General features: G+C 40.8%; 8 protein-coding genes across 14 annotated transcripts in view; 7 read left to right on the forward strand and 1 right to left on the reverse strand.

Moving 5' to 3' along the window:
* Positions 1–362: 362 nt before the first annotated feature.
* Positions 363–24974, forward strand: farp2 (FERM, RhoGEF and pleckstrin domain protein 2). Of its 4 annotated transcripts, none has more exons than XR_013326375.1 (28): positions 363–566; positions 1973–2195; positions 7245–7349; positions 8014–8056; positions 8141–8219; positions 8306–8403; positions 8769–8883; positions 10635–10782; positions 10872–10967; positions 11039–11202; positions 11755–11823; positions 11893–11950; positions 12325–12562; positions 16251–16477; positions 17120–17209; positions 17290–17423; positions 17954–18035; positions 18623–18860; positions 18954–19084; positions 19850–19918; positions 20087–20176; positions 20255–20275; positions 21097–21179; positions 21255–21373; positions 22086–22264; positions 22493–22626; positions 23468–23575; positions 23650–23668. XR_013326375.1 is itself a non-coding variant. In XM_077717159.1 (28 exons), exons 2-28 carry the CDS (start codon positions 1992–1994, stop codon positions 24503–24505), a joined length of 3243 nt encoding a protein of 1080 aa, XP_077573285.1. In that variant the 5' UTR covers positions 363–566; positions 1973–1991; the 3' UTR covers positions 24506–24974. The 4 variants fall into 4 exon arrangements, 3 of the variants coding, with proteins under 3 accessions (XP_077573285.1, XP_077573287.1, XP_077573286.1); XM_077717159.1 differs by lacking the exon at positions 22493–22626 and adding an exon at positions 24403–24974 and having other exon boundaries at positions 23650–23801; XM_077717161.1 differs by lacking the exon at positions 22086–22264 and adding an exon at positions 24403–24974 and having other exon boundaries at positions 23650–23801.
* Positions 24975–25717: 743 nt separating this feature from the next.
* On the forward strand, positions 25718–29877 carry boka (BCL2 family apoptosis regulator BOK a). The gene is made up of 4 exons (XM_077717335.1): positions 25718–25962; positions 27049–27177; positions 28941–29104; positions 29622–29877. Exons 1-4 carry the CDS (start codon positions 25752–25754, stop codon positions 29745–29747), a joined length of 630 nt encoding a protein of 209 aa, XP_077573461.1. The 5' UTR covers positions 25718–25751; the 3' UTR covers positions 29748–29877.
* An 821-nt stretch (positions 29878–30698) lies between these two features.
* atg4b (autophagy related 4B, cysteine peptidase) lies at positions 30699–37232 on the forward strand. Of its 2 annotated transcripts, none has more exons than XM_077716972.1 (13): positions 30699–30791; positions 31563–31664; positions 32472–32543; positions 32606–32704; positions 32776–32877; positions 32939–33011; positions 33931–34010; positions 34078–34259; positions 35160–35238; positions 35318–35463; positions 35534–35590; positions 36181–36274; positions 36500–37232. In XM_077716972.1, exons 1-13 carry the CDS (start codon positions 30782–30784, stop codon positions 36571–36573), a joined length of 1170 nt encoding a protein of 389 aa, XP_077573098.1. In that variant the 5' UTR covers positions 30699–30781; the 3' UTR covers positions 36574–37232. The 2 variants fall into 2 exon arrangements, with proteins under 2 accessions (XP_077573098.1, XP_077573099.1); XM_077716973.1 differs by lacking the exon at positions 30699–30791 and adding an exon at positions 31081–31121.
* A 555-nt stretch (positions 37233–37787) lies between these two features.
* Positions 37788–63554, forward strand: shroom2a (shroom family member 2a). Its single transcript, XM_077716960.1, has 12 exons — positions 37788–38047; positions 39081–39294; positions 45068–45216; positions 51366–51467; positions 52750–52878; positions 53828–55847; positions 56063–56148; positions 58121–58366; positions 59568–59984; positions 60301–60484; positions 60897–61169; positions 61809–63554. Exons 2-12 carry the CDS (start codon positions 39085–39087, stop codon positions 62082–62084), a joined length of 4092 nt encoding a protein of 1363 aa, XP_077573086.1. The 5' UTR covers positions 37788–38047; positions 39081–39084; the 3' UTR covers positions 62085–63554.
* A 1784-nt stretch (positions 63555–65338) lies between these two features.
* On the forward strand, positions 65339–70135 carry cldn34a (claudin 34a). The gene is made up of 2 exons (XM_077717196.1): positions 65339–66029; positions 69131–70135. The coding sequence occupies exon 1, from the start codon at positions 65339–65341 to the stop codon at positions 66014–66016; it is 678 nt and encodes a 225-aa protein (XP_077573322.1). The 3' UTR covers positions 66017–66029; positions 69131–70135.
* cldn33b (claudin 33b) lies at positions 69175–70051 on the reverse strand. Its single transcript, XM_077717197.1, has one exon. It carries the CDS (start codon positions 69982–69984, stop codon positions 69343–69345), a length of 642 nt encoding a protein of 213 aa, XP_077573323.1. The 5' UTR covers positions 69985–70051; the 3' UTR covers positions 69175–69342.
* A 1696-nt stretch (positions 70136–71831) lies between the features above and the next one.
* Positions 71832–95726, forward strand: wwc3 (WWC family member 3). Of its 3 annotated transcripts, none has more exons than XM_077717792.1 (22): positions 71832–71850; positions 72110–72283; positions 72375–72658; positions 80052–80161; positions 80232–80435; positions 81245–81321; positions 82603–82682; positions 84999–85128; positions 85793–85948; positions 86014–86075; positions 86952–87263; positions 87683–87772; positions 88735–89183; positions 90133–90265; positions 90969–91043; positions 91746–91838; positions 91921–92116; positions 92192–92329; positions 93013–93309; positions 93380–93754; positions 94445–94572; positions 95173–95726. In XM_077717792.1, exons 3-22 carry the CDS (start codon positions 72507–72509, stop codon positions 95243–95245), a joined length of 3330 nt encoding a protein of 1109 aa, XP_077573918.1. In that variant the 5' UTR covers positions 71832–71850; positions 72110–72283; positions 72375–72506; the 3' UTR covers positions 95246–95726. The 3 variants fall into 3 exon arrangements, with proteins under 3 accessions (XP_077573918.1, XP_077573917.1, XP_077573919.1); XM_077717793.1 differs by lacking the exon at positions 71832–71850 and having other exon boundaries at positions 71875–72283; positions 90103–90265; positions 93013–93075; positions 93142–93309; XM_077717791.1 differs by lacking the exon at positions 71832–71850 and having other exon boundaries at positions 71874–72283.
* Positions 95727–101621: 5895 nt separating this feature from the next.
* Positions 101622–144179, forward strand: part of notch2 (notch receptor 2) — a 43755-nt gene continuing 1197 nt past the window's right edge. Inside the window, exons 1-36 of the mRNA XM_077716822.1 lie at positions 101622–101861; positions 101965–102128; positions 109229–109310; positions 121868–122127; positions 122208–122415; positions 123679–123812; positions 125019–125141; positions 125209–125442; positions 126809–126964; positions 127585–127770; positions 128445–128558; positions 128640–128753; positions 129390–129623; positions 130910–131020; positions 131132–131324; positions 131392–131537; positions 131612–131725; positions 132614–132733; positions 132811–132963; positions 133921–134149; positions 134255–134456; positions 134521–134674; positions 134884–135068; positions 135150–135282; positions 136099–136350; positions 136419–136531; positions 137153–137673; positions 138979–139320; positions 139398–139540; positions 139609–139813; positions 140316–140406; positions 140482–140635; positions 140713–141035; positions 141906–142053; positions 142145–142242; positions 142621–144179. The exon at positions 142621–144179 is cut by the window's right edge and continues 1197 nt beyond it. Coding sequence (XP_077572948.1) covers positions 102056–102128; positions 109229–109310; positions 121868–122127; positions 122208–122415; positions 123679–123812; positions 125019–125141; positions 125209–125442; positions 126809–126964; positions 127585–127770; positions 128445–128558; positions 128640–128753; positions 129390–129623; positions 130910–131020; positions 131132–131324; positions 131392–131537; positions 131612–131725; positions 132614–132733; positions 132811–132963; positions 133921–134149; positions 134255–134456; positions 134521–134674; positions 134884–135068; positions 135150–135282; positions 136099–136350; positions 136419–136531; positions 137153–137673; positions 138979–139320; positions 139398–139540; positions 139609–139813; positions 140316–140406; positions 140482–140635; positions 140713–141035; positions 141906–142053; positions 142145–142242; positions 142621–143988 — 7416 coding nt within the window. The 5' untranslated portion in view covers positions 101622–101861; positions 101965–102055 and the 3' untranslated portion in view covers positions 143989–144179. The remainder of the gene's footprint in view (positions 101862–101964; positions 102129–109228; positions 109311–121867; positions 122128–122207; positions 122416–123678; positions 123813–125018; positions 125142–125208; positions 125443–126808; positions 126965–127584; positions 127771–128444; positions 128559–128639; positions 128754–129389; positions 129624–130909; positions 131021–131131; positions 131325–131391; positions 131538–131611; positions 131726–132613; positions 132734–132810; positions 132964–133920; positions 134150–134254; positions 134457–134520; positions 134675–134883; positions 135069–135149; positions 135283–136098; positions 136351–136418; positions 136532–137152; positions 137674–138978; positions 139321–139397; positions 139541–139608; positions 139814–140315; positions 140407–140481; positions 140636–140712; positions 141036–141905; positions 142054–142144; positions 142243–142620) is intronic.

Consider the following 144179-nt stretch of genomic DNA (forward strand, 5'->3'; position numbering starts at 1 on the left):
GTACTAGTATGTCATCGTCTTTCATCTATTCAGAATGATTGCATAAAGTATCCCCCACCCTATTTAAAATTATCTCCTTCAAATGTACTCGTATAAAAAAAAACATTATTTCAATTAACATTGTCAGTTTTCCGAAACAATGGCTAAATTTGTCGTTAAACCTGTTGCATATCACCACGAACTTTAACCTAGTTCGATAGACCCGAAACTGGCTTGTGAGATTAGCGATTAAAGACACGTCTTGAAGGAGTTTGAAAGACTCGTATTCAATTAAAAAATAACAGTTTTGAATTTACCAATTATATTTTCACACACGTTAAATCCCCTCCTATTCAACACAGCTAATTTGAGTCGAGGATGATCTGGGAGGCGGTCAAATTTGGCCAGCAATCCCAACAACAGTTTTCAGCCAATCAAAAGACGAGTATGAATGTCTAAACCAATCAGAAAGCGGCATCGGGTGCGCACTCACTTTGGACGACGGGCCTGGGGCCATGGACGGGACGACAAGAGACCTCGTTAAGATTCCAAACTTTTAGCAGTAATTTTCGACGTCAGCCTGCTCGGTAAGTGTTTTTCTCATAAAACTATTGCAATTCTAATGTTTTGAGTCTCGCGACATATTTACAGAACCGGCCTTAAACGTGAAGTTAGCTAAAAACTCTCGAGCTCATTCCTCGAACTGAAAAAAAAAACAACAACGCCACGTTAAACTTTTCTCCAGTTTGTGTATAACTATTTCTCTTCGTTGACTTATTTTTCAGCAAATTTGACGCAGTGAACCCCAATTTGCGTCAAATGTGTGTTTTATTCTTCAGGGGACTGTTATTGTTACTTACGTTCGTGTATATTAGTTTCAATCAAAACAGCTGGTCATTTAGTATTAAACTACATATTATAACCGCCATTTTAGCCGTGTTTTATAATGTACGTTATATTGAATAGGGAAATTATCCATTGTAAATAACTTTAAGAAGTCACAGTGGCTGAACAAATTGTACTTAACTCTTAGTGGCTTTTTGGCAAAGTTTTGACCCCAAGAGAAAAACAAAAAATACTTCGAGTTGATATTTTTCGTTGAAATTATGATTATTTTTTTATTTCTGCGTACTTCATACAAATCTTAAACATTACTTAAAATATCCCTTGAGGGGAAGAAAAAAGTTGGGCTATTCCTCTACCTGAGCCTGTTTCACTTAATATAAACATTTAAAGTAAAAGCTTTTAATTACTGACATTTTACCATCCAACTGTTGGTATTTTTTATTTTTCAGATTTTGCATAAATGTTGCCTGTAACACAGAATTTCAGTTGTTGTCTCAATCAGGCACCAGTGGCGGTCCATGCATTTACTGTTGATGCCTTCAGCAAAAAACTATTTTATGGCTATAAAACCTCTATTGCAGGTACAGCTGCGACACTAAGTATTAAATAATCAATAATAAGCTCATACATTTGAAATGTTTAGTTATATAGCCATATTTTACTCACCAAAAATCCTTTTTAACTGTACACACTATCCATCTTCCTTTCTTTCCTCTTTTTCTATCGCCATTAAAGCTAATGCTGAATTGTGATTGGCTAAACGCTTCAATATGAAAACACATCTGGAAGCTCTGCAACCAGGGGGAAAGTAATGAAAGATGGCTAACAGACAATTTGGAATTATTTAATATATATGGACAAAATATAATTAACATCAGTCTGTCATTCAGATATTTCTTTGGCCGACAGAGAAGGCCTTGAAGGCCCTGACGGCACACCACTGGGGGACACTATGTAAAAGAATAAACATACAATAGAGATGATAGACATTTTCAAATGTACTTAGCATAGCTTAGCATTTTAAATGTTTTGTTTGTTGCATTCTTTGCTCATTTGACATTTTCAAATGTACTTAGCATATCTTAGCATCTTAAATGTTTTGTTTTTTGCATTCTTTGCTGATTTGAAGATCTTTTCTTTTCTTAAGGGCTCGTTTGGGTGGAGTCATGGGGGAAATGGAGGGCTCCTACCGGGTCCTGCAGACCCCAGGAACAAGACTGGGTGCCCAGTTCAACGCGGGAATTAGCACGTTGGAACCCGGCCAGGCCCTTAGCACCAACGTGGTGGTGGTACCGGCCAAGACTCCCGGACGGGGGCTTCAGGTCCGCGTACAAGGTCTGGACGAGTCCTTGGAGTTCTTCGATTTAGACGTAAGTTTTTATAACCAACTTGTTGGCACGCTGGGATAAGTCCGCTGTTAGTTAGTCGCTCACAGCAGGGCTACGTTTGACCCGGTTAGCATGTCGGTGACAGCTGCAACGTGGCTTTGGCGCAGAAATCCCTTACCTTCTGTCTTATTTACCAACTCCACGCTGTCCAAAAGTTTTGGTTGAATTGCCCGGCCAGTTTTATCTTCACTGAAAACATCCGTTCTTTTGATTGGGTGTGTTGTTTCTATTTTTAAAGATGGCGGTTGAAGTAGTGTCTGTAAGAACAGATTTGTGTTTTGCAATAACAATGCTAACTGATGTGTTAGCTTTGAGACTTGACAATGTGATTTTTAAGGAAAAAGATACATGAATAAGAAGAAGAATACACAGAGTTTTGTGTGAAAGACATAGTTGGGCAAAAATGCTTTGTTTTGTGTATTTTGTGTTAAAGATATTTTATCTCGTCTCGCCATTTGTTTAGCATTCTTTGTTAAATTATTAACAAGTAATTTCACAGATAAAAGGGAGTCCTGTCCCGGTTTCAATGAAAATACCTTTAGAGAACAGGTGTCAAAGTGGCGGCCCGGGGGCCAGATGTGGCCCGCCGCATCATTTTGTGCGGCCCGAGAAAGTAAATCATGAGTGCCGACTTTCTGTTTTAAGGTCAAATGAAGAGTGTAGATGTGCATTTTTAATCCACTTTTTTTCCCGTGTATTTGGTTAAAAAATCATTTAGTAAAATCTAAAAATACATTAAAAAAAGCTAAAATAACATGTTTTAGATCTATAAAAAATGAATATTCAGGGATTTTAATCCAGTACTTTTAATCCATTTGTTAAAAAAAGTAAATATATCTAAAATGGTCTGATGTATTTTGATTTTCCTGATTTTACCCCTTTTAAAACAATCATTGTAATTTTTTTATTCTATTTTTTAGTTCAAAAATCAATTTGTAAAATCTAAAAATATATTTTAAAAAAGCTAAAATAAACATTGTTTTAGATCTTTAAAAAACTGAATATTCAGAGCTTTTAATCCATTTAAAAAAAATCTAAATATTCTATCTAAAATGGTCCGGCCCACGTCAAATCAAGTTAAAGCGGTCTGCAAAGCAACTCGAGTCCGACACCCTTGGAATCGAGGGAAGTCACCAATGATGTACTTTCCTGTCGGTGCACTCTCGGCCTGCCAAGTTGCTGGAATAGGAAGCAATAAGGAAGGCAATAGAAATGAGCCTCTTTCCTGTCTTTTTAAGGCCGGCTGGTGTTAAATCACCGGTGTGAAGGAAGCTTTTAAGACTCACTCATGACGTAATGTCATTAAATACTGCACCCTAATAAATCCGCAAGTAGCCTTAACACTGAGGATTCCATGGTTCACTGCTGAGATGGAGATTTTATCATCTAAGTTGCCATATGTTGTTTCAAAATCAAACAAATGGTCAAGCGCAATTTGCTTTAAAAAAGTTCCCACACGGGTTTTAAACTGAACTGATTAATGGAAGGTATCCATATGCTAAAGGAATATTTTGTGTACATGTGAAATGGTCGTTAAGTCTTCCATTTAGGATGCAAAAATTAATCTTTTTATGAATTGACTGCTTTTGCCATCGTGGAGAGATTATTTTTTGGACATCAAAATTATTAAAAAATATATTTTGTAGTGGATTTTTAAAATGTATTGTTTTTTTAAATCAGAATAAAAAGCTAATATTAAATCTATCATATGTTTAAACCTTTTGTTTTTTTATTTATAAAAGAAAAAGTTAATATTGTGTTTCTGTTTATTTACAGTCAACAATAAAAAGGGGAAATATTTTAGATATATTTTGGTTTAAAAAAATAGATTAAAAGAACTAGATCAAAATCCCTAAATATTCAGTTTGTTATAGATCTAAAATGATTTTAAAAAAGGCTTTTTGAACTAAAAACTCCAAAAAAATACAATTCTGAATCTTTTAAATTTTTTTAATAGGGTAAAATCAGGAATTATATTATACATATATACTCTTCATTTGAACTTAATCCTAAAACAGAAAGTTGGCACTCATGATTTACTTTCCCGGACCGCACAAAATGATGCGGCGGGCCACATTTGGCCCACGGGCCACCACTTTGACACCTATGATCTAGGGAGAGGGTCTCAAAGTCTCTCTCTCTCTCACTTTGCTATTTTAGCAATAATTGCTTTCGACACAAAGGGACGTCTTGGGTGTTAAAGGTAACACTTGACTGACAATCCACTGCAACCCCCATTTTAGGCCAAAGCTGGGAACAAAAACTGACAATTTGATAGTGGACTTTGAGACTCGGGTATTTTGGATTCTAATTCCTTCCACATAACGAGCGGTAAAAATGTTTGGAAATCAGAATGTGTGACTGTGACCCTGTTTGACAAGCTTTAGCCTGCCAAGAAACAAGATGGCTTCTGAGTGCCTCTCTTCATTCAGGGCAAGGCGTCGTGGGCTGTCCGGCCGGTCTAGTCTCTTTTGTATAGAAGCACTGTTGAGCCAGTTATGTCGTTTAGAAGCTGGTCTTCCAGCAGAACTTGTTCCAAATACTTCTTTCTTGGACTTAGGACAGCTGCGGTCCATTTTTTTTCTCTCCCTTCCAAAATTGTGTCCTTTTCTTGCACACTGGAGACAAGAATAGACACTAAATTGTAGTGTACAATGTTTAAAATGGTTGTGGCCTTTCAAGCAACCGCCCTCTTCGTACACTTCCTCGTCTTTAAACTAGAAGAACTAAAAGAAGTATGTAAAAGTACTCGAAAATGGGTATGAATTGCTGCCCAAACAAAAAACTAAATTGGCTCGGTGTTGTCCTGCATCTCATAATCGCAAATTTTGGCTTTGTTATTGTCCTTAATGCTCCGTGTTAGCCTCTATTGCTAACATGCTAAAAATACTTTTCCTCATCATCTTCTTCTTCTGAGTGTTGTTCTGGAACTATAGCATTTTGGAAGTCAAACTGGTTACATTTATTGTCAAATTTCTCATACTGTATTTCAGGACTATATAGCGCATCGCATTTAAAGGCGCAGGGTCAGTAACAAGTGCTATTTTTGTATTGCACGCACTCAAAGGACGCAACTTTTTTAAAGACGCAGTCAGGCATGGCAAAACATACAATAGCTTAAACATACGGACACGCTAAAAACATGTTTTTAAAAAGGCAACTGTGTTGGATTGTACTTTATTTAGCCATTTTTGTATATTTTGGAGAAAATGTAACACTTAAGTGTGCCTTAAAGTCATGGAAATATGGTACTTTTGGTGGATTTTGTACACATACATATTGAGCATTCACGGAGAATCCAAAATTGCGTTGATGTGAGCTGATCAGACGTTGTTAGATTACATGACATAGTCTCACTGTGAACCTTAGAAAATGTTGTAATGTGATACAGAACACCCCCAAATGTTCCTCCGGTTTGGAGTACGTCTGGATTGTGAGTTGAGGGTCGGGGGGAAAAATCTGTGGAAAAATATTTAATAAATCTGATGATGTGCTGGTCTGGGTCCAACTGAAGTGACTCCGCCTCCAACATGAATTTTCGAACCCTTCTAAGACTGTTGTTAGCTGTAATGCCGTTTTTAGTGTTTCGTTGTTAAATGGGCAATTTGCAATACATCTCATGTTGAGTTGCACTATGTTCACCATTCTAGACCAGTTCTTTTTTTAAAGAAAAAAAAGGCTATTTTACATTAAAAGCAGATGTCTAAGGCTATAATTTTGAATGCTGCATGTCCAAACCTCAAGTGACGTCGGCGTGGAGTACGTAGTAATTAGTTAGTTGGCTCAGTTAAAATAAACCCAGAAGAAGACCGCCAGGAGCCACGCTTGATGTGAACGGGCGGCCGGTCAGGCGTTTGTCGCTATTTACTTGCTTGTCCATTTTAGATATAACATTTTGATTGTTTTTTCATAAGTGGATTAAATAAACTGGATTTAAAGGGCCTGAATATTCAGTTTTTCTATAAATCTAAAACAATGTCTATTTTAGCTTTTTTTCATATATTTTTTTAGATTTTGCAAAAGGATTTTTGAACTAAAAACTGAAAAAATGACTATTGATTTACAAGGAGGAAATTCAGGAAATTTAACATCTCTACTCTTCATCTGAATTTGACAGAAAGTCGGCACTCATGATTGACTTTTTTGGGCCGCACAAAATGATGTGGCGGGCCAGAATTTGGCCCCCAGGCCGCAACTTTGACACGTGGATTAAATTAACTGGATTCAAGAGCCTGAATATTCAGGTTTTTTTTATAGATCTAAAACAATGCTTATTTTAGCTTTTTAAAATATATTGGACCATTTTACTGAATCATTTTTGTACTAAAAACACAGAAAAAAATGATTAAAAATGACAACTATTGATTTAAAAGTGGAAAATCAGGAAATATAATATCCATTTCTACTCTTCATTTTAATATGATCCCAAAACAGAATGTCGCCACTCATGATTGACTTTCCCGGTCCACACAAAATGATGCGATGGGCCAGATTTGGGCCCTCGGGCCGCCACTTTGACACCTGTGAAGTAGATGAATGACCAAAAAACATGTTTGCGAATGAGCCTTTTGCCAGAATCTTATGTCACATGCCTGGTAGTTGACATGCAGTAATCCTGCCGCCACATAGTTTATTTTCTTCTTCTTTCTACCAAAACTTGGCATGTCATTTTGGCAAAGATCCAAAGGTACTGAAAACTTCAAACAAGAGTTAAGAGCTCTTCCAAGGGTTTCCATTGGCATTTCAACCCTTCTGGAAGTCATGCAGGTTCTCATGAATTTCCGACATTGTTATTCATCTCAACTTCTCTAGTCGCTTGACTCTATTGGGTTTAGGTCTGATGTTGGATAGTCCAAAAGTCCTCTTCCATTTAAGCCCTTGTTGATGTTGGATGTACTCTGTGCTTGGTACTAAAGTCTTCTTCAAGTGCTTATCAGGCACCTTTGAGGTTTGTTCTGGTGCTGTTGACACAAGGATGAGCTTATTAATAATAATATTTACCTTTCTTTTTTTTGTTTTTTATATTTTCAGCCAAGAGCTTTTGGACAGGATCTTCTCTCGGAGGTGTTTCTGCGAGGAAACCTGATCGAGAGGGATTACTTTGGACTGGAGTTTCAGAACATGCAGATGAACTGGGTTTGTACAATAGAAACACAACCAACTACCGTATTTTCAAGACTATAAGGCGCACAGAAGTCTTAAATTTTCTCCAAAGTAGACCGGGCGCCCTTATAATCCAGTGCGCCTTATATATGGACCAATCCCAAAATTGTCATCACGATAAAATCAAATAAATCAGTCCATAGGGTACACCGACTACTATTTTCCCGTAGAAAAAGTACTGCGCAGTGACTACTGGGATATATAGTTTTTTTGTCAATACACCCAATGGATATCGATGCATCCTTTGTGTGTTTAAAATACAGAAATAGCACTCGTTATTGACACTGCGGCTAAAAATACCATGCGCCATATAGTCGGGAAAATATAGAGATAGCACTCATTCTTGACACTGCGGCTAAAAATACCATGTGCCATATAGTCGGGAAAATACAGTACTAGCCTGCCATTGACACTGATGGACACCCAGTTTAGTCAAACTGGGAGAACTGGATGTGAATGTTTATGTTTCACTGCCATTGACCATGCTAGGCGTTCAATCCATTTTGACTGGAAGGGCTGCCAGTCTCTCCTATTCAAAATAGATTGGACGCCAAGTACTGTTAATGGTGACCTAGTATAATAGTTTCATCCAGGCTAGTGGTCATCTAAATGTCTACTTTGTGTTTGTCCATTTCAGCTTTGGCTGGAGCCCACCAAACTCATCGTGAAACAAATCAGAAGTAAGTTTAAATAACATTGATATCAATTTGATAACCTCAAAAACAGTCCAATATTAATATTTTGCTGTTTTCTTTTTTTTACAGGACCCTCAAATTCTCTCTTTCGATTGGCTGTGAAATTCTTCCCTCCAGACCCCGGTCAGCTGCAAGAGGAGTTCACCAGGTCCGAAAATTTACCTAGCAACAGGATTATTATTTTTTTTTTTGACAAAAACTTTTGTTTTATTAATATACTTCTCGTTTTTTTAGGTACTTGTTCTCTTTGCAGATGAAAAGGGACCTGATGGAGGGCCGTTTGATCTGCACAGAAAACACCGGAGCCCTCCTGGCCTCGCACCTCGTCCAATGTACTTTTAAAACATTTTTTTTTATCGTTAGAATGCTATAAATATATCAATACTGTTTCTGTAGGAATACCGCTGAGCCAAACTTTAGAATTTTGGCAATATAGGAAAGAGTACACTATTTACTAGTGGCGGTCCGTGCATTTTCTGGCCACGCCTCCACCCCTTAAAAACGATTTCATGGCTATAAAACCTCTACTGTAGCTACAGCTGCGACATATAAAAAAATCATCAATAATAACCTCATATAATAAAAATATTTTTTAGAGATATAGCCATATTTTATATGTTACACCCTCCGTCCACGTTTTATTGAAATTAAATGAATGTCTGAACCCGATGAATAGATTGATTTTTGTCATCGGCAGCTGAGATCGGCGATTACGATGCGGCTACCGATCACGACTTCCTGATGAACAACAAGCTGCTGCCTTATCAAGAAAAGGTCCGGGAAGCCATTGTCGACTACCATCGCAGAAACCTGTAAGTGTATTCTCCTCCTGCTGGTGACAATTATATTGCAACCTGCTCATACATATATATATTTTTATGTTTTCAAGGTCTATTTGCTGTAAAAAAAATTAACTGAATGCTAAATTTAGGTTTTGTGTGTTATTATGCAATTGTTTTTTTATGAATATCTTGTACTTGGCTTTTTTTTTGTCGGTAATGAGTGCATTTAGCACTTTTCCCCAGTAGCATTCTCCTTCCTCCAACAATCTCTTTTGAATGCTGTGCACTAGTTTGCTAATCTCTTCCAGAATGGAAGGGCAAGCAGCCTACCTAATCCCCTTCCCTTCTCTGAACCCCCTCCCACCTCCCCCCCTTCTGTCCTTGCTCTATTAGCCTTAAGGCCAGTAGGGCAGCAGGGGGAGGGCCCTAAGGAGATTTTGCCACTTAGCGGCTCAACCAAATTAGAACGTGGTGAGGACTGGACGCATGTTCTCCTTTACACGCCGTTTGACGCATATATTTTAGTATTCTTGAAAAAAAATTATATTGAATCCCCCTACCTAATATTAGTCAACCATATTCACGTCTTCATGACAATCTACACTGCTATGGACACACTTCCTATATATACACATATACACATACACATACACACACATACACACACATACACACACATACACACATATACACACATATACACACATATACACACATATACACACATATACACACATATACACACATGTACACACATGTACACACATGTACACACATGTACACACATGTACACACATGTACACACATGTACACACATGTACACACATTTACACACATGTACACACATGTACACACATGTACACACATGTACACACATGTACACACATGTACACACATGTACACACATGTACACACATGTACACACATGTACACACATGTACACACATGTACACACATGTACACACATGTACACACATGTACACACATGTACACACATGTACACACATTTACACACACGTACACACACGTACACACACGTACACACACGTACACACACGTACACACACGTACACACACGTACACACACGTACACACACGTACACACACGTACACACACGTACACACACGTACACACACGTACACACACGTACACACACGTACACACACGTACACACACGTACACACATACACACACATACACACACATACACACACATACACACGTACACACACATACACACATACACACACATATACACACACACACACACACACACACACACACACACACATACACACACATACACACACATACACACATATACACACATATACACATATATACACATATATACACATACATATATACACATATACACACATACACACATACACGCATACACGCATACACGCGTATACACATGTATACACACGTATATACACGTATATACATATATACATACACAGATTTTTTTTCAGCAAGACGCTTATTCATTCATATATTAATGTATTTATTTATTAACTTACTTATGACCTATCTTTATGTCTAAAATATCTTTTTCTGTGTCTGTATTCTCACTCTTGCTACTACAACAACAAATTTTCCCAAATACGAGATGAATAAAGTTATCCAATCAATAAAAAATAGCCCACTATGCCCTTTTCAAATTCGAAATTGTATAGGCACCTTTCATAACATAAAACAAGTGCATTAGTGGTCTTAGCCCATTTGTTGTTACGGAGCAGTTTTTTCCAAAGACCTTGTTTGTTGCTCCTTTCAGTGGCCAGACCCCCGCCGAATCCGATTACCAAATTTTAGAGATTGCCCGCAAGCTGGAGATGTACGGCGTGCGTTTCCACCCGGCCGCCGACCGGGAAGGCACCAAGATCAACTTGGCTGTGGCTCATCTGGGTCTCCAGGTCTTTCAGGTAGTCATCTTCCCCGCTCACATGTTCTTCATTCATTCATTTTTCCCCAAAACTCTGACCCATATACATCTGGGCTTTTCAATTTCCAGGGACACACCAAAATAAACACCTTCAACTGGTCCAAGATTCGCAAGCTGAGCTTCAAGAGGAAGCGCTTTCTGATTAAACTTCACCCCGAAGTCCACGTACGTATGAAGACGTACCATGATATCGGGTGAAAGAAATGAGATGGATGTATTCCCTCTTGTTGATGTAGGGCCCCCATCAAGACACTCTCGAGTTCATGATGGGAAGCAGGGACCAGTGCAAGGTCTTCTGGAAAATCTGCGTGGAGTATCACTCCTTTTTTCGTCTTTTTGACCAACCACAAGCGAAACCCAAGACCCTACTTTTTAACCGTGGATCTTCTTTCCGATACAGGTGAGCAGACACAGGAATAAAAAAAATAATAAACACAGTTACAAGTTAGACCAGGTGTGTCAAAGTAGCGGCCCGTGGGCCAAATTTGGTCCGCCGCATCATTTTTTGTGGCCCGGGAAAGTCAATCATGAGTGCTGACTTTCTGTTTTAGGATCTAATTAAAATTAAGAGTATAGATGTATATTATATTTCCTGATTTTCCCCCTTTATATGAATCATTGTCATTTTTTAAACCATTTTTGGGTTTTTTTAGTTCAAAAATAATTTCGTAAAATCCAAAAATATATTTAAAAAAGCTGAAATAAACATTGTTTTAGATCTATAAAAAACGGAATATTCCAGGTTTTTAATCCAGTTCTTTTAATCCATTTATAAAAAATAAAAATATTATATCTAAAATGATTCAGCCCACGTGAAATCGACTTGACCTTAAAGCCAATCCGAGTCCGAAACCCTTACAGTAAATGCTAATTTTCTACAGAATATCAAATCAGTGATACCTGGAATCTTTGACCAAAGCAAAGTTATCGATTATTTTTGTTATCTTTTCAGTGGGCGTACGCAGAAGCAGCTTGTGGAGTATGCCCGGGAAAACGGCGCTAAAAGAACCCCTTACCAGAGGTGTGTATAAATTAAATGAACCTTTATCATATGGTGCTGCACTGACATGATATTGCTGATATTTGGCAGGAGGAACAGCAAAATACAAATGTCGTCTCGCTCCCTCTCCATCGATGTGCCAAAACAGGTCAGTCATTTTTTTAAAAACATTTTTCAAATGATAAAACCGCAGTCTTTACTTACCGTATGTTCACGACTATATGGCGCATGGCATTTAAAGGCGCAGTGTCAGCAACGAGTGCAATTTCTGTATTTTACACACACAATGAACCATTTTTTTTAGACGCAGCCAGGCATGGCAAAAATACACAATCTTAAACATGCACGCTAAGTTATTGTGATAACATTTTTCGTATTGGTCCATATACAAGGCGCACTGGATTATAAGGCGCCCTGTCTATTTTGGAGAAAATTGAAGACTTGTGTGCGCCTTATAGTCGTGAAAATACGGTACTTTAGGATTCCAGATGATATCAATTTCAAAAATGTTTATGCCCGCAGAACTCGTCGTTCAACGAGCGCCTCCGACCGCCACGCTCCCCCCTATCGTCCGCCACGTCCTTCAACGCTCCGCCCATCTCCGTCAACCTCCGGAAGGACCACCTCGTTCACAATCACCACCAACACCACGCGCCATCGCCCGCCACGCCGCCAGAATCCCCCTCACGGCAGGCTCCCGTCCCCCCGAAGGAAGACGCCGTCAACGGCTCCGGCCCCCCACCTCACTACGCTTTCCCAGGTGCTCCCACCACCGCTCACTTCACCCCCGGGTTGGCGCGTTTAGAAAGCGGCGGCATCCCGCAGTTGTCGAAAAACGAGGGTAGCAAACCGGTGGTTCGAAGGGCCCTCATTAAGGGGGTCCTCACACCTGAGGCTTTCCAGGCGGAGCTTCTGCGTACCAAGCTAAAATACCCGTCACCGTCATTGCGCGTCACCGAAGAGTTTATTGACGACGACCCCACGCAAATGTCTTTCTTCGGAGGCGGCGTGGAGGCCTATCCTTACGGGCGCCACCACCAGCACGCCGTGGACGAGGGCTACGCTTACGAGTCCGCTAAGAACGGGCTCGGAGATCTGAACGGAAGCGTGGTGGGTCTTTCCGAGACCAGTTCCTTGCTCAACAACCGTTCCGAGTGTAGCTCGCTGGACAACCTGGGGCTCAGCTCCGCGGGGGAGTCCATGTCGGCCGTCCCCGACTCGGCGCCCTCGCCCCGCCCGCCGGGCTCCGACGTCCAATCGGAAGCCAGCTCCATGGTCAACTTCCCGGCCAGCTCGGTGCGTTCCGAGACTAGTTCGGCTATCCAGTTCAGTGACCTGGTAGAGCAACTGGAGCAGTTGAGTTACCCGCCCACGGCTACCGAGGGATCCGGGAACGGAAGCTCCGACTCGGACTCGGACTGGGGTTCGGATAGCGTCCTACCCCCCGAGCAGAACCTGTTTTACGGCAACCCGCTCACCGGGAATGCCGGTTTTGAGAGCTTTCTCCTTCAGTGCCAAAACCTGCAGGCCTTAGCCCTGGCAGAACCACCTGGATCTGGGCAAGTTTAGTTGAAAAACCAGAAAAATGGTGGTGGTCTCGCCTTAATGAGTTGGATTATGTAAAACCACCAAGAACCATTGTTCAAGAGTTTTAGTTCTTGGCACTTGTTGGTAGTTCTGAACAAGGGTCCGATATGGTTTTGTTGAAAGTACTAGACCGACTCCTTTAGAGCCTGGAACTAAGTTCTGATGAAGTAGAGGTTCTGAAACAGTGCGGCCTCTGTCCTCGATTCACAGGAAAATTGTTCGATCCCGAAACTGTCAAAGGTTAAACTCTTGGCACTAGTACAACGCTTTCTGGAATTCATTGCTCCCGTCCGTATATACTTAGCTGAAGGCACTCCCAAGACCTCCATCTGCAAAATATAGGGGCCCTTTGTTAAGAACTGCAGGAAAAATGGTTGCCTCTTGTATTACTCTACTTCTTATTGTTTCTAAATTCTGATTTTATGGATGAGGAAGGTTTACTTACCTTCAGTCAGCCAGTAGGAGGCAGATTACCCACCGCCCAACGTCTTTTCATATTACCTCACCCCGGAGTTTTTACACAGAAGGGACTGTGTGTCGTGCTACCGAAACTTTAGAGTCCTGTTGGATGTGGGGGGGAAAAAACGTCCTTAAGCCTATTTGTGGTACCTATAGCGTCTCCCAGGGGGCAACAACTGGAACAGATTGTGATCAGGGTGCTATGGGTCCCATACATTTGTCAATGTGGTTCTGGTGGTTGAATTTTGCCTTTTTGACCATCACCTTTGGGTGGTATATACACAGGGCTCTGCCGTCCACTGTTCTCCAATTTTTCAGATTTTAATGTCTGTCTACCGTATTTTCACGACTATAAGGCGCACTTCAAAGCCTTAAATTTTCTCTAAAATACACAATGTGCCTTATAATCCAGTGTGCTTTATAAATGTAAAAAAATGTAATTCATTGACGCTGCGCCTTTGAATGTGGTGCGCCATATAGTCGGGAAAATACGGTATTTTACATGAGGGACATTTTGGAAGTGGGCAAATTGTGTTGACGTTTGTCTGTGAAGGACATCTAAAATGGCTTCTTCCGCAGGTCAAAATAACAACGTAGTAGTAGTAGTAGTCACAGTTATCTAACAAGTGCTTGGTATTCAGTCATTTTTTTGGAGGAAATTCTGATGTTTCTTTTGTATGTTTAGCACTTGGGCTTCACAGCACTTCTTGATCTCAGGTGTCGTCATTTTCTTGTCATTTTACTGACAATTATTTCCACTTTTTGTGACTCGGTAGACGTCACGTTGAAGAAGAACTCATTGCTTTTGGTCAGTTTATCTTTGCGTATTCACTTTATTCCACATAGATATTACAAGTGGAATCTTCTTAAGTTACCTGTTAAGAGATTCATATTATAACATGGACAATGTCATATACATCTATACTCTTCATTTTAATTTTGTCCTCAAACAGAAAGTCATCATTGACTTTCCCGGGCCACACAAAATGATGTGACGGGCCATATTTGACCCCCGGGCCGCCACTTTGACACCAGTGCCTTAGAAGCGAACCTAAAAATACTATAGACCCCGATATTAACATCCGTCCCTCACCGCCACTTAATCTCCAAGACGTGTATATTTTGGAAGTACTTTTAAATGTTTTGTATATTTCTCCTCAAGAAGAATAAAGTCAAGTACCACACGTATTGGACTACAATATTCTTTTTTTGCAGGAGCATGCATAGTTAATAGCCTAAACGGTATTTACTGGATACTATTTATGTATCTGTACTAGTTCTAAAGACTCAAGCACCCCCGTCTGCCTCCCATCTGTAGATAAACTATAAACAAGTCCACGCCCTCCAGACGGAGAACATTCCTGATTAGCTACGAGCAATTGTTTCCGGGTCATGAAGAGAGAGACTTTTTTTTTCATTTTCTTTCTCTTAGCCTTCCTCCTCCCCCCTTTTTTCCTGTTTTTCTTTTTTTTTCAGGGGGGGGGTATTTAAACAAGTGGAAGAGCAGCTGTGTGTTGAGCTAAGAGGAGGCGGGACTTAAAAGAGTGTCGTCAACATTGTTGTGGTTTGCTTTTTGGGAGTCTGAATCATTGCTTCTAATGGCCGATGCTTCTTGTATAAACAATAGTTGAGAGGACTGAAAATGGGGGGAACATGAGGTGCTCTTTTTTTGGTGGACCACAGGAATTTTTAATGTGGAAATTTGTGGATTTTGGTCTGTGTTGGTTGGTTGAGTCCACTTAGTAGGTTTTAAGATTGTGTTTGTATGAGGGTTGCATAAACAATTGATTGGTAGTTGAATTATGATGGATTATTTTTGGAATTATTTGGATTTTTTTATTCCACGGGTGTCAAAGTGGTGGCCCGGGGGCCAAATCTGGCCCGTTGCTGCATTTTGGGTGGTCCGGGAAAGTCAATCATGAGTGCAGACTTTCTGTTTTAGGATCAAATTAAAATGAAGAGTATAGATGTATATTAAATTTCCTGATTTTCCCCCTTTTATATCAATAATTGTCATTTTTTAATCATTTTTTTCTGTTTTTAGTTCAAAAATCATTTTGTAAGATCTAAAAATATATTTTAAAAAAGCTAAAATAAACTTTTAAATCTATAAAAACTGAATATTCAGGGATTTTAATCCAGTTTTTTATCCATTTATAAAAATAAAAAAATCTAAATATTATATCTAAAATAGTCCAGCCCACGTGAAATCAAGTTGAGTCTGATAATCTTGCTTTAATCAATGGTGTCATTTATTTTGGGCTTTAGATTGTAGTTGGTATTTAATTTTCATGTTTTTTTTGTTAAATATTGTAATATCATTTGCTTATAGTATTGCTTTGTCTTTAATGAGCATTTTCTGTATGGTGACTTGACACACTTGTTGATCCAATTGTGTGCAGATGGGGCATTGGACGGTCCCCGGCTCTCCCCCTTTGACAGCGGCGCCGCCGGTGGCCCCCTTTGCCTGTCACCCTCCTTCCAGATGTCCACGCTCAGCCTCCCCGGCCAGAACGCCGCCACTGCCACCGCCACTAACACCACCGCCACCTCGCCGTTGCAAAGCCCCGTCCCGAGCGAGGTGGGCAGCAATGCCAGAATAGAGGAGGAGGAGGAGGGCAGGAGGAAGGTAGTACACTCCCCCGCGGGTCGCTTTAACTTGGAACATTTTTCATATAATATTTAGATTTTTTTTAATAAATGGATTAAAAGAACTGGATTAATAGCCCTTAATATTCAATTTTTTTTATAGATCTAAAACAATGTTTATTTGAGCTTTTTTTTAAATATATTTTTAGATTTTACAAAAAGATTTTTGAACTAAAAACACTTTTCCACAATTTTAATTTTTATAAAATAAAGCCCTGACTATTCAGTTTTTATAGATCTGAAACTGTTTATTTGAGCTTTTTTCTCTTTTTAGATTTGACTCAATGATTTTTGAACTAAAAACACAGAAAAATTGATAAAAAATGACAATTATTGATTTAAAATGGGGAAAATAAGGATATGTTATGTACATCTATACTATTCAGTTTAATTTGATCCTAAAACAGAAAGTCTGCACTCACGATTGACTTTCCCAGGCCACACAAAATGATACGGGGACCACATTTGGCCCCAGGGCCGCCACTTTGACACCTGTGATTTATATATTTAAATATGAAAATCCGCACTGAAGGAAAAATAAATATATAAAAGGTAGTTATAATAAGGATAACCCTACTTTTTTTTGATTTTTTTGTCTGACGAAGTACTTTTTGGTCTTTAGAGGTATCCCGCCGACAAGGCCTACTTCATTGCCAAAGAGATTTTGACTACGGAGAGAACCTACCTGAAGGACTTGGAAGTCATCACTGTCGTAAGTTAGGAAATTATTTTTACATTATTTTTGCTCAAAAATGGTGGCAAAGATGATATTTGATATGATTGTTTCTTTAGTGGTTCCGCAGTGCAGTGATTAAGGAGAACGCCATGCCCGACAGTCTAATGACGCTGCTCTTCTCCAACATCGATCCCATTTACGAGTTCCACCGTGGTTTCCTCAAAGAGCTGGACCAGCGCCTCGCCCTCTGGTGGGTGCCAAAAGTATTTCACTCATGCGAATTGAATCCATTTTATATTTTATTCGTAGTATTTTCGTGTTTTTGAAGTACCCAACTTGTGGAAAGAGCTTGGTGGATTTGCCCAGTCCTCTTTTTCAATTATATTTCTTAATTTTTTTTCACGTTTAAAAAAAAAAAAAAGTTTTCTTATTTTAGATTTTTGTATAGAAACTGCTGTGTATTTTTTTGCTTTTTTAACAAGATTTTTGGGTATTTTTAAAACATTTATATTAGTTTTTTTTAATGAGATTTAGTTTTTTTGTCCAAATTATGTTTATTATATTATCTCTTTTTCTTTTTTGGGCGACCAACTTTTGGGGAAAAAGTGCAAAGTGGTTAAAATTAAAACAATAAATAAAGAGAAAAAAAACATTTTTTTTTACATATTTTTGCCTTCACTAAGGGAGTAGCTAGAAATGATTTTAAGCTCACATTTGATTGGACATCTGTCTCAAATAACACCACCCATGAGTTACCCACATTTTTATTCTACCCTGCAGGGAGGGTCGCTCTAACGCACACGTCAAGGGCGACTACCAGAGAATCGGCGATGTCATGCTGAAGAACATGTCCGCCCTCAAGGTGAGAGAGAGAGAGAGAGAGTGTACCGTATTTTCACGACTATACGGTGCATCATATTTTTAGCCGCAGTGTCAGTAACGAGTGCAATTTCTGTATTTTCAACACACAAAGGACGCCCCATTTTTTTTGACTCAGCCAGGCCTGGCAAAAATACACCAGCTTAAACATGCACGAACGTCTCATGCGCTAAAAAGATCCATCAAAGTCCTCATTTTCTATGTCCGAATTTAACAAATATCCGTCAAAAACGCCGAGTTAAATACGTTCGTCTAGGCGGCCACAATCAGTTCGCAAATAGTAGCTAGCTAGCACCAAATTAGTGTGTGTTCTCCGTCATACTGGGTGTATTGACATAAGAACTACTATATATTCCAGCAGTCACTGCGCAGTACTTTTTCTACGTAAAAATAGTAGAGTCGGTGTACCCTATCGACTGATTTATTTGATTTTATGGTGATAACAATTTTCGTATTGGTCCATATACAAGACGCACTGGATTATAAGGCGCCCTGTCTATGTTGGAGAACATTTAAGACTTGTAAGTGCGCCTTATAGTCATAAAAATACCCTTCAATCCTTCCCATTAGGGCTTCACCAGCTACTTACAGAAGCACGACGAGGTTTTGACAGAACTGGAAAAAGCCAGCAAGCGCCTAAAGAAGCTGGAGACGGTTTACAAGGAGTTTGAGCTCCAGAAAGTGTGCTACCTGCCACTCAACACTTTCCTCCTCAAGCCCATCCAGCGCCTCATGCACTACAAACTCATCCTTGAACGTCTGTGCAAGCACTATGGCTCCGCCCACCGACATCACATCGACTGCAAAGGTAGACAGACGCAAATTATAAAAGGAATCGACGGATGTTTGCTTTCGGCGAAAGTGATTTAGCCGTTTGGTCGTCTGGTTTGTGTTTTTACAGAAGCGTTGAAGGAGGTGGCGGAGATGGCCGCCCAACTTGAGAGCAGCCTGATCCGACTGGAGAACTTCCAGAAGCTTACCGAGCTCCAGCGAGACCTCATCGGGATCGATAATTTGACCGCACCTGGACGGGTGAGTCTTGTCTTAAAGCAACGGTGTCAAACTCGGTTTGGGTTGGTTCGCGGGACGCTTTAAAGTCAATGTCTCCATTTCCTTTTAAATATAGTACTTTTTTTTTTTTATTAATGGATTAAATGAACTGGATTAAAATGCCTGAATAATCAGTTTTTATAGATCTAAAACAATGTTTTTTATATATATTTTTAGATTTAAAAAGAATGTTTTTTGAACTAAAAACAGAAAAAAATGATTAAAAAAATGACTGATTGATTTGAAAGGAGAAAATCAGGAAATTTAATATACATCTATACTCCGCATTTTAATTTTTATAAATGGATAAAAGGCCTGAATATTCAGTTTTTTATAGATCTAAAACAATGTTTATTTTAGTTTTTTTTTTAAATACATATTTTAAGATTTTACAATAATTTTTGAACTAAAACAGAAAAAATGGATTAAAAAATGACAATTATTGATTTAAAAGAGGAAAATCAGGAAATTTAATATACATCTATACTCCACATTTTAATTTTTATAAATGGGTTAAAAGGGCCTGAATATTCCGTTTTTTATAGATTTCAATTCTAAAACAATGTTTATTTTAGCTCTCCTTATACACGTTTTTATATTTTACAAAATATTTTTTAACTTTGAATCCAATAGAATAAAAATACCAAATTCACAGCACATATTAATGAACATCTTTCTATTCTCATTAATGAACATAAATATATAAGATTGTAGTCCCTTATTTTGTCGTGTTTTTCCTGTTTTAAGGAGTTCATACGGGAGGGATGCCTCTACAAGTTGACCAAAAAGGGCCTCCAGCAAAGAATGTTCTTCCTGGTAAGGACAAATATGTATTTATCATATAAAGAAATATACTTATTTCATCATAAACCTCAAATGTTTCATTAAAAAAACATCATTTTGTGTCTTTTTTATACCAATAAACATCTTGTGTAAAGCACATCCAACAACACCGTGTATTCTTTATCCTCTGCGTTGTTTCAGTTCTCCGACATGCTCCTTTATACCAGCAAAGGCGTCACGGCGACCAATCAGTTCAAAGTGCACGGCCAGCTCCCCCTCCACGGCATGATTGTGAGTATGGCGGGAATCAGGAATTTTGATTTGCTGATTTTTTTGTTTTATATTTTTACTTTTATTTGCTGGCCGCAGCTCATCATTTTGGACGCTCCGGTAAGTCTGGCGAGCTTTAGGTCAACTGATTGGGACACCCCATAAAATAATTAGTATTCATTTTCCCCCAGACAGCAATTTAGCATCATTGAAAATCGATTATCGTGTTTTCCCGACTATATGGCGCATGGCATGTAAAGGCGCAGTTTCAATAACGAGTGCTATTTCTTTATTTTACACACCGTTCTTTTAGACCATAGGTGTCAAACTCCCTATGGTCTGCGGGCCGAATATGGCTTAATTTGAGATCAAGCGGGCCGGACCAGTAAACTCATTGCAAAATGACATAGAACTAACAATAAGCCCACTTTTTTCCACTTTTGTATTAGTCACTAATACTAATAATTAGTGCAAAGAATGAGTAAATTATCAAAATGTTTATTAACAGAATTTCCCTTTTATATTATGAACAAAAGAATAACATAAGAACATAAATAAATGTCAATTCATGTTGTCCGCACCTACTAAAACACTGCGCCCCCTAGCAGATAATACCAGAACTACAAATTTAAAAAAAAATTCATATTTTTTTTATACAATGCAGCTTTCTTCCCCGGACCGTACCAAATCACCAGACGGGCCGGATCCGGCCCGCGGGCCGTATGTTTGACACCCCTGTTTTAGACCTAGCCAGGCATGGCATATGTATATTATTTATGGATATCGAACCATATTAGTGCTACGGAAGCAGGCCCAGATGCTGTTTCCAGTGCGCAGTGACTGCTGGGATATGTAGTTGTTTTGTCAATACACACGACGGCGAACACACTCATTTGGTGCTACATGCCCCAAAAGCACGCTCATTTTCTGGTCTTTTCTAGGTGGAAGAGAGCGAGAAAGAGTGGGCGGTCCCTCACTGTTTCACCATCTACTCTGCACACAGAACCATCGTGGTGGCGGCCAGGTTCGGCGGCGACCTTTACTTCCCGTCCATTTGTGACGCCGCTTCAGGTTTGTCACGTTTTTTGTCTTCACGCAGCTCCAAAATGGAGATGAACAAATGGATCGAGGACCTCAACATGGCCATAGACTTGGCCAAGAAGTCTCAGGAGAAGTCCAGCATCTTCCTGGACACCAGTCTCTCAGACCACTCCAATCGTAAGAGAGAAATTGAGTCACGTGACCTGTAGGTGGACACTTCATTAAGGACACCTGCATGGCCAAAATGGAATAATAATATTGGTTGGGGGGATGTATTATCTGTAGTTTATCCCCAAATGTCTTCACCATCTTATGTTTTAGTTTTATTTAAAGTTACGTACACTGATGATATATTTTCAGGACTATATAGCGCATGGCATTTAAAGGCGCAGTGTCAGTAACGAGTGCTATTTCTGTATTTGACACACACACGCACATGGCGCACCGTTTTTAAAGACGCAGCCAGGCATGGCAAAACATATACCAGCTTAAACGCGCTAAAAAAACGTTTTTAAAAAGGCAACTAAGTTGGTTTGTACTTTATTTATTTGATTTTATAGTCATAATAATTTTAGTATTGGTCCATATATAAAGCGCACTGGATTGATTATAAGGCGCCTTGTATATTTTGGAGAAAATGTATGTCTTAAGTGGGCCTTATAGTGGTGAAAATACGCTATATCTTTTTTACTGGATCAAATCTTACTGTCATACAAATAGTACATTTTTTATGACAAACTCACATGGGAATTGGGCCATACCGTGCAGTTGTACCAAATAAAGTGTCTGCTATGCTAGCCACCCTCCTTTTTAGCTGACTTTCCTCCCGGAATCGATCCCCGATCCCTTCCTTCCTCCCAACCCCATCCCACTCCTCGCTCCCTCTCAGGCTCTTCGGACGAAGTTTCTCTGGAGCAGGAATCGGAGGACGAAATGAACTCGTCTCGTACGTCTCTGGACAAGCAGGCCAACCACAACCACCACCACCACCGCGCCAACACCACCATGCACGTGTGCTGGCACCGCAACACCAGCGTGTCCATGTCCGACCACAGCTTGGCTGTGGAGGTACTGCCGTTCGATTCCCACTAACTGACGCATGCTTATACTAACATTTTTGAGGCTTTATGTCCACTTTTATCGATTCATTTGTGACCCCATGTGACCTTAACCTTTCCAACATAGCTTGCCAACCCTTCCTTACTTTTCCCACTAACACTATTTCTCTTGGGTGCACCCTACTAATACTTTTTCTTCTTCTTTATTCCTGTCTTCTTTCCACCCCCATCTGTTAAGTTTCTCCTTCCGCATCCCCCGAACTGCCTCCTCGGTACCTTCTGGGTCAGGGCCAGAGACCTAACACCATCACACACGTTTGCTGGTACCGCAACCAGAACTTGTCACTAACCGATTACCTGCGCATGAACCAGGTACAACAACAACCCTTAGAGACGTGTTTTTAACCAAGCCTTTTAGTTAGAGCAAGGGTGGCAGACTCGGGTTGGTTCGCGGGACGCTTTAATGTCAACTTGATGTAACGTGGGCCATTTTAGATAGAATATTTAGATTTTTTTTTTGATAAATTGATTAAATGAACTGGATTTAAAGGGCCTGAATATTCAGTTTTTTATAGAGCTAAAACAATGTTTATTTGAGCTTTTTTAAATATGTTTTTAGATTTTTCAAAATGATTTTTGAACTAAAAACACAGAAAAAAATTGAATAAAAAAATGACAATTATTGATTTAAAAGGGGGAAAATCAGGAAATTTAATATTCATCTATACTTCATTTGAATTTGATCCTAAAACAGAAAGTCAACCATTTTAGATTTAATATTTAGATTTGTTTTGTTTATAAATGGATTAAAATAACTGGATTAAAATCCCTGAATATTCAGTTTTTTATAAATTTAAAACAGTTTATTTTAGCTTTTGTTAATATATTTTTAGATTTTCCAAAAAGGATTTTTGGCCCAAAAAAAACTGAAAAAAATGATTAAAAATGACAATAATTGATTTAAATGCGATCAGGAAATGTAATATACATCTATACTCTTCATTTGAATTTGATCCTAAAACAGAAAGTCGGCACTCTTCATTGACTTTCCCGGGCCGCACAAAATGATGCGGCAGACCAAATTTGGCCCCCGGGCTGCCACTTTGACACGCATGCTTTAATGGGTGTAACTGTGTTGTGCTAAAACTGAGGCAGAGGGCTTAATGTTTTCTACTATTGGATCCATGGCGGCATACTTTTCCATCATGTGCAGAACCAATTGTCGGGGTACCTCTTGAGGAAGTTTAAGAACAGCAACGGATGGCAAAAACTTTGGGTGGTTTTCACCAACTTCTGCCTCTTCTTCTATAAAACCCACCAGGTTGGTACACGCACATTGATTGTTATATCATCATTTTTGGATTTTTGAGAATATTTTGGTGACTGTCCACACAGGATGATTTCCCACTGGCAAGCCTGCCCCTGCTGGGCTACAAAGTCAGCGCGCCCGAAGAAGCGGACGCCATCCACAAGGATTACGTCTTCAAATTGCAGTTTAAGTCGCACGTCTACTTCTTCCGGGCTGAAAGCGAATACACATTTGAAAGGTCAGCAAAAAAATCTAACTTGAAATTAATTCACCATTTTAGATATAATATTTAGATTTTTTTTCAATAAATGGATTAAAGGGCCTGAATATTCCGTTTTTTATAGATCTAAAACAATGTTTATTTGAGATTTTTTTAAATATATTTTTTAGATTTTACAAAATGATTTTTGAACTAAAAACACAGAAAAAAATTGATTAAAAAATGACAATTATTGATTTAAAAGGGAGAAAATCGGGAAATTTAATATACATCTACTCTTCATTTTAATTTTAATAAAATAAAGCCCTGACTATTCAGTTTTTATAGATCTAAAACTGTTTATTTGAGCTTTTTTCTCTTTTTAGATTTGACAAAATGATTTTTGAACTAAAAACACAGAAAAATGGTTCCAAAAATGACAATTATTAATTTAAAAGAAGTAAAATCAGGAAATTAAATATACATCTATACTCTTCATTTTATTTTTATCTTAAATCAGAAAGTCCACTCGTGATTGACTTTCCCGGGCCGCACAAAATGATCCGGCGGGCCAGATTTGGCCCCCGGGCCGCCACTTTGACACCGAATCTTTTTTCAATTGTGGATTTGTTTCTCCTAGATGGATGGAAGTGATCAAGAGCGCGGCCACCGCCACGGGTCGCGTCAACCTGCTGGTACCCTCCCAAGATGGAGACCCTCCAGCCGAGATGAACATAAAATGACGTGGCTTAGGCTCCGCCCCCTCCCTCCGTTAACCACCTTAACATTGATTTCCCCGGGAGGCGCTTTCAAGTTTTTTTTACAGGACCAATTTAGCGATAAGGATGGAGGAGCAGGTCTTAAAGTGGGAGGAGCTTAGAAAAGGACAAGGAAGGTTCCGGAAGGTGCAAATGACAAACTTGAACGTGTTTATTTGGCGTCTATTTATTGTTTAGGGCGTTGGCGTATGTGCTGTGGGGGAGGAGCTTCGTTAATTAGAATTAGCCCTTTTCATTTTTAAATTGCTGTCAAATAAGTAAAAACTATCGTTTCATACTAAGACTGTATTATGGTTTGTTTGTTTTTTTTCAAATGGGAGATATTGTGCTCACAGCTATAGTTGTTTATTTATTTGACATTGATTTGGTTTTTAACGGTACTGTACTATATTTCACTTTCATATTGAATAAAGAATATTACATTTTAATGAGATGTAGTGTCAAATCAGCTTTAATTTTTTTTTCGGTGTCCAAGGGGTGGATGGGGGGCCAAATTTGGGCCGACGCATCATTTTGTGCGGCCCGAGAAAATCAATCATGAGTGCCGGTTTTCTGTATTAGTGTCAAATTAAAATTATTGGTATAGGTGTATATTACATTTCCGGATTTTCTCCATTTTAAAATCAATAATTTTCATTTTTTTAATCCATTTTTTTCTGTTTTTAGTCAAAAATCATTTTGTAAAATCTAAAAATATATTTAAAACATGCTAAAATAAACATTGTTTTAGATCTAAAGGGAAAAAAGAATTTTCTGGCCCTTGAATTCATTTCATTTTAGCAATTTAAAAAAATCTAAATATTCTATCAAAAATGCTCTAGCCCACCTGAAATCAAGTTAACGTTAAAGCAGCCCGCGAACCAACCCTTCTAGTGTATTGGATTTTGTTTAACTTGTTCAAATTTTCATAGTACTCGCTTTTATTTTGAAATCCCACGGCGCTACTTCCTGCCTCGATCCAAACTTTTAAAAAGAGACCTTACAAGGAATCTACCAAGTACGACAACTTTTCTTTTCCCCCTTCTTGGTGCATATTCTTGACGAAAAGCAAACTTGGACATTTGCATGACATTCCATGACAAAAAGAACCGCATTCACCACGTCAATCATCGCAAACAATCCCCCAGGACGAAGCGGAAGGTGAGCGGAGTCCGCGCGCTGCCGCGGCCGCCTCAGGCGGCTTGTCTTGGGTCGGCTCTCCCCGGGAGACATGGAGATGTTACGCCGCTCTTCCGTGTTCGCCGCCGAGGTTTTTGAGCGCTCGCCCACCGACAAGGAGCTGGTGTCCCAAGCCAAGGCGCTCTGTCGGGACTACATCCAATCCAGGTTGGGTCGCGCTGGCATCGGCTGGTCCAAGCCCGACCAACTCGCCTCTTGGTGGGGGACCCAAGGCGACGTGTCGGCGGTGCTCTTGTGGTTGGGTGAGCGTTTTCCGACTACTGAACTTTAGTAATAATAATAATAATAATAATAAAATAAAATAAAAAAATGTTGTATATGTGAATGTATATAAGTATATATATGTATCTGTATTTATGCATATATGTATCTATGTATTTATGTATATATGTATGTATATGTGTATCTATATATTTATGTACCGTATTTTCACGACTATAAGGCGCACTTAAAAGTCTTAAATTTTCTCCAAAATAGACAGTACGCCTTATAATCCAGTGCGCCTTATATATGGGAAAAACCACCACTGTCGGATATTTAAAAAACACAAACACCTGAACTGAAACAATACTGTTAAATATGGAGATGCCATCTTAGTTTACAAAATCTTCCATCGTATGGCTCCTCCCCCACTGCAAAATTTTATACAAAAAAAATCCAAAACATCAACAATGGCCGGCTCTAGAGGTGACTGTAAACTAGTGAGTGCTTCATACCTGAAGTCAATAGCAATTACCATATTTTCACGACTATAAGGCGCACTTAAAAGTCTTAAATTTTCTCCAAAATAGACAGTGCGCCTTATGTGTGGAAAAAGTTTTAAAATATGTCATTCATTGAAGGTGCGCCTTATAATCCGGTGCGCCTTATAGTCGTGAAAGTACGGTAAACATGTATCTATATATTTATGTATATATATATGTATATATATTTTTTTAAATTGAATATTTCGGCTTCATAATGACTAAATACTTTTTTATTCATTTATTATTTTTTAAGAATATTATTTTTTTTTGGAATCCTGCTCTTCCTAAACAATCCAATGCAAAAAATACCTTTAAAAAAACACTGAAGCAACACTAATACTTAATTATGTAAATTATAGAGAAGCAATCTCATTTCAAACTATCATGAAAAATCCCAAATGCTTATCATCTTGACATCACATCCAGTGATATTAAACAGCGACCAGTCCTTTGTTTATGCCCTGTGAGAGTGAATGATGACCAGTCATTTTCAAATTTATTAACATGAGCTTTTTTTTGGAAGTGTCCTGACTTTGACTGGAGCGTTATTTGGCTTTATGGTTTTCTGTTTGTGTTTTTCAGGGGACGAGTTGGAGTATCTTCGCCCCAGCGTTTATCGTAACGTTGCGCGACAGCTCAACATCACGGTGGCGTCGGAAAACGTGCTGACGGACGCCTTCCTGGCCGTGGCCGCCGACATCTTTTCCACTGGTGAGCCCACCACTTGGTTACTTGGTGTGATTGGCTAGGATAGGCTTCAGCACCCCCGCAAAATGATTTTTGTACTAAAAACGGAGAAAAATGGATTAAAAAATGACAATGATTGATTTAAAAGGGGGAGAATCAGGAAATTTAATATACATCTATACTTTTCATTTTAATCTTATCCTAAAACAGAAAGTCAACTCGATTTCATGTGGGCGGGATCATTTTAGATATAATATTTAGATTTTTTTTTAATAAATGGATTAAAAGAACTGGATTAAAATCCCTGAATATTCCGTTTTTAATAGATCTAAGATAATGCTTATTTCAGTTTTTTTTTAAATATATTTTTTAGATTTTACAAAATGATTTTTGAACTAAAAACACAGAAAAAATGGATAAAAAATGACAATTATTTATTTAAAAGGGGCTAAAATCAGGAAATATAATAAAAATCTATACTCTTCATTTTAATTTGATCCTAAAACAGAAAGTCAACACTCATGATTGACTTTCCCGGGCCGCACAAAATGATGCAGCGGGCCAAATTTGGCCCCCGAGCCGCCACTTTGACACCTGTGGGTTACCGGCTATGGAGCCACTGCCATAAAAAGACACTTCAAGTGAAGATAAAAGTCTAAATTTTTTCCATTGTAAAGTCTTTATCTTGAAAAGCTCAGTTTTCCCGTAAAAATAAGATGAAAAAAAGTGGCGTCACCCTGGATTTTAACCACGGACGGACGAGTCAAGAGTGTTTATGGGAAGCGAAATTCGGGACGTCTAAACATCGCAAAGAGGCTTTTAACAACAGACATTCACTCTTTTTTTTCAGTTGCTTTGCCCATCCCATCCTAGAACAGAACATTTAAAGTCGTTCATCCATCTGAGAAACAAAAAAACAAAAGAAGATAAAGGCACTTTGTTCTGCCCCAAAAAACTTTTTTGGCATCAAAAGTGGGCCGGAACTCAGCCAAAAAAATCTCCCTTGTTTCAGGGAAAGCTTCTTCCTGCTTTATTCAAACTGATGTAAGATGAGAGGAATGCATCACTTTTCATTCCAGGTCAGTTTGACAATAGTTCTAGCACACGGGTGTCAAAGTGGCGGCCCCGGGGCCAAATGTGGCCCGCCGCATCATTTTGTGCGGCCCGGGAAAGTCAATCATGAGTGCCAACTTTCTGTTTTAGGATCAAATTCAAATGAATAGTATAAATGTATATTAAATTTCCAGATTTTCCCCCTTTTTGATCAATAATTGTCATTTTTTAATCGTTTTTTTCTGTGTTTTTAGTTCAAAAATCATTTTGTAAAATCCAAAAATATATTAAATAAAGCTGAAATAAACATTGTTTTAGAGCTATAAAACAGAATATTCAGGGCTATTAACCCATTTCAAAAAAACATTGTTTTAGATGTATAAAAAACGGAATATTCAGGAATTTTAATCCAGTTCATTTAATGCATTTATAATTTAAAAAAATCTAAATATTATATCTAAAACTAAGGGTATAGATGTATATTAAATTTCCTGATTTACCCCTTTTTAAATCAACCATTGTAAGTTTTTAATCAATTTTTCTGTGTTTTTTGGTCCAAAAATAATTTTGTAAAATCTAAAAATATATATAAAAAAAGCTAAAATAAACATTGTTTTAGATCTACAAAAATTAACTATTCAGGCCCTTTAATACAGTTCCTTTAATACATTTATAAAAAAAAATCTAAATATTTGATCTAAAATGGTGGAAAATCTCCCCTTGTGTTTGCGCAGGTGTAACATGGGGTAAGGTGGTGTCTTTGTACGCGGTTGCTGGTTCCCTAGCCGTGGATTGCGTTCGCCACGGCCACCCCGCCATGGTCCATACCATCGTGGACTGCATGGGGGAGTTTGTCCGCAAAAGTCTGTCCACTTGGCTGAAACGTAGAGGAGGATGGGTAGGTTTCATTTTGGAATTTGAACTTTTATTTAGCATAAGTTTGGGCAAACTTTTGGGCCCGGGGGCCACATTGACTTTAAAAATGTGGACAGATGGGTGGGGCCAGCACAAGATAGGATACAAATAAAAAAGTGCATCCGTTAACAGTACATATGAAAGATAAACAGAAAAAAAGGACTCAAGTATTAACATACTCATCACTCATTATTAAAGTAAAAAGTATGAAGTACAAAGTCAAGTCAAAAGGAATGTATTTAGAAATATTAAAATGTCATTTAAAAAAAGATAGAGGGGCTGTAAAACACCAAAAACAAATAAGAATGGACACAGCTACTGCCACTGGCTTCCGCTCGATAGCGCCATCTTGGGAAAGAAAAAAAAACATTATTTGGACAACGTCGGTGGGCCGAATTAAAAAGCCTAACGGGGCGTATTTGGCCCACGGGCCGTAGTTTGACCGTGTCTGATTTAGCATTTTATAAGTGACAAGGTCTAAAAACAATGTTGTTTTTTAGGTGGACCTGACCAAATGTGTGGTGAGCACGGAGGTTGGTTTGCGTTCCCATTGGTTGGTGTTGTCTCTGTGCACCTTTGGACACTACGTCAAGGCTGGGGTGCTTTACCTCCTCAGGGACAAGTGAACAATTGAATTGTCAATCATCAATCAATCAAATGAGTCTACTACCATAGACAATATAGTAAGTGTCGTAGAATTGTGATAGATGTCCTTTTTCTGATGTCTATGGCACTGAAACATGATGACTCACTGCACTTTCTGCACATTTTTATTTTGTCTAAGTCAAAGGTGTCAAAGTGGTAGCCCGGGGGCCAAATCTGGCCCGCCGCATCATTTTGCGCGGCCCGGGAAATTCAATCATGAGTGCCGACTTTCTTTTTTAGGATCAAATTTAAAAGTGTATAGATGTATATTAAATTTCCTGATTTTTTTCCCCCCCGGGCCACACAAAATGATGCGTCGGGCCAGATTTGGCCCCCGGACCGCCACTTTGACCACCCTGGTCTACATGAATCATTACTGCACAGTGTTATGGTTTTTCCTGGTACTGCCATTTGTTGTTTTTTTAAGGATGAAAACAAAACTAAGTAGTCTTCCTTTCCTGTGCTTTTGTAGACTTGACAAAAAGATGAGCACTTTTCACTTAGTTTTTTTTACTGTAGTAACAGGAATATTTGTCAAATAAGTTGTTAATAAATTATAAATTCCTGACTTATTTTTATCGTATCGTTCTTCCAGCCTTACGTTAACATACCTTCATGACTAATACGTGTCTATTTTGCCTGCTCCAATATGGCGGACCTAAAAAAAGTTTTAAGCGACGACTACAAGAGGTAATAAGTTTATAAAATAAAATATAATTTTGATCTGGTGAAAAATGAATTGGTATATGATGAAATACTCAGTATGAAACATATTTTTGAGACTTATATATAGGAAGTGATTTTTTTTATTCCAGCGACAACGCTATCCAACGCTGAGCGTCTGACGTCAGCAACTTTTGATTGGTCATTGCTGGCCTTGAATCTAATTCTATTGGCTACTCACGCTAAAGTCCCGCCTTCCTCCTGACTTCCGCACCAGTCCTCTCCCTCTATTGGCCGAGGTGGGCCCGAGTGGTCCGAGAACAACAAAACAAGTCTAGCATTGCTCGTCGGGATGGACGCAGGTAAGGCGAGATTTTTCGAACAACAATCTTGACAAATACCGTCAAAATAATACAACAATAGCCAAGTTTAACCGACAAAAGTTAACTCCAGAGCACCTTAGTTTGGGATTACGAATTTACTTTGGGAGCGAATATACTCCCGAACATCGTTGGGGTTAGCCTTGCTAAAGTGATGACCAAAGCTAACTGCTAATTTGCGCTAGCGTCTTGTTTGGTTTGATTTTGTTTTTGTCTTTTAAATTAACGTATAATCTTGCATTGTGTTTCGTATCCATACTCGTATTGTACATGTGGAATCGTAATAAATCTTTCCTGCTTGAATTGATAATGGTAATATTTGAGTGTTTGCTCAGTCATCATTACTAAAAGCTAATTGACAACTCTCAAATGGGTGAAAATAAAGGTCACAATTATATTTACTTGATTAATGACGGGTGCTGCTAATTAGTAACGGTAAGGCCATTTGTTTATATAGCTTCATTTAATTAAAATTGCTTTATATCGCCTTTATATCAGTAAAAGAAACAGAAACACTCAAAAAAGATTCATAAAAGTAACATTAAAGAACAACAGTTGAAAACAAAAATATCTTTAAGAAGAAATAGAAATAAAACCAATACGTGGATGATAATGAAAAGTCAAATAACTTGGAAATTGAACAATGGATAGTCCACATTTTATATTGTAATGGTTAGGCTGCTAGCTAAAAAAAAAAAAAACAATTGGATGAGTACGTATATAAATTAAGATTGTTTTAATGTTATGTTTCAGCGACTTTAACGTACGACACGCTTCGTTTCGGCGAGTTTGAGGATTTCCCCGAAACCTCGGACCCTGTTTGGATCTTGGGAAGAGAATATAGCGCCCTCACAGGTAAGTAAGTGCCAGATCGGAACTACCGCATTATAATGCGCACTTTCAACGAAGGGCCCATCTTAAAATTTGTTTCATGTATAAGATGGATTGGATCATAAAATAGAATTATTCTGTTGACACGTTTGGCATACAGAAAATATGTTATAAATTTTACTTTTTTTATAATTAATCTTTGGTGCGATATGTCTTATTTTTTTCTCTTATCCTCAAGTAGAATTATTCTGTTGACACTTTGTCATACGGAAAATATGTTATAAATTGCACTTTTTTATAATTAAGCTCAGGCGCTATATGTCTTTTATTATTATTTTTCTCTTATCCACAAGTGCGACTTATACTCCAGTGCGACTTATACTCCAGTACGACTTATACTCCAGTGCGACTTGTACTCCAGTGCGACTTATACTCCAGTGCGACTTATACTCCAGTGCGACTTATACTCCAGTGCGACTTATACTCCAGTGCGACTTATACTCCAGTGCGACTTATACTCCAGTGCGACTTATACTCCAGTGCGACTTATACTCCAGTGCGACTTATACTCCAGTGCGACTTATACTCCAGTGCGACTTATACTCCAGTGCGACTTATACTCCAGTGCGACTTATACTCCAGTGCGACTTATACTCCAGCGCGACTTATACTCCAGCGTGACTTATACTCCAGCGCGACCTATACTCCAGCGCGACCTATACTCCAGCGCGACTTAAACTCCAGTGCGACTTATACTCCAGTGCATCTTATCGTACGAAAAAATACAGTACGTAAATAATAATTTTGTGTCCATTTTTTGTGTCCCGACAGAGAAAGATGACATCCTATCAGACGTGACCTCGCGGCTTTGGTTCACGTACAGAAAAAACTTCCCGCCCATAGGTGAGCGCCAGCCCAGTGGGCGTCCAATCATTTTTTGAGCATCATTGGACGTCCGTCTTCAGGCGGCACGGGGCCCACGTCGGACACGGGTTGGGGCTGCATGCTGCGGTGCGGACAGATGATCCTGGGGGAGGCGCTCATGTGCCGACACTTGGGCCGAGGTAGCGTACGGTGGCGCGCCGGACGGCGTTCAAAGCCCACGTGACTCGCCACGTTTGACGCTGGCTTGCAGACTGGCGATGGTCGTCGGGACAAAAGCAGAGAGAAGACTATGCCAGTATTCTCAACGCCTTCATCGATAAGAAGGACAGTTATTATTCCATACATCAGATCGGTGAGTGGCGCCGGCTGGCGTTTGTTGTGGTTCGTTGGCTCATTCGCCGTCCGTCCCGCAGCACAAATGGGAGTCGGCGAGGGAAAACCTATCGGACAGTGGTACGGACCAAACACGGTGGCGCAAGTTCTCAAGTAAGTCACTTTTTTGACTATTCAGGCTGTGCTATTGTGCCATGTCGTCCATTTTGTGTCATCAGAGAGTGAGTGGATATGTAGCGTTTTAATGAGGTAGTTTTTTATAGATCTAAAACAATGTTTGTTTGAGCTTTTTTTATATATATTTTTAGATTTTATAAAAGGATTTTTGAACTAAAGATAGAAAAAATGATTTAAAAATTACAATTATTGATTTAAGAGGTGGAAAATGTAGAAATTTAATATACATTGGACCATTTTAGATATAATATTTATATTTTTTTTAAATAAAGGGATTAGATTAACAGGAATAAGACCTTAATGTTCCATTTTTCATAAATCTGGAACAATGTTTATTTGAGTTTTTTAAGTATATTTTTAGATTTTACAAAATGATTTTTCAACTAAAAACAGAAAAAATGATTAAAAAATGACAATTAATATGAAATTTAATATACATATATACTCTTCATTTTAATTTTTACAAATGGATTAAATAAATTGGATTAAAAGTACTTTTTTTACAGATCTAAAATGTTTATTCGATCTTTTTTTATATATTTTTAGATTTTACAAAATGATTTTTGAGCTAAAAACAGAAACAAATTATTTAAAAAAATGACTGACTGATTTAAAAGGGGGAAAATCTGAAAATTTAATATACATCTGTACTCTTCATTTAAATTTTTATCAATGGATTTTATGTGCTGGATTAAAGGGCCTGAATATTCAGTTTTTTTTATAGATTTAAAACAATGTTTATTATAGCTTTTTATATATTTTTTTTAGATTTTACAAAAAGATTTTTGAACTAAAAACATTAAAAAAAATGATTAAAAAATGACTATCATTGCTTTAAAAGGGGGACAATCAGGAAATGTAATATACATCTATACTCCTGGTGGTCTGTGGCCAGGAAGCTGGTGGTGTTTGACACGTGGAGCAAGTTGGTGGTGCACGTGGCCATGGACAACACGGTGGTCATCGAGGAGATCAGTGAGTCGGCGCAGATCGCTCGCGCCCAGACCACGGCCAGAGCCGTGACCGTCGGCGTCCGCCGCAGAACGTCTGTGCATGCCGTGGTTGGACGCCTGCGGCGGAGACGCCGGCGACGTCAACGGCTGCGCCGGGGGCGCCTGCGCGCTGGCCGGGGAGGACGCCGAACTCTGGCGACCGCTCGTCCTGCTCATCCCGCTGCGCCTTGGACTCAGTGACATCAACGATGCCTACATTCAAACCCTCAAGGTGACCTTCGCTCGCCGCCGTGTCTTTAGTATTTGTCAGAAATGTCGGAATTTGGATCAGTGGGTTAAAAAAAAAAAAGATTGTTTCTTTTTAAACGTACAGATTTTGAATTATTAACTTATTGACTGCCTTTGGTGGCGATAGACCATGTGTCAAAGTGGCGGCCCGGGGGCCAAATGTGGCCCGCCGCATCATTTTGTGTGGCCCGGGAAAGTCAATCATGAGTGCAGACTTTGTGTTTTAGGATCAAATTCAAATGAAGAGTAGATTTTTATTATATTTCCTGATTTTAGCCCTTTTAAATCAATCATTGTCATTTTTTAATCCATTTTTTCAGTGTTTTTAGTTCAAAAATCATTTTGTAAAATCCAAAAATATATTTAAAAAAACTCAAATAAACTTTATACATTTTAGATCTATAAAAAACTGAATATTCAGGGATTTTAATCTATTTCTGAAAAAAAATCTGAATATTATATCTAAAATGAAGAGTATGGATTATTAAATTTCCTGATTTTCCTCCTTTTAGATCAATAATTGTCATTTTTTAATCAATTTTTTTCAGTTTTTAGTTCAAAAATCACTATGGAAAATCAAAAAAATATATTAAAAAAAAAGCTCAAATAAGCGTTGTTTTAGATCTATAAAAAACGGTATATTATATTTAAAATGGTCCGGCCCACATAAAATCAAGTTGATGTTAAAGCGGCCTACGAACCAAGCCGAGTCTGACACCCTTACGATAGACATTCAGTCCACTTTGACTAGCGACCATTCAATCGCTAGCAGTTGACGCTGTGTCCAAAAGTATTGAAACACCATGAGAATGACCAAACTGTGTTGGTTCAGTACTTGGACATCTAAAATTTGTAAGTGTCTTGTCTTGCTATCCCCACCCAGCAATGCTTCATGCTGCCTCAGTCGCTGGGCGTCATCGGCGGGAAACCCAACAGCGCTCACTTCTTCATCGGCTACGTGGGTACGTCCCTCCATGAGGTCGCGTACCCCGGTCCAACGTCCAGATGGTTCGCTTAATTGAACCCCTGGCATATGGTCAGGCGAGGAGCTGATCTACTTGGACCCGCACACCACGCAACCGGCCGTGGAAGCCCGTGACGACGGTGGGGTACCCGACGACACCTACCACTGCCAGCACCCGCCCTGCCGCATGCACATCTGCGAACTGGACCCGTCCATCGCCGCCGTAAGGAAACATCTTGCCGCTCTGGTGCCGCCCGCGCCCACCCACATAACGCGCCTTGTGTCTTTTTCAGGGTTTCTTTTGCAGAACCGAGGACGACTTTGACGACTGGTGCGCCCGCATAAGGAGGGTGAGGAAATTTTATGTCGATATCCAGGCCACAATCCATTCGCTAATAGTAGCTAGCTAGTAGCTAGATTAACTAGCCCGGAACTATATATCCCAGCAGTCATTGCGCAGTACTTTTTCTATAGGGAAAATAGTAAAGTAGTGCTTGCTGTAGAGTATGGTGTACCCTATTCACTTATTTATTTCATTTTATGGTGATAACAATTTTCGTATTGATCCATATATAAGGCGCACTGGATTATAAGGTGCCCTGTCTATTTTGGAGAACATTTGCGACTTTTAAGTGCGCCTTATAGTCGTGAAAATATGGTACTACCTAAGCATTTTGTATCAAAACTAGCCCAAAAAGTTTTTTTTAGCAATATATATTAAAAAATGAACAGGTTTTCATTTTTTACTCGCCTTTTTAATTCCTGTTGACGATTTTTACCCTATTTTCAGGACTATATGGCGCATCGCATTTAAAGCCGCAGTGTGTTATTTCTGTATTTGATTGCCAGTAGGAAAGAAATCTGAACATTGTCTTTTGAGTGTGGTTTTTGACATTGGTCAGCTCTGAAAATGACTCATTTTGTGTGTGCTTTTGTGTAGTTATCGTGCAACAGGGGAGGTTTGCCCATGTTCGAACTGGCGGACAGTCAGCCGTCGCATATGGTCAGCGTGGACGCCCTCAACCTCACTCCTGGTAAAAAAAAAAACTAAAAAAAACTCACATTTTGGCCAAAAAAAAGTCAAAAAAAAACTTTTTCATTTTTTTTATGTATGATTTGTCTTATTTTTTAATGAAAGTACACGTAACACTCATGAAATGAACAATTATCATCAAGTCATGAACTAACATTGAACCAATTGAAATGTTTTTGGACGTAAATATCCTATTTTCCAACGCTTCCATCCCTTTTGTTTTCAGAGTTCTCCGATTCCGACCGCTTAGAGCGCTTCTTCGACTCCGAGGACGAAGAATTTGAGATCCTATCCTTGTGAGGACCATGTGCTGCCATCCCATACGGTTCATCGCCTCCACAAACAAACCAAAAACAAACCCCAAGAACATTCGACTCCGATCCGGGTCAGGCACGCCACGCCACGCCGACCCTGAAAAAGCGAGACGCCGGCGGTCCGTCTGCCTGTGCGTCCCCGCCCTCCAAACGTGTTCCTGTGGGAGTCTTAACCGCAAAACTAACGTTTGTAAAGGAGATCAGAACGGTGCCTTGCCTTCCCCCTGCTCTGCTGTTCGCTCGGAATCCGTCCTCTAACCCGCTTTGACGCCACCTGGGCGCTGTGTAAAAAGCATCCATGGCTACCAGATTATTTATTTACTCACCTACCCCCCCCCCCTATAGGCAAAAGGAGCAAGGCCTGCCATGCGACTAACAAGAACAAGAAACTTCTGACATGGTCTCCAAGGGCCAATCAATGAGTTTAAGTTTCATCAGAAATGCAAACAAATGGACTTTTTGTATGTCGCCCTCTAGCGGTTTATTCCGAAACTCCCCCCCTATCCTTAACATTTTGGACAGACAAGAGGGAAATGAGAAATAAACTCTAATAAGATTTCACACAGTGTCAAGTCACTTTCAAAAAAGGAATCAAAACTCATGTTTTCAGGTAAATATTAAAAATAAAGGTATGAGTCAAGTGTTGGCATTTTATTCATTTATCTTTAATACCGCCCATCCTTGTAGGGGTTGAGGGGGTTGTTGGAGGCTAACCCAGCTGCCTTCTATGTTAGAGTTAGGGTTTGGCTAGTAAAATGTTACTACAGTACAACATAATGAAACCTTTGCTAGCTAAACTTTCTCTGCCTCAAGCCACACACTTCTGACTCCTCGCATTGCCTCATGGGAAATGTCGTCCTACAATATTTACTCTCCGACTTATTTAAACTTTTAATCATAAATGTTTAGCGTCAACCATTTCATTACCTTATATGAATTTGTTTTAACTTTAATAAACAAATGATTACTGCAACACAACATCATTTTCAATACGTGTTGCTATCTTAAGTGTCACTCCCCAGACACTTCCTACTCGTGTTGCCTCATGGGAAATGTAGTACTTGGTTTGTGCTCTGCGTCGCCCGCGCTTTGGCTGTTTTCGGCTAGCTTCCAGTAGATAGCGCTATTGATGCGTATTCCAACTATACGTTAGCTGAATGGAGGCTAAAGCTAACGCGCTACCTTGGCTACACTGTGTGTGTGTGCGGCGGCGGAGCAACTAAACCGCACAAGCAGGCGAGCCTCTCGCACACTTTGCGTCCGGCGAGCGACGCGTTCGGACCATTCAACTCCGCTAAAAAACCCACGAAATAACAGAAGAATATGAAGAACCCGTAAAAGAAAGAGTGGGACATCAGCGAACGGCACCTTTACGGACTGTCCGACCGACTGAGAGCGGGCAACGAGACGACCGAGGACGGTGTTCGTCCACCGGTTGAGCCACAAGTTGCATTCGCCAGGTATGGCAACCGTTTTAAACGCTAAAATTAACCTTGTTTTAGGGAAAACTTATTATCGAGGGTTTGTTAAACGTTCATTCCAGCGAAGGGGGTTGTTTTTTAGGTGTTTGGTGGACTTTTTGTGGGATTTATTGCCGGACAAGATGGTCTCCCCTTTGTGTTTGTACTCGGACTTTGTTGTGCTAAGAGCATTAAGTTGCCGTCTGGTCGTTGACAACAGGTGTTTAAACACAAATTAGATAATGATTAAAAACATGTGTTTTGGTTTGAAATGGTGAATAAGTAGTTTCATGTTAAAGAAAATACTGATATTGTTCAACTCCTCATAGTGACGAAGTACTGCTGGGTGATATAAAAGTATTCTATCCCGATATGGTATATTTAATGTCGAATTAACAATCTAATTCGATATTATATATTGACGTTGGGATTATCAGCATGTAAAAGTAGTTAAAATCTTGATGCCTGAAATTAGAATTCCTAAATTCTAATTCATTAGATGAATACAAACGTACTTTCAAAACGATTTCATTCAGTAATACTACATATAGCAAATTAAGTAAATACAGCTAAAAATGAGAAATTCCTGAATTAAAAATCATAAGATAAAAAATAAGTGAATATATGTCCAATTCATTCATTCAGAGAACACATGAATATACTAATTATAGTCATAAAAGTAAAAGTGGTGTTGATTCAATTTATTTGGAGTAAAAACAGATTTTTTTTAAATGATTTCAATAAAAACAAAGTAAATGAATTATAATGATAGCCTAAAGTTAAGCTTTAATTCCCAGCTTGATATCCAACCCCGCACTTTAATACACAAATGGATATATATATTATATTTATAGTTTTTTTTATATTCCTATTGTCCCTCAACATTTTTGAAATACTTTAAATGGCAAATCACTTTACTAATTCAGGCATATTGCCAAGTGTGACATATGTGTGTATGACATCATGATAAAATGTTGAAAAGTACATTTACAAGTACAATCGCTAATTTATGTATTTATTTTGGCCTTCTTAGCACAATGGAGTACAAGGTTGAAGCGCAATACATAGATGGCGGCGGTGCTCGTCATTGGCACGCCGCCGCCAAAGTGGACGACTCGGATTCCAGGCCGCGAGATGGCGGCGACGGTGCTTGGAGGCTCCTGGAGGTGGCGCTCTCTGGGGGTGCGCCGTGGGGGTTCACGCTGCGCGGCGGGCTGGAGCATCGCGAGCCTCTGCTTATTACCAAGGTAAGATCAAGACATATCGGCCAGGGGGGGCACAGTGACTTAAAAAAATGTGACAGATGGGCGGGGTCAGCATAAGATAGGATACATATAAAAAAGTGCATCCGTTAACAGTACATATGAAACAGAAAAAAAGGACTCAAGTATTAACATTATCACTCATCATTCAGGTAAAAAGTATAAAGTACAAAGTCAATGTCAGGGTTAGCACGTCGGCCTCGCAGTTCTGGGGTCGAGGGTTCGATTCCAGGTGGGTTCTCACTGTGTTGAATATCAAAAGCAAAGGGAACTCCAGTGGTACGATGCCATTGGTCCGTCCGCACAGCGCCATCTGCGCTTCTCTGTTTTTGTGTAATGATTTACCAGAAAGGCCAAAAAAACGCAGTCGCTCGTCGTTTTCGGTATCGGCCCAAAACCTGGCGGGGCAATGTCCAAGCCAAGGGAGATTTGTGTTTTTTTCGTACCTGTTTAAGAACGCTACCTTTTCAGGACTTCATGTGTGACGGCGGCATTTGGACATCGACACTGTAATGGCTGTTAATATTTTATGACCACACGGACACCGGTGAGATTTCAAGGCTTTCTGTGGGGACGACATTTACATTGTGATGCATTACATTATCACTTTACAGTGGTACCTTGAGATAAGAGCTTAATGCGTTCAGGGACTGAGCTCCTATGTCGATTTACTCCAACGTTTGCCGAATACTACTACTACGAATACTACTACTACTATGAATACTACTACTACGAATACTACTACTACGAATTCTACTACTATTGATACTACTACTACGAATACTACTACCACGAATAGTACTACAAATACTACTACTACTACGAATACTACTACCACGAATAGTACTACATATACTACTGCTACTACTACGAATACTACTACCACGAATAGTACTACAAATACTACTACTACTACTACTACTACGAATACTACTACCAATACTACTAGTAATACTACTACTAATACTACTACTAATACTACTAATACTACTACTAATACTAATACTAGTAGTAGTAATACTAATACTACTACTAATACTACTACTAGTAGTACTAATACTACTACTAGTAGTACTAATACTACTACTAGTAGTACTAATACTACTACTACTAATACTAATACTAATACTACTACAAATACTACTACTACTACTAATACTACTACTAATACTACTACTAATACTACTACTAATACTACTACTAATACTACTACTAATACTACTACTAATACTACTAGTACTAATACTACTAGTACTAATACTACTAGTACTAATACTACTAGTACTAATACTACTAGTACTAATACTACTAGTACTAATACTACTAGTACTAATACTACTAGTACTAATACTACTACTACTAATACTACTACTACTAATACTACTACTGCTACTACCTATGAATAAAGTTATCCAATCCAATACCTAAAAATATTCCTCGGAAATATATAAACCATCGCAGAGAATTAATATCAATATATTCCAAATGGGAAATGGTCTCCAACACATGAAAATTGACATAATTGATTTTATTTTGAAAAACTATTTGTTTCAAGTCAAGATCCTCCTGACTGAAATAATTCAACTTCCCAATTTTTCCCCTTTTTTTCTATTCTAGCCACTCATTACAGTTTATTTATGAAATATGTCGAATGAGGCGCAGTGTGAGAAGAGGTTTCGGGGTGTATATTTTTGCTGGATCTCGTTAAAATTCTTGACATTCCTATCATGACTCAGGTATTGCTAGAGGTCTCAGCGGCCTTAAAAGTCCTCAACCAGGATCAGCTTCAATAATCCCTCGTAGGCGGCGCCGCCCATTGTTTACGTTTGCGTTTGGCGGGGAGGGAGACATATCACGTCGCATTTCTTAACATAAATTAAAAGATATTAAAAAAAAACCCACACAAAAGCCTGAACTGGGACAATACTGTTAAATATGCAGATAGTTAGTTTACAAAATCTTTCATTACATAGCTCCTCCTCCACTGCCAGATTATTTTAATATCATTAAAATAACATATCAGTATTTCTATTATACTTGGATTTTCACATTTTTATGAATTTACAAAACAAATATTTAACAAAAAAATGGTCCTAAAAAAATGTGATGTCGTGAAGCCGCAATATTTGAGGGATTACTGTATAGATTATTATAATATCATAAAAATAATATCTGAATATGTATATTCTACTGGATTTTCACATTTTTATTAACTTTCAAAAAAATATTTAACAAAAAATGTTCTCCAGAAAAAAAATGCGATGTAGTGAAACCGCGATATTTGAGGGATAACTGTATAGATGATTATAATATCATAAAAATAATACCTGAATATTTATATTATACTGGATTTTCACATTTTTACGAACTTACAAAAACATATTTAACAAAAAAAATATTCTGGAAAAAATGTGCTGTAGTGAAACTGTGATATTTGAGGGATAACTGTATAGATTATAATATCATTAAAATAATATTATATTTATATTATGCAGGAGTTTCAAATTTATGAATTTACAAAAAAAAATCCCCCAGAAAAAACATGTAATAAAACGACAATATATTCGAGGGATTACTGTATAGATTATTCTAATATAATTAAAATAATATTCTATTAATATTTTTATTATACTGAATTTTCACATTTTTATAACCTTACAAAAAATAAACAAAAAATAACCCAAAAAAATCCCCCAGGAAAAAAAAACTGATGTCTTGAAGCCGCAATATTTGAGGGATTACTGTACTCTCACTTTATTAAATATCTTTTAAATAGAGACTGGATAGGGTCCTTCCAGGACCTGAGTTGGTGACCCCGGACCCATATTTGTTTTTCTGGCAGCTCGTCCCAACCACACACATTTGAATATCATATCCCACCAGAGTACAGAACGTCTTGTCAGCAAAAAAAAAAATCGATATAAATAAAAATAACATTCCTGTCCCCCCCCCCCGCACCACATCCTTCCCCCTATTTTCCTGCAAAAAGAGCGATTGGAGGCGAGAGGAAGAACGTCAACAAAGGAGGCGCTATGTGGCTAGCCCCGATTAGGCCCAAGGGTTTTTACAAAAGGGAGCTATAAATCTCCCTCGTTATTTTTGTTTGCCTGCGGCTAACGCGCTACGATCGTTAGCCGCATTCTTTGCCGAGGTTTTTTTTTTCTCTTCCCTAAAATTCACACATTTGAAGGCCACAGGTACAAGAGGAATGTTTGTAAACCGTTAAGCTAACGTGCTAGTGACGAGCCAGGCCCGTCATTAAGCGCCACTTAAACGACCCTAAAGCTCGCAGCTGTAAAACACTTTAACAGGACGTTAAAAACAAGCTCTAAAGTGCTATTAAATGTTTTTTATTGCCAATTCTCCTCATTAGCAAACTTTTTTTTCTATTGCCCGTTTGTGTCGAATGTTTTTTTCGAGTTAGAGCGACGGTTTGTACTATAAAAGTGGCTTTGTTTAGCTAGCTAGCTAAGCTAGCCAATAAAAACATGATTTGGCTAGACTAGCAAATGTAAAATTAGCTTTTGTGTCTGTTTTATGGCTTTCAACAATACAAAAAGGGATGTTATGTTTTGTACTCGGGTTGCGAGGGGTGCTGGAGCCTATCCCGGCTAATTATGAACACCAGGCCGGGGATAGTGGGTAGCTACACTCTTGTTTGTCCCCATTTACCGTATTTTGTCATTTATACGCTGTTTTTGTCGCAAAAAATGATGACTGAATCGAGGGTACGGCTTATATGCGCACAAACTAGATTTGATATGTACAAAATATGGTCGATACGGTTATTTATTTCAAAACAGAGAAAAGATAAACAGATAAAATGCTTAACAAAATGTATTTGGATGTCTATAAATGAATTTCAAGAAGAAAAATTAAGCATATTTGCAACATCTATTTATAGCATATTTAATACTGTTAAATATGCAGATGCCATCTTAGTTTACAACATCTTCTATCATATAGCTCCTTCCCCACCGCAAGATTTTACACAAAAAAAAATCAAAAACATCAACAATGGCTGGCTCTAGAGGTGACTGTAAAGTAGTGTGCTTCATAGCTGGAAGTCAATAGCAATTATCGTATTTTCACCACTATGAGGCGCACTTAAAAGTCTTAAATTTTCTCCAAAATACACAGTGCGCCTTATAATCCAGTGCGCCTTATATATGGAAAAAATGTCATTCATTGAGGGTGCACCTTATAATGCGGTGCGCCTTATAGTCGTGAAAATACGGTACGCTAAAGTAGCAATTTTGATGGTCAAGTGTGTATTTATAGACGCTAAAGCTTTCTTTCTCTCGCTCCAAAACATCTGCTGAGTGGAGCTTTAGCGTTTTTAGCGCAGCCCTTCAATTTGAAAGAGTTTTCGCTGTCACGCTGTAACAAAGCCAGCCGAGAATCCGTCTTCCGTTACCGCACGTCAAAGCCAGCTGAAACCTTTCGCAAAAAAACACCAAAAAAAACTATACTTAAAGTCCAAAAATTCCCAAGAAACGAGGAAAAACCCTCTTTGATCCCGCCGCATTCGTTCGGACTCGTCAACGGGTGTTTATTGTACGTTTTTAGTAGCGTTGTTAAATATATCAATGCGGCAGGCAGGCGGCCATTCGGGCTCTTCTACAGAAGACGTGACCATATCGGGGACGGGTCGGGAACTCAGCCAAAAAAATGTATTGCGTCGTAGTGGAATGAATGAATGATGAAGAAGGGCACGTGTTATCCAAACCGGGCGCCTTGGTTTTCTGGATAAAAAAAAAAACACGTCATGTTCTGTAAATGTACACATGCCTGCATCGTTAAGTCATCCCGCTGCTAATCAACTACAGACTTTTTTTGGGATATGTTTACGGTGTAGCTAGCGTAAGGGTGTCAGGCTCGGGTTGGTTCGAGGGTCGCTTTAACGTCAATTTGATTTTATGTGGGTTGGACCATTTTTGATAGAATATTTTTTTGTAATAAATGGATTAAAAGAAGTGGATGAATAGCCCTGAATATTCAGTTTTTTATAGATCTAATACTATGCTTATTTGACCTTTTTTTTAATATATTATTAGATTTCACAAAATGTTTTTGAACTAAAAACAGAAAAAAATGGATTAAAAAATGACAATTATTGATTTAAAAGGGGGAAAACCAGGAAATATAATAAACACCTATACCCTTCATTTTAATTTGATCCTAAAACATAAAGTCAACTCAATTTTTTTATCTGGGCCGGACATTTTTAGATATGATATTTAGATTATTTTTTTAATAAATGGATTAAAAGAACTGGAGTAAAAACCCTGAATATTCAGGTTGTTTCATAGATCTAGATCTTTATTTGAGCTTTTTTAAAATATATTTTTAGATTTGACAAAATGATTTTTGAACTAAAAGCACAGAAAAAAATGGATTAAAAAAATGACAATTATTGATTTAAAAAGGAGTAAAATCGGGAAATTTAATATACATCTATACTCATCATTTTAATTTGATCCTAAAACAGAAAGTCTAAATTGACTTTCCCGGACCGCACCAAATGATGCGCCGGGCCACATTTGGCCCGCGGGCCGCCACTTTGACACATGTGGTGTAGCGTATAAATGAAAGTGGACTTCATTGAACTTTAGATTATATAACTTTATTCATCTTCATTTTATTGTCACAGTAGCAAGAGGGTAAGAATACAGACATAGAAAATTACATTTTAGACATCAATAAATATGTTATGTTAATAAATACATCGAAAATAACCCGTGTTTTTGGCATCAAGGTGGAGGAGGCCAGCAAGGCGGCCGCCGTGGGCCTTCAAGCCGGAGATGAGCTGGTCAACATTAACGAGATCCCCCTGAGCGGCTTCAGGCAGGAGGCCATCTGCCTGGTCAAAGGATCCCACCGGACGCTCAGCCTGCTCGTCAAAAGGTAAGAGGTCGCCGCCGTGTGGTGGGAGGGCGGAGCTTCCGTTCGGTAGAATCGCACGTCGCTGGGTTTCCCCGGAGCCGGAACATCCCGTTTGGTGGGGTTGGCCATTTTGTGACGCGGCTTTCCGGGGAGAGTGACGTCATTCCCCAAAAAAAAATAATAATAAATGGTGAAATGTATTTTTGGGCCTAAAAAGTTCAATTCCCCGGGCGGACGCCATTGTCAGTGTTAGAATTAGCTCCAAAACAACGGTAATGAAAGGGTTAAGCTACTTTCTTCACTATTTAGTCGATGACAAAAAAGCCTTGAGTCATTCATTGTTCAAATACTTGCACCATCCTTTTAGTTTATTCTTTTTTTTTTTTTTTTTACACACCTCTCTGTACAGAGGGTGTTTGTTTTTGCGTGCGTCACCACTTCACCTTCACCGACGTCGTCAATATCTCAGTGGCATTTTTTCACAGCCTTCATATCTTGGTCGGCACAACAATGGCCGCTTTGTCCGTCTTTCCGTGTCGTCTCGCGTCGTATCGTCACGTCATTTAAGAAAGGACGCTCCACTTTCCTTTGGGAGCTCCATGCTCTACTACTACAATCACTACTACCACCACTACTACTACTACTACTGCCACTACTACTACTACTGCCACTACTACTACTACTACTACTACTACTACTACTGCCACTACTACTACTACTACTACTACTACTGCCACTACTACTACTACTACTACTACTGTCACTACTGCCACTACTACTGCCACTACTACTGCCACTACTACTGCCACTACTACTGCCACTACTACTGCCACTACTACTGCCACTACTACTGCCACTACTACTGCCACTACTACTGCCACTACTAATACTACTACCACCACTACTACTACTTCCACTACTATCACTATTAATACTACTACTACTACTACTATTAATACTACTACTACTACTACTATTAATACTACTACTACTATTAATACTACTACCACCACTATTAATACTACTACTACCACTATTAATACTACTACTACTACCTCTATTAATACTACTACTACTACTACCACTATTAATACTACTACCACTATTACTACTACTACAAATACTACTACCACTACTATTACTACTACTACCACTATTACTACTACTACAAATACTACTTGCACTTTTACTACTACTACCACTATTACTACTACTACAAATACTACTTGCACTTTTACTACTACTACTATTACTACTAACACTAATACTACTACCACTACTAATACTACTACCACTATTACTACTACAGCTCCATTTTCTTGATGTTTACAAATACTACTAACTCCCAATACTACTACAGCTCATTTAGTGAATTTATAGCACAACCCCTACTACTACTACCACTACTACTACCACTGCTACTACCACTACTACCACTACTACTACCACTGCTACTACCACTACTACCACTACTACTACTACAACGTCTTATAATCCTGAAAATACGGCACTCTTATTGAATTCACTCGCCCGCTTTTGTGCTCAATGGCGTTATTGCGAAACAAAGTTGTCTGAACGCCGCGGCGGAGCTTCTCATTGTGGCCTCGGCCGCGCCAAATGCAAAAAATGTGTTTCCTGCCGACGCCATCCCATTGTTCCGACGGTGTTCTCCGAGCCATCTGGGACCGCCGGCTTCCTTCCTGCTTTTGCTCCGGGTTTAAGAATCCGCTATCTGCTTCGGCCGGCGCGTCCAAGGTTATCTAGATAAGTTGCGCGGGTGAGGGGGGCGGAGACTACGACACATTCGTCTTTCCTAATATTCTTTGGCCGCGTCGGAAATAAAACAAGGAAACGCGTGGTATTTTTCACAGTCGACTGGTAACAGCCCAAACGGCTAACGGACAACAAAGGCCATTTCAAATAAAGCCGTCCGTTGTCGGGGATCCCGTCAAACAAGTGCGGCCCGCGCTCAAACGGCGCCGACAAATTCAAAAGCGGGATCGGCGCCGAAACGCCTTCCCGAAGGGGAGGGAATGGCGACCAATTGAGAAGATAGCTGCCCGCGATAAATACGTAGGTGTGGTTAGCATTGGAGCGCTTGTGCTACATGCCTAGACATGGCACATCCAGCCTTTTTATGTAACCGTGTTACCGGAAGAAATGGGTTGCCATGTCGAGAGACAACGTGGCACAATCCAGAAGAAATCAGCCATTTGAATTGAATGTTTTTATTGTCATTATACAAGTAGAATGAGATTTAAAGCTTCACCACCAAGTGCAAAAAGAACAACAAAAACAAACAAATTGGCAAATAAATAATAACAATATATGATACATAAGTCATCCATAAGTAATTAATACATACTTCATAAGTAGTCACCAACAAAAATGAGTGGGTAGTCCACAAATAACAACAAACAAACGGATAAATAATGAATAAATAATACTAATCAATGAAAAAAGTAGTCGACATAGATAAGTAGTCAACATAATAAATTAATAGTCAACGTATATAAGTAGTCAACATAATAAATTAATAGTCAACGTATATAAGTAGTCAACATAATAAATAAGTAGTAGTCAATGTAGATAAGTAGTCAACATAATAAATAAGTAGTAGTCAATGTAGATAAGTAGTCAACATAATAAATAAGTAGTAGTCAACGTAGATAAGTAGTCAACGTAGATTACTCAACGTAGATAAATAGTCAACGTAGATAGGTAGTCAACATAATAAATAAGTAGTAGTCAATATAGATAAGTTGTCTATGTAGATAAATACTCCACATAGATAAGTAGTCAACATAATAAATAAGTAGTCAACATAGATAAATAGTCCACATAGATTAGTAGTCAACGTAGATAAGTAGTCAACATAATAGATAAATAGTAGTCAACATGAATACGCAAGTACAAAAATGACTAAAGTAGTTAGCAGCTTATGTTGTTTTAGCGCAGTACAAAATAAGTCTGGCTGAGGTCCTCCTAGGTGCAGAACTGTTGGGTACCCTATTTTCCAGAGCCTTTTCAGTCTTCTACTTTTGTCTTATAGTACGGAAAATACACTCGTCTGAGATTTTCGAACCCATATGTCCAAACAATGTGGTTTAAAGACCGGCCTCCCATGTCTTCTTCTTCTTCTTCATTTTTTACCCAAATGTATTTGACTGTCCATACTGGCAGCCTCAATGCTTTGTTTCTTGTGTGTTCCTCCACACCTCCAGCCAAGCCTCATAAAAACTTTACAACTTCAACTCTTGCGGCGATCGGCTTCCCCCTGCTGGTGTCTTTTGGGAAGCGCACTTGTCCACTTCTCTCCCTCGATTCTTTCACCGTCAAACCTTTCGGTGTTTTTAGTGCCACGTTTCCAAGCGGCAACTTGGCCCTCCCTCCATCTTTCAGTACCTGGAAAAGCTTAGCGGACATATGCATGTAGACCGCGGGGCTAAAGTTAAGCTAGGAGGGGGGTCTTGCGTTTACAGCGCTCTGTTTTTTTTTCTTCCTAATAAGCCTTCGCAGCATGTTTGGAATGCGCTGTGCCGAATTCCAGGCCTAAGTGGATTTCCTAAAATTGTTGGCTCGCTAGGCTAAGCAGAGTCATCAGTAATTGTCAACTTAGCGCTACGGTAACACTATGCTTTTTGGCTAGCTTAGCATGTCATCCAAGTAGGAATACTTCTCTTTCTTGAGTGGTAAAAAATAGGATTTGTCATCTATGGGTTACAATATTTGGGAAAATATGGCTATCGGGATGGTTTTGGGGAACATAAATTTAAAAAAAATTAGCATGTGGACATTGCTAGGCTAAAACTAGATTGTAAGGTAGACATCCTAGCCGTAGCATCGCTATGCTAGCCCAACAGCAAATTTACAAATGCTTTCATTGCCAAAAAACATTTTAAAAAATCAGCGTAGGATCAAATTTGAACAGCCTATTTCAGATTGCAAGGTAGAGATGCTAGCTGTAGAGCCGCTACGTTAGCGTAAGCGCAAATTGAGGACTGTCCTGTCCTCTATCCAAAATACGTTCCAAAAATCAGTGTGGTGACATCCCTAGCCCATACTTCAAACTTGAATCGCATGCCGCAGTATTTTAAGAACAACATGCTAGCCGTAGCACCGCTACGCTAGCCCAAAAGCAAATTGACCAATTATAAATTGCGCAAAACATTGAAAAACTCAACATGGGGACATCCCTAAGCCTAAAACTTAAACCCCAAGACTCGGTTTAGCTAGTTAGACACGTTAGCCGTAGCACGGCTATGCTAACCCGAGCCCAAATTCCCAAAATTCCCTGGTCGGTGTCCCCCAGAGCGCCCGCAAAGCTCATTAGCCGGGCTTTCTGGAAGTGGGGTGCGCCCTGGAGATCAAGCGGTTGCCATGGCGATGGCAGAAATGCACATCCGCCTCACAACGTGGAATAAGAGGGGGTGCGCTAAGCCAAGAGTCCCACATTTGCATATTAGCTAGCCTTGAGCCAATGGGGTTGAAAAAATTACCCGAAAGGGGGACCGCCTTAGGCCATAGATAGCCACCGTCCTTCTTCCTCTTTCACTCTTTCGTCCCCTTCCGAGGATAAAAACAAACGTCCCCCAAAATACTTGAGGTTGCCATGTTTTGCGTTTTGGGAAGCCTTTTCACTTTGACCAAGTTGCGCTTGGCGTATTTGGGACGGCGCGTCCTCCCGTCGGGTGAGTCCAAACTAACTTTCTTTTGGTCCGTATTGGGGGGAGGGGGGGGGGGGGGTCTTGATGACCCCAATACTGTTTGCTTGTTTTGATTGTTTACCCAGGTCGCGCTTCATTTAGGTTAAGCTATGATAAAGCAGATTTAAGCCCTATGAAAACTCAATTAATCTTTAGCGTGTGTTTTTAAGGGATTAATTTTGGAATATTAACACGTTGACGCTAAAGAGGCGAGACATCACCATTTTTTTTGGATTTAAATTGCAGTTTAATATGAAAATTCAAGGCCAACTTTGGACTTTTACCCTTAAAAATAGTCATTCTGAGCCAATCTGGCAACGACCCCCATGGCAGTGGCACCCTTTCAGAGCATATCTACGCCATCCCAGCTGTAGCCCTGACGATAGGCCTAATAAAGCCGGCCCTCATTTGCATAACAACGGCCGGCGCTATGTGTGGCGCCCCACAAACGTTAGCCTGTTAGCTTCTTCTTTCTCCTCTTCAAAACGCTAATACACCATTACTTTGAAACCGACTCCAATTTGATCAACTGTCACTTTTTTTTCGCACGGTCATTGAAGGCATCTCGGCAAGGGGAATCAAAGACTACGACCCCTGACCCCGCCCGCCCAGCCGGTGCTTTTGTCGGGGGCGAAAGCTTTGTCCGATATTCGTCGCAACAAGTTGGCTTTTAGCGACTGTCATGCTATCGCGGCTATGCTATCGCTAACCAAAAGTTGTGATTCGGGTAACGATGGCGGCAGACGACAGCTTGCCGTAAAGGGGTGAGGTTGTTGATCTGATTCCGCTAGAGATTCTCCTGTCCTTAAGCCCCTCCCACTCCGGCACCCCCATGTTGACCATATGTTCCAGTTCGCGGGTACCTTAGCGTCGTCACATTGTAATATCTTTGTGTGGGAATTTTGACAGATTGCATGACCCAAATGTGCCAGCAGGGGGAGTTGTAATACTTTTATTTTTATTTAAATGAGTTTATTTGTGTCTCATTCTTTTTTATTACCAGTATATAATGTTAGAAAAGGAATCAATCTTTTTTTTTTTATTTGGCCTAATTTTATTCATAATATTCCTATTTTTATTTATTTAAAAAAAATTTGAATTAGATTGTGTCTCATTATTTATAATTTATTTTCCCTTTTGATATTCTCAATATGTTACTTATGTTAAAAAAGTCATGAAACATTGTCCTTTTTTTAGTCTGCCTTATTTAATTAATAATAATCTGATTTAAATTTAAAAAAATACAAGCATGATTATGGAATTTAAAGGCCAAGGTACTACTTTATTAAGTAAATATATTAGTATAACAGAGGTTTTTAAAATGTCCACGTAGGGTTTGTTTTCCCCGAACGAGCCACATTCGGCTCACCGCGTCCTCTCTGGTTCCGCCATGTCAACAACAACTGTTCCCAAGGTTTTTTAGCGTGTGCTACATGTGCGTGTGTTCCTTCCCTTGCGGCCCAGGAATGGCAAAATGGCGGACATTGTAGCTCACAAAATGCCTTCCGAGAATGACGTGCACGTGGCCCGAAGCTTCCTTACCAAGATTTTGCGAAGTTCCATGAGGTAGGCTGGCATTTTCCGTGGCGTCATCCGCTCGACAGTCCGTAGTAGCTTCACCCTCACGTCACCCAGCGTAACCATAACCACGACCACCAACCTTCTTCCCATTTGCCCATTTTGGTTTTTGTTTTCTCTCTAGCCAATCGTAGCCTTCCTTTCTGGCATGTGACTTGTCGTTAGTAGCTCCATTTCTCATCTAGAGCATGTACGCATACCTGTTGACAATTTTCATATATTTTATATATTTTTTTCATCATTTCAGATTGTGTATAACAACTTTTGTGTGGGAATTATTATTTTTTAAAGTACCAGTATAATTTGAAGGTGCATTAGTGGTTAGCGATCACTGTATCGCAGTTCTGGGGTCCTGGGTTCGATCCCCAAGACGGAGTTTGCATGTTCTTCCCGTGATTTTTTCTCCGGGACTCCGGTTTCTTCCCATGTTCCAAAAAACATGCTTGCTAGGCTAATTGTATTATTAAAAACATGCTTGCTAGGCTAATTGGGTGCCAAAAGACATGGTTGCTAGGCTAATTGTATGCTAAAAACATACTTGCTAGGCTAAATATATTATAGAAACATGTTTGCTAGGCTAATTGGATATCAAAAGACATGCTTGCTAGGCTAATTGGCTGCTAAAAATATTGAAATATCTATTAGTAGAAAAAAATCAACAAATAGTGCATTAATCGAGGGATTACTGTACATTTTTTGTTAAAAAAACGATCTTATTTTACCCATTTCGGGCTTTAATCCTATCTAAGGAAAATACATTTTAGACATCGATAGATATAGGTCATAAATAAGTTAATAAATAAATTAATATAGCAATACAGCGACATCTACAGCATCTTAAATTTACTGCATTCTGATTGGTTACTCCGTCCACTTTGGAGAACATTTTACACTTTTAAGTGCTTCTAATATGAGTACAAATATGTGCCATGTTGCATTTGTACAATTTTTAATGCTTAATAAGAAGAATTGCAATCATCAATAAGGGAAGCCATTTGCCGAGGTTGCCAGGTATGTGTATGGAAGTTTTTTTTCCGGGTTATCTCCTGACATGTCGTTTTTTCCTTCACACGCATCTCAGAAAGAACCAATTCCCAGGGTACGTTCTTTGTCCGCCGCACGTGTCGCGTTTCCATGTCCGTGGTGGTCCGATTGGACCGGGAACCAATCGAAAACCGTTCCTCGTAGAGGCGGGAGACCTGGAAATCTTTTTGCGTGCCAGGCCTATAATTGCTAAGATGTTTTTTGTGGGTTTTTCTTGTGTGTGCAGGCGCAACGAACCCATAAGCAGGCCGCATTCGTGGCACTCCACAAAGTTCATCGAAGGTCAATCGGAGTCAGCCAAGACGCAATCGTCGTCGGGCTCGGCGGTGGGTTGGCACGCCACGTACGATGCCAGGTAGGTTTTGTAGTTTTTTTGGACCAAATTTTGACCCTCCAGCTCATTCTGTGGGAAATGCTAAGTGTTTAGCATAGCTAGTGATTGACCAAATGTCCTGGAATGCATTCAAGTAGCATATTGGCCCGAATATAAGACGACACCTTCTTTTTCTAGACAACAAATTCCATTTTTATACAGAAAAGAATGACAGTGCATTGGAAACTAATGATAATAATCATATATTTTGCTTGTGTGTATCAAATTTAAATGCCAACGTTATTATTGGCTATTAGAATTTCATTTAAAGTATTTTGGTTTTTTAGTCAAGCTAAATTTACTTTGCTTGGAGGACAACTTATTATCATAATGATAATTAGTTATAAGAAAATGGGATTAAAGATGAAAATAAGCCCTGGGCTATAATCTTTAACATGAATATGAATATTTTCATGAATATATGCTGTCTGTTATTAAATAAACCAAACATCTGAACATTTAAATATGTAAACTATTTGTACAAATATGTAAGTTATTTGTCTACCATTTGTGAATGAAAAGCTTCAACTTTTTTGAATATTAATGAACCAATCTACTATGATTTAAAAAAGTGTTCAGCATTCGATTTAAAGACGCCATCTTGTGTTAAGAATGGGTACAACACCCTAGACTCTTTTTCAGTGTTATTCCAATGCAAAAACCCCAAAAAACATCGTCTTATATTCGGATCAATTCATTTTTTTTATTTTCAAGGCCTTTTTCGAAGAAATAAGGAAGGAAAATTCCTTATTATTTTTCTTTATTGACACAAAAACAAAGGCAAAGTTTTCCCACGAAAAAACAAGCCACTCAGCGGAATGTTTAATGAAGCCAACGACAAGTCTTTCCACCAACGGCTATCATATTTCACATTGAAAAAAATGTCCATTACGGCTTCCTTCCCTATGATTGACTTATTTTTCCCCCGCAGTTCTTCATCCAGCGACCTATCATCCGGCTGGGAGCAGACACCCACCACCACTACCAGCACTACCAGCACCAACCTACGCCGTGTCTCCGACCAATTCAGCTCTCTGGGAAGCATGGACAGCTTAGACCACGCCCCCCAGCCCTACCCAGCCAATAACAACAGCACGGAGCACCTTGGCGGCAAGCGAGACTCCGCCTACAGCTCCTTCTCGGCCAGTTCCGGCACCCCCGACTTCACGCTCTCCAAAAGCAACGGCGCCTCCACCGAGAACGTCCCGCACAAAGTCAACCAATGGGACGCCGGCGGGCGGTCCAGCGTCAATGGCGAGCGCCCCGCCTACTTCCAAGTCCCCGCCTTCTCCGACAACCCCCAACTCCAAGTCCAAGACCTGGCCGGCTCGCGACACTCCACCTCGTCCCGAGCCAGCTGCGGTCCGGTCTGGCACGTCCCGGAGAAGAAGAAAAGCTCCTCCCCTTCCCCGCCGCCGCCACCGTCGTCGGCCCCGCCCCCGCCGGCACGTAGCGATAGTTTTGCCGCCACCAAGATGGTCCTGGCGCCTCCCGAAACCTCTCGCGGGAAGGCCGCCGCCGCGGAAGATCCGTACTCCCGCTCAACCCGGAACAAGCAGCAGTCCCTTTCCAGTTGCGACGTCCGCCAAGGCCCCCCCGCGGCGCCCGCAAACGACAAAAGCACTTTCCCCGCCGTCCAAGCGTGGGGCGCCAGCGCTCCCAAACCGCTAGACGTCCGGCCTTACTTCTCCAGCGTTCAGGAGCTGCCCATCAACGGATCTCCTCCAGGCCGGAAGAACGACGTGGAGGGCGGAGCCGGAGGCGGGCACAAGCGCTACTACTGCCTGGCCGGCGCTTCGGGAAAAACGGACGACGGGAAAAGTCCCGGCGGCGTCCCGGACTCGAACGGTCAGAATTCCCGACAGACCAAAGCAAAGTATCCCGTAGCTCCGCCTCCACAGCATCACGGCAGAGAAGCTAACGGCTACGGCAAACAATATCTGGCCCCCGCTCTCGACTCCTCCCCTTCTCTTGACTCCTCCCCCGAAGCCGCCGCCGAGGAGGAGCTGGGAATCCAGAGAGCCGGCAGTTTACAAATGGACGAAGCCCTCTATCCAATCAGACTCTCCGACCAACGGCGTTCGCTCCCCCTGCATTACAAAGCGTACCACCCTCAGGAGCCCAGGCCCCGCCCCTGCCCCCGGAACACCCCCGCCCCCACCTCCAACGGCGAGGAAACGTCCGAGTCCAAACTATTACGACGCGGCGACCGTTTCGCCACCGCGCTAAAGAGCGAAATCCAGTCCAGGCGGGCTAAACTCCAAAAGAGCATGAGCGCGGCGACCCTTCCCGACGAGAAGCCAGACCCCCAGTGCCCTAGGGCGTCCTCCCGGGGCTCCGCCCCCGCCTTGGCCGACTCCCCGTTCAGCAACAGCTACAAGGACAACTTGAAGGAAGCCCAAGCCCGGGTACTCAAAGCCACGTCCTTCCGCAGGAAAGATCTGGAACCCGTCGTCTCGACGGAAGGACCCGAGGCCACGCCCACTCACCCCTGGAAAGATCTGGCCCCCCTCCCGACCTTGCCCGAGGCGGGAAGCGGAAAACACGGGCCCTTACGTATCGGCGGACGCAAACGGTTCGCCGCAGAGAAGAAGGTCAGGTCCTTCTCTGACCCGGATAAAATCCACCAAGTCGGGGTACGAGGAGAAGAACCCCCGGAGAAGTCCGTCTCCCCTAGCGACGCCTCCGCTAAAACGCTACCGGGGTTGGAGAACGGGACCCTGGGTGGAGCCACGCCCCCCGCCGCCGCCGTCCAGGACCAGGGACGTCTAGGCACCTTTGCGGAGTACGAGGCCAGGTGGAACACCCAGAAGAAACCACCAGAGACCAGAGCTTCCGGAAGGTTCCGATCCGCCGACAATATTCTGGATCCCGGCTCGGAGGAGAGATCCAAAGCGGCTTGTTTTCACGAAAGGTCTCGATCGTCACCCTCCGCCGACTTCTACGGGCAGGTGAGGGTTTTTGTGGGTTTTTTTCGTATCCGGTTTTGATCACGAGTCTTGAGTCAAAGAAAGAGAGAGAGAGATTCAATATTTGTTGTTGAGCACACACACGCCTGGCCTTCAGGCAGCCATTTTGTCCTTTACAAAACCTGGAGATTATCCAGAGCGGCTTTGAACCCGGAATTTTGGGTTTTGAGACTCTGCTGTTTTTTTTTTTTTTACAGACGACTCACGACGCTGTCAAAAAGTCGAACCAGCAACTTTCCCAAATGGAGGATAAGCCAGTCGGGACACTCCATTCTGCGTCAAGGTAAATTTATTCTATTGGCTTGGATTATGCTATGCTACGCTAAGATAAGCGTACCGTATTTCCTGGCATATAAGCCATATTTGTCTCATTTTTCGAACCACTTTATCCTCACTAGAATACCCAGAAAATGCAAACTTCACACAGGTGGTCCGACTTGGATTTGAACCCAGATTCCCCTACTGTGAGACCGACAAAAATACACAATGATTTTTCTCAAGATTTTCCCTTCAAAGTAACACATTTGTATTAAAATCATAAATATGGAGTTGAAAATAGTGAATCAGGGGGGCTTATATGGGAGAAATTGTCAAATTCAATCCATTTAAGGCTGCGGCTTATATGTGGGGCGGCTTATACGCCAGTAAATACGCTAGCCAAGCTCACTGATGCTAGTTTTGGGGGGAATTAGAATGTACTTGTTGTTTTCTTGAATTACAAACCCATTTGGAACCCACGCGAGAGCATTAAAGGACCCCACGCCGATCTAGACCCGCATATTTGCCAGCTCTGTCCTCCCTCCCAAAGTTTTCCGGCGGAGGAACAGTCGGGTCTTTCTTCTCCGTTCACTTCAACGCACTTTAACGGCATTTGACACAGCTGTGCCAACACACGCCGTCTCCGGGGTGCCGCATTGTGTCGGGGTTGGGTTTTATTTGGGGCGGGGGGGTACTTGAGAACACTTCCTGGTCACATGGTCTCGAAATGTAGGAGTCTTTGTCCCAGGCCAAAGCCGCCATCTTGCTTTCTTTCCAGCGTCTTTTCTCAAGACAAACTTTGCATGACAACAGTTTTTTTTGGCATGGGAGTGTCTGGCGGACGAGCACCACTCATTCCACCGGAATTCATTTGAAGGGGCGGCGCGGTGGATGAGTGGTTAGTGTGTCGGGCTCGCAGTTCTGGGGATCTGGGTTTGATCCCAGGTTGGAGTTTGCGTGTTCTTCACGGGATTTTTTTCTCATCGACTCTGGTTTCTTTCCACATTGCAAAAAAATAGGCTAGGCTAGTCTAATTGGATGCTAAGTTGTAGCCGATTCAGGGTGTTCCCCCGTTTGGGCCTAGTGATTAGCTGGGATAGGCTCCAGCACCCCCGCGCGTGAGCTTTGTGAGGATAAGCAGTTCAGAAAATGAAGGAATTTGAAGGAAACTAGCATGGATTTTTAAATGAATCCACGATTTGGTATCAGCGCCCGATTCGGCCATTTTGAGGCTATTGAACCGTAATGGGATAGGCTCCTGCACCCCGTGCGAGCTTTGTGAGGATAAGCAGTTCAGAAAATGAAGGAATTTGAAGGAAACTGGCATGGATTTTTAAATGAATCCACGATTTGGTATTAGCGCCTGATAGGGCCATTTTGGGTCTATTGAACCGTAATGGGATTGGCTCCAGCACCCCGTGCAAGCCTTGTGAGAATAAGCCTGGCCCATGTGTAATATTTAGTATTTCTTCCAAAAAATCTGTGGATCAAAACATGGGGACATCCTAACAGACTCTCACGTTAGCTTAGCTAACGTTAGCTTAGCTAACGTTAGCGTGATATTTCCATTTGCTTTGTCTTTTCAAGAAGAAAAAACGTTTTTCTCCAAATTGCCTCAAATTGTATCTCCTGACTTTCCAATCCACTTCCATAATGGAATTAGCGCACAAGCACGCTCACATGCTAGCTAACGACCTTCCTCCAACGTCAGCTCGGAAAACTCCGCCGCTCTTTCACTTTCCACCACCGGGGGCACCGCGTTTCCAAAAGTTAAAAGCGCCGCACGCACGCACGCAGAGGCTTATTTCTTCCTCCTCGCAGACTTCTTGCGGCAGCCCAAATATTCCCGGCAGCTGCGGAGCGGCCAAAGGGAGGAGACGTGAAAAACTTCTTTTAATCGCCGCGGCTGCTGGCTAGAACAAAGGGGGAGGAGCTTGGAGATGATCCTCAGCACCGCCGTGTCTGATTAAAAGCCTTTTTTTTTGCCGTTCCCCCAGCCACGACGGAGACGAGTCCTCGGAGCCTAGGGGCGGAGCCTCGGAGACGACGACGACGAGTCGCCGTCGGGTCACGGAGCGAAACGAGGAGAACGGCGAGGAAAACGACCAGGCGCAAAAGGCAGACGGAAAAACGCGGGTGGTCATGGAGGCCGCTCGCTCGCCCTCTCCTCACTTTTCCCCGCAACGGCTCAGCGACAAGCCGCCGCCGGCGGCGGCGTCGCTCAACGAGCCAGACTTCCGCGGGTGAGTCTGACTTTTTCATTCTTTTGATAAAGACACAGTACTTATTCATGTAACAACATTTGGAGGCGTCCGTTTTAAACCAAGAATCCATTTTAACCATAGGAATGAACTAAATACAAGTGAATCAAAAAGAGCCATATGTGGCTCCCAAGCCATAGGATCTAGACGTTATGATCTAAAACAAGGGTGTCAAACTCAAGTTGGTTAGCATTAACGTCAACTTGATTTAAAGTTGGCTGGACAATTTTAGATTGAATATTTACTTTTTTTAAATAAATGGATCAAAAGAACTTGATTAAAAGCCCTTAAAATTCAGTTTTTTATAGATCTAAAACAATGTTTATTTTAGCTTTTTTTTAAATATATTTTTAGATTTTACAAAATTATTTTTGAACTAAAAACAGAAAACACGGATTAAATAAACTGGATTAAAATCCCTGAATATTGTGTTTTTTTATAGATTTAAAACAATGTTTATTTTTGCTTTTTTTAAACATAGTTTTTAGATTTTTTTAAATGATTTTTGAACTACAAACACAGAAAAAATGTTTAGAAAATGACAGTATTTTATTTAAAAAAAGGGGAGAATCAGGAGATTTAATATACATCTATAATCTTCATTTTAATTTAATGTGAATTAGCGAGGGAGCACCGTATTCTCAATTTGAAATGATGCTAACGTAACCTTAGCATTGTGACGGTTAGCTTTAATCAATACTTGAACTAATGTTCAGTTAAAATGTCAAGTACAAAATACTTCACTTAAGTACAGTTTACTTCAAATTCTGAATCATAAGCAGTTTTTTTTCTTTGTTTTTTAACCCTTTCATGCGCGTATTTCATGACTCATTAGCCGCTAATGCTAGTGCTGGACATCCATTGCTGTCAATGGCAGTGAAATATAAGCCTTGAAAACCAGTCTTGCCACTTTAAATTAGATGTAAATTGCATTAAATTTAATCATTAATAGGAAATTTTAACTACAACCCGAGTGTATACCAGCCCCACCCAATCAAAAATGTCCTTTTCTGTCTTTTGTGATCAGTGGAATTCAATCCAACTTCAATCGAGCGTACTAAAAAAAAAATATGATTGACAGTCGAGTCTGGCGTCACCGGCGGAAAAAACTCGTTTCAAATCAGCAGCAAATAGCTTCCCCTCCTCCCCAAACTATTCCCACTCATTAATTTTTCCGCCACAGGCTGGAAAACGGGACGGAAAAGCCCGTGGGAGCCGTGAAGAAAGTGCCCGTCAGGATCCCGTGCTCGGAGGGGACGCCGGACCGGTCCCCTACGGGCGGTCCCGACATCAGCAAGCTCGGTAGCTTGGGGGTCGGGGGGCGGGACTCGGTTTTCTCCGCCTTCACAAGGCAGAAAGGAGCCGAGGAACCCGCCCATGAACCCGTCCGGGAACCCGTCTCCGAGGAACGCAAAAGGCAAGACTTGGCTCGGGACATTATGGACAAGGACAAGTCCCTGGCGGACATCTTGGACCAGAGCAAGATGAAGACCACTATGGATTTGATGGAGGGTTTGTTCCCTCCGGGCCAGGAGTTGCTGGAAGGAGCTCACCAGCGACGGAAAGCACCCTCCAAAGTCCCAGACTCCGCCGAGGAAAGGTTTGTTTCCCCCCAAAGTAGTGCTCGGACGTTTGGTCGCCGGTCTTTTGGTCACCAGTCAAATGGTGACAGAGAGTTTAGGGTTGAAACCAGCTCTCAAAATTATATTCATGAGAGTTTAATATATCAGTACATTTGACCGGCGACCAAACGTCCGGCGACCAAACGTCCGGCGACCAAACGTCCGGCGACCAAACGTCCGGCGACCAAACGTCCGGCGACCAAACGTCCGGCGACCAAAACTTCCGGCGACCAAACGTCCGGCGACCGAAGAAAAAAGAGTCAATGCCGATGTGGTGATGTTTTGAAATTTCAGGGAGAAGCAGGATGGAGTGGTGGAGGCGGTGGGCGTGGCCATGGTGGCCAGCTCCGCCTACTACAGCACGTCGGCCCCCAAAGCCGAGCTGCTCATCAAGATGAAAGACCTCCAGGAGCAGAACCACGACGACGACGACGGTGACTCGGAAGACGAGCTGGACTTGGATCTGGCCGATAAAAAGGTGAGCAAGGAGGAAAAATTGACTTTCAAAATAAAATGAAACTATCCGTCCGTTAAAATACACAACACGAAAAGTGCTTAACTTAATGCTAACGTACAATGCTATCGACAAAAAACATTATTGTGTCTATGCTTTTTACATACAGTATTTCTCTTAAAAGTGCCACACTGCCCCCAGTGGCCAAATTGCACAAAATAAGCATTTTATATTTTTTAGATTCCGAGCTTTGCTCATAGATTTTTAGAGGGACAAAACTGCTACTACTACTATTAATGATAATACTGTCAAAATGACATTTCCCCAAATACGGGACGATGAAAGTTATCTAATATAATACTTCTATTACTATGACTGCAGCCCCATCTAGTGGATGTATAACAAACTTCCGTTTTGTTGCCTTTTGTGTTGGCAGCAAGAACTGATGGAGAGCCTGAGCAAAAAGCTGCAGGTTCTTCGCGAGGCCCGCCAGAGCCTTCAGGAGGACGTACTGGACAACAACGCGCTGGGGGCCCAAGTGGAGGCCCGCGTCCAGCAGCTGTGCCAACCCAACCAGGTGGACAAATTCCGCATGTTTGTGGGCGACTTGGACAAAGTGGTCAGCCTCCTGCTGTCCCTGTCGGGACGCCTGGCCCGGGTGGAGAACGCCCTCAACACTTTGGATGACCACGCCGCACCGGAAGAGCGAGTAAGTACACAACAACAAAAACAACAACATTCACCATGATGCTAATGAAAATAACAATGAGCCTAAAAAGTTCATTTTTGGTCACGTGCTGATTGGCTGTCACTATTTGAACCATTTCCCCATTTTAGCTTGTTTGCGTCGCTAGCTTTAGCATGCTGCTATCCTAAGCGTGCTGCTAGCTTAAGCATGCTGCTGCTTGCTATAGCATGCTGATGCTAAGTTCAACATGCTGCTGCTAGCTTAAGCATGCTGCTAACTTAAGCATGCTACAAGCTAAAGCGTTCTCCCACCTTAAGCATGCTGCTAGCTTAAGCATGCTGTTAGTAATTATTATAATTTTTATAAATCAAGTATGAATATTGAATAGGATTTATACAAAAACAATAAACAACAATTCAAGTTTACACTCAATAGCTAGCCGCAATTTAGCAACCAATTAGCCTAGCACGCATGTTTTTGGGATGTGGAAGGAAAGCAGAGTACCCAGACAAAGCCCATACAAGCCTGGGGGAGAACATGCAAACTCCCCACAGGTAGGTCCAGACCTGGAATCGAACCCACGACTCCAGAAACGTTAGGAAGGACAGCATCTCCTGACATATTAGCCTTTTTTTAAATGTAATTTTGTTCCCCCTTTAGCGCACGCTAACGGAGAAACGTCAACTCCTGATCCGGCAGCACGAAGACGCCAAGGAGCTGAAGGACAACCTGGACCGGCGCGAGCGGGCCGTCTTCCAGATCCTGGCGGGACGCCTGGCCCAGGACGCCATGGCCGACTACGAGCACTTTGTCAAGATGAAGTCGGCGCTCATCATCGAGCGCCGCAAGCTGGAGGACAAAATCAAGCTGGGGGAAGAGCAGCTCAAGTGTCTGCTGGACAGCCTGCCCGTCGAGCGCCGCTTGACGGCCTTTTGACGGCCGGCCGCCAGGGGGCGCGCGCGCCGTGGACTCAGGTCGTAGCACTTTTTTTTTTTTTTTTTTTGCCTTCCAAAGAGGGCGCCCAAGAGGAGACAAAGCGCCGTTCTCTTTCGGAGGAAAACGTTGCAGGCTCCAAAGTGTACTGGCGATTAGAATGCCTTGCTCGTGGGCCGCCATGGACGGTCAGATACGTCCATTCCATCGGGCCCCGCCCACTTGGCCCTGAACCCAATTGCTCTGAAGTCTGAATTTATAAAAAAAAGCATTGGAGGTGCATGAAAATTTAACTGATTTTTTTTTAATTAAAAAAATTCCAGAAAAATACTGGTCAATATGAGAAAATTCCCAAATTCCAAAAATATTTAGGATTAATTTCAATATAAAAAATTTAAGTTGATTTTAATAGGTTAAATGGAAAAATGCAGCTAATTTTGTCAAAATATATATTTTAGAATTGAAAATGTTCTTTTCTGGATTTCATAATTTAATATTTTATAATTTTTTGTTGTTTGTTACAAATGCATTAGATCAAAAGTCAATATAAAAAATACTTAACTATATCTAAATATATATATTTAGAAAAAAATATTAATATTTCTATATATTATTTTCTGGATTTCATAAATTATCCATTTTCCAAAAGCATCAGATAAAGAGTCAGTATGAATGAATAAAAAAATACTATATTAAAATACATATTTACAAATGAAATAACATTATAAAAAATACAATATTTTTATTTTTGTTCTTTTCTGCATTTCATAATTTGATATTTTCCAAAAACAACAATCAAATAAATATAGATATATTTAGGAAATAAACAATACTACTAAAAATGAACAAAAAGACAATTTTTGCTCATTTCATAATTCCAAATATTCCAATTTTTTTCTAACTGAATTTTGGCTTTGAAATTCCCCTCCAATGTTTTGACCAAATTTAAATTCAGGCTTCAAAGGGCTTTTTTAACGGTTTGCCACTTTTCTTCCAACATTCTTTTTTATTAACCCCGCCCCTTCATTTTTTCTAGTAATTTATTGTAGCTCCGGCACCCCCAGGAGACGACCCAAGACTTATTTTTGCACCACCTGACCACTATTTATCATCTTTTGACGCCACATTTGGCTTTGAATTTCCTTTTTTTTTTCTAGTTAGCCTTGAAGAAGAATGCTGTGGCTCTTAACCCCGCCCCCCCCCCAAACACTTACCCTAAGCCCCGCCCCCCCAAACCCTCTTGGCTCCTTTTCCGTCCCTGTTGTTGACATTTTTGAGAGCACTTGGACACACAGTGGACAAGCAGAGACGCCGACGTCCTCCAAAGGACTTTCTGTTTATCGTTGTATATTCTGAACATTTGTGGCTTTTTGTAACAGTTTATGTGAGCATTTTTTTGTCTTTTTTTTGCCCATAATTTCATGGAAGGCCGCATAGCAGTCCTCAATTTGCTGAAATTAAATTCAAAAGTCACCCAATGAGTTTTATTTTATTTTATTTTTATTATCTTGCATTTTTTTTTTACAAATTCTACCACCACAATTAATTAATACTTGATAAATTATTTATAGTTCTATCGTTGACTTGAAAGGACACAATATATTCCTTTTTTTAACTTCTTAATAGCAAATAATTTATTTATTTTCCATTGGTAGATTTTTTTGTTTATTTTTGATTATTTCTAAAAGCAAAAAACATATTTTTGGGGGTTATTTTTCTGAGGTAGAAAGGAAATATTTTTATTTTTAGTCAATTTTATTGAACTGTAAATGTCCTTTGAAACTTAATTTTTAGGGAAAAAAATATTTTACATTTTTTTAATGAAAAAAGGGTAAAAAGCTCTTTTCTGTCTTTTTGACTTTTACAATTTCAATGTAAAAAAGCAAAAGGGTAAAAGCAGAATTATTTCTTAAACCTTTTAAAAGGAAAACACTTTCTCTTTTTGAATGATTTCATCAACAAAAAATGGGAAAAAGTCATGAATATTCCTTGATTTGTCTCCTTGATATTTGATTTCAGCCAGAATGATCTCCACCAGTCAGTCAGCCAGTGAGTCGGTCAGTCAGTCAATCATTAACCCGATTGGCCGATAGCCGATTGCTGACGGCGTGACACTTGTTTTACAGTCACTGTCATCCGAAGGCAGACATTTGGGATTGGTCGCTGTAGATGGAACATCGGCGCAGGTAAATATAGCCTTTTTATTTTTTGATCTTTATGAATATGCTAGCAGTCACTCATCTGTCTTCTTCTTCCGCTAAATGCTAATGTAATCATTGTCATTAAGGTACTTTTCCTTGTTTCGGAATTCATTTTGAATTTGTTTCAACGTCCAATCCCGTCAGAGCCGTCCATCACTGGCTGGCTTACAACCTGCTCTATACGCCACACTTTCAATCAATGGCCTATCTTCAAGTTTCTTTCATAAGATGCAGTAGTAGTAGTAGTAGTAGTTGTTGTAGTAGTAGTAGTAATCATAGTAGTAGTAGTCATAGTAGTTGTAGGAATAGTAGTAGCAGTAGTAGTAATAGTTGTAGTAGGAATAGTAGTAGCAGTAGGAGTAATAGTAGTAGTAGGAATAGTAGTAGTAATAGTTGTAGTAGTAGTAATGGTTGTCGCAGTAGTAGTAATAGTTGTAGTAGTAATGGTTGTCGCTGTAGTACCTGTAGAAACAATAGCTGTAATAATAATAGTAGTAATAGTTGAAATAGTAGTAATAGTTGTAGTAGTACTAATAGTAGTAATAGTTGTAGTAGTAGTAATGGTTGTTGCACTAGTACCTGTAGAAACAATAGCTGTAATAATAATAGTAGTAATAGTTGTAATAGTAGTAGTAGTAGTGGTAATTGTTGTAGTAGTGGTAGTAATAGTAATGTAGTAGTTGTAGTACTAATAGTTGTAGTAGTAGTAATAGCTGTCGTAGCAGTAGTACTAATAATAGTATTAATAGCTGTAGTAGCAGGAGTACTAATAATAGTAGTAATAGCTGTAGTAGCAGTAGAAGTAATAATAGTAGTAATAGCTGTAGTAGCTATTAGTAGTAGCTAGTAGAAGTAGTAGTAGTCGTAATAGTTGCTAAGCTAATTGGATGCTAAATTGACTAACCCCCGCATTGTTTGTTTGTCCTGTTTGCTCCTCCCACCCCGCCCGCGATTGGCCGCCCAGTCGACCACCCATTGGGGGAGCCGCCCGTCCGCCGACTCCCGGGAGGTGATCGGGACCTCGACCTCTGACCTCCCCCCCCCCGGACCCTCGGGATGCTCTTCCTGGCTCACACGGCCCACCTGCAGTTGGCCGGCCTACTGTCGGGCTGCCTGGCGTGGATCCTCACCATGGCGGCCACGGCCACGGACCAATGGCGCCTGTGGCGCCTGCGCCGCTCCAACGACACGGCCCACATCACCTCCGGCGTGGCGTGGGTGGGCATCTGGCGGGCTTGCTTCCACAGCCACGCCCTCCCCGAAATGGAGCACTGCCAAAGCGTGTCGTTCTCGGACGCTTTCGTCCCGCCGGAAATCCGGGCGGCGCAAGTCTCGATGATGCTGGCGGCGGCCACCGCCCTGGCCGCCAACGCCGCCGCCGGCCAAGCCGTGAGGCGGGTCTATTTCTCCTTGGAGGTCCGAGGAAGAGTACGTGCCCTTTTCATCCTGGCGGGGGCGCTCTACGTCCTGGCGGGGGCGCTGGCGGCCGTACCCCTGGCCTGGAACGCCAAGGCGGTGGCCGACGGCGCCGCCATCCACTTCCCTCCTAGTTTCCGCCTTCCCGCCACCCCCGCCGGCCAGGAAGTGGGCGTGGCCATCGTGTTGGGCTGGGTGGCCGCCATTTTGATGTTCACCAACGGGCTGGTGTTTCTCGCCCACCGTCACGTTTGGAGAAGGCTACCCACGGAGAAAATGGAGGACAAACCGGGGACGGATAATCCGGCTTTTCAATGATTCGACCAATCGGGTGAGTGGAAATGAAAAGTGACAAACAGGTAAGAAAAATGCAAGAAAACTCACCAAATTGTAGTTTTATTGCGCCTATGTTAAAAAAAATACACATTTAATAGTACCGTATTTTCAGGACTATAAGGCGCACTTTAAAATCTTAAATTTTCTCCAAAATAGACCAGGCGCCTTATAATCCAGTGCGCCTTGTATATGGGAAAAAAAACTGAAAACCAAAAACGAAAAACCACCACTGTCAGATACTAAAAAAACACAAAGGCCTGAAGTGAATACTCAATACTGTTAAATATACAGATGCCATCTTAGTTTACAAAATCTTCCATCATATAGCTCCTCCCCCACTGCAAGATTTTATACAAAAAAAATCCAAAATGGCTGGCTCTAGAGGTGACTGTGAAGTAGTGAGTGCTTCATACCTGAAGTCAATAGCAATTACCGTATTTTCACCACTATGAGGCGCACTTAGAAGTCTGAAATTTTCTCCAAAATAGACTCATGTGCGCCTTTATAATACAGTGCGCCTTATATATGGAAAAAATGTCATTCATTGAGGGTGCGCCTTATAATGCAGTGCGCCTTATAGTTGTGAAAATACGGTATATGTACAGGATGATCATCTTTTCATGGACCAGATGGGACCCCCCGGCCCTATGTTGGACACCACCAACTTGTTTGTGGTTAGAACCAAATGAAATATGAGCAATGATCTTATTTTGACATCATCATTTAGGAAAGAAGGGTCATTTCTGACAGGATGCAAATTTGGACGTGGGCGGGAGGCCTGCGGCACGTGAGCGAGCGAGCGAGCGAGGGGTCGCCGGACGGTGAATGGACGCCGATTGGTTAGCTTGGGCCCACTCGGGACAGACAAAAGTGCCAAAGAGCGGCGGTGCTGGGAGAAAGAAAATTCCCAAAAGCGAAGGAGCGCGACGCTCTCAGATAAGGAAGGACGTGACTCCTCCCCCTCCTCTTCCTCCTCCTCCTCTTCCTCCTCCTCCTCCTTATCTAATCTTTTGTTTTGACTTATCGGCAAAGCCAGAAAACTTTAACACTCGGGTTTAACTTTTGAAAACGACAGTGCAAGAATCATCCTTTTTATTAATTTTGAAATATGCTTTTTAAAAATATATATATAATATTTTTTGTATTCATTTTTAGGGATGTTAAATTCAAGAATCCATCTTCAGCAATATTATTAAAAATTATACATATATATATATAATAAAAAATAATACATATATATTTATTATAGAAAATAATAAATATCATTCATATTTTAAAGAATTAATATATAATATTTATATTATAAAAACATATATATGTCATCAATATAATAAATAAATAATGTGCTACCCTTATTCTTAATATTACACTATCCTTATTTTTAAATTGTAATGTAACAGAAAATTAATTTTAATTATGATAAAGTTTGAAATATGAATATCAAAATTTGTTCAAAAATCTTCAGTTTCAAGACATATTTTTTAATTTGACAAAATGAGTGTTTAAATAAATGTAAATTGTATATATGTATATATATGCATGTATTTTTAGTATTTATGTAAATAACGTGTGTACATAAAGAATTAAAATACATATTTAGCATGTTCTAAAGCTCAATTTGGTGGAACTTTTTCCACATGTATGACACAAACTTTTTTTTGTCCAAGCCCCTCCCACTCATCGTTAAATTTAATGTAAGATTTGCGAGAGCGATAAAAATGTGCTTTTGCAGCATTTATCATATTCAATCTCATCTTTTTTACGACATTTTTTTACTGCTCACGCTAAGATAAATGCTCGAGATAACCTTCGTACCTTTTTTGAGACCACCTCAAAAGTGGGAGGGCTCCAGATCTCGCTCACATACAGTCAAAACAATCAAAATGTCCAATCCCAACACATCCAATCCCTTTTTTTCGCGTCAATGCTAGCCAATTAGCCAAATTTGTAATCTCCCCACTGTTTTTATTTGTTTGTGTTCCACTCCATGCTAGCGGGACGCCATTTTCTAAACCCACAGGGGGGGGTTTTATAATCCCAAACATCTCGTGTGCGTGTCCCCGTTTTCTTTCCCCGCCGCCCAATCGCAACGGGGGAGCCACTCTTACTAATTTGCGTCCAATCCAAAGCAATTAAGATAATTAGCAATCATGCTAAAGACGATTAACAACACTACTTTTTCCTTCTCATCTGACCAAAACTTAACTTGGAGATACTTGCTTTTTGCGTGGTTTTTACGGGGGAGTCGTATCATTAAACCAAGCGAAAATGGGGGTGCGCGAAGGGCGCCGTGGTCCGCATTCTTGGCAGAGCACGCCGCCCGCCAAGGCGTTCATTAAACGCAGCTTAGCCGTGCCGGCCGGCAGGAAATGGCGACGGCGGAATTAGCCGCCTCACGCTGCGTTTCCACTAGACGGCGAACGCGTGACGCAAGGGCTTCTCCGTGTGGGGGCGCCGGAGCACCCCGAGGCGACACACATGCAAAAAAATGGGTACTTCAAATCAAAAAGTTGTTTTTATATCAGATAGCTGTTTTTGATAGCGAAACCACAAAATGTTCTTCCAAAAAATGGCTAATGTAGCATAGCTACTTGCACAAAATGGTTAGCGCGTTGGCCTCGCAGTTCTGGGGTCAAGGGGTCAATCCCAGGGTGGAGCCATGTTTTTTTTTTACAGCTCTTTTTAACTAATATTTGCTAACATATTTTATGTCAGTTTTTAAATATAGTGTTATGCTACACACAGCTGTAGACCAAGGGGTGAAAAAAAATGAAATTATTGATTTAAAAAGGGGTAAATCACGTAATCTAATATACATCTATAATCTCCATTTTAATTTGATCCTAAAACAGAAAGTCACACAATAGTGGGCCACACAATATGATGCGGCGTGCCAAATTTGGCCCGCGGGCCTCCACTTTGACACCTGTTGACTGTAAAATCTTAATAATGTTAAATAAACATGCCTCCAAATGAATAGCAAAAACTTAGTTTGACCTCCTGACCTATAGATGTTGACTTCATTTTTTCCCAATAATGCTTAACATCTCTGTGTGTGTGTTTGTGTGTTTGTTTGTGTGTTGCCGCCCCTTTAAGAGAGCCCAAAAGACAAGAATCAAAGAAAACCATGGACACATTGCCTGAATACAAGTCTTTATATGATCTCCTCACAATCCCAATTCACGCCAGACCTCGTCCCAGTTGAAACGGATTGGACGTCTACGGCCGTCAAACAGCACCCCCTATTGGTCTATTTACACACACACACACACGTACGTACGTGGGGAAACGGGCCCATTTCCAGTCCTTCACACGTACTCGGCCCGCGGCAGCACCGTATTGGTCGCCCGACGGTTCCCCTGGGTCCGCGGGGGCGGAGCTCGGGCGCCCGAACGTGCGGAGACCCCCAAGATCATCCCGGCGGCCGCCAAACCCAACCCCCCCGCCCAGCCGCAGAACAGGGCGTCGCCAAACTCCCACCGGGGCGCCACCTCGGGCATGGCCTCGTCGAAGAAGCGCACCACGGCCCAGCGGGCCACGTAGGAAACGGGGACCAGACACAGGACCCCGGCCAGGACCCCCAGGAGGGCGCCCGCCACACCCAAGCTCCTCTTGGCCCCGCCTTCCTCGCAGCCGTTGACCAACGACAGGCCGGGGATAGCCAGCAGGAAGCCCAAGGCGCCCGCCGCCAGCGAAGCGCAGGTCAACACTCGCCCTAATTGGAGCTCGGGCGAGAGTCCCAGGAGGCCGTCCAGGGCGCGGCACTCCATGCCGCCGGCGTCCTGGACCACGCAGGTCTCCCACAGGCCGAGTTGGTAGCTCTCGGCGGGCAGGAGCGAAGTGGACATGCTGAGCCAGCGGGGGGAGACGGCGGCCCCCAGGACGCACAGCCAGGCCCCGGCGTAGAGCGGCATGGCCAGCAGCTCCAAGGCGCGGGCGCGCTCCGCCATCGGCTCGGATCTCTGGAGAACCTGGAGGCCTCAAAAGCTCCTGGCGTCGAGTGCTGCTCCTCCGAGGAGAGCTCATCCTTCTACTGGAGGGAGAAGAGGGGCGGTCGGTGGTGGGAGGGACTTAGGGACGGGCCTCTTACTCCGCCCCCCACACCTCGCCAGCTTTCTACTTTATCTGCCAATGGGTGGCATGGGGTAGAGCTGGTCCCAAGGCCATGGAAAAATGCCCGACTGTTCTTTTCTAAGGTACTAAAGGTAATTTGGATGCGTTTGTGTAATGTGTGTGGCAAGCACGGATGCAAAACTAACGTGAATGGAAAGACGCCGTCACGAGGTTTCATTTGAGGGGTGACTCCAGAGGGAAAGGTTGTCAAACTTGGGTTGCGGGCCGCTTTAGCGTCAACTTGATTTTACGTGGGCCGGACCATTTTAGATATAATTTTTAGATATTTTTTTTAGAAATGTATTAAAAGAACTGGGTTAAAAGCCCTGAATATTCAGTTTTTTTTCTAGATCTAAAACAATGTTTACTTGAGCTTTTTCTAGATTTTACAAATTGATTTTTGAACAAAAAACACAGAAAAAAATGATTAAAAAATGACAATTATTGATTTAAAGGGGGAAAAATCAAGAAATTCAATACACAACTATACTCTTCATTTTTATTTGATCCTAAACCAGAAAAAGTCATGATTGACTTTCCCGGGCCACACAAAATGATGTGGCGGGCCAGATTTGGCCCCCGGGACGCTACTTTGACACCTTCGGGAAATTTTTACCATCATACCAGTTTTTTTTTTTTTACGTTTAGCATTCGGGGATTTTTTTTTGGCACCATTTTATTTCATTGTCCTCCATTCTTGTGCTACAATACAATACAAATCCTGAATATCACAATCTTTCTTTGTTATTGCCTTTAACAACAATTAGTGACATTTTATACTGTCTGTGATTGGCTGTGATGATTGACAGATTTGCAATAGCTAGCTAGTTTGTGATGCTAATTGTACGTATCCGTTTGTTGCGTTTGTGTGTTGAATTGTGGGAAACGGACCGTGGGAGGCGGTTGGAGATGACAATTCGGACGTGACACGCTCTCGTGGAGCGTGCCACAGATGAAAATTCCGAGATAAACTCCCCCTCGGTTGGAAAACAAACGCTGGGCTGATGACGCAGACACGCGCACGAGGCCAGTGGTGGGTAGTAATCGAGTACAAATACTTTGGAACAGTGCTCAATGAAATGTGGCCTCGTTCTTGTCCTTCTGATGGAATTTTATGGGATTTAGTCAATAGTACTCATCCGACGCATTTGTACTTGGACTTCTATGGCTGCCATTATGTACTAATTGTGTCAATACGATTGGACAGGTTTGAATCAGTAAATAAGTACGTTATTTGGGTGAATAAATAAGTGTATTCAAGGTAAGTTTGTATTTTTCTATTGACATAATACAATCCTTACTCCTCATATGAGTATTGATATTTAAAAAAAATATTAGTGATAAAATTAATCATTTTTAAATGTGTAAGATAATTCGAAAAATAGACTGAATTTTCTATAATTCACATTTTTAAATTGCAAATAAAATCCACGTCTTTACAGAGCAATAAAAAAACTTTATTTGCTTATTTTTATTGAACAATACACAAAAAAACAATCCCAATCAATTATGAAATATAAAAACATACATATAGATAAGCCAAATTAAATAATGTTATGTTGAATAGATACCCATTTGAAACAAATATGTTTATTTATGTTTATTAGGAGTCTGTTTATGAACGACAAAACGTCGCGCGTGATGACGTCATCAAACGGCGAACAAATAGACGCTGTAATGCACAACATGTGCGCAAGATGGAGGTAAGATATTACAACTAAAACCGAATCCAAACTTTTAAAGTTGTACGAGGGAAAACTTTTAACTCTCTTGACATAAATTGGATAAAACAAGCAAAAAGACTCAACTAAATAACCAGATAAGTGAAATAACTTGCGTTAAACGTCGTAAACAAACAGTTTGGTATAGAAATAATAACTTGTGAACCGTGATTAGCCGCAATGAAATCAAGCTACCGACTTGGAAAAATGGAAGAAAAAAAAAACTTTTTTCCTCTCAAAGTGGAGCTTTAATGTGGACACGTAAAGGGAGACAAGAGGAGGGGATTGGACGGAGGGCCCAAACTCGCCCCGCACGTCCGTCCGTTTATGCAAATCCGCCCCGAGCCCGAATAAGGACACGGAGGAATGAAACATGGTGGCGGAGGGAGCAGGCCAACATGGAGGAGAGAGCACCGTAAGAGTCGCCGCCGCTGCCGCTAGCACCGCAACCGCCGTTTTCTTCGTCAACCCCCCTAAACTTGTTTCTTTTCACTTTTTTTGGCTAGTAATGTGGTAAAGAAAAGACAGGGGAGAGCGTGAAAGAAGACAACAACAACGACGACGAAGACGACGACGACGAAGGGAGGAAAGAAGCAACGGGGCTGGAGCCCTCCGCTCTCCAGCGGCGGCCCGCCGCGATGCCGTGGCCGGGCGGAGGCAGCGGCAAGCGGCGTGAGAGCTCCGAGCTCCCGCTACCTGCCGGCTGGGAGGAAGCCCGAGACTACGACGGAAGAGTCTTTTTTATCGACCATAACACCAGGCAAACTTCATGGATAGACCCTCGAGATAGGTAAGCCAGTTATTTCAAGTATTTCTGGAATGACAATGATGCTTTAAACAAGGGGATTTGGTGACTTTTATCACCCTTAAAATTAATTTTAAGGGACGAAAGCGCTATCATGAAATTGTTTTTTTTATACGTTTTTTATTGTGTGCCGTGTTTTGAACGTTTTTACTCACTCCTATATTTGTGTTTTACGTCCCCTAGCTCTATTTTTTTCTTAATTCTGCCCCTTAAACACTATTGTTAGCCAACCTTTCCCCTTCATAACTTGTTCATTTGACATCCCCTCCCAACAAAAGTCTTTGTTTATGACTTCCAGTCTTAAACATTCCAACATTCCAATGTTTTTCAACTCACAAATTGTCATTTGAGTCTCACCGATACTTTTTCAGCCCCGACGAAACGCCAGTGTTTAAACGGGGGGCCCGTCAAAACTGCAATTCCCAGAAATCCGGGCGAAAATATGTCAGGAATGTGGCTAAAGTCGTGCCGCTGGGAAAAGTGGCGAGGAGGATGCGCGCCTCCGCTTGGGAACGGGAATTCACCTCCATTTCAGAGCCATGAAACGGAGAAAAACCATGCTAGCTTTGGGTCAAAAACGCTTCCAATTTAGCGCTAACGCTACAATCAAAATACCTCAAATATCTTAACGTAAACACCATTATTTCCCTCAAATCGACGACCGTAGGCGTCCGATTTACGGATCAGATTTCTGTAAATGAACGGTGAAACATGAGGATTTGAGTTTGATTCCGCAGTCTTGTTACGGGTGATTCAAACCAAGGGAATGCAGAAGTAATGCGCCAATCCAGATTCCAGAAACCTGATTTCTGCCAGGTTTTTTGCCCCATCATCATTTTTTTTGTATTTTTTTGTTCGCCGACTATTTGCGAAGTGATTCATAGACGTATCCGGCGGAGGAATGCCTCCCCGTGCTGACATTTCAATAAATCGCCGAGTAAAAACACGACAGGCGCAGATGTTAAACATGGGAATGCAACTTTTTTAATGGGTTGTTACTCAGCCTTGTAGTGGGAAATGACGCACACGCTACATTATTTCATGTTGGGAAATGTGTCTTTCATTTAAAGGATTCTTCTACCTATATGTCGAATAATTGCTTTGTTTGTTTCTGAAAGTTAAAGGATGTTAGTTAAATGTTAGCATTAGCCACCCCACAGATATTATGAAATGTGAAATGAATGGTTTGGTCACGTGACCTTTCCCCGATACCACATTGAATGTTTGCGTGTCAATGGGCCGATTGACGGACGGACGGGTGATGGGTCCGGGGCGGGGCGGGCGTACGTCTCACCTCGTACTGACGCAAAAGTCAGCTGAGCTCAGAGACCTCAGCTCGGCCCCGTGACCCTCGACGGCATAAAAAGGCGGATGGTGAAAATTCCAAACATTCTTTTAGCATTTACTCTTGCGTGACTATTAGCAGCATGCATTGACTTTACATTTCATCAGTGCACACACACAAACACATATATATATAGATATATATAAGACTACTACAACAGCTCTATCTAGTGTATCTGTAACCCCCCCACTGCTACTACTACTACAGCTCCAGCTATATAACCCGACTCCTACAACTTCTACTATTACTACTAGCAGTATGCCTTATCTAGTTGTTTTATAACGACTACAGCGCCACCTACTGGATGTATAACAACCCCTACTACTACTACAACTACTACAACAACTATTACTACAACAACTATTACTACAACAACTATTACTACAACAACTATTACTACAACAACTATTACTACAACAACTATTACTACAACAACTATTACTACAACAACTATTACTACAACAACTATTACTACAACAACTATTACTACAACAACTATTACTACAACAACTATTACTACAACAACTACTACTACTACAACAACTACTACTACAACCACCACCACCACTACTACTACAACCACCACTACTACTACTACAACCACCAATACTACTACTACTACAACCACCACTACTACTACCACCACTACTACTACTACCACCACTACTACTACTACCACTACTACCACTACTACTACTACTACCACCACTACTACTACTACTACCCCTACTACTACTACCCCTACTACTACTACCACCCCTACTACTACTACCACTACTACTACTACCACTACTACTACTACCACTACCACTACTACTACAACAACTACCACTACTACTACAACAACTACCACTGCTGCTGCTACTACTACTACAGCTCAGCTCCATCTAGTGTAACTATAACACATTGCTACGATTAGTAGTACCTCTTAATATGGTGGATTTTGACACAATCCCATACTACTACTACAACTGCTGCGACAATACATAAAAAATAAAAAAATGCTGTCATTAATCACAGTACGACGAGAGAATTAAAGGCGCGACATGGCTAAAGAGATAGGAGGGAGAGGGAGCGGGATCGGTCTCCTGACGAGGCAGCAGTCTGCTGACTGACCCGTCGGCTAACAACACAAGAGCCATTGAGGGCCGGCCGGCCGGCCGGGTGGGCATAATTGGCAATGTCGTGACGCGGCCGGCCGGGTTCAAGTTTGGTCGCGGCGGGCTGGACGCCGGCCACGTCTCGTGGCGTGTCGTGAAAAATTGGACTCGCGTGCGAAAAAGGGATTCCTGGCCAACGCAGACGGGATTCCTAGCTAGCCCGTTCGTCTGCTCTTTGGCGCCACTTCAAAACGCATTCTTAGAAGTCGTAGTGCAACTTGGAAATATTTCCTTCCGCTTTCAAAAACAAAACACCTGTGTGGACTTTGCATGTTCTCCCTGTGTGGCTTTTCTCTGGGTAATCTGCTTTCCTCCAGCATTCCTAAAACATACACGCTAGGCTAATTGGACACTCTAAATTGTTTGTCTCCTGGTGCCCTGTGATTGGCTGCCCACCAATTCAGGCTGTTGTCCCCCGCCTCTGACCCCAAGTCAGCTGGGATAGGCTCCGGCACCCCCCGCAACCCTAGTGCGGATAAAGCGGTTCAGAAAATGAATGAATGTCATTCCAATTGGTTCACAAATCAAATTTTAGTCCGTGCCCTCCCCCAACAACAACAACAAGACCAAAGCGAGCGACATCTTGAGACCTCCCCCCTGGCTTTTTTTGTAAGAATAACAACAAACATAAGAAACATAAATGTTATTTAACAGTAGCTGTAAATCCCTTTACAATAACATCACTTATATCTGCATTTTTATAGCTGAATTTAGAGATAAACCCCACACAAAACCCACACAAACTAAGCCACGCCTCCTCAACTTGACTCCATTTTTACTCCTGCGTGGGTCGGAAGCTAACTTTGTTTTCTTTTCTTTGTCCTCCCCGGCGTTGGAATGAGCGTCACGCTCGGCATGTCTAGAACGCTAACGCCCGCGGGCCGCGCTCCCGAGCTAGCTGGCGGCCCCAGACGACGCGTCAGAAGGGGGGGGCATTAGGGGGGGCGGGGGAATTTCCCACGTGTCCGTCGGCCGTCCCGACGGGCCTCCTTTATTAGCTGGGTTATGCAAGCCCTCCCCACGCCGGGCAAAGGGGGGGGGAGGTTATTATGCCGGGGGCACAAAGCATGGCAAATTGAATTATTCTAGAAGGGGGCGGGGGGGATTGCTTATTCACATGCGCTGGCTCAAGCCCGCCTTTATTCGGCTTCATGCTGACTTTTCCCTATGCGTACTGGTGGGGAGGGGGCGGGGTTTAGTTTGGATTGGATTTATTTAAGGGAGGGGCGATACTTAATAATTAATGGGCATGTGTATATTTATCTGTGTAGGATAACCATTTTGGTCCCTTTTTCAAATTGTATATATACACATTTTGTGGGACTAATTTGTTTGTGCTTTATGAATTTGATATATATATATATATATATATATATATATATATATATCTATATCTATATCTATATCTATATCTATATCTATATCTATATCTATATCTATATCTATATCTATATCTATATCTATATCTATATATATAAGCATTTTTCAAAACTAATTAAGTAAATTTAATTGATTTTGTATAAGTTGTGAAAAATATATTTCAAAGCAGGAATAGCTTCCCTTTATTTTTATCCTTATCAAAAAAAGACATTTTTTTTTCCATTTGTTGCATAGCATTCCTGGAGAAATGTCTTTCTCTTGTTGTTGTCATCGTTGCGGCGCGACGTCAACGTCCCGAGAGGGAAAAAAAAAAAACGGCGGCCGCAGATCCCAATCACGACGCATGAGAATGTTAGCTTTGTTCCGCCATCACAAGACGTCGGGCTCGCTTATGCCTCGCGCCCGGTCGTCATGGTGACAGGCGGCGACCATTTTTAGATATATTATTTACATTTTTTTTTATATAAATTGATTAAAAGAACTGGATTAAAATCCCTGAATATTCCGTTTTTTTATAGATCTAAAACAATGTTTCTTTTAGCTTTTTTAAAATATATTGAGATTTTACAAAATGATTTATGAACTAAAAACACAGAAAAAATGGATAAAAAAATGACAATTATTGATTTAAAAGGGGTAAAATCAGGAAATGTAATATACATCTATACTCTTCATTTGAATTTGATCCTAAAACAGAAAGTCAGCACTCATGATTGACTTTCCTGGGCCACACAAGATGATGCGGCGGGCCACATTTTGCCCCCAGGCCGCCACTTTGACACAGGAAAATGGGGCCCGATTTTTATGATTTTTTTTTTTGTATTTGTTAGAAGTTTTCACTGGTTTTCTTCAATCTAAAAAAACGAATAAATGGACATACAAATTCCAATGCACATTACCGAAATTAGCCAACCAGCTGCCTCAAATATATATTTAGTGATCAAAAGACATTGGCTAATTCTAGAATAATCCACCGGGAGGATATTTCCATCCTTCATCTGCCACTTTTTGCCCGACGACAGGCGACGATGGCGTGAGAAACGTCGCTAGATCGGCGTGCCCCGCCTCCCCCGGGCGTTTTGCGGCGAATAATCCAGGCGGAAAAAAAGCACCTGCCCGACCCCACCCCCACCACCCTGCGAAAAGGCACGCGGTGGTGCCGGCCTCCCGATGCCATTGTGTGTTTAAAAAAGAAATGTGAAAACAAGTTTGCGAGGAATGTCGCTGGCGCTCGCTCACGTGGGATTTAGCCATCCGTCCAACACGGACGGACGGGGAAACGCAAAGACGCGGTGGTAGAGTGGTTAGCGCGTCGGCCTCGCAGTTTTGGGGTCGAGGGTTTGATGCCAGGTGGGGTGTTGGCATGTTCTGACTTTGGGCTTAAATGGGTTTTCTGATGAGCCCAAAAACATGCTTGCTAGGCTAATTGTATGCTAACTTATTCCTAGCTATGTTTGTCTCCTTGAGTCCTGTGATGTTAAAAAAAACTACGTTATAAAAGCTACATTTTCCCCAAACTAAGTTTCAAAACTAAATTTAAAAACTGTTTAAAAAACTGTCAAAAATGTGAAAAAATATGTAAAAGAACTGTGTTAAAAAAAACTTAATTTAAAAACTATATTAAAAACTGTTAAAGAACTGTGTTATAAAAACGACCTTAAAAAATGACGCCAGTAAAACGAAATCTAAAAGTCACGTATAAAAACGAAATTTAAAAAAAACTACATTTCAAAACTATGTAAACAAACTGTTTAAAAAAACATGTTAAAAACATATATACATAATTTTTTTAATACAAACAATGAGAAAACATTAAATTCGAAAATATTAAATGTTTTGACCCCCAAAAAAATATTTTTTTTAATACAAAAAAATGAGAAGACATTCAATTAAAAAATATAAAATATTTTGACAAAAAAAGTATATATATATATATATATATATATATATATATATATATATATATTTATATACATATCTTTTAATACAAAAAAATGAGAAGACATTAAATTGAAATATATAAAATATTTTGACAAAAAATATATAGATTTATAACATATTCATAAAAGTCTAAACATTAAATGCCAAGTCATTGAAGTTAAATACAACTGAACAGGTCTTGATCAAAAATCAGTTGTGGCTCTTTTCGAGTATGTCATTCCATATTTTGCCAAAGTACCACCGACGACGGTGCGCGGGCCGCACTTTGAGCACCCCCGGTCAAACTTGTCATTGCGCAAGCTCAGCGTGTGTAAAACGCACTTTGTCGTCTTGACGGGAGAATTTGAGTGACAAGTGGGACTTGTTGGAATGTGTGGCAAGAAGTCCTGAATGAGCGCTTGGAATTTTTTTCTGACTTATTTGACTGGCGTTGTTGGTCCTCCTCCTTCGCGTGTTGGCGGCTGTGTGCGCACACGGGGGTGTTTGAGCCAGCGTCGAGTGTGTGTTTACCTTTGACAAACACTCCAACATATCAACTGTTTGTCGTCTGGGCGCGTACACTTTCACCTGTCAATCACGTGACTGACACGCGACCGTTCAAGGCGATGAGAGCGGTCCGGTTTTGGCCAAATGCTTTTATTTTTGTCACAAAAGCGGATGTTTTTTCGAATTGTGTGATTGGTTCATTCGCCTCCTTAAATGTCAGCTAATGAGTTATTAAAGAACCTTAAATTAACCCCCAAACCCAAATTGGCGCCTTCAATGTTGGCCAATAGGTTGAATAATGAACCTTAAAATGCCACCAGACCCAAAATGGCTACCTTAATGTCGGCCAAATAGCTCATCAGGAACCTTAAAATGCCATCAGACCCAAAATGGCGCCTTCAATGTTGGCCAAATAGTTAATCAAGAACCTTAAAATGTCCTCAGACCCAAAATGGCTACCTTAATGTCGGCCAAATAGTTCATTAAAATTCCCTCAAACCCAAAATGGCGCCCCCCATGTGGGCCAATGACTTCATAAAGAACCTTAAAATGCCCTCAGACCCAAAATGGCCCCCCAATGTTGACCAATGACTTCATAAAGAACCTTAAAATGCCCTCAGACCCAAAATGGCGCCTCAATGTTGGCCAATGAGTTCATAGGGAACCTTAAATTCTCCCAAAACCCAAAATGGCGCCTTCAATAGCAACCAACGACCAAATAAGGAACCTTAAACTTCCCTCAAACCCAAAATGGCGCCTTCAACATCAACCAACGAGTGCATTAAAATGCCCTCAAACCCAAAATGGCGCCCCCAATGTTTACCAACGACTTCATACGAAACCTTAAACTACCCCAACCCCAAAATGGCTACTTCACTGTCAACCAATCAGTTAATAACAAACCTCAAATGCCCTCAAACCAACAGAAACCCACCCGAAAACCCCCCAAAACCATCATAAACCGACAAATAAACAACAAGCATTTCTAAACATCCTTCAAATCACTACAAAAATGATCCAAAACTTCCTTCAAGTGACCCATAAGTACCCTAAACATGTGTTTTAGGATCACCAAACCGCTGACCTTCGCCGACTGCGTGGGAGACGAACTTCCACTCGGCTGGGAGGAAGTCTACGACCAACAAGTGGGCGTGTACTACATCGATCACATCAACAGTAAGTGCTCGCCATCGCCGGACCCCCTCCCTGTCTGACTGTACACCCACCCCCCTCCCCCTTTTCCCAGAGACCACCCAGATCGAGAACCCCCGCACGCAATGGCGGCAGGAACAAGAACGCATGTTGAAGGAGTACCTGGTGGTGGCGCAAGAGGCCCTCCGAGCCAAGAAGGAGATGTACCTGGTCAAGCAACAGCGGCTGGAGTTGGCCCAGCGGGAGATGTTGCTTTTCCACGAGCTCTCCGAGGATAGCCGCTCTGTTGCTAGCAGCGGTGAGGCGTACTTTTTTTAGGGGCGGGGTTAATCCTATCTGGGAGCGTAATACCGTACTGGTCTCGTATTGTGATTTAATTGTAACTCATATGAACGTTTCCCATAGAAATGAACTCGAATGAAATTAATTGGTTCCAACCTTCTGAAAAAAACCAACAAAAACAGATTATTGGATTGGAAAAATATTTTAATTTGTTCTAATTCGCCATCTATGAACAAAGTGGCTAATAACTAGTGGTTTAATAGTACTAAAATGTGTTTAATAGTACTAAAATTAGACGAATTTAGAGGTAGGGAGATTTTTGGCATGGCAACGCGCTTGTAACATAACAAACAAATATAAATGAACTTGGATTATAATGCAGACACTCAAAAAAACATTTAATCCAACCTTACATTAACTTAATTCTAACTTTGTTTGACATTGTTTATGTACCTTCCTTCTCTTGGGTTGGCTCTATTGGCCCCGCCTCCATCCTGACTTTCATATGTAACCTATCAAGGGTTATTTACTTTTGTCTTGCCTTCAAAATATTCAGAAAATAACGCACACAAATGTCCCCACAATAGGATAACGCCAACGAGAAGTAGTATGTACTCCTGTCGTATTAGCGAACAAGCTCCGCCCTTCTGCACTGACTGAAAAAACACTAGAAAAAATGCCAGGCTCCGCCCAGTGCTCATAGAGACATTACACCAGGGAATTACGATGGGAAAGATGTTCTTAAAAAGATAAATATGTCCTCCAAAATGTTTCCTTGTATCTCAAATTGCACTGAATGTGTATTTTGACGTTTTGTGTCCACAGCGCACTCCGGCTCGTCCTCCGGCGCCAAATACGACCCCGACCAAATCAAAGTGGAAGTGGCCTGCAGGCGAGAACGGGTGAGTCCCACAAACGGGAGAACAATGCGGGGGCGGTGCTCCGGCGCCCCGGCAGGATACCCCGAGGATGAGCTCACCGCCGTCAAAGGGTCACCCAGAGGCCAGACGGCTCACGTTTACCCACTCGGCCTGACTTTGTAGCTTAGCGTTAGCGTCCACGGCAGCCAATGAGGAACCTTAAAATGCCCCCCAAAAAATCTGCAGAAAGTGAACAACTCACAGGAAATAGCCCGGAAATCCCCCTTCAAAAATGAATAGGCAATTATCCAAAAAGTACAGCAAGTGACCTGTAAGTGACCCAAAAATCCACAAACTGCCTGCCATTGACGACAATAGATGTCCAATTCCCTTGAACCTAAGATGTCCAAGATGTGGCTTCTTTCTCCCCTCCCATTCACAATAGATTGGACGTCTAGCGCCATCAATGGCGACCAGTAAGTGAACTTTTTGGGCTAAAAATAACAGTTAGATCCAAAATGGCACCTGTCTGTGTCAAATATTGACGGTTTTAGCCAACAAAATAAGCCTTTGGGGGCGTGACCGGACGTTTGGTCGTCGGACGTTTGGTCGCCCTGGTGAATATAACTTTGAGAGTTAGTTTCAACAGTAGATATTTAGATATTAAACTCTCCCACTCATGAATATAATTTTGAGAGTAGATTTCAACAGTAAATTCTGTCTTGTTGTCAAACGTCCCGGGCGACCAAACGTCCGGGGCGACCAAACGTCCCGGGCGACCAAACGTCCCGGGCGACCAAATGTCCGGGGCGACCAAACGTCCCGGGCGACCAAACGTCCCGGGCGACCAAACGTCCCGGAAGACCAAACGTCCGGGGCGACCAAACGTCCCGGGCGACCAAACGTCCCGGGCGACCAAACGTCCCGGGCGACCAAACGTCCCGGGCGACCAAACGTCCCGGGCGACCAAACGTCTCGGGCGACCAAACGTCTCGGGCGACCAAACGTCCCGGGCGACCAAACGTCAGGGGCGACCAAACGTCCGGGGCGACCAAACGTCCCGGGCGACCAAACGTCCCGGGCGACCAAACGTCCCGGGCGACCAAACGTCCCGGGCGACCAAACGTCCCGGGCGACCAAAACGTCCGAGTAACCTTTGAAGGGCCGAGTGGGGGAAAAAAAACGGAAAGTGGAACTTGTGGTTAGCCTCATGATGACTGTGCACGTTGAGAGGAAGCTCAATGGGTGACCCCGTCAATCCGTCCAAGTCTGTCCGTCCCCCACCCCTTGTCCCCTTGTCCTCATCCGGTTGTCTTTTGGCAGCTCTCCAGGCTAAAACACGAGCTGGCCCAGGTGAGGCAGGAGCTGCAGTACAAGGAAATGGGCGTGGAGACCCTCCAAGAGTGAGTGTACCCCGCCGACACCCTTCCTATGGTCGGTCGCCACCCTTTCCTTTCCCCTTCTTTCCATCCTGTTGGGAAAAAGGTTTTGGGAGGGATTTTCTTTTTAAATGAGTATGGTGTTTTCTCGCATAAACGCCATATTTGTGGGACTGATATGTTTATAAGGTCATATTTGGTTTTTATTAATGGTTAAAATCTATTTTTGTTTTTTAAAAAAGTCATTTGAATTTGAGTTTGCCACCACGGATTTTTTCCTCTTTTTTGCTTGGGCGTAATTCGCGAGAGAGAAAGTGAGGCGCTGCCTCCGCAGGACGGGAAGAGAATTTTTTTTTTTTTTTTTTTAAATAAATAAATAAGAGTGGGGCTCCACCTCAGGAAGAGGATGCACCAGTGGAGTGCAGGCCAGGCCAGGCCGCCAAGGAGAGAGGAAGCGGCTGCGTTGTTGGAAGGGGAGAGGGGGGGCTTTGCTTCTGGGGGTCTTCCTCCTCCTCCTCCTCCTCGGTGCCGCACGGCGATCTGCCAGCAAATTCCATTGCGCTTCCTGACTGGCTTATCTGCCACATGTAGTACACAACAACTGCAGACCATCCCAGAATAACCTGTAAAGAGGCCCCCAACACACACACACACACACACACACAAACCTATTGTGTGTACGTATCAGCTGCCCTTGACGGTGCATGACGTCCAAATCTTTTTGAAATGGGAGGGTGGCAGCGAATGAGCTAGATGGGCGTCCCTGGGATTAAGTTATTCAAATTTTTAGGGATTTTCTGGGTTCTTTGATTGGTTGTCATGGTAAAGTTTATTTTATTATTATTATTTTTTTACTTTTCTCAATTTTAAATATTTTTTCTGATTGACTGTCATGGCAAAGTTTATTTATTTTCTTATTTTTTTTACTTTTCTCAATTTAAAATATTTTTTCTGATTGGCTGTCAAGGCAAAGTTTTTTTTTTTTTACTCTCCTCAATTTAAAATGATTTTTTCTATATTTATTTTTCAATTTCAACCTCATTTTTCATTTTTTATTTCATTTTTCTTGCATTGAGAGATTATTCACAAATTTTTTCCCTAAAACTTTGACTTCATATTGGCTTTTATCAATGTTCTTTTCATTTTCTGCCAGCCTCCCCACTTCAAATGAATTGGACATTTAGTCCTGAACTCATTGAACTCTCTTGATGTCATTGCCTTTCCATTCAAAGTTTTTTTTCAATCTATTTTTCTAGTGAAACTAAATTTTTGCCAAATTCATAAAATGACAAAAATACCGCTTAATTCCTCTAAAATGCCGCCTTGTTTTTTTTTTTTTTTCCCCCTAATGCCCCTTAAACCACACGCCATTCTTGAATTATGAGTTCACACTCGGAATGTATAACTTAACACTCCTAGTATGCCATTTTTTTCCTTTTTTTCTGGTGGGCCTACCCCACACTCCGCCCCCTTTCTACTCCCCGCCCCTTTTGGTTGGTTGGGGGGGTGGGGCATCTTGAACAAAGCCAGTCTTGTTGCCCACTGCCCGTCTCAACGCTACCTACTGTTGAAGGCCCGTAAAGAAAGCGGGTTGTGGCGAGCTAGGCGGACACGTGCCGGGCTTTGCGTCAAGGGGTGGGAGTGTGTGGCTCTGTGTGGGTGTGTGCGGGTGTTTTTTTATGTGTGTGTGTGTTCTCTGGGCACCCTACCCCTCTCCCCGTCTCTCCTTTTCAAGTTTTTTCAAAAACCGAGGCTAGCAGGCATCAAACCCTCGACTTCACAACTGCGAGGCATATGTGCTAACCACTACTGCTCCGTACTGCTAGTATAGTATTTTTTAAAAATATTTTTTTAAAAATGAGTGGGTAAATTAATCATTTATTGGAAGATTTTTACCTTTTTAAGCCTAAATTCTGTAAACTGAGTTGTCATTTTTAGTGACTGTGCTAAGTAGTTGCCCGCCATGATGCCTGTTTAAAAATTAATTATTTAACAGAAAAAAATACATTAATTAGTCACTTTTTTTCAAGTAATGTATCTATGTATATTGAACAAAGTATGTATACATTTTATGGTGGTAAAACGAAACATGGTATGGCAGGCAATACCAATTATTGTTATAGTTTTTATTGTTATAGAATTTAAATTTTGAGCTAGGGGTCCAATGCATGAATCAGAAACAATTTATATGATTTAATGTTTTTTCTTGAGAGCTATACTCAAAATGTAACAGTCCAAAAAACACAAATGTGTGCTGTTTTGTTTTGTTTCAACCCTTAAACTACAAAAAAATGTTTTTTTTTGCAACATTATTAAGCTGTTGCTAATTGTTTTTTCCAGGATTGACCGCAAGATGTCGTGCAGTCAGACCAACTACAAGTTGGACGAGGCGCAGGCCATCTTCAGCGAGCTGCGGAGCATCAAGAAGACCATCAGCGCCGGCGAGAAGGAGAGGCAGGACCTCATCCAGGTAAACAAAAAATAAAAGAAAATAAATACTTACCGTATTTTCACGACTATAAGGTGCACCCCCAATAAATGACATTTTTTTCCATGTATAAGGCGCACTGTATTATAAGGCGCACTGTCTATTTTGGAGAAATTTTTGTAAACTAAGATGGCATCTGCATATTTAACAGTATTGAGTATTCAGTTCAGGCGTTTGTGTTTTTTTTAATATCCGACAGTGGTGGTGGTTTTTCGTTTTTGGTTTTCTGTTTTTCCCCCCATATATAAGGCGCACTGGATTATAAGGCGCACTGTCTATTTTGGAGAAAATTGAAGACTTTTAAGTGCGCCTTATAGTCGTGTTTTGATGATCATGTAGTATTGACAAAATTAGGCTTGAACATTTTAAGAGAATAAATGAAAGAATGAGTGAAATTTTTAAACAAAAATGTCAAAATGGATTGTACTATTTTTAACAATACAATCATAGCTATTTTAAAAGAATCATCTTCAATCCAATTCTGCCAAATATAGATTTTAGGACAGTATGAAATGACTTTATTTTGCTCCAAAATATTGTAAAAAGTTGAATTTGGTCTCCAAAGTGTCTTTTTTTCTCAAATTGGAGTATTTTAAAAGAAGAGGTCGTCTTATATTCAGGCTAATTCAGTATTTTGTGGTGACAGAGTCTGGCCAAGCTGACCATGAACTTCCAGAGCAGCCTTTGCGACGGCGAGGCGGTCAACAGCGGCGTCGGAGGCGGGGCCGCCGCCGCCGCTCCGGCCGACCATCAGCCCATCTATTCCGACGCCGCCTGTCAGACGGATGTCTTTGCGGGAGAGGTGGCGCTCTTTCGCTTCCCCCCCATCATCGGTACTTTGAAACGAGCTCCGTTTTGTTTATGCAGGACTCGTCCCAACCGGTGGACAAAGTCAAAGTCAACTGGCAGTACGAGGAGGCCAAAAAGAAGTGAGTCGCACCGACATTTTGAACTCTGACCGGATATTTGGTCGACGGGACGTTTGGTCGCCCGGACGTTTGGTCTAAGTACTTTTTAATATCTAAGTAGTTTAATATCTAAGTAGTTTAATATCCAAGTAGTTTAATTCTTAAGTACTATTCTATATCCAAGTATTGTTTAATATCCAAGTAGTTTAATTCTTAAGTACTATTCTATATCCAAGTATTGTTTAATATCCAAGTACTGTTTAATATCCAAGTACTGTTTAATATCCAAGTATTGTTTAATATCCAAGTATTGTTTAATATCCAAGTATTGTTTAATATCCAAGTATTGTTTAATATTCAAGTATTGTTTAATATTCAAGTACTGTTTAAAATCTAAGTAGTTTAATATCTAAGTAGTTAAATATCTAAGTAGTTAAATATCTAAGTAGTTAAATATCTAAGTAGTTAAATATCTAAGTAGTTAAATATCTAAGTAGTTTAATATCTAAGTAGTTAAATATCTAAGTAGTTTAATATCTAAGTACTATTGTATATCCAAGTATTGTTTAATATCCAAGTATTGTTTAATATCCAAGTATTGTTTAATATCCAAGTATTGTTTAATATCCAAGTACTGTTTAATATCCAAGTACTGTTTAATATCCAAGTACTGTTTAATATCCAAGTATTGTTTAATATCCAAGTATTGTTTAATATCCAAGTATTGTTTAATAACTAAGTAATGTTGAAACCAGCTCTCAAAATTGTATTCACCTGGGCGACCAAACGTCCAGGCGACCAAACGTCCAGCGAGCAAGCGTCCGAGTACCCTTTGAACGGATTCGCCCCCCCCCTTACGTACGTTATTGATTTCACTTTTTTTTTTGGGGCGAACAGGGTCCAGAGCATCCGGCACCAACTGGCCCAACTGGACGGCGAGAGCTGGTCGGGCCGAGCCGAGGCCGACCGCGACCGAGACTTGGTGCAACTGCTGCGCGAGAAGGAGGCGCTGCTACACGACATCATCAGCGTCAGCAAGCGTCACGAGAAGGCCCGCCGCCGTCCCGAGTCGGATCCCGACCCCAACGCCGACCCCGACGCCGAGCCCGCCGGGCCCGACGCGCTCCTGCGGCTGGAGGAGGAACGCCGCCGGCTGGAAGAGGAAGTGCAGAGGGCGCACAGCACGCAGACCCAAGGAGCCAATCAGAGGTTAGACGACACTTTTTTCCACTTTTGTATTAGTCACTAATACTAATAATTAGTGCAAAGAATGAGTGAATTATCAAAATGTTTATTAACAGAATTTTCTTTTTACATTATGAACAATATATTATGAACAAGAGAATAACATAAGAACATAAATAAATGTCAATTCATGTTGTCTGCCCGTACGAAAACACTGCGCCCCTAGCGGATAATACAAGAACTACAGATTTTAAAGAAAATTCATATTTTTTTTATACAATGCAGCTTTCTTCCCCGGGCCGTACCAAACCACCAGACGGGCTGTATGTTTGACACCCCTGTGTTAAACCCTAGCATTTGTGCTGACATATCAATTCAATCTACGGACGGTAAACTACTTGTAATCATTTTTTTTTCATCAAATGTCAAATGTTTGCGTCCAGGCTCCTTCAGCAAGAGAAGAGAAACGTGCTACTGAGGCAGCTGGAGGAGGCCACGCGCATCACCACCTATCTTCACTCTCAGCTCAAAAGGTACCTTTTGCTTTCTTTTCTTTTCTTTTTTCTCCCCAAGATGGCGCCGTTACACGTTAGCCAGTGGCAGTAGCTGTGTCCACTCTTATTTGTTTTTTTCTGTTTTACAGCCCTTCCATCTTTATTTAAATGACATTTTAATGTTTCTTAATACATTCCTTTTGACTTAGTACTTTATACTTTAATGATGAGTGATGAGAATGTTAATATTTGAGTACTTTTTTTTCTCTTTATGTTTCATATGTACCGTATTTGCACGACTATAAAGCGCACTTAAAAGTCTTACATTTTCTCCAAAATAGACAGTGGGCCTTATAATCCAGTGCGCCTTATATATGGAAAAAAACTGAAAACCAAAAACGAAAAACCACCACTGTCGGATATTGAAAAAAAAAAACACAAAGGCCTGAAAACTGAATACTCAATACTGTTAAATATGCAGATGCCATCTTAGTTTACAAAATCTTCCATCATATAGCTCCTCCCCCACTGCAAGATTTTATACAAAAAAAATCCAAAACATCAACAATGGCTGAAGTCGATAGCAATTACCGATTTTCACGACTATAAGGCGCACATGAAAGTCTGAAATTTTCTCTAAAATAGACAGTGCGCCTTATAATACAGTGCGCCTTATATATGGAAAAATGTCATTCATTAAGGGTGCGCCTTATAATGCGGTGCACCTTATAGTCGTGAAAATACTGTAACGGATGCACTTTTTTATATGTTATCGTATCTTGTGCTGACCGCGCCCATTTGTCACATTTTTAAAGTCAATGTGGCCCCTCTCCGGGCCCAAAAGTTTGCCCAACCCTGTGCTATACTAAAAGCTAATGGCGATTAGCCCTAGCATTCTTGTTTGTTTTTGCTGTTATGGCCCTTTAGCTTAGGTCAAAGAGGCTAAAATCTCCCAAACATGAGCCGTTTCTTATCTTTTGCCTTTTGTTTTTTCACCTCAGCCTATCAGCCAGCTCCCTGACGGTGTCGTCCAGCAGCAGCCGCGGCTCGTTGGCGTCCAGTCGCGGCTCGCTGGCGTCCAGTCGCGGCTCCCTCAGCTCCATCAGCTTCAGCGACATCTACGGCGCGCCGCCGTACGAGCGCCCCGACGAGCCCCCGGACCCGCACCTCCGCTCGGCGGCGGCGGTGGTGGCGCCTCCAACCCCGGAGGCGGAGCCTGTGGCCACCGGCAGACCCAAGCGCTCCCACGACACGCCGCAGTCGTTGGCCTCGCTGTCGTCGCGCTCCTCGCTGTCGTCCCTGTCGCCGCCCAGTTCGCCCATGGACACGGCCTATCCGGCGGCCCCCCAGGAGTGTCCCCTGACGCAGATGACGGACGAGTACATGGACCAAGCGGGACGCGGGATGGCCGCCCGAGACTCCGCCTCTCAGGGGGTGTTCAACTCCACCGGTAAGTCACAATCAATTGATACTATTTAGCTAACACATTATATTATTATATTATATTGTTGACACACATTTTTTGACCTACAAATTGTCCAGATTCTCTTTTGTGAACCTCCTTTTAGTTTAGATGTCTATTTATTTTAAAATAATAATAATAAATAAATAAATACAAAGCAAATAAATAAATAATTAAATAAATAAATGAAAAACGTACAATGAAAATAAACAAATAATTAAATAAAAAAATACAATAAAAATAAAGAATTAAATAAACAAATACAAAAAACAATAAAAATAAATAAATAAAACAACACAATAAAAATACATTCATAGAAAGAAATCAATTAATAAATTAAATCAATCAATCAATAAAAATAATATATACAAATTATATATTCCTACATATATATTTGCATAGCAACAGTAAATATTCTTATCTTGGTAACATTTGGTATTGATTTTTACATTTTAAAAAGTCCTAAAAAATAATATTCTTCTTGTTTTTTAAACCACTAAATATATACTATTTCAAAATTAGAAGTATACATATTTGAACCCTAAAATAAAATTAAAAACAAACACTTAACACCCCTATGGGTTTTTATTACAAAAAGTAATAAACAGTACACATGCTTACAATAGATACTGTATACACATGACATATTTTGCTATTTTATTGAGTTTTTTCTAGTACAACATTCTCTTCACATACTTTTTATAATAGTCATCTAAAATGTGCAATCCAAAAGTGATATAATTCTAAAAATACGATATAATAATCCCCCCAAAAAAGGTTTATAGCTGTCAATCCAGATGAGTGACACGTCCCCATCAATTGACATGCAATGTATGTCCATTCAATTTTAACATCAGCGCTTCGGCTAACGTAGACGTGTTAAAACAAGTCCCGTGTCAACATTTAGCACGCACTCACCACCAAGTGTCACGCGCAGGAGTGACCTTGCGCGGCAACAGCGGCAGCCGAAGCAGCCGCAGGAGCCGGAGGGTCTCGGCCGGCGGCGGCGGCGGCGTCTCCGAGGACGCGCTGGCCACCGACAGCGGCGTCTTTGAAGCCTGGGGAAGGAGGTGAGTCACGCCCACCACCCTTTACCGATGCTAACACGCTAAACCTTGAGGAAATGGGGGGGAAAAAGCACTTTATAGTCCGGAAAATACGGTTAAAAGATACATGTATAAGTCGCAGGCACAGGAAAAGTATGGATAAAATGCAATTTATAGTCCACAAAATACGGTTAAAAGATACATGTATAAGTCGCAGGCACAGGAAAAGTATGGATAAAATGAAATTTATAGTCCGGAAAATACGGTTTAAAAAATATACATATGTATGTTGCAGGGCCCAGGCAAAGTATGGAAAAAATGCAATTTATAGTCCAGAAAATACCGTTAAAAAATACATGTATAAGTCGCAGGCCCAGACAAAGTATGGAAAAAATGCAGTTTATAGTCTACAAAATATGGTTAAAAATAATATATAAGTTGCAGTCCCAGACAAAGTATGGAAAAAACAATGCAATTTATAGCCTGGAAAATACGGTTAGAAATATATATTTATATGTTTTAGTCCCAAAGTATGGAAAAAATGCAATTTATAGTCCGGAAAATACGGTTAATGTTTTTACTGTTAGCTTGAAGCTGTTTTGTATTTTTATTTTATAACACAGTGATTGTATTTTTAAAAAGTTAGCACGGAAAATTTTTGTAATCATTGCCCGGACATTAAGAAACAAACATTTTATAAACGTTTTAATTTTTTTTTGTGTGCAAGGGCGGAGGAATCTGAGGAAATGTCCTACCTGAGGGAACAGACAAGTGAACCCACGCAAATCCAGCTTGGACTGCTGTAAGTTTTTACTTTTCAGATTTTTATATTTTATGCCATGCTATGCTACAAGTTTTTAAGTAGTGATTTATTTAGATATGCTCGTTGAGTATTTTAGGCTATGCTAGGCTATCCAATGCTATAGGTCTAAGTAGTTAATTATTTAATTCAGTTATGTTGAACGATTATGAATTTATTTAGAGTTGTTTTGCTATGCTATGCTACATTATTTTAAGGACAGCCTAGAACAGTATGTATTTTATTTGAATTGGTAGATTAGGTTAGGGTATGCTAGGCTATGCTATAAATGCTTAGGTCATTTAAGGAATTATGTCATATGATTCTTTTACGTTATCATTGAACAAATTTAAGTATATATTTTTCATATTTTATATAATTCAAGTTGTATTTTTAAGACATAATCCCGCAACTGTGATAGAATTTGAATCATATAAGGATGGACATACTTACTTACTCCACAAGGTGGCAGTAAAGCATTACCTATTTGTAAATACTATGTCACTGACACGTATTTTTCAACGAGATGCTACCAAACACATACAAAACAGATGAATTACTGGCTTTTCACTTCATAATTTACAATATTTGTCGGCTTTTATTATTTTTCTCTCTAGTTTTTACTGCCATTAAGAAGGGAAAACATCCCATCATGGTCATTGGTGGTTCCCAGTCCAAATTTTTCCTATTTTACTGCCATTTTAGGTGGGAATCGGCCTCACAATCCCTTCGGCTCCACCTTCTCCAGCTCAAGAACCTGAGCAGCAGCAGGTCCCTCACTAGAGACGGCTACAAAGTGTAAGTCCCCCCCCCCCCCCCTTGTACTGGGACTTTCCCCGAACCCGACCTGGCGAACGGGTGGCCATTTTTCTATCCGCAGCTTCGTGAAGGTTCACCTGATCCCGGCGGACTCGGGGCGAGCCTGCGCCTTCTACTGCTGCACGGCGCTGGAACCGCAGACCCAGATCAGCTTCAACGAAGGCTTCCGCGTGCCCGTCCCGGGGGAGGCGCTGGCCGCCTGCGCCCTGCAGTTGTCACTCTGCTCGCTCGGACCGCAAGCCCAGGAGGAGCTCCTGGTAGGTGGTGGACTCGAACCCAGATCCAGACCTTGGAATTTAGCTTTTAAGGATTTGTTTTTTTTTTGCGCACAGGGTCAAGCGCAGGTGGGACTGGCCGACTGCGAGGGAAGCGCCGAGATGGTCTACCATTGGCTGAGGGTCCAGATGTTCGGGGGGGCGGAGCCTCACAGACAGCGGAGGCCCGAAGACGAGCACGGAGCTAGAGCCACGGTAACCATGGCGGTTTTGTCAAGGGTCCATTTTTTGGGGGTTTCTGGTTTTGGTAATACACACAAAAAATTGAATTTTAATGAGGTAGGATTTGATGGAAGGCATTTTTGATTGGATGACTTTATTCGTCGTGTATTTGGGAAATTTTGGTGTGACTGTAGAGGGTGAAAATACAGACATTTTAGATAAAACCGGATCAGTCAAGTAAAAAGTATAAAGTACAAAGTCAAGTAATAAGGAATGTATTCAGGAATATTAAAATTTCATTTAAAAAAAAAGATAGAGGGGCTGTAAAACACCAAAAACAAATAAGAAAAGTATTAACATACTCCTTACTCATCATACAAGTGAAAAGTATAAAGTACAAAGTATAAAGTAAAAAGGAATGTATTAAGAAATATTAAAATGTCATTTTAAAAAAAAGATAAAAGGGCTGTAAAACACCAAAAACAAATAAGTGTGGACACAGCTCCTGCCACTGTGACAGCGCCATCTTGGGGGAAAAACAAAAAAAAAACATTTGTACAACGCCGGCGGGCCGGTTTAAAAAGCCTAGCGGGGGCCGTATGTGGCCCGCGGGCCGTAGTTTGCCCATCTCTAAGATACATTGACATGCTTTCCTCTTTTTTTTTCATAAACAAACAAATACTAATCTGAGCTTTGTGTTTGTGTTTGTGTACCAGGAGAACGCCCCGTCATCTCGCGGCGACCCGGACTCTGATCGGACGCCGTCGAGGGCGCCGAAGGTCAGGTGGCGCCCGCCGACTGACCGACCGCCCTCCCCACATGACACCCTTCCGTCTTCCCGACAGGTGGAGAAAGCCACCATGACGGAGGGCCACTTTCCCGAGGCGCTTCGAGTGCGTGGCAAGGAAAGGGGCGGCGCCCGCTGGGGACACGCGGCGCCATTCATGCGTGGCGGCGGCATCGTGCGATCGCAGACTTTCTCACCCGGGGCTCGAAGTCAATACGTCTGCCGGGTGAGTCCTCGTGGTTGCCACGGGAACCCCCCCAAAACTGACAAAGGCGAGTTCTGTGGGTTTTTGGCAGTTGTACCGCAGCGACAGCGACAGTTCCACGCTCCCCAAGAAGTCGCCGTTTGTGCGCAACACGCTGGAGCGCCGCACTCTGCGCTACAAGCAGCAGTCGTGCCACTCGTCGCTGGTCGAGCGCCCCGCGCGCACCTCGCTGGACCTGGAGCTGGACCTCCAGGCTTGCCGCACACGCCAGAGGCAGTTGGGCGAGGAGTTGGGGGCCCTCCGAGAGCTCAAGTTGAGGCTGGAGGAACCCGTTAGCGCCAACGTTAGCGCCAACGTTAGCGCCAACGCTGCCTCCGCATCGCACCTCCACCACCACGGCGAGCTGCCCCACTGGGCCCTGAGAGACGAGCGCTTCCGCTGCCTGCTCAGAGAAGCCCACAGACAGGTTAGAGCACGTGTGTCAAAGTGGCGGCCCGGGGCCCAAATGTGGCCCGCCGCATTATTTTGTGCGGTCCGGGTAAGTCAATCATGAGTGCCGATTTTCTGTTTTAGGATCAAATTCAAATGAAGAGTATAGATGTATATTATATTTCCTGATTTTACCCCTTTTAAATTAATAATAGGCATTTTTAATCATTTTTTTCTGGTTTTTAGTTCAAAAATCATTTTGAAAATTTTAAAAATATATAGAAAAACAGCTAAAATAAATATTGTTTTAGATCTATAAAAAACTGAATATTCAGGCCCTTTAATCCATTTATTTAAAAAAAATCTAAATATTAAATCTAAAAGTGTAGTAGTGTATATTACATTTGCTGATTTCCCTTTTAAATCAATCAGTCATTTTTTAATCCATTTTTCTTAGTTTTTAGTTCAAAAATCATTTTGGTAAAATCTAAAAATATAAAGTTAAAATAAACATTGTTTTAGATCTATTAAAAAAACGAAATATTCAGGATCTTTAATACATTTATTTTAAAAAAATGCAATATATTATATCTAAAATGATCCAACCCACATGAAATATAGTTGATTATCCATCATTTAATGGCTGTGTAAAAGAGTGGCATACATTATCAAACAGTTTATTGACTTGGCTTGACATTGTGTGTGTTTTTTTTTTTTTGAATTGTAGGCGGGGCAAAGCGAGCGCGAGCAGCGTCAGGAGGAAGAAGTGGGCAGGCGGCTACGCAAGGCGTCCAAAGAGCTTCTGCACTTGAGGGGCCACGGCCACAAGGAACCCCTTCCCGTTCACACTTTCAGGTCAATTGCAAACCCTTTTACAGGCTGCTAGTACTTAGGTCAGGGGTGTCAAACATACGGCCGCGGGCCGGATCCGGCCCGTCTGGTGGTTTGGTACGGCCCGGGGAAGAAAGCTGCATTGTATAAAAAAAATAAGGAATTCTCTTTAAAATGTGTAGTTCTTGTATTATCCGATAGGGGCGCATGGTTTTTTTATGCAAATTTGAACAAATTAACTGATTCATTGAATATTTTTTTGATGCAAATTTGAACAAATTAACTTATTAATTGAATCTTTTATATTTTTCTTGTTATCAATTTTTTTATGCGAATTTGAACAAATTACCTGATTCATTGAATCTTTTTTTTGATGAAAATTTGAACAAATTAACTTATTCATTGAATCTTTTATATTTTTCTTATTATAATTTTTTTTATGCAAATTTGAACAAATTAACTGATTCATTGAATATTTTTTTGATGAAAATTTGAACAAATTAACTTATTCTTTGAATCTTTTATATTTTTCTTATTATAATTTTTTTTAATGCAAATTTGAACAAATTAATTGATTAATCGCATCTTTTTGTTGTTTTTTGTTGTTGTTTTTTTTGTCTACAGAGAGAAGATGGCTTTCTTCACCAGACCAAGGTTCAACCTCCACGTACCTCCATTGCCGGCCGACGACGTGTGACCCCGGCACCCCCGCCCCCCGAAGACATGAAGTATTTGTGCTCTTTTCTATATTTTTTTCCTCCGCAAAAAAGGAAGTCACAAGGCGTTTATGTGCCATGAAGAATCCGTAAAAAAAAAAAAAAACACTAAAGCAACTCTCACTGTACTGTAACTTATTTTTATAGTACTTTTTTTTTTTCCTTGAAGGAAATTTCAGCCAAAAAAAACCCAAAATCCGCTTCCCGCTTTCTTTTTAAAGTCTATTTTGTAGCTTTGGAACAAATAGCACTTGAGTATTTGTATTTCTAAAGGCAATGTATGTACATCCAATGTCACTTTGTAATCCACTTTTATGACAAATGTCCTTTTTTGTTATCAAGAATTAATATTATTTCATGTATAAGGATGAAACACTGTATTCTGGTAGTTTTTTTTCTAATGATATCTGTATGAGCATCTGCAGTGTTACCTCTTTTGTGAAAATAAAACTATTAAAGCACTTTCTTTTAGCAGGCTTTAAAATTCAGCTTGAGGTTAACTCACCTGTCTCTCGTCTAGGTGGCCTGGGTTCAATTCCCGGTTGGGACACATTTTTACCTACTTGTTTCTGTGTATTTGTAGTCAAGACCTTCAAATGATGACCAAGGAGAGTGGAGCCACTTGGTGGAACAGAAGTTAGTTCACTGGACTTCTCTCGAAGACACCTGGGTTTGCTTCCTGCTGTTGTTTGGCTGATTACTACACCAGGTAGTTCAGAAAATGGAATTTAAAAAAAAGGATAACCCTAGCCAAACCCTAACCCTAGCCAAATCCTAACCCTAGCCAAGCCCTAACCCTAGCCAAACCCTAACCCTAGCCAAACCCTAACCCTAGCTAAACCCTAGCCAAACCCTAACCCTAGCCAAGCCCTAACCCTAGCCAAGCCCTAACCCTAGCCAAGCCCTAACCCTAGCCAAGCCCTAACCCTAGCCATACCCTAACCCTAGCCATACCCTAACCCTAGCCAAACCCTAACCCTAGCCAAGCCCTAACCCTAGCCAAACCCTAACCCATTATGTTATCCAGAGCTATTTTAATAATGACCAGAAGAGGGCGACGTAGCAATACGTACTATACTGTTCAACTCGGTGACAAGCATAGTGGAGTCCTGCTATGTCGAATAATTGTCTTTAAAACCTTTTTTTTTAAGTAAGCAGTTTCCGGTACAAAACAATTCAAAATCTTGTCAAAGTGGGTACATGCAAAAAGCCAGATTTGGGCAGGATGGGATGTAAGAAATGAAAGAAAGGAGAGAAAAAAACACTACCACAAGGCACAAGTTCAACTTTTCACCTCAAAACTGAGGGGAAGTGACTTTTGATGTTTAGTCTCACTTATGGACTCTCAATCTGCCGGTGCCATCTTGTCACACATTGCGGTTTTGAATGATATGAAGAAAAAAAAACCAAAGCCTTGACATTGACGCTCATTTCCGTTAGCCTGTCTATAGTGTTTCCCAGCATATGTTAGCATCATGCTAGTCAGGAAGAGTGTAAAACAATAACAAGTGGAAAAAGATATCATTTTACTCAGTGGGAGGTCTGGAACTAGATATCATATGGGCCGCCATGTTTATTTTTGGCCCAAAAAGTTGACTTTCTGGCTGCCATTGACGTCCAATCCTTTTTTATGGACATTTTTTATAGCGGGTGATCTGGAAAGGATTAAAATGACCCGTCAGTTCATTTCAACTTAATTTGACAGATGAGTAAAAGGAGTAAGGCCCTGGAACTCGTAAGTCAAGGTAACGCCAACATAGTTGGGAAGCCAGAATGAAATCACACGCTTGCGGCGGCGTTTAAACCCGCGTTTAAAACGTCCCGGTTGAGGACAAGGCAAAGCTTTCTCCTGTTTGATTTCCCTTCCTCTCGCCACGTCGCCGTGGCGACGGCTAGAGTGTGACAGTCATGTGAAAAGGAAGCTGATTGGATTAAAATAGTTGGTGCGATCAGGGGGTCAACAACACGGCGCACGCACTAAACACACAACGCCTCCTTCAAACGCGCATAAGCAGCGCAGGCGTCCACTCAAATGGATTTTGGGAAGTGTGTGTTTATCTTTGAAATATCGAAAATATTGAGGAAATTATGGGAATCTTTGAATGTGGACGTGAATGTGTTTTTGGGTCAGGAAGGGGAAGCGGTGACAGTTTTGGGAGGTTTCTGTTTCCATCGCCTGATGATTTTTTTTCTGTAGAAACATGGAAAGGTCAAAGGTCAAAAAGTATAGAGAAGGGGTGTTCTACTCTGATTGGTTGGTGAGTATTAAATTAGCAATAATATTATATATATTTAGCATAATATTAGCCTAACTTGCATATTTTGGGGATTTGGGAGTACCCGGAAAAAAACCACGCAAGCCCGGGGAGACCACACAAATTACTACATACAGTGACACCCTACATCAGAGGCCAGCCAATCACATGACACACAAAAACAAAGGACAACCAAATCTAGCTAAAGACAATTTAGCATACAATTAGCCTAGCTTGAATATTTTTGAGATGTGGGAGGAAACCGTAGTACCCGTAAAAAACCCACGCAAGCCTGGGGAGAACACAAAAAGCAAGAACCTACCTACGGCACCTTAAATCAGAGGTCAGCCAATCACAGGACACACAAAAACAAAGGACAACCAATCCAAGCTAGAGATAAATTAGCATACAATTAGCCTAGCTTACATATTTTTTGGCATATGGGAGGAACCCAGCGCACCCCTAATAAAGCCACACAAATGTGTAGCAAATATACAAACTCTACAAAGTGAGGCCCATATCTGGGATCGAACCCTCGGCCTCAGGACAGTGTGGCCGACTCGCTATCCACTATTCCACCGTACCAGGAGATAAAAAATATATATATAATTTTTAAAATCCATCCCTTGTCAACTCCCTGGTCTTTCGGGCGTCCAATGGCAGCGTGGCAGATGCGCGGCGGCCGAAAGAGGAAGTGGAGCGGCCGGCGGTGAGTTATTGCCCCCCTGGAAACGTACACAGCGGGGCCTGGGAATAGGGAACTTCTCACGCCGGAGACGTGGCTGTCCAATCTTTATCGCCCCCATCACGCGCCCCATGTCACCATACCGGAGGAGATAGATGTTGCGCTCATAATGATAAATCTGCTTTTTTTTTCCATCCGAGTTATGTTTACACGAGGAAATAGGATTTTTTTTTTGATGATCTATTCATTTTTGTAACACTATTTAAATTTCACTCATTGAATTGATGGTGACCAATCCATTTTGCTCCAAATGGTTTGAATGTCTATAGATTTATATTGATGGCGACCAATCAATTGTTCTACAAATGGATTGAATGTCTTTAGATTGAATTGATGGCGACCAATCAATTCGGCTCCAAATGGTTGGAATGTCTATAGATTGATTTGAGGGTGACCAATCCGTTTCCCTCCTAATGATTTGAATGTCTATATATTTCAATTGACAGCGACCAATCCATTTTGCTCCAAATGGTTTGAATGTCTATAGATTTTTATTGATGGTGACCAATCAATGTTGCTCCAAATGGATTTAATGTCTATAGATTTCAATTGACGGTGACCAATCCATTTTGCTCCAAATGGTTTGAATGTCTATAGATTTCAATTGATGGCGACCAATCAATGTTGCTCCAAATGGTTGAATGTCTATTGATTGAATTGACGGCGACTAATCCATTTTGCTCCAAATGGTTTGAATGTCTATATATTTCAATTGACAGCGACCAATCAATTTGGCTCCAAATTGTTTGAATGTATAGATTTCAATTGACGGCGACCAATCATTATGCTCCAAATAAATTGAATGTCTATTGATTTCAATTGGCAGTGACCAATCAATTTTGCTCCAAATGATTGAATGTCTATAGATTGAATTGACAGCGACCAGTCATTTTTGCTCCAAATGGATTGAATGTCCATATATTTAAATTGACAGCGACCAATCCATTTTGCTCCAAATGGTTTGAATGTCTATAGATTTCAATTGACAGCGACCAATCATTTTGTTCCAAATGAATTGAATGTCTATAGATTTCAATTGACAGCGACCAATCATTTTTGCTCCAAATGGATTGAATGTTTATAGATTGAATTGACGGCGACCAATCAATGTTGCTCCAAATGGATTAACTGAGTAAAGATTGATTTTTTTTGTTTTTCTTTTTAAAGGCAACATGGTATGAGCAGAGCTGAAAAATTCCAACGTGGGACAAAAACACCGTGAGCGGAAAGCTGACAAAATTGTCACCAGATGATGCAATTAGGGCCAAACTGCCGACTGTGGGCTTTTCCATTCTTTCCCGTGCGGTAAACATCCGCCACCTGACCGTAACTTCATCCATTAAGACCATTCATATCATTCACACACACACACACACACACACACACACACACACACATTCTCACAAAATGGCTAACGCTATGCTAGACGTGCGTGTAAGTGTTTTTGGCTGTTTATGATGTGCCATTAACAACTTGAAATGGAGATCCAAATATGAATTCTGCTGGCTTGAACCCTGAGAGAGGTCGCCGCATTACAAAACGAATGCCAGCCAATCACAGGGCACTGTCAGGCAAATTAATATTTATCCTTACATTCATAACCCAAGACAATTTAGGGCATTATTATTGAGTCATACGCACAAAATCGTTGCTTTTGGTGATGTCATCGGTTTCAACTATGCAGAGGCAAACCATTAGAAAAGTTTTGTTTTAATGCATAACATTGATAGTTTTGAATTCTGGATCTTCCGGTGACTCCTTTTTTCCTCCCAAATGCTAAAAACATGCAAGCTAGGCTAATTGGATGCTTAAATCTTAACTTATCAATGGCGATCGTCATCCAAAACTTTTGAACCGGCATCCGTAGAAGAGTAAAAACTTCCGGCGGTCTGCGTGATATCATTGGCGTTTATGACAAAGTGAAAGCTAACTATAGAAGGTCATCATGTACGTATATTTTCAGAACATGTGCTTCCTCCTGAATGACAGGTGCTGATTTGGTTTCCCATGGAAGATGGCGCGTTTATGGTTTAGTACTTGTACACATACACGCAAAACACACCCACACACGCTGGTGTAATCAGTCACTGCTATCTGTCACCCCCCCACCACCACCTTACATCTCCCAGTTCCCCCCTCCCACTCCTCCCACACTTCCCAGTCCCCACCCTCGTGTCCAGAAGCATAAATCTGGCACATGACAGCTGGAGTTGCCCTGACCGATACGCTATGATTTAGCATGAAGCGCTTTAACTTTGATGAGAGAAGCAGCAAAATGCTGTAAAAAGTGTGGCAAAAAAAGATAAACAGTCAGGGAGTGGTCGCACACATTTTTTTTGGGGGGATATTGCCGCGCCTCCCGTTTGGGAAAATTGATGTTTTGATGTTGTGAATCTATGTTTTTTGGTCGTAAATTTGAATATGAATAAATAAAAAAAGATAAAAAATACAAAAATCTTAAAAACACAAAATAATAATAATAATAAAAATACTAATACTAATACCAATAATAAATAAAATAACAATTTTACTAATACTAATGATAATAATAATTAAAATAACAATTTTACTAATACTAATAATAATAATAATTAAAATAACAATAATACTAATAATAATAATTAAAATAACGATAATACTAATAATATTAATACTACTACTACTAATAATAATGATAATACTAATACTAATACTACTACTGCTACTACTACTACTACTGCTACTACTACTACTACTACTGCTACTACTACTACTGCTACTGCTACTGCTACTACTGCTACTACTACTACTACTACTACTACTACTACTACTACTACTACTCTTACTACTACTACTACTACTACTACTACTACTACTACTAATAATAATAATAATAATAATAATAATGATAATAATGATAACAATGATGATAATAACAATACATTCTCAGTGCTAGATGTTCAATACTTTTTGACTGAGGGAACTGCAGGTTAAATAGAGATAAATAAATTCAAACACTTGGAAAATGTTATTTTTGTGTGTGTTTTTTGTAGCTGAAAAACATGCCCAACGATTTTAAAACATTGGTGCCCGTGTGCAAACTTTAAAAACTTGTTCATAGTTTATTTATTTTTTTATTTTGTCTCCTACAAAGGAACCTGCTCAGGAACAAAATGTTTTACAAAACTTATATTTAAAAAAAAACGATATGTGGCTTTTGTGTGATTCCCTGAACGGGTTAATTTGAAGTCATTCGTCATGTAGAAAAATGAGAAAATAAAAAAATTCCTCCGCTGCGGCGACACATCGAGAGAGAAAAATTACCCGTAAAAGTCTTTCTGACAGCACCCTCCTTTAAACTGGTGACACATTTTGACATAGCACGTTTATTTTTTCAAGATATCAATTATACACAGGTGAATGATATACTTTTATTGAGTTTTCAAAGACATAATAGGTCGGGAAATAGATCCACTTTGACTTCAAGGGCGGAAGGATACAGTTTGCTGCGTCTTCACTCGTTGACTGGCTATGGGGAGGTGAAGAGGTGCGACACGGCGCCGGAGCAATTCAAGGCAAAACAGCAACTTGTTACGCCGACCTACGGAGAAAAACGAGGTAGAAAAGGGTCTAAAAAGACCAACATGTTTTAACTTAACTTCTATGATTCATTTTATTTATTTATTTTGAATCATTTCCTCACACACAGCCTTTTTTTTAGTTGAGAGAAGTCACAGTCCGGGGAGGCAACGCAAGCAGGGAGCAAAACTTTTGCGCTCGCTCGACCTTATGTGGATTCTACGACAGAAAACATGGAGAGGATAGCCGGTTTCTCATCGGGAACGTCGCTAGTCTTCGTCCTGGCGTTCCTTCACCTATCCCTCGGTAAGTTTTGTTTCATACGACGGTTTTTGAGTCACTATTGGGAACTTTTTTTTTTTTTTTACCTCCACCTTTCTCCCGCGTAGCATCACTGCGCGTTCAGTGGTAATCGTTTTAATCTTATTCACTCTAAACTAGTGAAATAACTCTGACTTTTAAAATGTCCCTAATCTACTTTTGACGACTAAAAGTAAGTTAAAGACCTATCTATATTTTGCTAATAAATATACCCCCCCCCCCAAAAAAAATGTAAATCCATATTTACGTTAAGTGTGGTGGTATGGCATTGTCAACATGCGCAACTCTTAACTTTTTTAAAGGTCATTGAATGCCACATTACAGTCCCAGTTTAAGCTAGTTTCGTAATAATTAGGCTAAATCTGTTTAACCTGGGTTTTTTTATCCGGTGTTTGTCCAAACATTTGCGTTAAAATAACGCATTTTTTGAATGAGCATCAATAGTAATAGTAGAATAAATACATTATTGTAATCCAAATAGATGAAAATGTTGTCCATGTATACGACAGTTTGAAAATATGTACTTATATGACACTGTAACATGATACAAATACGTCAAATTTGCGCATTTTTTCCTTGGTAATGATTAAATTTCTGTCACAATATAAGGGAATGGATCAACATACTTGCTATAAATGTACTCCTGTAATTTTTTTTGTTATTTTGTCTTATTTGGGTAAAAATATGATGTTTATAGCCTGACGAATTTAATTCATTAATGGATTATTTCGCGTACCGCTAGAGGGGGCTACTATTAGTGCTTGTATACTACACTTTAAAATCACTGCTTTTTTAGTTTGTTGGATTATTACGGCCACTTTTGGGGGTAATGAATGTGTCAAGCACAGTAATAAATGCAAATGAAAAGTTCTGACTAATTCTGTAATGTATTTAAGTGCAACGTTTGAAATCCTATCAGTCATCTTCCATACCGCTTATCCTCGCAAGGGTTACGAGGGGTGCTGGAGCCTATCCCAGCAAACAATGGTCACCAGGCTATAGCCTTCCTTAATCATTGGCCTGCCAATCACAAGGCAAAAAGAGACAAATAAGCAATTACTCATAGCTCGGGACAAGTTTGCATACAATTAGCCTAGCATGCATGTTTTTTGGAATGTGGGAGTACCAGGAGAAAAGCCACACAGCCCTGGGGAGACGCATGAACTGGTAGATATTGGGACACTCTGATCATTTTTAAAAGAGCATATTTTTTGAGGATCTATTTACAAACAAAGCCAAGTTACACAACAAGCCACTCATTTCGTAAGTAGACGTACCGCAGTCATGTTGCAGATCAACCCTAGTTTCACCTTCCTAATTTGATTGTTTTGATTATTTTCACGGGTCGTTAGCTGCGACGACACAACCAGGCGGCGGTGAAAAGCGCCTTAATGAGTACCAAACGATTGCATTGAACTCCAATTGGAGACATGCACGGCTACAATGAATACGCCATGACTGAGAAGGCCACAAAAGGAGAAAAGACAATGTGAAAGTGCTGCAGGCGGTGCAAGGAGGAGCACTGGAATGTTGTTGGTGTTTGACATTCCACCACCTCCCCAGCCCCCTTTTTTCGCCGTCTTTCTCACACACATGCACATACGGCGGCGACCAGTTAGCCGTAATATAGCGGGATACGACCTCTAAAATCCGCTTTGTCTTCCCGATCGACCGCCTGGTTAAAAAATGTTTCGCTCTATGATATTTGACTTTGTTTTTTAAACGATTGGTCGCGGGCCAAAGATCACAAGGGACGGACAAAGGATTTGTCGGTCCCGCCGTTGTTCGACTTTTACGAGCTCACATTAAAACACTTCATGATAGAACGTTTACTGGATAATTACCGTATTGGCCCGAATATAAGACGACCCCGGTTATAAGACGATGCACTATTTTTCAAGACTTTTAAAACCAAATTCAGTTTTTAGACCCAAAATAATCGCCGTACATCTGAAACAAACGATTATAACAATGTATTGTAGAGAAAAAGCATATTATTTTGCCTCTGTCTATCAAATTAATATCTTAACATTTAAATATGTAAAAAATGAATTTGTAAATGCATGGTATCTGCTTTTTAAAATGTAGATGAACCAATCAACTGTGATAAAACAACTAAATTACAATAACTGCAGTACCCATCAAAGTATTCAGCATTCACTTTAAAGCTATCTGGCGCCATCTAGATTTATGAATAGGTATATTATCAAAACCCCGATTTTAAGACTTTTTCAGTCCTATTTCAAATCTTATTAAAAATCGTCTTGTATCGGATCAATGCGGTAGGTACAGTGGTGGTTAGCGTGGGGGCCGATAGGGGGCCCACGGACCGCAGGTTTGACACCCTGATTTACGACCTTAGATTTGGTTGCGTGGTTGTCACGAGGCATTTGCTGACACAAATGTGAAATGTCTGCATGCTGCTTTCCCAAATGTCTTAAGTCAACAGCCGGGCACGCTATGTTTTTAGCTTTACTGCTGCAAACGCAACAACAAAAGGGCCTACCAGGTGTTTGCCTTCCATGTGTGTTCACACACACACACACACACACACACACACACACACACACACACAGAGTGGCACTAGACACTTTAGCCATTACGATTGTTTTGATTAGGGAGGTCCGTGTCACCTGAATTTGATCAAACTTTATAGGCAAATGAAAGGGTTAAGATAGTTGAAAAGCAAAAATCAATCAAAAATTTGGCTTGGGTAGTGGGTCAAAAGTATAAAGTATTAAATTCATTTCGTTTAGATGTTTGGGTTTACATAAAAAATGCAGTAATAAGTGATTGGGACGGTGGTGTAGTGGTTAGAGCGCTGGCTATGTCGTTTTTTGGTCGGGGGTTTGATCCCAGCTAGAAAGGAAAAAATAGAAATTGTTTTTTTGGGGAAGTAAATGTGTAATGCTTCGTTTAAATGTTTTACATGAAAAAATTGTAAAAAAAAATATGCAATGAAACGGTGGGTGAGTGTTTAGTGCGTCAGGCTCACACTTTTAGAGTCGGGGGTTTGATCCCTGGTAGAAAGGGTAAAAAAATAGTAATTTTTTGGGGGAAGAAAATGAGTCATGCTTCGTTTAAATGTTTTACATGAAAAAAATGCAATGACACGGTGGATGAGTGGTTAGTGCGTCGGGCTCACAGTTCTGGGGTCGGGCGTTCGATCCCAGGTAGGTCTTCATTGTGCAGATTTGGCATGTTCTCCTCAGGGTTTCCTCCCACATCCCAAAAACATGTAAGCTCGGCTACATTTATGCTAAATTGTCCCTCGTTACGTGTAATTATTTGGGTGTCTCCTTGTTCTTTGAGATTGGCCGGCCACTGATTCAGGGTTTACCCCCACCTGGTACCTGCACTTAACAGGGATAGCCTCTAGCACTCCCCGCGACCCTCGTGTAGCATTTAATTCTGTACATACAGTATGAATGAGCTCCCAAGTCCCCCGGTGGGGGTGCCGTATGTTTGACACCATTAAGAAGGAATTACGGCCAGCCGCATTCCTCCAACAAATAGGCCCGTGAGCCCGGCGACGGCTTGGCAGGGCGCGGAGAGTCGGCGCTAACTCAAAGTTAGGCCGCTAAGTCCCTAGGCTTTGCGACGGATTCGCACCCGGGTACTCGTAAAGTCCGACCGACCATTGGAGCGAAGTGAAACTTTATCTCAATCTTGTTTCCCCCTTTTCTTGAAAAATGCTTAAAAGCAGACAAGAAAAACAAAAGTTTTGGACCTGAGTGAGTAAACGGAAAGTCCCTACAATGGAGAAGTCTGTTTTCACAATTAAAGTCGTTCTGTTTTTTTTCTTCCTTTGTTTTTCTTCTTTGGGGATAATTTGACAAACGGCGTACTACTATGCGTGGTTGTAAATGGACATTTTGTCCAATCTTGGTAGTTCTCAATAAAATCATTTAATTCTGTTCAAACTACATTTTGTTTTGAAAAGCAATTATACAGTAATCGCAAAGTTATCGCAGAACTAAAAATTTAAACGGTTTGTAACAGGGACATTACATTTTTTTCTTGTAATATAAAATTTAGCATATTATAGCAGGCTACGCTAACACTAGCAAAAAAACATCAACATTTTATTTCTGTAATTTCAGATTTAAAAAAAAAAAGGAAAAATCAGTCGTGGCAGGCTAAGCTAGCAACAATAGCAGTTGAATAGCTAACATCAGCAACATTTTTTTTCGTGTAATTTCATATAAAAAATACAAAAGTCAGTCGTATCAGCCTAAGCTAGCACATTAGCAAAATAACAATAGTAGTTCGATAGCTAACATCAGCAAAAAAAATCGTGTAATTTCACATAAAAAATCCAAAAATCAGTCGTAGCAGGCTAAGCTAGCACATTAGCAAAACAACAATATCAGTTTAATGCTTAACATCAACAACAATTGACATTATTTAAGTTTTATTTATTTCAGGCTAAGCTAGCACAGATTTTCCGCTAAAACCCCCCCAAAAAATCAGTCATGTGACTATTCTTATCTTGAGAAACGACGGCTAACCCTAGCCAGCCCCTCGGGGTGCCGTTGTTTAGTTTGCACCTCATCTCCCTCCTTCCATGCTGAGCTGGGGGTATTTTATTGCACGTTTCCGTGGCAACAGCTCCAAGCCAGGGTTCTTAAGGGCTTGTACGCCAATTCCAGGAAATGACTGGACTTCCTCACTTAGCGCCAACAACTTCCCGTGTTCGCCGCCCGTCGGCGTTTGCTCTCCGTGCGTCCTTTTCTTAATGACTTCCCTTGGCGGTCTCGCGGGTCAATCCTTCTGGAGCCGGCGACCTCTCTCGGATCTCGCGTTCGTTTGGGGAAAAATCCACTTTCCGTTGACAATGTAAGATTGGTCGCCGGGTTATCGATCGGCTCTCCTGGAGGAAATCAATCGCGCTAGTTCGCGGGTCGGCGACCTTAGATAGTCAAAGAGACGTTTTTTACTATTTCCCACGGAAAAAAATACGTTCCTGGAAAAAGCCTTTAACGTCACATACCGTGTTTTCTCACATATAAGCCGTATTTGTCGCTTAAAAAATATTATGATTGAACATATGGATTATTTGCGCTTAAATTTGACTACAAAATGATAAAGACGAAACTTCATAATGCAAAACATTGCGCGATACGGTCATTTATTTTATAAATTTGCCTTTAAACCAAAAAACGCTCAGTAAAATGAAATAAATATAATAATAATTCTCTATTTTGGCTTTGTTATAGTCCTTTTGTGTTCATTCTCTGTGTTAGCCGCTCTTTAGCTTACCATGATGAAAATAATAGCTGTTTATTCTTCATCTACAGAAGATTGTTCTGGAACTAGGAACAGCGCCCCCATTCTTCGTGGTGTTTGAATGATGTAACTGCAGTTCTAAATGATCGAATTTTTCGAATGTTTTTATTATTGTCGTAAAATTTTATTTGACGATAATTAGCGTTTTATCGCCCCAACCAAATTAGGTTAGAGCACCGAGTTATTCGTCATGAGTTTTGATTGTCACCACCGAAAGTCTGCTTCCATTCCGTGAACTCGAGTACCCTCCGATTAAATGAAGCCACAGGAAGTAGCACCACGGCCTGGTGTACTTCCTGTATCGCTATGACTATACCTTGTCGGTGTTTGCTTTCAGTCAGCTGACAAAATGCTAAATAAATGTACAAAACTGATACAGTAATCCCTCGAATAGCGCAGATTTTGTAGACCCAAAATGGCTCTCATAATCGAAAAATCGCTTCGTAGGATCACCCCTAATTATATATATTTTTTTTATTTTGAGTTTCAGTGTGGATATTCCCATTTTTATGAACTTAAAAAAGAAATATTTGCTTTATTTCCTCATTTGTGCAAACAATTCACAAAAGGACGAAACATATCACAGTCGCATTTGGCCCCTTGGTCTTTTTTTTGGGGCGACTCGCGCCTCTCGGGTGTCCGTAAAGACCTCTCGAGCGGTGGCCCGGCGCCCCCACAAAGGCCGGTGTGTGCGACGAGGAGTGTTTCATTGGCGGGGGAGATAGTGGCTCTTTGTTTTCTTTCCTGAAGGCTCGTTTCTGTCTGCCAGGCCATCCGGCAACCCCGCGACCGTTCGCTAATCTGAGGCCAACCTCGGCGCGTTAGATAGCCCTGGCGGGCTATCTATCGCGCTACTTTATCTGCTGCCCAGACAGAGGAGACAAATGTGGTTTGATAATCGATCCACGCGCTTTCCTGTTTGAGTCATTTGGGAATGGAGGACTTTTTTTTCTTTCTGCGGGTGAAAGTTTAAATCCTGTCAATTGAATGCTAGAGTATTGTCTTCCTTATCTAAGCTCAGTAACTAGAAAGTGATCATGTTTTAATGCCATTGAAGGCAAGAGACGTCCAATTACATTTGACTTGTTGTCAATGGAAGCTCGAAAGTTACCGTATTTTTTGCACTATAAGGCGTAACTAAAAGGCCTCTAAAAGGCTTATTAACCTGAGTGGCTAACTTGAGGGGCTAATTTGTGTGGCTAACTTGTGTGGCTAAGTTGTGTGGATAACTTGTGTGGATAACTTGTGTGGATAACTTGTGTGGATAACTTGAGTGGCTAACTTGAGTGGCTAACTTGAGTGGCTAACTTGAGTGGCTAACTTGAGTGGCTAACTTGAGGGGCTAACTTGAGGGGCTAACTTGAGGGGCTAACTTGAGTGGCTAATTTGTGTGGCTAACCTGAGTCGGTTGGTCGCTAACTTGAATCGGTTTGTCGCTAACTTGAATCGGTTGGTCGCTAACTTGAATCGGTTGGTCGCTAACTTGAATCGGTTGGTCGCTAACTTAGATCGGTTGGTCGCTAACTTGAATCGGTCGCTAACTTGAGTCGCTCGCTAACTTGAGTCGCTCGCTAACTTGAGTCGCTCGCTAACTTGAGTCGCTCGCTAACTTGAGTCGCTCGCTAACTTGAGTCGCTCGCTAACTTGAGTCGCTCGCTAACTTGAGTCGCTCGCTAACTTGAGTCGCTCGCTAACTTGAGTCGCTCGCTAACTTGAGTCGCTCGCTAACTTGAGTCGCTCGCTGACTTGAGTCGCTCGCTGACCTGAGTCGCTAACTTGTTTTTGGTTCTTTGCAGCTCTTCAGTGCATGGACGACAACGCGCCATGTATCAATAACGCCACCTGTCAGACCTTTAGCAACGGCACCGGATACTGCAGGTAAGACCAAAAGTTAAACTCAACACTCTATCACAGCTCGCCACCATCAAAAATCATATTTCTCAATCATATCTCCCAAAAAAACAGGCTAGCTAGACTAAGCTAGCTAGTTGAACTCTCTAAGTTAGCTACGATTGGTTGTCCTTGTACACTATGATTCTCTGCCCAGCAATTCAAGAATAGAGTTAGTGCTAAACTGGCCTTCAGCACCCCGCCACGACCTTGTGCGCATAAGCAGTGCAGAAAATGAATTCTTGATGTTTTTTTTTGTAGTTTTGATTTTTATAAAAATGCATATTTAGTCAAATATTTGGTAAAGACTCGTAAAGTAGGGATGATTGGTAGGATTTGGCAACTTTGCTCTTGGAGGAATTTGGGTTTTTCTATCAATCGTCAACTCTATGGGGTTTCGCTCAGACACGGGTCAGGGAAAATAATGGAGTGCTCTGTGTGAGAAAGCGCCCCGCTACTGGGAACAATACCAACACACACACACACACACACACACGTTACTTGTTATTTAGTACCTTGAATGTTTTCTTTCACGTACGCATTAGGACAGATTTTATCGATTTTGGCATTTCTTTTGGCCCGTCATTGTATTGAAACTCATACCACAGGTTTATTTGTCTTTTCAGTTTTCAGAGGTGTAATCAGGCTCACTCATCAATTGGTTGTTTTCGTTCGAGAGCTGGTGTCAAAGTGGAGGCCAGAGGGCCAAATCTGGCCCGCCGGATCATTTTGTGTGGCCCGAGATGAACAATAAAAATAATAAATAATTCATGAAAAATATTATTAATTATAACATAAGATATAAATTATTTAAATGTAAAAAATGGCATGAAATATTATTAATTTGAAAAATGACAAACAATAATTTATAAAAAAATCCATAAATAATTCATGAAAAATATTATTAATTATAACATAAGATATAAATTATTTAAATGTAAAAAATGGCATGAAATAGTATTAATTTAAAAAATGTCAAACAATAATTTATAAAAAATAAACCTAAACCTGGCTTCTCTTATTTTATTAATAAAATGTAAGCGGTTGAAAAAGACAATATAAACAAGAACTAATGAAAAAAAACCTAAAAAATAAAAAATAAAAAAAAATAATTCCTGAAAATTCCTCTTATGGTTTAAAAAATTGACTAAATTTATTTTGATTTATAGAAAGAAATACATTTAATAAATAAACAAAAGAAAATGTGGAGTTATTTTTCCCCTTTTTTGTTTTCAATATAAACAACTTTGCGGAGTTACATATTTTATTTTTGATCAAATAAATTGTCCATTCATTTCAGTAATCCATGATCTGACTCATGTTTTTTTTTACGTCACAATATCAGCGAATATAATCTATTTTGAAGAAAAAAAACAGACAATTTTCTATTAAGTAGAACCAAAATGGTCAACCCGCTTTCTGACCGTCTCTAAACCAAAAATCCGCCAAAAACAAACGTTCTCCCGCTGCAAAAAAAAGCCTCTTAAAATAACTCAGCGACGCGGGCAAACTTGTCCAATTCCTGCTTTTACGATTGCGGTGGCGTTGAGTGACGAGCTCTACTTTTGGTGTCTGGCTGTCTTGTCATTAAAAGTCAGCAAATGCAAATGCAATTACTCGGTGAACATATTTCATCAGGTGGAGTGTGAATCGCTAAATGTTTTGGTTCCCACACCTTTGGGAATGCCAAAACTGGCTTTCGTTCAACGGGTGGGGGTGATGGAGACAGACGGACGGAGGGACGGGGGAAGAAGCAACATATCTTGTTCGCTGTTTGACATTCTTAGCGTCTACTTCAAGGTCAGATAGCGACATTGCTTCTCGCCGTCTTGTGGCGTCCAAAACATCTCGCCTTGACCTACCTATCTCATACCTGGCAACTTTACCCAATTCCTCGACTTGATAATGATATTTACTGACATAGGGCGCACTTAAAAGTGGGAAATTTTCTACAAAATGGACAGGACAGTGATACCTTGAGATACAAGCTTAATTTGTTTCAGGACTGAGCTCGTATGTCGATTTACTCGTATCTCAAAGCAACGTTTCCCAATGAAATGAAGTCAAAACACATTAATTTGTTCCAACCCTCCAAAAACAGGATATTGGACTGTAAAAATATTTTTATTTGTTCTAATTCACCATTTATTAACAAAGTAACAAATAACTAGTGGTTTAATAGTACTAAAATGTGTTTCATAGTATACTGAAATTCAACTTTTGCACGGTAACGCGCTCGTAACATAACACCAACAAATGTAAATGAACTTTGATTACGATGCATACACACTAAAAAATACATTTTAATATAACTTAAACACTAAACTTGTTTGAAATGTTGATACCTTTCTTGGCTCTATTGGCCCCGCCTTCCGATTGAAACTTTTCAAGGGTTGTTTGCTTTTGTCTTCCCTTCAAAATATTCCCAAAATAATGCACTCAAATGTCCTCAAAATAAGATAACGCACCACCACTTGCCAACAAAAAAGTAGCATATACTCCTCTTGTATTAGCGAACAAGCTCCGCCATTTTCACTGACTAACAGGGAAAAAAAACTCTGAAAAAAATTTGACGCTCCGCCCAATGCTCTTAAAGATATTATAAAATACAGATATAAAAGTTAAGAGGTATGGAATTTCGACCCGTTAAATGTCAAGTGGCTAATTTTGGATGAACCGGAATGGCGGAAGAGTAGTGAAAATGGCTGACTTTTTGTTTTCTTTAGTCCTGATGCAAATGATAAAAAGGAAGCAGACACAGAGGACTTTCAGTTTAAAAGTCACCTGACAAAGACGTCGCCTGCTGTTATACTGATTAACTCATCAGTCGATTTTTTTGGGTTTTTTTTTTTTATACGTGGGTAGACATTGACTAAGTGTACACATCCTTTTGCACATTTCCCCGTTTCCGTCTCATCTTCTCGACTGAAAAGGCTCATTGTCAAGCAAATTGGATTTTCCGCCTGTTCGTCTTTTTAGGGAATTAAGGCACTCGCTTGTAAGTCAACAGTCGCTCCAGTTTTTGGGGTCCAATGACGCATTTGGATAACCCGCATTTTGTTAAGGCGTGTTAAAAAAAAGTTGTCTGAAAAATAGATTCTTGATCCTCCACGTGGATTGACACAAACTCTACTTAAGAAATGAATTGTTTCCGGAACTTTTTTGTAACTTGAATTTTTTTGTAAGTAGACCAGTACTTTATATGGAAATTCTCTTAATTGGTTCCATGGTCTTCATAAATAATTGCTAAATAAACCCTTTTAAAATGAGTAGTGTCCCAAATAAGTATGAAAAATATGAGAAACACACAAAAATATATAGGAAAATAATTTATGAATATATTAAAATGCATGTCAGTATTTCATAACCTGCAATGTTCGTATTTAGAGGGATTTTAAAGTAGAAATACGACAATAAATAAATTGGTGAAAGGTTCCGACCAAAAATCAGTATAGTATCTAAGTGTAGAATACATTTTGGGACATAAAGTATTAAAATGAATAACAAGCATGTCAAAACTTTTAAAAATTTGCATATCAAAGTGTTTCATAACCTGAAATGTTTGTATTTAGAGGCATTTGTAAGTAGGGGCATTTGTAAGTAGGGGCATTTGTAAGTAGGGGCATTTGTAAGTAGGGGCATTTGTAAGTAGGGGCATTTGTAAGTAGAGGTAGTAGAAGTACCACTGTATACAATATATGAGCAAATAACTATAGTATCTACACACCCCATTTTTGAAGAAAAAAATATATCGGAAGGATTTCCGATTTGCCTTTTGGGGCGGGGTTGACAAAAGCCGCCCAACCAGTGTCGCGACAAGCCATCGGAAAAGATACAAGTCGCTAAATGTCTTGGTGTGCCGCTCATATGACGCATGCTGTACATATTTCATAATCTGCTAAATGTGTTTGACTACTAGAAGTTTCCGCAACACTCGTTTAACTGGTTAACCGTTTTTATCGCTTTCATAAAGTCGTTTGGACTTCTATTGTTGTCAATGGGCAAGGAATGAGGTTAATGCTATGGGGGAAAAATAATCAGTTTTAGAGGAATATTCAATGTATTCAGTTAAAATTTGTAATGACATTTTATCCATTTCGTCAATTTCTGCAAATTACCGCATAATCCGTACTATAAACCGCACCCATTTTTTGGATAGGCCTAGGACTCATACTCAAGCTTTTTTTTAGATTATAGTTTTAGTTGATAGCAAATTCATTTGTCCATTTTCTGAATTGCTTTATCCTCACTAGGGTCGCAGGGGGTGCTGTAGCCTATCCCAGCTAACTGCGGGCACCAGGCGGGGGGGATACCCTGAATCGGTGATTAGCCAATCCCAAGGCACCTGGGGAGAAACAAACAATGTACACACAATTTAGCCTAAAATTATCCTAGATTGTTTATTTTTGAGATGTGGGAGGAAAGTGGAGTACCCTGAGAAAACCCACACAAGCCCGGGAAGCCTGAAATCAAACCCTCGACCCCAGAACTGCAAGCGCAACGAGCTAACCACTAGACCGCTGAAAAAAACAAAAATATTCCTCCCTTTTTTTTAACCCGCATTGTTTACCTTGGTGCGACTTATAGTCTGAAAATGACGATATACAAAACGGGCTGTATTACGCAAACGTGGAAAATTGGTATTCGGGTTAAGACACATGGATGATTGAAAGCCATGAACTTAACCACCCACACAAAGCTACTCTTTGGTTGCTTTCTCACAGTCTGGTCCCTTTAAAAAAATGACTAAATGAATCCCCAAAAAATTACCCGCGTTGTGTAGACGCGTCAAAATTTGCCCGTCGGGCAGACAGAGGAAGTAAAAGGGCCAAAAAAAAAGAAGATGACTCGTTTTGGGGTAATCTGAGAAGAAATACCCCAGAGCGCAAATTCTTACTGATGAGAGAGCAACAAACTGAGGGCAGGAGGCGGGGCTATAATTGGCTTCTTGGTCTCCGCCCCTTTCATCAGCCTGTCACTCACTCAGTCAAGATGAAATGAGGTGGCGACGCCCCCAGGACTCCATTAAATTGACCCCGGTGATCTTTTTGAAGACTTTTCTGGTAGCCTTTTTGACATTTTCATGGCTTTTCACGTATAAAATGCGACTTAGATTTTTTGTGTACATTTTTTTTTCTTTCAAAGTAAGATAATGACTGGTCCCAAGATCTGAAAGTCTATAGATAGGCCTCGTTAGAACCACAAGGACACGATAATGACTAATCACCATGTCGAGGTCCTTGGCTGTCTACCACAGTTTGGTCGTCTTTTTCAACGAAAATTTGGGAGATTTTGACCACATGAGGCCCTTGTGGACTCCGCCCCTTTTTTGAAGTTTTTTTCCACAGATTAAATCCTTTACCACAGGCGGTCTCATAGTTGTAGGGTTGTGGGTTCGATCCCAGGTGGGTTCTACCCGTGCTTGCTTGGTTTTTTTCCGGGTTTTCTGCGGGTACTCACCACACAAATAACAACAACAAATAGACAAATAAATAAGCAATAAAAAATAAAAATTATTCAATTAATAAAGAAAAATAAGCACTAAATAAAAGTATAAGCAATAAATAAGCAATAAATAAAAAATAAGCAATAAATAATAAAAAATAAGCTATAAATAAAAAAAAAAAGCAATAAATAATTACAAATATAAGCAATAAATAATGGAAAAATAAATAATGAATATAAAAAAAAAATATGAAAAAATAAGTAATAAATAATTAAAACTATATGCACTAAAAATACAAAATACAAGCAATAAATAATGAATAAATAATCAATAATAAATCAACATAATTAATCGAAGACATAAGTGCACAAATAACAACAACAAATAAACAGCTAAATAATGGATCATAATAAAAATAAATAATCAACATATCATTTTTTAAATCAATATTTAAATGTAAATATAGCAGTAAGCAGGAAACCCCGACCCACAAAAATCGAGTAAACCAAAAATAATGTCAACACTGTTTGGTGTTATTTGTAATCCTTCAAACTAGTAAAACTAGTCATTCCACATTGTACAGAATATTTTACAAATGTTGAACGGCAACATTTATAATTCTGTCGCTTTTACCCCCATAGCATCTAAGCCGCCATTTTGTCTGTCCAAAACATTTTTAAAACCGCCATTACACACACATTTAGGGTCCATTTTGAAGGTAAGCTGGACCTGAACACGGCAACTTTACATTGACCAGACTTCAGTCAAGCGTGAGATGGATTCAGCGTATGAAATATGAGCCGCTTATTAGCGCCACTCAAGCTCAAACACTGCTCCCCTGTGATTTCCGCCAAGGGGTCGCGGGGGGGACCATGATGGAGTTATTAGGCTTCCTTCAGACTTGATGAGAGGTTGCAAGGTCTGCAGTTAAGGGCCTAACTCCGGAAAGGTGAAAACGGGGGGTCACCGCCGTCGTAAAGTGCCTAGAATAGGGGTGGGCAAACTTTTGGGCCCGGGGGCAACATTGACTTAAAAAATTTGACAGACGGGCCGGGTTAGCACAAGATACGATACATATAAAAAAGTGCATCCGTTAACAGTACATATGAAACATAAACAGACAAAAAGGACTCAAGTATTAACATACTTATCACTCATTGTTAAAGTAAAAAGTATAAAGTAAAAAGTATAAAGTACAAAGTAAAGTAAAAACTATAAAGTACAAAGTAAAGTATAAAATACAGAGTAAAGTATAAAGTACAAAGTACAAAGTACAAAATAAAGTATAAAGTACAGAGTAAAGTATAAAGTACAAAGTAAAGTAAAAAGTACAAAGTATAAAGTACACAGTATAAACTACACAGTATAAAGTACAAAGTATAAAGTACAAAGTATAAAGTACAAAGTAAAGTAAAAAGTACAAAGTAAAGTAAAAAGTACAAAGTAAAGTATAAAGTATAAAGTAAAGTATAAAGTAAAGTACAAAGTAAAGTACAAAGTAAAGTACAAAGTAAAGTACAAAGTAAAGTAAAAAGTATAAAGTAAAAAGTAAAGTATAAAGTAAAGTATAAAGTAAAGTATCAAGTAAAGTACAAAGTAAAGTACAAAGTAAAGTACAAAGTAAAGTACAAAGTAAAGTACAAAGTAAAGTACAAAGTAAAGTACAAAGTAAAGTACAAAGTAAAGTACAAAGTAAAGTACAAAGTAAAATACAAAGTAAAATACAAAGTAAAGTACAAAGTAAAGTACAAAGTAAAGTACAAAGTAAAGTACAAAGTAAAGTACAAAGTAAAGTACAAAGTAAAGTACAAAGTAAAGTACAAAGTAAAATACAAAGTAAAATACAAAGTAAAGTACAAAGTAAAGTACAAAGTAAAGTACAAAGTAAAGTACAAAGGAATGTATTAAGAAATATTAAAATGATAGAGGGGCTGTAAAACACGAAAAACAAATAAGAAAAGTATTTACATACTCATCACTCATTATTAGCCTAGCGGGCCGTATATGGCCCACGGGCCATAGTTTGCCCATGTCTGGCCTGGACGCTAACGCGAGCGACGTTACTTGTAGGATCGAACCCAACCCTCTCTTCTCCTCGGCGCCCCACGGCCAGGCCGAGGTCAGCGTGAGGTAGAGGAACCCAAAAAAAAAAAGTGTGTGTATGTGTGTGTGTGTGTGTGGACGCAAGACGGGGGCGCTAATGCGAACCAGCTGTAGAAACCCGACACCTTGAGTGGGCTAGAACTGCGAAACGAAGTATTGAGAAAGAAGGTAAAGACGTTCCTGAAGAAAGCTGGGAAAAAGACCACGAGAGGAGGACAAAGAATCCTATCGCACTTGAGTTTAGTTTAGTTTAAGAGTAGAAAAGTTTGGGAGTAATGGCGCGCATGTAACGTCCTTTGACAGATGACTTCCTCCCCACTGAGACGCCACTCCCTCATAATCGTATGAATCATTTTCGCTCTTTTTGCCAAGTCATACTTGGAGAAAATACTCCATCTGGAAAGGGAATCACAAGGACAGGACGCTAGGATTTTTGGACATTTTTGGGGCTCCATTACCGTATTTTCTTGCATAGACGCCGTATTTGTCGCAAAAAAAATAATGACTGAATCGAGGGTAGGGCTTATATGCGCATAAATGAGGTTTAACATGCACGAAATGTAGCCGATACAGTCATTTATTTCAAAACTGAGAAAAGATAAACAGATAAAATGGTAAATAACATTTATTTTGATGTCTATGGATAAAATTCAAGAAAAAAATTTGATTTATTTTCGCATATAAGCCGTAGTTGCAACAACAAAAAATGAATCATGGTTATTACGGTTTATATGCGCAAAAAACATACAGCATGGCTACAAATTTACATTTACTGTGTTGGTTATTTTCAGTTTTGCAGTAAGAAAAAAAGCAATACTGGATGAATGAAATACTTGCTAATAATGTGCTTTTAATTCATACAGTATCTATGAATTTTCTTAAGAATTTTTCCTTCAAAGTAACACATTTGCACTCCCTATTAAAAACCATGAATATGGAGATGAAAATTATTAATCAGAGGGTGGCTTATACGAGAGAAATTGTCAAATCCAACAATTTTAAGGCTATTTTAGGGGTGTGGCTTATATGCGGAGGCGACTAATAGGCCAGAAAATCCAGTATATTTGTTGATTTATGGCTGTTATTTATTATTTTCTTATTTTTTGCTTAAATGCAGAACTCTAAATCTGAAAAACAAGGGTTTCGGGGGTGCCGGAGCCGATCCCTGCTCATGACGCTGAAATGTTTCGTTTGAATCTATTTGTTTGAGCTTGTTTTGTTGTTAGCAGGGTCATTCATATTAGACATTTTTATGTATTTATTTTTAGCAATATGAAAAGCACCCCAGTGTTCGTTTTCATAAGTGATACGGGTAAAATTCACAAGTAAATGACTGTTATTTTTTAAAATGCCTTGAGGAGTTGAGGCAGTCTGTTTAGAGCTAAATATGCTATCTCTTGCGTGGATTTTAGCGCATTCATTAGCTGATGTCATGTGGGTTCTTTTTTTTACACGGAAATTAGCGATGAAATAAGCAACAACGCCTCTTGCTTGCAGCTATTTTTTGGGGGAATGAATCAACAATAAGTCTCTTGACATATGAGGGTAGAAATAAATCAGTTTTTACACAGACTAGCTGTTTTTTTCTTGCTTTTTCTCGCTAGCTACTAGTTTTTAAATAGTGTCATGTGATGTTAGCCACTTATAGCAGCAAAAATGACTCAACTTATGCTATTGTTTGTCAAACAAAACGTTCTTATTGGCTAAAAATAATCACTTAGTTGACATTTAGTGACAAAAGATTTGCGTAGGGAGATACTCAAGCAGGACGTAATGCTAACGTGACAATTTCAAAATAAAATGACAGGAAATTTATTGACGTTTTGTAACTTGGATTGGACATCAGGCCTAAGGGTGGGCAAACTTGGGGTCCGGGGGGGCCACATTGACTTAAAAAATTTGACAAATGGGCGGGGTCAGCACAAGATAGGATACATATAAAAAAGTGCATCCGTTAACAGTACATATGAAACAGAAACAGAAACAAAGGACTCAAGTATTCACACTCACTCACCATTAAAGTAAAAAGTATAAAGTACAAAGTAAAGTAAGTTAAGGAATGTATTAAGAAATATTTAAATGTCATTTAAAAAAAGATAGAGGGGCTGTAAAACACCAAAAACAAATAAGAGTGGACACAGCTACTGCCACTGTGACAGCGCCATCTTGGGGTGAAAATAAAAAAAATAAAATAAAAAATTTGGACTACGCCGGAGGGCCGGATTTAAAAGCCTTGCGGGCCAGTTGTGGCCCACAGGCCACAGTTTGCCCATTCCTGACCTAGTCTTTTTATAAAGAATTGACATTTTTACATTTTTTTCACAAAGTTTTTACAAGTTTTGACACACTTTGGTGAGTGTTCCATCCAATGTCTTTGACCGAAGCGGTCCCGGGAGGCCAGTTTGTAGGGGCCCCATTGTCGGAAGGCAGCCGCTGCCAATCCCAAGCCGGCGTGTCTGCAAAGCGCCAGCACGCCGCGCGACAATGCCGGCCGGCGCGCTGGGGGAATTGTAAGAACTCTTGTATAAAGTGGCGTCGTGTGACAGAACAATACGCTTGGCAAGATACCCGGCCGGGGAAAAAGTCGCGTGTAGAATATATAAAGCTTAAAAGGGGAAAAAACATCCTCTCTTAATGCCGATTATGTCTTTTTTTTTGGAATGTTGTCATTTCCTTTTCTGCAGTTGAGGGTTCGATCCCGGGTGGGTCGAGTTTGCATGGTCTCCCAGGGCTTGCCTGGGTTTTCTCCGGGTGTTCCACTTTCCTCCCATATCCTAAAAGCATTTATGCTAGGCTAATTGAATGCTAACTTGTCTTTAGCTATGAATTGAATGCTTTTATTGTCATTATATAATTATAATGAGATTTAATGCTTCATCACCAAGTCCACAAATAATAACAATAAACAAACAGACAGATAAATAAGCAATAAATAATACCAATGAATAATAAATAAATAATTAATAATTAAGTAGTCGACTGAATTAGTTCTCAACATGAAAAAAAAACAACAATAAACAGGTAAATAATAATCCAAAATAATTAATATATAAATAATAATAATAAAAACTTTATAGATAATCATTTAAAAAATCAATAAATAATATTAATAATAATAAACATATATAACGATAATCATGTAAAATAATCAATAAGTAATCATTAAAAATAAATAAATCAGAAATACATGTAAAAATAATCATGAAAAATCTATTAATAAAAAATCATTTAAAAGATACTCAATAAATAATCATAAAAAAATAAGTAAATCAGAAATAAAATAAAAAATAATCCAAAAATAATCATAAAATATAAATAAATCAGAAATAAATTACAAATAAATTCCAAAAATATCATAAAAAAATAAATAAATAAGAAATCATTCAAAAAATAATCATAAAAAAATAAATAAATAAGAAATCATTCAAAAAATAATCATAAAAAAATAAATAAATAAGAAATCATTCAAAAAATAATCATAAAAAAATAAATAAGTAAGAAATCACTTATTAAGTAGTCAACATAATAGATAAATAGTCATCAAAAACAAAAACTATGAATGTGAATGGTTGTTTATCTTCTACTGCCCTGCAATTGGTTGGCCAGCCTTATCCCTGTAGCTAGCTGGGAAAGGCTCCAGCACCCCCCTTTGTGAGAATAGTCGGTTTCGGAAAATAAATGAATTTTCTTTCCCCGCGGCAGAAAAAAAAATAGAAAAAATGGAACAAGCACGCTGGTAAAATGATACTTTTATTTTCTTCTTCTTCTTTGGTCATACGCTATAAGAAACATTTTTGTGCCGACACTGAAATAGTACATTTGACGGAAAAAGCGTGGGTTGACGTTGTGTGATGTGGCCTCCATTTCCAGTGTTGCATTTAAAACGGGCTTTTTCAGCTGCTTCAGTGGTTTGAGACGGGATAAAGGGAAGAGTGGCTTTTTGGGGGGGTGTGGCCTAAGCGGGAGTGGCCGTCTGTGTCTGTGGTTTCATGCGGCTTCCTTCAATGTAGAACAGACACTCCACAAACATTGCGTATTATTTTCTCTCTCTGGGCTTGAAACGTTTGAAAAAGAAACCGAGTGCAGATCTCTGTCAACAACTTCCAGCTAACACTAGCGCGCATCCTTCTGCTTTTTAAACTTCTTCTTCGGTGTGACTGACCTCGACTTAACCTTTGCGACAAAAGCTCAACTTCCACTTTAGCACGTTTTTGTGGGAAAAAAGCAACAACGCGAGTTTAGCGCAACAGCAGGGGAAGTTGATTTGAAAAATGGTTGAATTATTTTAGCTAGCTTAATAGCAATGCTATTGTGCGTTTAGAAGCCATGTTTAAAAAAAGAAGAAATATTAAAGCGTGTGCATTAATATTGTTTTTCCCCCAAAAATTAAATGGAACAAAAACTAGATTACATAAGTAGAGTAGATATGTGCTATTTTACTTTTTTCCAAATTAAAAAAAATGCAATACATAAGTTATTTCCAGAATTTTTTTTTTTTTTTAAATTATAAAATGTGAAAAAATAGGTACATTAAAACTTATAAAGAACAAAAAGTGTGATTTTTTTATCTGTTTTGTTTTCCTCATAAAATAAAATTGATCAAAAACTAGTTTTTTTTCTAAATATTTTTTTTATTTTTTTATAAAATGTAAAAAAATAGATAACAAAAAATGTTATTTTGCCCTTTTTGTTTTTCTCCAAACTGAAAAATCTTAAAAATTAAAACAAAAAATATCCTTTTGGGGGACTTTGTTACTTTTTTTGGATATTGGAACATGAAACCTTCATATGTAGAGGAATCTGTAAGTAGAGGCATTTGTAAGTAGGCGCATTTGTAAGTAGAGGAATATTTAAGTAGGGACATTTTGTAACTAGGGGCATTTGTAAGTAGGGGCATTTGTAAGTAGGGGCATTATGTAAGTAGAAACATTTGTAAGTAGGGGCATTTGTAAGTAGAGACATTTGTAAGTAGAGGTACCCCTCTATTTGTGTCCAGGTGCGCAGCAGGCTTCCTGGGGGAGTACTGCCAATACAAGGACCCCTGCTACCCCAACTTCTGCCAGAACGACGGCAACTGCTCAGTGGGCACCCTGTTGGGTGTACCCTCCTGTTCCTGCCCTCTGGGCTACATCGGGGAACACTGCCAGATTCCCCTCAACTCCACGTGCTACCCCAACAACCCGTGCGCCAACACGGGCAAATGCACCTTGCTGTCCCTGGACAAATACACTTGTAATTGCGCCCGAGGATGGACAGGTAAGCCATTTCGTTATTGTCTTTGCTAACAAAATGGATGACAATTATTTGTTTTAAAAAATGGCATTTTGACATCTCAGGGCCACGTTGCGAGTACGAAGACAGCTGCCTGTCCGGCCCATGCGCCAATGGTGGATCGTGTCGCGCTCTACCGGGCGGGAACTACATCTGCTCATGTCCGCCGGGCTATACAGGTCCTCGTTGCCTTAACGACACCAACGAATGCGTGGCAGCGCCTTCCAAATGTCAGAATGAAGGAGTTTGTGTCAACACCCCAGGCTCCTACAGGTAAACATTTCTTTTAGATTTGCTGTTTTACAAACCGATGTTTGGAAGTTAGAAAAAGCCCATAACAGATAGTTGGAGCCGATATGCATTTGCGCTAAAAGGGTCAAAATTGGTGTTAACGGAGCTGCCTAAAAATGGTCACCAAATTATTTTTTCCAATTGAAATGTCTCGAAATTCACGCCATCGCTATGGTTTCCGCCATCTTACTTCCTCATTTGTAGACCGGATGAGTTCGATAACATCAGTGCATTTTTCATTATCTGAGCATGATGATAAAAAGTTTGATTTAAATTATTATTATTATTATTTTACATTTTCTATTGAATTTGTGTGAATTGCATTCACTCCTAATGAATGAAATTGATCATATTGCTAATAATGAGAAGGCTAATACTATTAATGCTATTAATATTAATGATGCTAATAATATTAATGATGCTTATAATATTAATGATGCTAATAATATTAATGATGCTAATAATATTAATGATGTTAATAATATTGATGATGCTAATAATATTGATAATGCTAATAATATTAATAATGATAATACTATTCATAATGCTAATAATATTCATAATGCTAATACTATTCATAATGCTAATAATATTCATAATGCTAATAATATTCATAATGCTAATCATATTCATAACGCTAATAATATTAATAACGCTAATAATATTAATAACGCTAATACTATTCATAATGATAATACTATTCATAATGGTAATAATATTAATAATGATAATAATATTAATAATGATAACAATATTAATAATGATAATAATAATAATGATAGCGCTGATGATAATGATTATGATAACGATTATGATAACAATGGGTCGATGGAGGTCGGTAGCTCTATGTAAAAAAAATCAAAATGTGAGCCTTGAACTTCATAGAATTTGATTAAATCAGTATTTTGAAACACTTGGAAATGTCAATATGATCCATTTTACTCATTTATTATACAATTTAATGTGTATAGTGATAGACAGCGGAAGTATGTGTGAGTATGTTAGTACTTTAGCCCTTTTTCTGTTTATCTTTCATATGTACTGTTAACGGATGCACTTTTTTATATGTATCCTATCTTGTACTGACCCCGCCCATCTGTCACATTTTTAAAGTCAATGTGGCCCCCCACCGGACCCAAAAGTTTGCCTAACCCTGATATAAGCCGCCCCTTGATTCAGTCATCATTTTTCTAGTTGCAAATACGGCTTATATGCGAGAAAAAACATGTTTTTTTCCATGTGCAGGTGCATTTGCAGCGCCGGGTTCACGGGTCGACACTGCGAGAGCTCCTACGTCCCGTGTTCGCCGTCACCATGCCTAAACGGGGGAACATGCCACCAGAATTCCGAAACCAGTTACTCCTGCCACTGCCTGCCAGGTAAATCTATAAAAATCCACTGTCATGCATTTTTGTTTTGGGCAAGGAAAAACAAACTAAAACCCGACTCCTTCCCAAAAGAAAATGTTTCTTCGCATTGTTTATGCTTTAAACAGCCATTTTCTCTTGCCTGTTTTGTATTAAACAGCCCGTCTTGTCACTCTGCTACACTTAGCGAGTAGATGTGGTAAACACACACACATGGCCGCCATTTCCACACAGTCAAGTGGCGTCATCTTTCTTCTGTACGTGAAACGATTAGCGACGTTTCGCCCTGTCAGTCAGACTGAAATATGTTTGGGCTATTGTATGTAGTCTTAACATGAGAAAGCATTGTTATGCTGCTGTTACATTTTTTATTAATGCGTTGGTGTGTGGTGCTTGGGTGTGATTTGCTGTCTGGAAATGATTGGAATGTGCCTGCGTTTTTTTAATTTTTTTATTCATTGACAATAATTGTCTCGTCGTTAACTTAACATGGATTGCACTACAGTTGGAGTCAACTACAACACTAAACAGGTATATTTTGCCGAGTATGTGATGAATAAAGTTTTATTTAATACAGGGGAGGGTATACTTTTGGGCCCGGGGGCCATATTGAGTTTAAACATTTGACATATGGGCGGGGTCAGCACAAGATAGGATACATATAAAAAAGTGCATCCGTTAACAGTACATATGAAACATAAACAGAAAAAATGACTATTAACATACTCCTCACTCATTATTAAAGTAAAAAATATGAAGTACAAAGTCAAGTAAAAAAGAATGTATTAAGAAATATTAAAATGTAATTAAAAAAAAAGATTTTCGGGCTGTAAAACACGAAAAACAAATAAGAGTGGACACAGCCACTGCCACTGTCTTCCATGTGACGGCGCCATCTTGGGGAAAAAAATATATTTATACATTATTTGGACAACGTCGTCGGGCCGGATTAAAACGCCTCACTGGCCACATCCGGCCCGCGGGCCGTAGTTTGCCCATCCTGCTCTAATCTAATTACAATGAAAATGACAGATATTGTGCATTAAATGACACAGAATATGTTGTTTCCCCCCTATGCTAGCTCGAGGCTATGAAAAGCAGCATTAGCGTGCTAACAAATATTAGCATTATTTTGCCTTTTTTCAATCATTATAGTCACACAAATGCTGTCAAAAACGTATAATAATAATTTTCCGAAACTATTTTGTTTTCCACCAGGATTCAGCGGGACCAACTGCGAGAACAACATCGATGACTGTCCCGGTCACCAGTGCGAAAATGGCGGCACTTGCATGGACGGCGTCAACACCTACAACTGTCAATGTCCTCCAGAGTGGACCGGTACGTCATTTGGGATGGCGCCACTCATATTTTCAAGCACCTCCATTGACGTCCATTCCGTCCACAGGTCAGCACTGCACGGAGGACGTGGACGAATGTCGTCTCCAGCCCAACACTTGCCAAAATGGCGGCACGTGCAACAACCTGGCCGGCGGCTACGTCTGCGTGTGCGTCAACGGTTGGAGCGGACCCGACTGTTCGGAGAATATCGACGACTGCACCACCGCCGCCTGTACGAAGGGCTCCACCTGCATCGACAGGGTGGCGTCCTTCATTTGCCGCTGCCCCCACGGGAAGACAGGTGAGGACAAGGGATCTTCTCTCGTGATAACGTGTGTATGTTTATGCTAGCACGACTGTAATGTTTTGCATGTTTAAAAAAAGGAGCAAAACTGAGTTCAATTGTGCTTTATAGGCATGATTTGGAATTAGATTCGGATTGGATTAGAATAGGATTAGATTAGGATTATATTAGGATTAGATTAGGATTAGATTAGGATTAGATTAGGATTAGATTAGGATTAGATTAGGATTAGATTAGGATTAGATTAGGATTAGATTAGGATTAGATTAGGATTAGATTAGGATTAGATTAGGATTAGATTAGGATTAGATTAGGATTAGATTAGGATTAGATTAGGATTGGATTAGGATTGGATTGGGATTGGATTGGGATTGGATTGGGATTGGATTGGGATTGGATTGGGATTGGGATTGGATTGGGATTGGATTGGGATTGGATTGGGATTGGATTGGGATTAGATTGGGATTAGATTGGGATTAGATTGGGATTAGATCGGGATTAGATCGGGATTAGATCGGGATTAGATCGGGATTAGATTGGGATTAGATTGGGATTGGATTGGGATTGGATTGGGATTGGATTGGGATTGGAATAGGATTGGATTAGGATTAGATTAGGATTAGATTAGGATTGGATTAGGATAAGATTAGGAGTAGTAGAAGGTGAGAATACAGAAACAGCAAAAGATATAAATAAATGGGTAATAATTAAGTAAATAATTAAATAAATACATGTATAAATAGATAAATAAATATATATATATATATATACATACATCAGCTACTTATACATATACACATACACATAATAACAAATAATAATTTTAAAAAAAAATAATAATATTGTAAAAAAATGGAGGGATTACTGCCTCACGTTAGCATGTTAGCATTTCCTCAGAAGTGAAGTTGTTTGTGGAGCTGTTAGTGATCAAAAGAAAAAACTTGACTATGTAAACAAGTCAAATAAAACGGCTTATTTTGATCGTATGCATATTAGGGTTAGATGAGGTGAAGTCCCAACTCGAATTCACTGCCAACTTTCCTAGTTTCTACGCCTTTGACTTCCAACATTATTGAACGTTGTGCAACAGGTTTAACCAGAATTCCTATTTTCCCATTTGCTATGATTTTACGACTCTACCGTCGCCTCGCCGTCGACCCTGAGGCCAAGGGGGCGTGGCCTGCCTCATGGGAATCGACCCCATGGGATCACAAGACTACTGACCAACTTGAATCTGTGCATATTGTGACCGACTGTCAATGTTTTGGCACTCGAGCGGATACGGCCGTTTTGGGGCTGCGTTTCTATCGGCCATTTTGGGGCTAACGTTGTCAAATTTGTTTTTTTTTTTCTTCTCTCCCAGGTTTACTTTGCCACATTGACGACGCCTGCATCAGCAACCCGTGCCGGGAGGGCTCCCAATGTGACACCAATCCCATCAGCGGCATGTTCAACTGCAACTGTCCGCCAGGCTACGTCGGTAGCACCTGTAACGTGGACAGAAACGAGTGCAGCATTGGTGAGGACAATTTACCCATGGTTATTTTCATGAGAAAAGATTTACCGTATTTTAAACATTTTAAGGGTACGGCTTATACAAGAGAAATTGTCAAATTCAACCATTTTAAGGGTGCGGCTTATATGAGGGAAATGGTGAAATTCAAGCATTTTAAGGTTACGGCTTATACGAGGGAAATCATCAAGTTCAACCATTTTAAGGCCCTTTTAAGGGTACGGCTTATATAAGGGGAATGATCAAATTCAACCATTTTAAGGGGTACGGCTTATACGAGAGAAATTGTCAAATTCAACCATTTTAAGGGTACGGCTTATAAGAGGGAAATCGTCAAATTCCACCATTTTAAGGCAATTTTAAGGGTACGGCTTATTCGGAGGAAATTGTCCAGTTCAACCATTTTGAAGCTATGTTAAGGGTACGGCTTATATGAGGGAAATTGTCAAATTCCGCAATTTAAAGGGTGTGGCTTATACACTGGACGGCTAATATGTGAGAAAATACGGTGCCTGTATTTTGGTACGTTATATTTTTTCGCTATCGATACGAGTGTGGCTAAGACAAATTTGAAATGAATGAAATCCATTCCATTTTTTGTGAGCCGCCATCTTGTCCGTTCCCAGGAAGCAACCCGTGCGAGCACGGCGGCCAATGCGTCAACACCGACGGCTCCTTCACCTGCAATTGCGTGAGGGGCTACGCCGGCCCGCGCTGCGAACAAGACGTCAACGAGTGCGCCTCCAACCCTTGCCAGAACGACGGCACCTGTTTGGACCGCATCGGCGACTACACGTGCATCTGCATGCCCGGTACGATGGTTCAAATCCCGCAAGTACGGTGCTTTAAATCCAAGTGTTGCTGTACCTACTGGTACTGCACTTTTTTTGGTGTTCGGACGTTTGGTCGCCGGTTAAATGGTGACAGAGAGTATACTGTTGAAACCAGCTCTCAAAATTATATTCATGAGAGCGAGTTTAATATCTAAGCGAGTGTTTAATATCTAAGAGACAGAGTTTAATATCTAGGAGTGTTTAATATCTAAGAGAGTTTAATATCTAAGAGAGAGTATAATATCTAAGTACTGTTTAATATCTAAGTACATAAGACCGGTGACCAAACATCCTGTGACCAAACGTCCTGTGACCAAACATCCGGCGACCAAACGTCTGGGCGACCAAACGTCCCGGGAGACCAAACGTCCCGGAGACCAAACGTCCCGGAGACCAAACGTCCGGGAGACCAAACGTCCGGGAGACCAAACGTCCGGGAGACCAAACGTCCGGGCGACCAAAACGTCCGGGCGACCAAAACGTCCGGGCGACCAAAACGTCCGGGGACCAAACGTCCGGTCATGCTTTTTTTTTTTTTATTTTTTTTATTTTTTTAAGTCTAAAGTCGACCCATCAAATGGCGAGGGAACACCGTGGTGGTTATTTCTCCTTTCCGTCCGTCCCTCTTACGTTGTGATTTTGTTTTTTCGTAGGATTTGAGGGAACTCATTGTGAGATCGACGAGAACGAGTGTCTCAGCTCGCCCTGTCTGAACCACGGCAAATGTCTGGACCGGGTCAATCGCTTTGTCTGCGAGTGCCCTGCAGGTTGGTGATGATGGGAAATGGGAAATGCCACAAATGTGGGAGTTATTTATTGGAATGGACTGACATTTTTTGTGTTTTCAGGCTTCAGCGGCGAAACGTGCCAGATCGACATCGACGAATGTTCCAGTACGCCTTGTTTAAACGGAGCCAAGTGTATCGACCGGCCTAATGGATACGACTGCGAATGTTCCGAAGGTCGGTTTTTGCGCACTTTTGATGACCGAAGACTTTTAAACTAAATTAAATATTTTTTTTTATCTTTGGAGGGTGGTGATGTCAAAATGTAGTGAATCCATAACGAATTGATTTGATGGGATTATTATAGATGTCAAACTCAGAATTATCCATTTTAAGAATTAGTTTAAATTAAATTTATTCACTACTTATGTTTGGGGAAAATAGGGAATTTAAGTCATTATCAATTCTAATATTTTTCAATTCTATTTTAGGGCAATTTTCTCAATTAAAAAAAGTACTATGTAAATGTTATGCATTTTAAAAAAAAACACACACAATTTGCATATATTCTTTAAAAAAAATCAATCACATGTTCTTTAAAAAAAAAAAAGCTAAAAAACAAACTAATCACCAATCCTTCCTTCCCTAACCTGATTTTTTTACACCAAGATCCACTTTTCAAAGAGGATTTAGTTGCTAGTAATGACAAAATTTACATATAAAGTACACCTCTACTTACGAAATTTCCAAGTTGGCAAAAAAGACCTAATTTTGTAAGTAGAGGTACGACTGTATTTCCCATTTCCAAACAAACACGGCAACCCGACCTTGAGTTTTTGCCCTGTAAACCGACTGCCACCATCTTTTCCGTAGGTTTCACGGGTCTCCTTTGCGAGGAGAACATCAACGACTGCCAACCCGAGCCGTGCCACCACGGCGTTTGCAAAGACGGCATCGCCACCTTCTCCTGCGAGTGCCAACCGGGTTACGTGGGTTCCATCTGCAACATCCAAGTCCAGGAATGCCACAGCAACCCTTGCCAGAACCGAGGACGCTGCATCGACCTGGTCAACGCCTACCAGTGCAACTGTCCGCCAGGAACTGCCGGTGGGTATTATTAGTAAACCATATTTTTCAACCCCCTCAAAAAGTTCTAGTCTTGTCCCCAAAAAAAATGGAGCAGAAGTTTAGAAGAGGACTGTGTGGGTGTTTTTCACTTTCACGCGTCATGTTCCTCTTTCGGAAGTTTCCCTTCTAGTCTCACTTGTGCGTTAGCTTCGTCACGCCGTGACGCACGCTTAGTGAATTTGCTTTTTGCTGAATTACTGGTTTGTTGGCATTTTTTTTCTCCGCTTCCTGATTGGGGAGTCTTGGAACGCCCTCTGGTGGCCAAGGCGGGGATTTTTTTTTAAAACAAATTGAATTGCATGCTTTTTTCTCATTTGAAGCTTCACCACCAAGTGCACAAATAACAACAACAAAACAACACACAAATGAACAATCAATAAATAGTAACCTTAAATAATCAATAAAAAGGTAATATATAATTATTAATCAACAATATAAATAAGAAACAAGGTGTGCAAAAACAACAACAAACAAACTAACAGATAAATAATTAATAGACTAACTAATAAATAATCAATAAATAAGTAATAAATAATAAGTAGTCAACAACATAAATAAGTAGCCCAAAACACCAAAAAAATGACAGATAAATAATAAATAAAAAGAACGAATAAATAATCAATAAATAATAAGTAGTCAACATTATAAATAAGTAGCAAAGTGAACAAAAACAACAAACAAACATTAGTTTTCCTATTTGTATACCATTTGTTTATTATTATTTATTAATAGTATTGATTTATTATTGTTTATTATTATTTGTAATTAATATTATTTATTTATTATTATTTATTGTTTATTATTATATTTAATTAATATTATTTATTATTGTTTATTATTATATTTAATTAATATTATGTATTTATTATGTTATTTATTTATTATTATTTATTGTTATTTATTATATTATTTCTTTATGATTGTTTATTATATTATTTATTTATTATTGTTTATTATTGTTTATTATATTATTTATTATTGTTTATTCATTATTAGTATTATTGATCTAAGTAGTCAACATAAAAATAATTAGTCAACTTAAAAAATGGATTAGTTGTCAACATTAAAAAAAATTAATTCTCAACATCATAAATGAGTAGTCGTCAACATAGATAAGTAGATAGATAGTCAACATGAATAAGTAGATACAAAGTGTTTTTGCTCGGAAATGCGTGAGCCAGTTAGCAAGTAGCATTTCTCCAATTTCTCCATTGATGTAGCTCAACTAAAAGTCATTTGATTTCTTTTGTTTTTGTTTCTTACAGGGGCCAACTGTGAATTGAATGAAGATGACTGTGCTAGCAACCCCTGCGAGTATGGAGAGTGCCAAGATGCTATCAATGAGTACAAGTGTGTGTGCTCCCCGGGATATACAGGTATCCCTTTTTTTTATCATTTTATCTACATTATCGTGTAGATTTTTTTTTTATTTTCCACCCAAATTAAGATCTTTAATCCCCCATTTTTGTCTTCTCCACCCTGCCAAGGACTCAAATGCGACGTGGACATCAACGAATGTAGTTCCAACCCTTGCATGAGCGGCGGCACCTGTTTGGACAAAATCAATGGCTTCCATTGTTTATGTCCGCCCAGCACGCACGGACCCCTCTGCCTATCCGGCGTGGACCACTGCGAGCCGCAGCCTTGCGTCAACGGCCGATGCGTGGAGCGCCAGCACGGGTAATCCGGTCTGGAAGTCCTGGCTTCTTTCCCCGGGACCGTCTCCTCAACGTTTTCCTTCTTCCAGGTATCATTGCGAGTGCCAACCCGGATGGGCGGGGCAACGCTGCGAGCTGGAAAAAGACGAGTGCCGGCCCGACCCCTGCCAGAACGGCGGCTCCTGCGTGGATCGGCATAACGGCTACACCTGCGAGTGCTCGCCGGGATTCCGAGGTAGGTGGGAGGGGCCCGCGGCGGGGTGGGAGGTGGCCGCCGGACCCCGTTTGAGCGTCCGCCTTTGCGCTCAGGCCTCAACTGCGAGAAGAATGTCGACGAGTGCGCGTCCAGTCCTTGTCTGCATCAAGGCGTTTGTCTGGATCAGGTCAACGGCTACACGTGCCAGTGCAGTCCGCCGTTTGCAGGTCAGTTTTTCAACGTGCTCAATCATATCATAACTCAATATTAGGGTCATATAAAAATATATAAAGGCTATTATTTTTTTTTTCTGTTTAGACACTTTCTTTATTGTCTTTTTTATTTATTATTATTATCATCATTATCATTATCGTTTTCATTATCATAATCATAATCATTATCATAATCATTATCATAATCATAATCATTATCATAATCATTATCATAATCATTATCATAATCATTATCATAATCATTATCATAATCATTATCATAATCATTATCATAATCATTATCATAATCATTATCATAATCATTATCATAATCATTATCATAATCATTATCATAATCATTATCATAATCATTATCATAATCATTATCATAATCATTATCATAATCATTATCATAATCATTATCATAATCATTATCATAATCATTATCATAATCATTATCATAATCATTATCATAATCATTATCATAATCATTATCATAATCATTATCATAATCATTATCATAATCATTATCATAATCATGATCATAATCATTATCATAATCATTACCATAATCATTCTCATACTCATTATCATACTCATTATCATACTCATCATCATACTCATCATCATACTCATCATCATACTCATCATTATCATCATCATCATCTTAATCATCTTCATAATCATTATCATCACAATTATCATTTCATAATCATTATTAGCATGATTAGTATTAGCATTCTCATTATTAGCATTATTATAAGTTTATCCCCCATATAAAGTATAAAATGTTTTTTTAAAATTATATTTCAACCATAAATGTATTTGAATAGTTGCTTTTTTAATTAAATATAAATGTACATTGTTTTATTTCTACCATTATTAAATAATTTGTCACAACAGGTGAAAACTGTCAGGACGAGCTGGTTCCTTGCGCTTCGCATCCGTGCGAGAGGGGCGGAGTCTGTCGCCCCACCGCCGACTACAGCTCCTACACGTGCCGATGTCCCGCGGGATGGCAAGGTATTTTTTTTTTCTGGACGCCGCGGTTCCGGCCGGGTTGGCGTTCCCTCCCGGGTAACCGAAACGTCTCGCCGCAGGGCCCCGTTGCAGCGAGGACGTCAACGAGTGCAAAAAGAGCCCGTGCCGAAACGGCGGCCATTGCGTCAACAGCCCGGGTAGCTACGTTTGCAAATGTCAGCCCGGTTACAGCGGACACAACTGTCAGACGGACGTGGACGACTGTTCGCCCAGTAAGTTGACGCTTACCTTCTTACATACCTTCTAGATAGAAGAACCTACTACTATTACCACTACTACCATATCTACCATTTCTACTACTACTTATACCACTACTACCACCTCTACTACTACTACAATTACCACTACTTCCACCTCTACTACTACTACTGCGTCTTACACAATCCCCTATTGCTACTTCTATCACTACTGCTAGAACTACTACTACCACTGCTATAACTACTACTGCTATAAATACTACTACGACTGCTATAAATACTACTACGACTCCTAGAAATACTACTACCACCACTATATCTACTACTACCACTACTACTACTACTATAACTACTACTACCACTACTGCTTCTGCTATAACTACTACTACTGCCATAACTACTACTACTGCTATAACTACTACTACTGCTACCACTGCTATAACTACTACTACTGCGTCTTACACAATCCCCTATTGTTACTACTACAACTACGACTACTACTGCTACCACTGCTATATTTACTATTACTACTACTACTGCGTCTTACACAATCCCCTATTGTTACTACTACCACTACGACTACTACTGCTACCACTGCTATATTTACTATTACTACTACTACTGCGTCTTACACAATCCCCTATTGTTACTACTACCACTACGACTACTACTACTACTGCTACCACTGCTATAACTACTACTACTTCGTCTTACACAATCCCCTATTGTTACTACTACTACTACTACTGCCACCATCACTACTACTACTACTACCACTACGACTACTACTACTACTGCCACCACTACTACTACTACTACCACTACCACTCTTACTACCACCACTGAGTCTTATAATCCGGTGTGCATTATATAGCTACAAATTTTAATATAAGCCATTCACTTTATATTGTGGTAAATAGTCTGGTACGTTTCCCAGTTTACTTTAAATAAATGGCGAGATCTTCCTTCCAGACCCCTGCCTGAACGGAGGCTCCTGCGTGGACACCGTCGGCGGCTTCGCCTGCGAGTGCCGCCCCGGTTTCGACGGGGGGCGCTGCGAGACGGAGATGGACGAGTGCGCCAGTCAGCCCTGCTGGAACGGCGCCATCTGCCGGGATTACGTCAACAGCTTCGTGTGCGAGTGCCACGCTGGCTTCGACGGAATCCTCTGCGAACACGACATCCAAGAATGCACTGAAAGGTGGGTGAGAAATCGCTGGAAATCAAGGATACTACCCGATTTATAGAATTACTTAAAGATTCTGTAACAAGGTGTATTTTTTTTGACGCTCCTCCCTCTTTCTAGCTCGTGCCTGAATAACGGCACCTGCGTCGACGACATTAACACCTTCTCGTGTCGTTGCCGCCCCGGCTTCTACGGCGCCTTCTGCGAGTACGAGCAAAACGAATGCGACTCGCAACCTTGTAAAAATGGCGGCACCTGCACGGACGGCTTGGGCACTTACAGGTGCACCTGTCCTGTGGGCTACAACGGGCAAAACTGCCAGGTACAAACGTCCCTTCTGTCTTGTGTGGTCTAAAGTCATAATTTACATTTGATTGTTTTTGCAGAACTTTGTCAACTTGTGCAGCCAAGTACGATGCCACAATGGCGGCTCCTGCTCGCAAACCGCCACCTCCTGGACGTGTCATTGTCAAATAGGATGGACCGGCCTCTATTGCGACGTCCCCAACATGTCTTGCCAGGATTTTGCTGCCAGAAATGGTCAGTATTTTTTGCCCTGATATTATACAACCACTACAACAGTCCGCCAAAAGAGATATTAACAGTATTCCCTCGATTTTCACGGTTGACCTGTTCCATAAGTACTCGTATTAAGTCAATTCACACAAATTAGGAACCAGAAAATTCCAAGTACACGATTTACAACCAATTTCCCCCTTTAAAAACGGACATAAATTCCTCATGTTTAGGCGCAGAAGTGGAGAACATTTGCAAAAACGCGGGTAGATGCGTCAACGTGGGTAACTCCCACCAGTGTCAATGCCAACCCGGCTACACGGGCAGCTACTGTGACGAGACGGTGGACGAATGCCGGTCCAACCCCTGCCGTAACGGAGCCACGTGCAAGGACTACCAGGGCACCTACGAATGTGTCGTGAGTACATTACCGTACCCATTTTTTTAAGCTCCGCCCCCCAAAAGCGGTCCTTAACCCGCGCCTTTACTTTCTCTGCAGTGCAAGGCGGGTTACCAGGGGGTGAACTGCGAATACGACGTTGACGAATGCCACTCGAGGCCTTGTCATCATGGAGGAACGTGCATCAATCTCATCAACCATTTCACATGTGCTTGCCCACCTGGAACGCAGGGTGAGTCATATTAAGAACGTTTTTTTTCTGCCCCCTGCTGGTCTGGAGGGGCGCATTCCTGTTTTCCACTTGAATGACTTGACAATATAAGTACAATCATACATACCTCTACTTATGAATGCCTCTAAAGTACGAACGTTTTTGGTTACAATTTTTTTTTATATAGAAATGAGTGACTCATAATACGAAAAATTACGAAATACCCCAAAACATTTATGCATTTCCTTATCCGTTATTTTATTTTTAATTCCCCTTATTAAGCAATTAAAAACTACAAATGCAATGTGGCACATTTTTTCACACACACACAGGGCACACGTAAAAGTCTAAAATGTACTACAAAAGTAGACTGCTTTTGTCCCGGTAAAGCGCCATCTGGCGGACAAAGATGGGTATTACATCTAAAACGGCTCGCAGAGATATTTTCAGCAGCGCAGGGCACATTTTCACATGCTATATTCATTTTAAGACATTAATAAATCATATCCTTATAATTTTCTCTCATTTATGTGTATTTCCTCACATCTTTCATACAAAATTGAGACACTATGACCCATTTTAAAGGATTTAATTGGTAATTGTGTGAGGACTCTGGACCCAATTAGAGAATTTACATATATAGTACACTTCTACTTACGAAATGTTTAAGTTATGAAAAAAGACTTGGAACCAACAACTTTTGTAAGTAGAGGTATGACTGTATAATGAGATTTAAAACTAAATGCACTAATACCAACAATAAAAAAAGCAGACAAATAAGTTATAACCAATATATATTCAATATATAAGTCATAAATAAATGTTCCTATTTGGTAGGGCTTCAGTGCGAAGTCAACGTAGACGACTGCGCCCCCAAGGCCGGCTCGTGGGAACCCCGCTGCCTCAACGGCGGCCAATGCGTGGACGGCGTGGGCCGCTACGCCTGCTCCTGCCCGCCGGGTTTCGTGGGGGAACACTGCGAGGGGGACCTGAACGAGTGCCTGTCCGCCCCCTGCCACGTCCAAGGCAGCTTGGACTGCGTGCAACTTGACAACGACTATCAGTGCCGCTGTCGTCTGGGATACACCGGTATGCTTTTAAGTGGCATTCGCGCGGGTAATCTCACGGCTCGCTAACCCTCACGGCTCTTCTCCAAGGTCGCCATTGCGAGTCCATGGTGGATTTGTGTCTGTCCAAGCCGTGTCACAACAGCGGCGCCTGCTCCATGAACATGAGCTCGGTCCACGGCTACACTTGTTCGTGTCCTCCCGTGAGTTTGCATGCTAGGCTAATTGTATGCTAAATTGCATGATCTTAGCTAGGATTGGCTGTCATTTGTCTGTGATTGGCTAGCCATTAGCTAACCTGGTTTTCTTAATCCTCTCACTTGCTTCAGACGTCTCAACCGCGGCTGAGGTACTGTAGACATACCCTCCATTTTGAGGAAGTCTTTAAATGTCCCACTGTATTTGCCCGAATATAAGACGACCCCCTCTCGACTCAATTTTGAAAAAAAGACAAAATTTCATTTTTAGAATGGCACAAAATCTGAAACTATTGATTATAACAATGTAGTTTTGCCTCTTTCAACTGATGCAAAAACTTATAATATCTGAACATTTAAATGTCAACTAAAGTGTAATCATTTATAAATGAATGTCTTCTCATGTTTTAAATGTAAATTAACCGCTACAACCAGAAAATTTCAATAACAAATCAAAGTGTTCAGGTTTTGCTTTAACGATATCTGGCGCCATCTCGTGGTGTGACTGGGTACAATGTGTAGACCCCGAATGTAAGACGACCCAGACTATTTTAATGCAAAAATATGGTGGTCTTATATTTGGATCAATACGCTACTCATTCTCATTCTGATTTTGCGGTCTTTTAGGGCTTCACCGGCTTTAACTGCGGCGACTTGGAAGGCTACAACTGCGCCAAACTCCGCTGCAGGAACGGCGGGACTTGCGTGGACTCCCCGGCGGGACAGCTGTCCTGCCGCTGCCCGCCGGGCTTCGGCGGGCCGCGCTGCGAGAACAGAGCCGCCTGCGCGGTGCCCTGCCAGAACGGCGGCACCTGCATGGGCGAGGGCCACGGCTGCCGCTGCCCCGCCCACTTCTACGGGCGCCACTGCGAGAAGAGGGCGGCGCCGGCCGGTCCTCCGCCCTGCCCCTACGTCCAGTGCGCGCAGCAGGCCGGCGACCAGGTGTGCGACACCCAGTGCAACAACCACCAGTGCGAGTGGGACGGCGGCGACTGCTCGCTGAACTGGAAGCAGCCGTGGGTGCGCTGTAATGCCAGCGTGCCTTGCTGGGATTATTTCAAGAACGGACGCTGCGACAAGGAGTGCGACAACCCCGGTTGTCTCTTCGACAGCTTCGAGTGTCAGGAGAATGCGCCCGGCACCTGCAAGTGAGTGACCGGCCTTGTCGGAAATTGAGTTGAAGTTTGAGTTTCTGGTTGAGTTTGGGGTTGTTTTTGTTTGGGATTGAATTTTTGGTTGAGTTTGGGGTTGTGTTTTAGTTTGAATTTTTGGTTGAGTTTGGGGTTGAGTTTTAGTTTGAATGTTTGGTTGAGTTTTAGTTTGAATGTTTGGTTGAGTTTTAGTTTGAATGTTTGGTTGAGTTTTAGTTTGAATGTTTGGTTGAGTTTGGGGTTGAATGTTTGGTTGAGTTTGGGATTGAGTTTTAGTTTGAATTTTTGGTTGAGTTTGGGGTTTAGTTTGGGTTTGAGTTTTAGTTTGAATGTTTGGTTGAGTTTGGGGTTGAGTTTTAGTTTGAATTTTTGGTTGAGTTTGGGGTTTAGTTTGGGTTTGAGTTTGAGTTTGAATTTTTGGTTGAGTTTGGGGTTGAGTTTTAGTTTGAATTTTTGGTTGAGTTTGGGGTTTAGTTTGGGTTTGAGTTTTAGTTTGAATTTTTGGTTGAGTTTGGGGTTGAGTTTTAGTTTGAATTTTTGGTTGAGTTTGGTTGATGAGTTTTATTTTGAATTTTTGGTTGAGTTTTAGTTTGAATGTTTGGTTGAGTTTTAGTTTGAATGTTTGGTTGAGTTTTAGTTTGAATGTTTGGTTGAGTTTGGGGTTGAATGTTTGGTTGAGTTTGGGATTGAGTTTTAGTTTGAATTTTTGGTTGAGTTTGGGGTTTAGTTTGGGTTTGAGTTTTAGTTTGAATGTTTGGTTGAGTTTGGGGTTGAGTTTTAGTTTGAATTTTTGGTTGAGTTTGGGGTTTAGTTTGGGTTTGAGTTTGAGTTTGAATTTTTGGTTGAGTTTGGGGTTGAGTTTTAGTTTGAATTTTTGGTTGAGTTTGGGGTTTAGTTTGGGTTTGAGTTTTAGTTTGAATTTTTGGTTGAGTTTGGGGTTGAGTTTTAGTTTGAATTTTTGGTTGAGTTTGGTTGATGAGTTTTATTTTGAATTTTTGGTTGAGTTTGGGGTGAGTTTTAGCTTGAATTTTCGGTTGAGGTTGAATTTGAGTTTGAGTTTTGGGTCTTGTTTGAGTTTTGGGTCTAGTTTGAGTTTGAGTTTGGAGTTGAGTTTGAGTTTGGAGTTGAGTTTTAGTTTGAGTTTGGGGTTGAGTTTTAGTTTGAGTTTGGGGTTGAGTTTTAGTTTGAGTTTGGGGTTGAGTTTTAGTTTGAGTTTGGGGTTCAGTTTTGGATTGAGTTTTAGATTGAGTTTTGGTTTCTAGTTCTAGTTCTCAACCCAACACTTAAGTGGCTATTTTGCAGGTACGACAAGTACTGTCCAGACCACTACGGCGACCAGGTCTGCGACAAGAGCTGCAACACAGAGGCCTGTGGTTGGGACGGCCTAGACTGCGCCGGCGACACGCCGGCCAAGGTGATCGACGGCACCCTTGTGGTGGTGGTCCGGCTCCAGCCCAAGGAGCTCCTCAAGGACTTGCGGGGTTTCTTGCGCTCCCTGGGCGCCCTGCTCCACACCAATTTGAAGGTGAAGCTAGACGAGAACAACGAGCCCATGGTCTACCCCTACTACGGCGGCGACGACGCCCAGCCGCGGGTTTCCCAAAACGGCAAAAGCAAGCGCGAGATGGAGAGGGAGGTTATCGGGTAAGGGTGGAGGAACGCTTGTCTTTTTACACTCTTGCTTTCGTGATGACCAATCATTTGTTTCGTTGTAACTGCAGTTCCAAGGTCCACCTTCAAATCGACAACCGAGAATGTTCCCAACAATCCCACGAGTGCTTCTCCAACACCAACGAAGCCGCCTCCTTCATCGCGGCGGCGCACATCAAGGCCGACCTGCGTTATCCTCTGGTGTCCGTCAACAGTAAGTGACTCCGCCCCCCGTCCCCGAGACCGACGCCTCTTGACGTCACCCTCGTTTTTAACCCTCAGGCGACCTGACGGTCACCAAGAAGACCACCTTCCCCATGTACGTGATCGGGGTGGCCGTGGTCCTCATCCTCCTCATCCTGTTCTTGGGGATGCTGGCGGCCAAGAGAAAAAACAAAAATGGCCTCCTGTGGCTGCCCGACGGCTTCTTGGCCAATAAGAACGACAAGAGGAGAGAGCCCGTCGGTCAAGATGACTTTGACATGAAGTGAGTTGGGAAATAAACAGCAATAATGCCATGTAGTAAGGTCAATTTTCATTGGTTGGTTCATTCATGGTCTAATTGGATTGGACTATCATTATCAATGGAAGGAGTTCATTTGCGTCACTAAATTGTCATTTTAAGGTGCTTACAGGTTACTTTAACACAATAAAGATAAGACAAATCCCTCCTTACACTATGAAAATTAAATAGTAAAAGTTTTGACATCTTTATTTTTATAAATAGGCCTTCAAACATAAATTTACTGTGCAATGTGTTAGCCTCTCTTACTATCATACAAAAAAAAAAGTACATTTCTTCTCGTCGAGTGTTGGTCTGGAACTAGCGTTCCTCTCGCCACAGCGCCCCCATTCTTCGTGGTGGGCGAGTGTTGTAATTACACTTTTTTTTTTCAAACGAAAGTTTCTAATATTGTTGACAAAAATTCTTCGTTATTCGTTTATGGCCCACTTCTACTAGGAATTAAACCCTTCTTTTCTCCCCCCAGAAATTTCAAGAGCCAAGACGGAGCCATGATGGACGGACGGCAAGGCCAGAGATGGATGGACGACGAGGTTCCGCCGGCAAAGATCCCCAGGGTGAGTCTCAAAATTTGCCCCCCGCCCCCCATGGCGTACCACCCTTAACATCCACCTGGCTTTAACCTCCGCTAGAACGAAGACAAACCCTTGCTAACCATGCCTTCGGACGGAGGGATTGACCGCAGGGAGTGGACCGTCCAACACCGTAAGGCCGCCGACGTCATCCTGACTCCGCCCCAAGCCGACGTGGATATGGACTGCCTGGACGTCAACGTCAAGGGACCCGGTGGGAACCCGGGAAATGGCGGCCCTATATCGGACGCTAAGGAGCGCTGGCTAACGTTGTGACCTCATGTTTCCCAGACGGCTTCACCCCGCTGATGTTGGCGTCGCTCCGCAACGGGGGAGGAGGTCCCGACTGCTCGCTCCCGGGCGAGGAGGAGGAGGAGAGCGGCGGCGACGAACCCGGGCCCAGCGTCATCTCCGACCTGATCGCGCAGGGCGCTTCGCTCATGGCTCAGACGGACCGCACCGGCGAGACGGCGCTCCACCTGGCCGCCCGCTACGCCAGGGCCGACGCGGCCAAACGGCTGCTGGACGCCGGCGCCGATCCCAACGCTCACGACAACATGGGGAGGACGCCATTGCACGCTGCCGTGGCGGCGGATGCGCAGGGAGTCTTCCAGGTAGGAAAGTGCGGCCGTATTACATCTATCATGTATACGTCTATCTTTTTACTTTACTTTGTACTTTTTACTTTACTTTGTACTTTTTACTTTACTTTGTACTTTTTACTTTACTTTGTTCTTTTTACTTTACTCTGTACTTTTTACTTTACTTTGTACTTTTTACTTTACTTTGTTCTTTTTACTTTACTTTGTACTTTTTAATTTACTTTATAGTTTTAAATTTACATTGGACTTCATACTTTTTACTTTACTTTCTACATTGTACTTTATACTTTACTTGGTACTTCATACTTTTTACTTTACTTTTTACATTGTACTTTATAGTTTTTACTTTTTACCCAACTATGTACTTTTTACCTAACTATGTACTTTTTACTTTGCACTTAATACTTTGTACTTTATACCTTTTACTTAATTTTTTACTTCATACTTTTTACTCTATACTTTTTACTTCATACTTTTTACTTCATACTTTTTACTTCATACTTTTTACTTTATACTTTTTACTTCATACTTTTTACTTCATACTTTTTACTTCATACTTTTTACTTCATACTTTTTACTTCATACTTTTTACTTCATACTTTTTACTTTGCTTTGTACTTTATACTTTTTACTTCATACTTTTTACTTTGCTTTGTACTTTATACTTTTTACTTTACTTTGTCCTTTATACTTTTTACTTTAATGATGAGTGATGAGTATTTTAATACTTCAGTCCTTTTTTTTTCAAGTCAATGTGGCCCACCACCGACGTATACAGTGGTAGCTCTATTTACAAAATGACCTTGTTAGATTCTTTTTCCATTTTTTCTGAACTGAACCCAATTGTCTCTCCCCTTTGGCACTTTTTGCCCGGCCGCGTAGATTCTGATCCGCAACCGCGCCACCGACCTGAACGCCAAAATGAACGACGGCACCACGCCGCTGGTCCTGGCCGCCAGGTTGGCCGTGGAGGGCATGGTGGAAGAACTCATCCACTGCCACGCTGACATCAACGCCGTGGATGACCACGGTCAGACCAAAATAACCGTCATTTTTGATGGATTTTCATTCTGTTCTCAAACTTCCTTGGCACCAACATTTTGGGAATATTTTCTTTTCAGGCAAGTCGGCTCTTCACTGGGCGGCGGCCGTCAACAACGTGGAGGCCACTCTTGTGCTCTTGAAGAACGGAGCTAACCGAGACATGCAGGACAATAAGGTGGGTTCCCAAAAACTGCTTTTTGTAGAGTGGGGGTCAACGGCAGTATATACATATATATATATAATATACACTATGAAAGTCCTACCTCATAATTTTGGATCTTTTGTCCACCCAATTTCCCGCTATGACAACAGTATTATCATCATCTTTTATCTATATTCCTTATAAATCGTGATTTCTGGGTGTGTATGTTAAGATTCTCACGCTACGTTTGTCCAAACCATGCAACGTAGAGACTTGATTTTTTTTATGGTGGCCAGAAACGACTTTCGGAATCTAATAGACACTTTAAATCTTTTATTTGTTGAACACTCATTTTTCAAAATACATTTTTCTACCACTACCGCTTCCAATCATCTGCTGTTTGTCATTCAGGAGGAGACGCCGCTGTTCCTGGCGGCCCGCGAAGGCAGCTTCGAAGCAGCCCAAGTTCTCCTGGACCACTACTCCAATCGCGACATCACCGACCACCTGGACCGCCTCCCCAGGGACACGGCTCAAGAGCGGATGCACCACGACATCGTGCGCCTACTGGACCAGTACAACTTGGTCCACAGCCCCCACAACGGTCCAGGCCACATGGGCGGGAATTCCTCGGTCATGTGCGGGGCCAACGGGGCCGCCTTCATGGGCATGCGTCCCGGACCGCAGGGCAAGAAGAGCCGGCGGGGCGGCGCCAAAGCGGGAGGCGCCGCTTCCGGCGCCAAGGAGCCCAAAGACGTGAAGGCCAAGCGAAGAAAGAAGCCCGCCGGGGGCGAGGGTCCCGCCACGGGGGGCGGAGTCAAAGCGGCCGGCGGGATCCCCGAAAGCTCCGTCACCATGTCCCCCGTCGACTCCTTGGAATCGCCGCACTCGTACGGGGGCGAAGCTCCGCCCGGGGGTTCGGTCAATGCCACCTCGCCGCCCCTGGGGGCGGGTCCTGCAACCAGACCCATGCTACCGCCCGTTAGCCACATGCTGGGCCAACAACAACAACAACAACAGCAGCCATCTTGGGTGGGCGTTGGCAAACACGGCTACAACGCCCACGTCTTCGGCCTGTTGCAACACCCCATGGGCGGCGGCCACCGCGGGGTACCCCGACACCACGGCCAGGGGCCCATGCTGACCCCCATGAACGTCACCATGAGCCGGGAACAGCTCCCCCCTATCGTCACCTTCCAGATGATGCCCACCAACGGCGGTGGCGGCGTTGGCGGGCAGACCCTGATGAAGCAAACCCAGCAGGGCCACGTACAAGGCCCGCCTCCAAACCCCCAGGCGGGGCCCAACCGCCTCCACCACGCCCAAGGTCTCCTCTACCCGATGCCCGAGCAGATGAGCATGGGGCTATCCCACCCCGTGCACGCCATCAACCACGGCGGGGCGGCGCTTCCCTCCTACCCCCCCGTGCCCAGCCCGGTGGATAAGTACCCGACGCCGCCCTCCCAGCACAGCTTCACCCCGGCCGGCTCGGAAGGCGCCACCCCAGGCCACCCGCCGCAACCCCCCAACGAGCACCCCTACCTGACGCCTTCGCCGGAATCCCCGGACCCTTGGTCGTCGTCCTCGCCGCACTCCAACTCGGACTGGTCCGACGTCACCACCAGCCCCACCCCGCTGGGGAACGGCCACCACAACCACCACCACGCGGCGCCCCCTTCTGCACGCCGTACGCACATTCCCGAGCAGGCGCAGCTGGCGCCGCCCGCGCCACAGGGGGCGCCACCACCGGGCCTGGGGAGCAGGCAGGTGTTTGCGTAGAAGCACCCCCCTGTGGATTGGACTCGGCGGGAATGTCTCTTCCTCTGGCGGGTTGGAAGGAAAAACCGCACCGAGTCTTGGCGGACACTTACCCAATTCTAGCCTTCTCTCTTTGCACTTAAAAAACTGGTACAGTTTCCAAAACTTCCTCCCCCGAGCTAGAAATCAAACCCAGTGCCTGGACCGTTATA

Source organism: Stigmatopora nigra, chromosome 5, assembly GCF_051989575.1.
Source record: "Stigmatopora nigra isolate UIUO_SnigA chromosome 5, RoL_Snig_1.1, whole genome shotgun sequence".
Classification (NCBI taxonomy): Eukaryota; Metazoa; Chordata; class Actinopteri; order Syngnathiformes; family Syngnathidae; genus Stigmatopora; species Stigmatopora nigra.

Bases quoted from the DNA above. Each gene is read 5' to 3' on its own strand.
- atg4b (XM_077716972.1), top strand. The intron at 33,012-33,930 runs GTAAGTCACTTT...GTCTGTGGCCAG, and splicing joins ACGGTGGCGCAAGTTCTCAA to GAAGCTGGTGGTGTTTGACA. The intron at 35,464-35,533 runs GTAAGGAAACAT...TGTCTTTTTCAG, and splicing joins TGGACCCGTCCATCGCCGCC to GGTTTCTTTTGCAGAACCGA.
- wwc3 (XM_077717792.1), top strand. From the start codon at position 72,507: ATGCCGTGGCCGGGCGGAGGCAGCGGCAAGCGGCGTGAGAGCTCCGAG. The intron at 80,436-81,244 runs GTGAGGCGTACT...TTGTGTCCACAG, and splicing joins CCGCTCTGTTGCTAGCAGCG to CGCACTCCGGCTCGTCCTCC. The intron at 90,266-90,968 runs GTGAGTCACGCC...TTTGTGTGCAAG, and splicing joins TTTGAAGCCTGGGGAAGGAG to GGCGGAGGAATCTGAGGAAA.
- farp2 (XM_077717159.1), top strand. From the start codon at position 1,992: ATGGGGGAAATGGAGGGCTCCTACCGGGTCCTGCAGACCCCAGGAACA. The intron at 8,884-10,634 runs GTAAGTGTATTC...TGCTCCTTTCAG, and splicing joins GACTACCATCGCAGAAACCT to TGGCCAGACCCCCGCCGAAT. The intron at 19,085-19,849 runs GTGAGTCTTGTC...TCCTGTTTTAAG, and splicing joins ATTTGACCGCACCTGGACGG to GAGTTCATACGGGAGGGATG.
- cldn33b (XM_077717197.1), bottom strand. From the start codon at position 69,984: ATGGCGGAGCGCGCCCGCGCCTTGGAGCTGCTGGCCATGCCGCTCTAC.
- boka (XM_077717335.1), top strand. From the start codon at position 25,752: ATGGAGATGTTACGCCGCTCTTCCGTGTTCGCCGCCGAGGTTTTTGAG. The intron at 25,963-27,048 runs GTGAGCGTTTTC...TGTGTTTTTCAG, and splicing joins GGCGGTGCTCTTGTGGTTGG to GGGACGAGTTGGAGTATCTT. The intron at 29,105-29,621 runs GTAGGTTTCATT...GTTGTTTTTTAG, and splicing joins TGAAACGTAGAGGAGGATGG to GTGGACCTGACCAAATGTGT.
- cldn34a (XM_077717196.1), top strand. From the start codon at position 65,339: ATGCTCTTCCTGGCTCACACGGCCCACCTGCAGTTGGCCGGCCTACTG.
- shroom2a (XM_077716960.1), top strand. From the start codon at position 39,085: ATGGAGTACAAGGTTGAAGCGCAATACATAGATGGCGGCGGTGCTCGT. The intron at 55,848-56,062 runs GTGAGGGTTTTT...TTTTTTTTACAG, and splicing joins CCGCCGACTTCTACGGGCAG to ACGACTCACGACGCTGTCAA. The intron at 59,985-60,300 runs GTTTGTTTCCCC...TTGAAATTTCAG, and splicing joins CCAGACTCCGCCGAGGAAAG to GGAGAAGCAGGATGGAGTGG.